Below are 137146 nucleotides of genomic sequence, written 5' to 3' on the forward strand. Positions count from 1 at the left end.
AGTGGAATAGGAGCCAACTAAACCTCTCCTACTTTTAATCTTAAACTGACTTCAATGGAAACCAAAAAAGAGATTTATAACTGGTGGTCAATCTGACATTGCCCATTATGACAAGTGACCAATTTGATATTCCATGTGGCCAATTCAAGACTGCCCATTTTAACAGGAGGCTAATTTGATATCACCCACTGTAAACTGTCCCAAAATTTAAATACACCTTTGACCCAGCCCCCCACAATGCCCACAATGTCCAGTAACACCTTGAAGACTGTTTATGACAAGAGGCTCAAATGCATTAGGATGCAGAGCTCTGTATAATCCTAAATCTGCCTTCAATACAATAAATAATTTTAGGGATGGATTTTTCCTTTGCTGCACTCTGGACAGTTGATCTGCAGCCATGACAACACAAAGAAAAATCAGACCTGGAGGCTAAACTGCATTCCTTCCTCTGCCCAGCAGGGATTAACCTGCTAATTACCCTCTGCATGTCTACAATAGGAGGGACTCAGTCTGGAAAGTTGTTTTCCTGCCTTATAGAATTTACTGTGCAGAAGAAGGCCATTCGGCCCATCAAGTCTGCACTGGCTCTTGGAAAGAGCGCCCTACCCAAGGTCTGCACCTCCACCCTATCCCCATAACCCTGTAACCCCATCCAACACTAAGGGCAATTTAGCATGGCCAATCCACCTAACCTCACATCTTTGGACTGTGGGAGGAAACCGGAGCATCCAGAGGAAACCCACGCACACACGGGGAGAATGTGTAGATTCCGCACAGACAGTGACCCAGCCGGGAATCGAACCTGGGACCCTGAAGCTGTGAAGCAATTGTGCTATCCACAATGCTACCGTGCTGCCCAAATGCTTATGTCAGTACTGTTGTTGGGGTCATTTTTATTTATTCTTTCACAGTGTGGTAGTATGCATTAGGGGTCATGTGGGACTGTGAAGCCATGATGTCATTGGCTGACAGATCCTGGGTCCTGGTTGGACGTTGACCTCTTGCTCCGCCCTGAAGGCGGAGTATAAGTACCTGGAGCCCTCCCCCGCAGGTAGTCTACTACTGAACTGCGGGGGAAACAATCACGCTTAATAAAGCCTCATCGACTTCACTCTATTCGTCTCTCGGAGTCTTTGTGCGCTACAATTTATTAAGCGTGCCTAAAAAGGACGACGGAGCTCAGGATCATCCCGGAATGCCTGAGGATCAGCCCCCACGCAGTGAACGCGGCAGCAGCTTTCAAGCATTGGCAGACTTGTTTCGAGGCCTACCTCAGAACGGCCACCGGCCGGGTCACAGAAGACCAAAAACTACAGGTCCTGCACTCGAGGTTAACCACGGAGATTTTCTCTTTCATCGAAGATGCAGAGGATTTCCAGACGGCGTTCGCAGCACTGAAAAGTCTCTATGTCCGCCCAGTAAACCAGATCTACGCTCGCTATCAACTTGCAACGAGACGGCAAAGTCCCGGAGAATCGATAGATGAATTCTACGCCGCGCAACTAATTTTGGGACGAGCCTGCAGCTGCCCGTCGGTGAACGCAAATGAACACACGGACATGTTAATGCGCGATGCTTTTGTGGCAGGTATGAACTCCTCCCAAATCCGCCAAAGACTTCTAGAAAAAGAGTCGCTAGGACTCTCAGAGGCACGGGTCCTAGCAGCCTCCCTAGACGTGGCCGCGCGTAATACCCGCACCTACGGCCCCGACCGCGCGGCAGCCCATTGGGCTCCGTACGTACCCGTCGTGACAAACCCACCCCCCCCCCGGACACCCCACAGGCTTGCGCAGTCCAAACACCAAGTCGCACCGGGGGCGCCCGCTGCTATTTCTGCGGCCAGGCGAAACACCCCCGGCAGCGCTGCCCGGCCCACGCAGCAATCTGCAAGAGCTGCGGGAAAAAGGGCCATTTCGCGGTTGTGTGCCGGTCCCGCGAGGTTGCCGCTGTCCCGGGAGAACAGGGAGCCCTGCACGCCGCTTACGCTCCCCAACCCCCCCAGCGCCCCATGTACGACCCGCAGGCGCAGCCACTCTGGGTCCCGACCACCGCGGTCCCGGGTGAACAGGGAGCCCTGCACGCCGCTTACGCTCCCCAACCCCCCCCCCGCGCCCCATGTATGACCCGCCGGCGCTACCACTTTGGGTCCCGACCACCGCTGTCCCCAGAGATGAGGGAGCCCCGCGCGTTCCTAACGCTCCCCAACCACCCAGCGCCCCATGTGCGACCAGCAGACACCGCCATTTTGGGTCCCGGCCACCACGAGGGGAGGAAGGGCGCCGCCATCTTGGACCACCCCAGACCTGTACGACGCATGGGGGCGGCCATTTTGTCCACCCCGCCGCCATCTTGTGACCCCCCAGCCATGTGCGATGCATGGGGGCAGCCATTTTGTTCATCCCCGACACCATCTTGGACGGCAACAACGGACCCCAGTGTCGACGGCTCCACGGGGTTCGAAGAAGACGCTCCACTACTACAACCACGTCTCGCTTCAATAACGCTGGACCAAGCTCGGCCCGGGACACTCCAGACGACGACGACAACGGTGCTGATAAACGGGCATGAGACACCATGCCTAGTCGACTCCGGGAGCACGGAGAGCTTTATCCACCCCGACACGGTAAGACGCTGTTCGTTGACCACCTATTCCAGCGCACAAAAGATTTCCCTAGCTGCAGGATCCCACTCCGTACAGATCAAAGGTTTCTGCATAGTTACCCTAACGGTGCAGGGGAGGGAGTTCAAAAACTACAGGCTCCACGTCCTTCCCCAACTCTGCGCCCCCACATTACTGGGATTAGACTTCCAGTGCAATCTACAGAGCCTAACCTTCAAATTCGGCGGCCCAATACCCCCACTCACTATCTGCGGCCTCGCAACCCTCAAGGTGCAACCCCCGTCCTTGTTTGCGAACCTCACCCCGGATTGCAAACCCGTCGCCACTAGGAGCAGACGGTACAGTGCCCAGGACCGGACCTTCATTCGGTCCGAAGTCCAGCGGCTACTAAAGGAAGGCATAATCCAGGCCAGCAATAGTCCCTGGAGAGCACAGGTGGTAGTAGTGAAGACAGGGGAGAAGCAAAGGATGGTCATAGACTATAGCCAGACCATCAACAGGTACACACAACTAGACGCGTACCTCTCCCCCGCATATCCGACATGGTCAATCGGATTGCCCAATATAAAGTCTTCTCCACCGTGGACCTCAAGTCGCCTACCATCAGCTCCCCATCTGCCCAAGTGACCGCAAGTACACAGCCTTCGAGGCAGACGGGCGATTATACCATTTCCTAAGGGTCCCATTTGGCGTCACAAATGGGGTCTCGGTCTTCCAACGAGAGATGGACCGAATGGTTGATCAACACAGGTTGCGGGCCACGTTCCCGTATCTCGACAATGTAACCATCTGCGGCCACGACCAGCAGGACCACGACGCCAACCTCCAAAAATTCCTCCAGACCGCTAAAGCCTTGAACCTCACGTACAACGAGGACAAGTGCGTTTTTAGCACCAACCGGCTAGCCATCCTGGGCTACGTAGTGCGCAATGGGATAATAGGCCCCGATCCCGAACGTATGCGCGCCCGCATGGAATTTCCCCTCCCGCACTGCTCAAAATCCCTGAAACGCTGCCTGGGGTTCTTTTCATACTACGCCCAGTGGGTCCCCCAGTACGCAGACAAGGCCCGCCCTCTAATACAGACCACGACCTTCCCTCTGTCGACAGAGGCTTGCCAGGCCTTCAGCCGCATCAAAGCGGATATCGCAAAGGCCACGATGCGCGCCATCGACGAGTCCCTCCCCTTCCAGGTCGAGAGCGACGCCTCCGACGTAGCTCTAGCGGCCAAGCGGGCAGACCCGTGGCCTTTTTCTCCCGAACCCTCCACGCTTCAGAAATCCGCCACTCCTCAGTGGAAAAGGAAGCCCAAGCCATAGTGGAAGCTGTGCGACATTGGAGGCATTACCTGGCCGGCAGGAGATTCACTCTCCTCACCGACCAGCGGTCGGTAGCCTTCATGTTCGAAAATGCACAGCGGGGCAAAATCAAAAATGACAAGATCCTAAGGTGGAGGATCGAGCTCTCCACCTTCAACTACGAGATCTTGTATCGTCCCGGAAAGCTGAACGAGCCGTCCGATACCCTATCCCGCGGCACATGTGCCAACGCACAAATTAACCGCCTCCAAACCCTCCACGAGGACCTCTGCCACCCGGGGGTCACTCGGTTTTTCCACTTTATCAAGTCCCGCAACCGACAATACTCCTTAGAGGAGGTCCGTACAGTCACAAGGAACTGCCACATCTGCGCAGAGTGCAAACCGCATTTCTTCAGGCCGGATGGTGCGCACCTGATTAAGGCTTCCCGCCCCTTTGAACGCCTTAGTCTGGATTTCAAAGGACCCCTCCCCTCCACCGACCGCAACATATACTTCCTTAATGTGGTGGACGAGTACTCCCGCTTCCCATTCGCCATCCCCTGTTCTGACATGACCGCGGCCACAGCCATTAAAGCCCTGAACACCATATTCACACTGTTCGGGTGCCCCGCATACGTCCACAGCGACAGGGGGCCCTCTTTCATGAGTGACGAGCTGCGCCAGTTCCTGTTCAGCAACGGGATAGCCTCGAGCAGGACGACCAGCTACTACCCCCGGGGGAACGGGCAAGTAGAGAGGGAGAACGGCACGGTCTGGAAGACCGTCCTAATGGCCCTACGGTCCAGGGACCTCCCAGTTTCCCGGTGGCAGGAGGTCCTTCCGGACGCCCTCCACTCCATCCGGTCACTACTGTGTACTAGCACTAATCAAACGCCTCATGAGCGCCTCCTTGTCTTCCCCAGGAAGTCCTCCTCTGGAACGTCGCTGCCGACCTGGCTGGCGGCCCCAGGACCCATCTTGCTCCGAAAGCACGTGCGGGCGCACAAGTCGGACCCGTTGGTCGAAAGGGTTCACCTCCTTCACGCGAACCCGCAGTACGCCTACGTGGAGTACCCCGACGGCCGACAGGACACGGTCTCTCTGCGAGATCTGGCGCCCGCTGGCAACACACACACTGCCCCGACACCAATCACCCAACTCCCCCCTTCCTGCCACCGCCGCACCCCGCGACCGCCCCCTTCCCAGGAGGATCAGTCCTCCTCCCAGGCCCGACCAGGAATAAAGCCCAAGCTGAAACCGTAAGGCTCCCGGAGAAGACAACACCAGAACAAGCACCACCACCACCGGTGCCGAGGCGATCGACACGGACGACCAGACCGCCCGACCGACTCGTGGCGTCGATCTAACAGTATAATGTGGACTTTTAATGAGAACATTTTGTCTTTTCCTGACAATTGCTGTAAATAGTTGAAAAAAAAACCTTGTACATACTGTTATATTGAAAGTTTTCCTCCCAGGACGAGCCTTGTAAACCCTTACCACCACGCGAAGCATCACCCCGCCGGGTTCATTTTTAACAAGGGGTGAATTTGGTAGTATGCATTAGGGGTCATGTGGGACTGTGAAGCCATGATGTCATTGGCTGACAGATCCCGGGTCCTGGTTGGACGTTGACCTCTTGCTCCGCCCTGAAGGCGGAGTATAAGTACCTGGAGCCCTCCCCCGTAGGTAGTCTACTACTGAACTGCGGGGGAAACAGTCACGCTAAATAAAGCCTCATCGACTTCACTCTATTCGTCTCTCGGAGTCTTTGTGTGCTACACACAGGCTGTGGGTATTGCTGGCTGGTCCAACGTTTGTTGTCCACCCAATTGATCTTGATAAGATGGTAGTGGTCTCTGGTTTTAATTGCAAATGTAGCTCCAATATACTAATAGTGCAGCTTTTGTTCTTTCATCAGGACAATCTGTTGACCAAGCTGTAAGTGATGCAATTGATCAGATAAATGCAGAATCTACACTTGATAGCCTTGTTGCTGTGAGCAGCTATGAACAAACACGGGTTCATCACATCAAGTGGCATGATTTTCTACCTTCTATTTTCTCAATTCGTGAAATTAAACCTTTCAATACTGTAGATATTTTAACATTTTCTGTTGATATCAAAACATTTCAAATCTTTAGCCAGTGAGAATGAATTTTTAGGAATGCAGGAATTAGGAACAGAAGTAGGCAATTCAGCCCCTCGAGCCTGCTCTGCCATTCAGTCAGATCATGGCTGATCTCGTCCTCGTGCCAAATCTATCTCCCTGCCTGTTCCCCATATCTCTTTAACCTGTTTATCAGAAATTAAACATTTATTCTCATAATTCAGCTGATGCGGTCCATGGTCAAGAATCAAGGTGTGCTGACAACACAAAAGTAGAGTTTGATGTGGGGGAAGTGAGGTTATTTTAAGAATGGGTAATGTTTTCTAAATTGACAAATTAGTAAATGTTGACAGACATGTGGATGCCCCTGTGCACAAACTGCAGAAAGATAACATCAGGTATGGTGAGTGTTAGCGGGAGAGAATCTCGAAGAAATCAACTCCACGCTCAGGGCTGGTCCTCGCATCAAACCATTTATTTTGCCGGGGGAGGGACATGGTGTCTGTTAAATTCCCAGACTGTGTCTCCACTGAACAAAGGAAAACATCCATTCTTATACATTTTTCTAAACTGCTACACAGCCCACTTTGGCTGGACCTTGTCCAATAATATTGATGATAGATTGCATACATTAGTTATATATACAATTACATTTGACATTATGTAAAAGTGGGTTGGTACCTTGCCAGCCCCGAACTTCATGAAGAAGTCACTCATGCTAACTGTTAAAGTTATTTTCTCTTCCTACATGTGGAGACCTTGAGCCAGCAAGGATGAACAATGCTCCTTGTCCTGTGGAGCTGTTATCACTTGCTGGTGAAAAACTCCCTCGATTTCCCCCATGTCTGTTTCCCATTCAATGCTTTAATATCAATCATCCTTGTCTCTCTATCTCTGCGGTCTGTAATTAAATGTTATTCATACGAGTTTGCAACTTAACCCAGCTAATGGTTCTTCAGGAATGTGGCTAATTCAGCTAAAAGCCATTTTGTGTCTTTAGTATTGTCAACTCAGCTAACAGCCATTTGTCTGTCCTTTCTGATATTTGTAATTATTAGGTTATAAAATCACATGCATTGTTTAGACACTATCCATTCTTACAAATTGCCTCGTTATACAGGCATCTAAGCCAGTAGGTACCTTTTTTGTCTAAAAACCTTATTTTGTAGCCAGTTAAAATGGCTAACTCCCGATTTAGAATGGCTAACTCCCGATTTAAAATGGCGAATGGCAAAGGCTGATGGGAAAGTCAGCCAACAGGACACAAACAAGCAGCTGCGGATTGAGTGTGTATTTACCTCTGGAAAGGCCAGACAAGATCGATACCAGCAACCATCAGCATAACAAAACACCAGCCATCTGCATATTAATGATCAATCCCCGGGAACAATGAGAAACATTTAGACACACAAAGCCAAACCAGACTCTTAGGCACCAGCAGAAGCCTCCACAATGGGAGGTGAACGACCACCTCAAGACCGCCCATCAATCAGGGAACCGCTCCAGCATTGGAGAAAATCGAACCAAGTGATTGGGACAAAGTCCAATCACTTGGAACTAGGTACGGCGTCCGCCCCGAAAGGCGGGAAGCCCCTGGGGACTATAAGAATCAAGCCCAAGTTCAAATCGCCCCTCTGCTTCTCTTCTTGACTGGGTCACTCAGCAACGCGAACCAACCTTACTTCAACGCTCGCTACGAGATAGGCGCTCCTAGCTACCAATCTGTACCAACTTCAAATCCCGCAGGCTCAGAACCCGAACGAAAGGTCATTCGTTTCCCTGACCTGGTGGGCCAGTTCCGAGTTAAGTTTTGGCCTGTTAGTTGTAGAAGTAGCTTAGACGTAGAATTTATGCATGAGTAGTGATTACTGTTATAATAAATGTGCTTTGCTTTAAATCTGACTAAGCGGTGTAGTGGATTATTGATCATTACTCGGACTTGAACCATGTGGCGGTATCAGAAAGATACCTGGCGACTCAAGACCAAAGGTGATAAAACAGAGCAATTAAACTAAGGCAAAAGTTAGCAACATTTACTAAATCTGGCTTGCAATGCTGAATGTTATGACCACGATGGGGGGGGGGGGGGGGGGGTTGTGTATTAGACTCTACTCTACAGGCTGTAGCATTTAATTTATTATCCAAAATGGCCAATTGTTGACCTCCATAACTAATATCCAGAATAAGAAAGACTTTAACCTGACTTCTTTCAATGGACTCTGAATGATTTTATTAAAACAAAAATTAATTCTATAAACTGCAAGAACTGGCTAACATCATGTAATCTGGCAGTATAAGTGCCCATGTATTGAATTCCCCAGAACATATAATTAGTTGAGGTGGGTTATAAACATTGAACCATGGAATGTTGGATCAGAGTAGGCCATTGGCTATTTAAGCCTACTCTGACAAATCAGTATAATCACCACCTCTGCAGAGGCACAGGGCAAAAGAGTGACATCATAGGGAACATTGTAAGGAACTGTTATGTGCATTACCTGGTATAATTTACATTGTAATTAAGGGTAACCAGGAGAAACATTTTGCAGATTAGAAAGACAAAAAAAAGCTGAAAATTTAAAGAGATGCAGGGTCGGGTGATGTGATGTTGCACCTGCATGATGTGGGAGCTGGTGGACCTCATTGTGGTTCCCAGTGACCCCATCTGTAACAGGTGTTGGGTGCTGAGGAACTCCGGCTCAGATTTGATGAGCTGGAGTCTGAGCTTCGGACACTGACACATCAGGGAGAAGAATTACATGGATGCTGTGTTTCAGGGGGCAGTCATACTCCGTGTGGATGAGTGCGGAACCGTCAGGAGGATGAGCAAACTGACCACAGCATCGTGGTATAGGGAGCCTTCCAAATAGGGGGAGAGAAAATAAATGTCATAATCAGAAATTAGGGACCTAGACACTGTTCTGTGACCAGGATCTAGTCCTGAATGTTCTTGCCTACCTAGTGATCAGGTTTGGGATATCTCATCTGGGCTGCAGCAGAACTTCGAGTGGGAGGGTGAAGATCTAGTTGTCGTGGTCCACATTGGTACCAACGACCTGGGTGGGGTAGAACAAGGATAGAGATTCTGCTGAAAATGAGCAGCTAGGAGCTAAATTTAAAAGTTTGCAATCTCTGGATTACTACCTGAGCCACGAGCTAATTAACACAGGGCCAATAAGATTAAAGAGGTAAATAATAATCTTTTAGTGTTAGAAGTAGGCTTACATTAACACTCCAATGAAGTTACTGTGAAAATCCCCAACGTCGTCACACTACTGCCTGTTTGGGTACACTGAAGGCGAATTGAGAATGTCCAATTTGACAATCAAAACACGTCCTTCACGACTTGTGGGAGGAAACTGGAGCACCCGGAGGAAGCTCTTGCTGTCACTGGGAGTGACAAATCCCAAATTTCTTTACCCGTCAGTCTGGCCTCAATAAAAGTCGAGATGGATTTGCAGGTACAGCATTAGTTATTTTATTTGACTTGCAAGTCTTTCTCAATTCACAGCGGTACAAAGCACATCTTGCTTTGTACACCTCCAGAATCAAGTGAGTCTGTAGGACAAAGAGATCTCTACTAATAACACAAATGGCATCAAGTTTCACATACACGATTCCCATAGATCATCCTATACCCATCCTGACCTGGCCATACATCCTAATTGGCTCACTTCCAATCCCTTCCTCTGGCCCCCTATTACCCAGCATCCTTTTCCCCTCCGTAGCTGGACACACCTCCTCCTTGTTTTGCCATGTGGTCTGAAATCCTTTGTCTGTGAACTCACCAGAATGAGACTGGCCTATCTCTACATTACAGTAACTAATATCTCTAAAGTAACTATTTTATATCACATTCGTCAGGAGAACATGCAAAGCAACACTGCTAACCACCATGCTACCGTGTTGCCCCATGAATAGCTCAAAAGTTGGTGTGGAAGAAATGGGTTCAAATTCATGGGACATTGGTTCCTGTAACTGGGGAAGGAGGGCGCTGTTCCATGAGACAGTCTTCATCTGAATTATACTGGGACAAGAATTCCGGTGAATTGCATAACCTAAGGCTGTAAATTATTTTGTTTTCAGAACACTTAATAAATAAGAGTATATGTCAACACCAGACTAGGAGTGTTGTACCTAAATGTGCGCCGTATACAAAACAAGGTAAATGAGCTTGTTTTGCACATTGAAATTGGGGGGTACGGTGTTGTCGGCATCAGACATTGCTGCAAGGGGATCAGTGCTGGGATCCAATATCTTTTCGAAAGGATTGGTAGAGGGGGCAGGCTTGCATTGTTAGTAAGGAATGAAGTTGAAGCGATTATAGGGTCAGCAGGCATAGAATCTGTGTGAGTAGAGTTGAGGAGTCGCTGATGGGCCTTAAGGACTCGCTGATGGGCCTTGTGTAAGGCCCCCTAGTAGCAGTCAGGAATTGGGGTAGAAAATACATCCGGAAATAGAAAAGACATCTAAAAGGGAATATTACAATAATCATGGGGTGACTTCAATATGCAGATGAACTGGGAAAATTTAGGTTGGCAGAGAATCCGAAGAAAAGGAATTGGTGAATGTCTGAGATGTTTTTTGGGGTTTTTTTTTTGACTTAGCTTGTGACAAAGCCTACTAGGGAACAGGCATTTCTTGATTTGGTGATGTGTAATGAGGTAGACTTGAGGTGAAGGAATCCCTGGGGGTTAGTGACCACCTTATGATGGGATTTATCCTGCAGTTTGAGGGGGAGCAGCTGGAATCCAATGTAATGTACAATTGAATAAAGGTAACTACGAAGACATGGAGTTGGCCATAGTTGATTGGAAGGGAGCCTAGCAGAGAAGACAGTGGAACAGCAATGGCAGGAGTTATTCGGGAGGCACAACAGAAATTCATCCCACGGAGGAGGAAACCTGTTAAGGGGAGGATGAGGTAACCATGGCTGACATGGGAAGTCAGACACCATAAGATGGTGAGGATTAGTGGGAAGCCTTTAAAAGCAAGCAGGGGACAACTAAAAAAGCAATGGGAGGGAGAGGATGAAATAAGGAATGTAAGCTAGCTCTTAACATAAGATGGCAAGAGGTTTTTTCCAGAACTTTTGAGTCAGGGAGCAGAAGGGAGTGCAGTGCCCATCACTAAGGAGAAGGTGCTGAGGAAACTGAAGGTGGGCAAATCATCTGGACTGGATGGACTACATCCCAGATAAAGGAGATAGCTGAGGAAATTGTGAGGCATTGGTGGTGAATTTTCAGGAATGACTGGATTCGGGGAGGGTTCCAGGAAAATGGCGAATGACCCCTGTTTTAAGAAGGGAGGGAGGCAGAAGACTGGAAATGATCATCCAGTTGGCCTGACTTCGGTTGTTGGAAGATGTTAGTCTATAGAATAAGATTGCGGAGTACTTGGAATTGCATGTTAAAATAGGACTGAGTCCACATGAGTTTCATCAAGGGAAGGTCATACCTGACAAATTGTTAGAATTTTTTGAGGAGAGAAGAGGTAACCATTAATTTAGACAAAGTAGAGTCATGGACATAACCTATTTGGATTTCCAAAAGGCCTTTTGACAACAGGCTATTCATAAGGCTCACCTTCTCTACCTTGCCCCTTGCCTGAGGTGTGGTGATCCTTGGGTTAAACCACCACCAGTCAGCTTCCTCCCGCCTCCCTCAAAAGGGGAAAGTAGCCCACAGTCATCTGGGATTATGGCGACTTTGCATTTTACATATAAGAGGCTTCTAAGATAAGATGTGGAGATGCCGGCGTTGGACTGGGGTGAGCACAATACGAAGTCTTACAACACCAGGTTAAAGTCCAACAGGTTTGTTTCGATATCACTAGCTTTCGGAGCGCTGCTCCTCCCTCAGGTGAATGAAGAGGTCTGTTCCAGAAACACATATATAGACAAATTCAAAGATGCCAAACAATGCTAGGAATGCGAGCATTAGCAGGTGATTAAATCTTTACAGATCCAGAGATGGGGTAACCCCAGGTTAAAGAGGTGTGAATTGTGTCAAGCCAGGACTGTTGGTAGGATTTTGCAGGCCAGATGGTGGGGGATGAATGTAATGTGACATGAATCCCAGGTCCCGGTTGAGGCCGCACTCATGTGTGCGGAACTTGGCTATAAGTTTCTGCTCGGCGATTCTGCGTTGTCGCGGGTCCTGAAGGCTGCCTTGGAGAACGCTTACCCGGAGATCAGAGGCTGAATGCCCTTGACTGCTGAAGTGTTCCCCGACTGGAAGGGAACATTCCTGCCTGGTGATTGTTGCGCGATGTCCGTTCATTCGTTGTCGCAGCGTCTGCATGGTCTCGCCAATGTACCACGCTTCGGGACATCCTTTCCTTGGTTAACAAGTTGCAGGAAAGGATGTCCCGAAGCGTGGTACATTGGCGAGACCATGCAGACGCTGCGACAACGAATGAACGGACATCGCGCAACAATCACCAGGCAGGAATGTTCCCTTCCATTCGGGGAACACTTCAGCAGTCAAGGACATTCAGCCTCTGATCTCCGGGTAAGCGTTCTCCAAGGCGGCCTTCAGGACCCGCGACAACGCAGAATCGCCGAGCAGAAACTTATAGCCAAGTTCCGCACACATGAGTGCGGCCTCAACCGGGACCTGGGATTCATGTCACATTACATTCATCCCCCACCATCTGGCCTGCAAAATCCTACCAACAGTCCTGGCTTGAGACAATTCACACCTCTTTAACCTGGGGTTACCCCATCTCTGGATCTGTAAAGATTTAATCACCTGCTAATGCTCACATTCCTAGCATTGTTTGGCATCTTTGAATTTGTCTATATATGTGTTTCTGGAACAGACCTCTTCATTCACCTGAGGAAGGAGCAGCGCTCCGAAAGCTAGTGACATCGAAACAAACCTGTTGGACTTTAACCTGGTGTTCTAAGATAAGAGCCAATGGTGTTTAAGGGCAAGGTACTGGCAAGGATACAGGATTGGCTCACCGGCAGAAGTCAGAGCGTGGGGATAAAAGGGTCTCTTTCAGGATGGCAGCTGGTGACTCATGGTGTGACTCATGGTGTGCCTCGGGGGTCTGTGCTGGGACCACAGCTATTCATGATATACATCAACGACCTGTAAGCAGGAACTGGGGGCAGTTGCTCCATTGCAAATGGATACAAAGATATGTAGAGAGCCAGGTAGTGTTGAGAAGCTGCAGAAGGACTTGGACAGGCTAGGAGAGTGGGCAAATGAAATACAATGTGGAAAAGTGAGGTTATGCACTTTGGTAGGAAGAGTAGAGGCATGGGCTATTTTCTAAATAGAGAGTGGGTGGGATCAGGAGGAAAGGCTTCAGAAATCAGAAGCACAAAGGGACTGAGGTTCAATTGGCAGTTAGGAAGGCAAATGTGGGGAGGCTGGGGCATAGTGGTATTGTCACTGGACTAGTAAACTAGAGACCCAGAGTAATGCTGGGTATTACTCAGCATTATCGAATCCCACCACTGCAGATGGTGAAATTTGAATTGAATTAAATTTAATGATGACCATGAAACGATTGTTGTAAAAACCCATCTGGTTCACTGGGAAGGAAATCTGCCATCCTTGCCTGGTCTGGCCTACATGTGACTCCAGACCCACAACAATGTGGTTGACTCCTAATTGCCCCCTCAAGGGCAATTGGGGATGGGCAATAAATGCTGGCACAGCCTGCAATGCCCACGTCCCATGCACAATTAAAAAAAAAAATGCAATGTTAGCATTCATTTCGGGAGGGCTAGAATACAAGAGCAGGGATGTACTGCTGAGGCTGTATAAGGCTCTAGTCAGGCCCCATTTGTAGTATTTTGTGAGCAGGTTTGGCCCCGTATCTATGGAAGGATGTGAGCCTTGGAGAGTATCCAGAGGAGGTTAACAAGTTGATCCTCTTGTCATATGAGGAGCGTTTGACGACTCTGGGTCTGTACTCAGTTTAGACTTGCAGAATACTGAGAGGCCTAGATAGAATGGACATGGAGAGGGTGTTTCCATTTGTAGGAGAAACTAAAACCTCTGGGCACAACATCTGACTGAAGGGACCCTCCTTAGATCAGGAGGAATTTATTCTGTTGAACTCCCTGCCACAGAAGGCTGTGGAGGCCAAATCACTGAGTATCTTTAAGAATGAACAGATGGGTTCTTGATTAATAAGAGAATCGGGGGGGGGGGGGGGGGGGGGGGGTTATCGAGAGAAGGCAGGAGAATCAGCCACGATTGAAAGCCAGAGTAGACTCAAATGGGCCGAATGACCTAATTGTGCTCTGCTATCTTATGGATCATCCTCTATCTTAACACTGCACTTTCCCCATACCCTGTGATGCTTTTTTAGTCGAGAAATCTATTTCCTTCTTAAATATATTCATTTATTTGGCCTTCAGGGTGGCAGTGGTTAGCACTGCTGCCTCACAATGCCACAGCCTTGGGCGACATTCTGTACTTTCTTTCCCCGTGTCTGGGTTTCCTCTGGGTGCTCATGTTTCCTCCCCCAGCCCAAAGATTTTTTAAAATTAGAGTACCAAATTAAGGGACAATTTAGCGTGGCCAAGCCACCTACGCTGGACATCTTTTTGGGTTGTGGGGGCGAAACCCACGCAAACATGGAGGGTGTTCAAACGAGCCGGGATCGCACCTGGGACCTCGGTGCCTTGAGGCAGCAGGGCTAACCACTGTGCCACCGTGCTGCCCTACCACAGCCCAAAGATGTGCAGATAGGTGGGTTGGCCATGCTAAATTGCCCTTTAGTGTCCATTGATGTGCAAGTTAGGGTGTTCTTTCGGAAGGTCGGTGCAGACTCGAATGGTCTCCTCCTCCTGCACTGTAGCAATTCTGATTCTTCTGTGGTAGAGAATTCCACAAGTTCACCACCATCTGAATGAAACATTCCTGATCTTGGTCCTGAATGCCCTGTACCATATCCTGCAACGGAGACCCCCACCCCCCAGCCAGGGGAAACTACATCCCTGTCATAATTTTACGCATTTTAATTAGATCCCCCCCCCCCCCCCCCCCCCACCCCCCCCCCCCCACCCCCTCATTCTTCTAAATGCCAGTGAGTACCCAATCTCTCCTCATGACAATCCTGCCATCCAAGGAATTAGTCTGGTCAACCTTTGCTGCATTCACTTTGGTGAAGGGGAACAAAATTGCACTGTTTGTTATTTCCCTTATTTAATCATTTATCCAACCTTCCCACCTATTGTTTACATTGTCTTGGAGAGGAAAAATAATTACAAGTGAGCATTAAGTATACTTTTGCTATTTCACCTGTTGATTTTTCTTTGCCTCTACAAAATCTTTCATACAATAGTAAATCAGAATTTGTCATTGGCTGAATGGTTTGTTTATGTGACCATCAATTCACTCGGAGACATGCGGAGAAGTAAACCGTGGTTTTAATCAGCTTAGAACTGTGCCTGCCTGCGACAGGTACAATACTGAAGGCGGCCCCGCAGGTCAGCTGCTCTTATACTTCCTCTAAAGGGGTGGAGCCATGGGCGGAGCCCGTACATGCCCCAATATATCCCCCTGTGGGTGAAGCCACACAATGGCTCATAGGTGGAGCCCACAGGGTTAATAACATAACATAACATAATACAGTGCACTGGTGAATTATCAGTAATTATACATTCATCACATTTGTCAGCCTGGTCTTTACCACATAGTACAGAGAGAGAGCTTGGGAGTCCTTCATTATTTCTCTTTGAATTTGATTGTAATGGTGGAAGCTGCTATCTCTGAGGAACATACCATTCACTGCGAGCATCAGTTTTAAAAAGCTGTCCGCCAGGTGAGCATGAGACAGATGAAAGAAGTTGACCTCAATTCTAAATTGTTTTTTTTATTGATAACTGAAGAGCCTACAATTCCCTCTACAATCATTTTATCTGTGCTCCCACTGATGACTGTGAACATCTCATATCATTTCTGTCTAATGTTCCTAATGTTAAAATACATTGCTTAAACACTTATCATTGTCTATTCCTTATTATGTTTTGCCAGGTTACGCTTACAAACAATGGCCTGCAGGTCACGTTAAAATTGAATGTACAGGAAACTATTTGCTCGAAAGAAATTGAGAACTTTTACTTCAAATTGTGCAGTTAAACCCACAAATCCTGTGTTTCATTTATGGAGAATATACTCTCTGGTTTAAATGTCTGGTAAATGCATGCTTTTAGGTTCTCCCAAAAACTTTCAATGTGTGGTCTTTGATGCAGTGCGATTCCTGCTGGGTGTGCCAGTGCAATCCAGGTCACAATCCCCCCACACTTAGATTTTTGGGGGGTGAAGAGTGAGTGGGTGCTCCTGGCATTAATCCCCCCACACTTGGAATTTTTTGGGGGCGAGAGAATTTTGGGGGGGGGCGAGAGAGGAGTGAGTGGGTGCTCCTGGCATGTTGGGACGGGCTGCTGGCAGGGCGGAATCCCACAGCAGGTGTTCACTGATGGCAACTAGATAGATTAGAATGGGAGTGAGTATTTGTCCCCACCGGGCTATGGGTTACAAATACCTGGACCGAATGATAGATACAAATGAAATTTGTAAACATACAGGTACGAAAACAAGATCGAAAAAACTATTGGGGGCGATTCTCCGAGCGCCGGGCCAGAGAATCACCTCAACCATGCCCCGACGCCGGCGCGCAATTCTCTGAGGTGCGGGGAATCGGTGCCATTTGCGCCTGCGGGAACGCTCGGGGGTTGGGGGGGGGCTCCTTCACCGGGGGGGGGGGGGGGGGGCGGTCTCCGATGGGGTCTGGCCCGCGATCGGGGCCCACCAGTCGGCGGGCCGGCCTCTTTTCCCCCCCCCCCCGGGGCCTATTTCCCGCCGCAGCCGGCCCCTGAACACCGACCCCATGTTGGGTCGGGGCCGACGTGCGTAAGAAGCTCCCATTTGGCGCCGCGTAAGGAGGCTGGAGCGGCATGAACCGCTCCAGCGCTGTGCTGGCCCCCTGTGGGGGCCAGAATAGGTCGTGCCCAGGCCCTGTTTGCGCCGTCGTGAAACATGACGGCATTCACAACGGCGCGAACACTTGGCCTCAATATCGGAGAATCGCCCCCTCTATATTAATAGAGAGAAATGGGCTAGAAAGAGCAGAAAATGCTGTTGTTGCGCCATTTTATATTGAAATATCTCCTCTCCATTTTGTCACCCAAATGAAATGAATGAATGGTCGATTTTCTATTCCCAATGGGATTGAAATGTTAGCCAGGATACTGATTTTTAAACTTGTTGTTTTTCAGATAATAGCATGGGATCCTTCACCTTCTTAGCATTAGAAATGAATAACTTGCAGTGTGAGAAGTCTTCATGGACAATGTCGCAGTTCTTAAGTGTCAGCGAATATAATATGCCCTCAAGAGCATTTTTTTTTTTGGATAGCCAAATGCATCAGAGTACATTTTGTAATGTTTGTGTCACTGTAGAAAAAGTTTCAGACATTTAAGTAATTCCCATGGGAGAGGTTAATCACAATTTACTTTTTCACAATATCGGGAATGGCACAGTTGTTTACCATCACTGAAAGCTAATTTTGCAAAGAATGTGCTTCGTAAAAGTTATTGCAGCTGGCTTATTCCTGCCATGTTTTATTTCCATAGATTGCTGACACATGTACATGTATGGTCACTTATGAAAACTGTGCTCAACAAGGTTGAGATTACTGGCTGTCTCAAGCTAATGCCACCAATGGAAAGCTGGCTGGTGCCTTTGGCAGCTTGGGTCAGAACAGCACAGAATCTGGATCAAGTCAATCCTAAACAGCAAGGAGGCAAGATCTCAATATTTACTTTGACTGCAGTATTGTCTGATTCTCCCGGTGGAAGGAGGATGGCATTTCCATGGGAAACTAGCTTTCTCCATGATTTTATCTCGACAGTGAACGTTTTTGCTCTGATCTTATTTCCATATGGAAGCCCAAACTACAGGCCGATTTTGGCTTCCAGGTAGACGTTTGAGATCAGATAAATCTGATTCAGGTGGGAGAAGGTCTGATCACTGGTTCCAGGGTTCTTTGCATGATGGGAAGTCTTTTATTATTATTTTTTTATTCTCCTTATTTTCCACACGCCATCAAATACACAACAAAAAATAACCAACAACAACAAATACAGTATCAATCCCCCAACCAGCATCCTCTTCAAATACAAACCCACACATCATCCATACATTCCAAACAAAACAAAGACCAGAGAATCAATCATCTAAACCACGCACTCAACCGCCCCCTCCCCAATGTTGAATATCGTGTTTATCAAGATAAACAATGCCCATGAATTGTAGAACCCTTCCATCCTCCCTCTCAGCTCAAACTTGACCTTCTCAGCACCATAAATTCCAGCAGGTCCCCCTGCCAAGCTGAGGTACAGGGTGGGGAAGTTGACCTCCACCCCAGCAGGACCCACCTGAGCAATCGGCAAGGCAAAAACAACAACCTGGGCTGGTCCAACACCCTGAAAATGGCTTCTAGGGGCCCTGGTTCCAAACCACGGTAGCACAAGTGGATTGCACTGTGGCTTCACAGCGCCAGGGTCCCAGGTTCGATTCCCCACTGGGTCACTGTCTGTGCGGAGTTTGCACGTTCTCCCCGTGTCTGCGTGGGTTTCCTCCGGGTCCTCCGGTTTCCTCCCACAGTCCAAAGACATGCAGGTTAGGTGGATTGGCCATAATAAATTGCCCGTAGTGTCCAAAAAGGTTAGGAGGGGTTATTGGGTTATGGGGATAGGTTGGAAGTGAGGGCTTAATGTGGGTCGGTGCAGACTCGATGGGCCGAATGGCCTCCTTCTGCACTGTATGTTCTATGTAATTAAACTATGTAATTAAAAAACCCGCATCTACCACCCTCAAGATGACCTCCCTCCCTCCAATACCCCTCCAGCTTCCGGCAAGCCCAAACATGTGAACATTGTTTGCGGGGCACCTCTCACAGCACTCTCATACATCCTTCACCCCTCGAGAGTTGGCTCATCCTCACCCTCATGAGGTGTGCCCTATATACCACCTTCAACTTTCAACTGTATCAGCCCCAAGCTCGCACACTAGGTTGAGGAGTTTACCCTTGAGCACCTCACACCACAGACCGTCCTCCATAACCTCCCTCCACTCTTCCTCACACTTGGCTTTAATCCCCTCCAAGAATATCTTTATCCTCCCAAAGATCAGCAGGTATTGAAATACAAACAAATCCCGGCAGCACATACATTTTAATCGCCTGCACTGACTTGCCAGCGACAAGGAAACTATCGCCAAATCTCCCTTCACCCTCCCCACCAAGCTAGTAATATTAAACCTATGGACCACCCCACCCCAGCCCTACGCCATCTGCACCACTTAACCCCCCCCCAAGGCCGGGACACCACAACGTATTTCCTTCTTTCCAGGTTTAATTTATACCCCGAAAGGGATCCAAACCTTCGGAGAAACTCCAATATACCCCCCCCCCCCATTCGACGTACTCTGATACATACAGTAATAGATCACCCATGTACAGAGACACCCTATATTCCACCCACACCCCCGAGCTCCTCAGCGTGATGGCCAAAGGCTCAATCTAAGTGTAAATAATAAAGCACATGGGACAACCCGCCAGGCCGTGTCCCCCCCCCCCCCCCCCCCCGGTACAGAGCAAATTTCCCCAAACTCGTATCGTTTGTGCGGACCATCGCCTCAGTTCCTTTGTATAATAGCCACACCCACTCCACAAACCTTGGCCCAAATCTCTCTAGCACCGCAATCAAATACCCCCACTCTACTCTATCAAATGTCTTTTCTGCATCTGACACAACCACCACCTCTGACTCCTTTCCCTTAGCCAGTGTCTTTCCCTCAGCCAGTGTCATTACTACAATTAGCACTGTCCTAATATTCGAGAATAGCTGCCTCCCTTTCACAAAACCTGTCTGGAACTCCCCTATCACCTTCGAGAGGCACCCTTCCAACCTAGCCACCAGAACCTTCACCAATGTCTTTCAGTTGCGATATAGGCCTGTACGACCCACACTCTCTAGTCGGGTCCTTAACCACCTTACAACAGCAAGGAAATTGAGGCCTGCCCCAAGTCTGTGGCAGCACCTCCTTCCCTATCCCCATCACCAGTGGCGCCAACTTGTCCTTGAATTGCTTATAGTACCCCAATGTATGTAGTTATTGATGTGACCTCCAAGCAGCTGATGGCGATCCAAGATCTACCATGTGATGCAACATCTCCAGCAGTTGGTAGTCAGTCGTACTAGAAGTAGCTCCAGGAGAAGTCATTAAATTCATTTATTTCACTATCATAGAGTCAAAAAACTAGATATTCTGGTGTGCATTAGTACTATAGCCAGAACACAGGATGTGAAATTTTCTTAGTACCTCTGGATTGAAAGAGGAAAGTACTTCCAGAATGGAATAATTGATGATGCAGGCACCATAAATATCTGTGCAATTTAATGTCAGCACAAATGCATATGTTTATTGCCTCTTAACTTCATTATTGGGCCACAGAAACCCAGGATCTGGAAGTTCAGCTGAGAACTGGTAAATTTCTGTTCATTACATTGCAGGATTGTCAGGTAACAGGAAAAATGAAAAAGGATGGCAAAAACGGATAAGAACCATGGATTAAAATTCTGCAAGTTTCAAATCCTTTCTCAATATTGCTTTTTATGGATGATTTACTTCTCATAGTGTGGGGCAAATTAAAGCTTTAAAAATGAAATTGGGATAATAAAATGATGTGTAACTTCAAAGTGGAGAGATAAGAAAATTGACACGTATTAATTCCAACTCGACAGGGTGGATTAATTCCAACTCGACAGGGTGGATAACCAAGTGAAAATTAGTATATTCATAGCACAATGACTGGGAAAAGTGAAACAGACACCACTACCATCAGCCACACCCAGCTGCAGAAAAGTCTCCCAAAAACAAGTTATTGCTTTTTTTTAAAAAAAAGCAGCTGGTTAAGATCAAAAGCGAATCAAGTGAATTTTGCCTTCGCTGAAATTGGGAGACAGTTTCCCAAATGTGGCCACATAACCCGTGCATGGTAATTATTTACTGGATTTGAACTATATAGTATTGGATGTTGTTTGGGGACAAAGGGATGCTTTACGAGTTCAGGGAACATAAGTAGTTTGAACCAAGGGGTGTAATACTGTGTTTATGTTGCAATGTATTATAGTCCTTGTAATGGAATGAATATTCTTAACTGTTCAATAATCTTTATTGTCACAAGTAGGCATACATTAACACTGCAATTTAGTGTGAAAAAGCCCCTAGTTGCCACATTCCGCCGCCTGTTCAGGTACACGGTGGGAGAATTCAGAATGTCCAATTTACCTAACAAGCACGTCTTGCGGGACTAGTGGGAGGAAACCGGAGCACCCGGAGGAAACCCACGCAGACACAGGGAGAATGTGCAGACTCCACACAGTGACCCAAGCCAAGAATCGAACCTGGGACCCTGGCGCTGTGAAGGCTATGAAGCAACTGTACTAACCACTGTACTGCCCACCTTCTGTGCTGCCCACCACACAACTGGCCTATTGAAAATAAACTGATGTTCAAGTTACACTTATGGGTTTTGGGATACTCAACTCACACTTGATATTGTTGCTCTTTTTAACTTTAGTCTATTTGCTCTGTTTAGGTCACCTTTGCTCATGAGTCGCCAGGTATCTTTATGATACCGCCACGTGGTTCAAGTTCAGGTTATGATTAATAACACAGCACACCGCTTAGTAAGGATTAAAACAACGGTCATTTATTATATACAAGTAATATTAATACCCTAATACTACTTTCTATATAATAAACCTATCACTACTGGCCAATACTTAACTTAGGAAGAGCCCACCAGGTCAGGGAAATGAATGGCTTGTCCAATCAAATCTGGCCCGCGGGATTCAAAAGGCTGCTACAGGTCGGTGGCTAGGTGTCTCTACCGGATAGCGATCGCTGGATTCAAACTTACTATACACGGTGGCTGGTCTTGCGAAGGTCTTGAGCAGGCGAAGATGATAGAGAGAGAGATCTGAACTTGGACCTTCACTTTTATAGGGCCCAGGGGCTTCCCGCCTCCCGGGGCGGCCCTTGACCCGGAGTCCCAAGTGATTGGATCTGTCCCCAATCTCTGGGGTTGATGTGTCCAATGGTGAGGCGATTCCTCGATCGGGGGGTGGTCGCGCACCTGTCTTTGTTTCGGCCACTGCAGGCGCCGACAGGTCTGGCCCGGTATTCAATTGCTAATATGTTGCAATTGTTCCCGGGGATAGCCGATTTAACTGTGGATGTCTGAATAGATTGGCTGCAAACAATCCTGAATGCAACTGCGAATACCTGGGTTGATGGGCTGTTGATAGCCATGAGTATCGATCTGGGCTACCTTCCCAGAGCCGAATATGCAAAACTGTCTGCAGCTGCCTGCTTGTGTCTTCTTGGCTGCTTTTCCCAGCAGTCTTTCGGGTTAGCCGTTTTAAACTGGGTTTTGGCCAGATTAATCGGAAGGCAGCCATTTTACATGGCTACATTCCCGCCTTGTGATCCTAACGCGAAGCGTGAAGGATCACATAAATTTTGTCCTCTTCGTTTCCCGACTGGGGGGGGGGAGCACCTCCCACATGGCCACTACTCTGACCCTAGCTATGCACCAAAAATTTACCTAAACAATTCTTGAGGGCGCTATGTCAGGCAGGGGCATGTGTCTGGAAAAAAATAAACTGGGAACCTCTAATTTTACCTAAACAATTCTTCAAGTATTATACAATCTTATCTCTCTAAACATACAGTAACAATTACAACATTTAATATATTCTTTCCTGGCTTGGCAGTCAAGCTCAGGATCATACGTTTCCATATATTCTCTTTTTATTTACAGGAAAAACCGCCAGTGCATGTTTTATTATTCAGTGAAGTGTTAACAGTAAAGAGGTTTGGAGTGATGGGGTCCGCGTTCCCGCGCAACAAAAAGTCCATACAAGCATGTTGAGCACGAAGAAAGGAGTCCTCATGGCTGTCTTCTTTCTTTCCTTTTCCTGTTTTTGCTGGTTTTCTCCGGACTTGGAGCTTCTGGAGTTCTGTAAGACAAGCGTAGTGTGTGTAAATACTTCGGTTTAATATCTGGTGTGTTAGTGTGTCTGTCCTTCTTGGGGCCAATTAAACCCTTATAATTGGTCACAGTATGTGACTCTCCCCTCATTTTTTTTTTCAAAACAAATGTTTGGACACGGCACACTTCCCAATGGTGGACCAGTGCTAGGTTTATCATCCAAATGCTCCAGGATGTAAATAGCATGTGGCAGCAACCCAAAGGTTGCCTAAATAAAATAAAACGGTTTTTGAAAGAAAAGTTCGAATGAGGTGCGTGTGGGCCTCGACGGGTACAATTTGGGTGGAGTCCCCGGGTAGGACGGCTACCAATACCGTATCTTCCCTACCCGAGCTTTTTTGACCAACGGGGGCGGGGGGGGCGGGGTCCCAGACAGGGCGGGTCTCACGCCGTTTCTCCACTGCCTGAGCGACCAAAGAACGGACAAAAATGTAGTCGTCATGGTGGGGTTACTGTTCTGATTCTACCATCAAATCAGAAGAGTAGCTACGATCGGGTGTCTGAGGCAAGTCCTCAGAGGTATCGGCCGAATGGGCACGTGGCCGCGGTGGGGGTCAGTGGGAAAGTTAAAAGTTCAGGTGAATGGGTGTGGGGCGGTGAGAGAATTCTCCTGTAGGACGAACAACATTTAACAAACAGACAGACAACATAAAACATTTTGCAGGTTCCATCAGAAAGGACAACACTTTTCACCAAGTGTCTCCTTTAAATCATCATGTGGACACCTCAGTTCTCGGTCGCTACGGGCTCTGCCTTTTTCTTATCGAGAGCGCCGGTCTGTTGGGCACTCTGTGGTTTCTTAGGGCCATTGCATTCTCTAGCAAAATGTCCCACTTGTCCGCAATTGTAGCACTCTTGCGGTTTGGCTGGGGGGCTGTTCTTTCCCTCATTTACCCAGGCGGGGTTGTGGAGAGTGGTTCTTACTGCCTGCACATCTGCGGCGGCTTGGTTTTCCTCAGGGGTTCTAGTGGCTGATTTACCGTGAGCCGCTTGTTCCCAAACGCGGGACAATCTCTTGACCACCCACTTCTCATTATGAGCCTCCTCCGAGGGGTCATAATTGCTACAGGCATTCTGTCCTGCTTCCGTGGCATGGGAGATAAGGGTGCGGGTCCACTTGGCCATATTGTCTGGGGACAAATGGGCACGACTTTTTCTGTCTGCACTTATTTAGGCCATCTACAGGGTCGCCCCGGTTGTACCCGATCACATCCAGGATCGCGGTATGCATTTCTGCAAGGGTGCCTCCTCCGACATTCTGTGGGTCGGGAAGGGCTGCTGCGACCGATGGGTCTAAGCTGAGGACCGTGAGCCTTACCTGCTCTTTCTCATCCAGGCCGTACAAGGTCGCCTGGTGTTTGACGGTGGCAAAGAAATGGTATGGGTCTGAAGCGGGGAGGAATGGTGTGATTTTGGCACAAGCGTCCCGTAATTGGGTCACTGTGAGGGGGGTGGAATATAAGACTTCTGCCTCGTCTGCTGTGGCGGTGCGGTGGGTTGTTACAGGGCTCATGGGAGCCTGTATTATCTGTTGTGTGGGGGGTGGGGGTGCTTTCCTCCTTTGGGGTTTTCCCTGCGCATATGCTCCCTGAACATATCTCTGCGCTGTCTCTTGCAATTCTTCCCAATCAGGGCCGTCTTCCTGTTCTAAACTTTCCCCAAAGGTTTCTTGAAATCCCTTTTGGACAGAAAGCAGTGCTTTCAAGTCTGCAACCTGCTTTCGGCACTTTGCATGGTCTAAAGTACTATGCCTTTGTTCTGTTGTTGTGGCATGGAGCGCTCTCAAGGCTGCCTTGAGATCACTGCATTGTTTCTGGAGCTTCTCTAACTGGTTTTCTGTTTCTTTCTTTACCAGGACTGCACGCTGCAGGTCCTGATAAGCCTTCTCATATTGTGACTGGGAACTACTCAAGTGCGGCAGACAAGATTGGTGACCCCGTTTGGCATCAGCCACCTCTTGGTCCTTTGCTGTTAAATTCCCTTTCAATTCCAGGTTCTCTTTCTCAATTTTGCACATATCGGTTTTACTTATCGGATGTATGCCTTCTATTTCCTTGCGGAGCGTCCTGCCGACCTCCTCTGTGCCTCGCAATTGTGCCAGACAGGACACAATTGCCATCGGCTTGCGCGCTTTTGCTAAACTCTTTCTGTGAATCTCACTCAGGTTCTCCCACCAAGTATGCCCTATACCTCCAGGACCTGAGTCATAGTTATTGCAGAAATCCTTCCACATGGGCCATCCTTTGCCCTGCAGAATTTTGCGGATTTCCACTTCCCAAACAGGACACTGTCCCGTTCCTACGCTGCTGACTGGTGCGACAGCAAAATCTTCGGGGTTCATGAGGCGCTGCATTGCTTGCATTGCCTGCATGGCTCTCTCTTATCTGCTCGTTACGTTCGAATTTGGAACAGGGGGCTAAGGTGGTGTGGTAGATGCGGGTACGGCTTGTGCTAATTTCCGAAATACCAACTGCCGATAGTTTTGACGCAACAAAAAATTTATCAGTTTTGCCTTATAACCCTGTTAGTTACGCATGCAGATACACACTTCCGAATTGTGAATTATTAACCAGAACTGCTTGAACATTTGTGGTTTTTTTTTTTTTTTTTGTTTCCGATTGGATTCTAATTCAAAATGTTGGGGTTCTCCCGGAGTGGTTTTCCACTTCTATGTCGGGTCCCACCAGAGTCACCAATAATGTTGCTCTTTTTAACTTTAGTCTATTTGCTCTGTTTAGGTCACCTTTGCTCATGAGTCGCCAGGTATCTTTATGATACCGCCACGTGGTTCAAGTTCAGGTTATGATTAATAACACAGCACACCGCTTAGTAAGGATTAAAACAACGGTCATTTATTATATACAACAAGCAATATTAATACCCTAATACTACTTTCTATACAATAAACCTATCACTACTGGCCAATACTTAACTTAGGAAGAGCCCACCAGGTCAGGGAAACGAATGGCTTGTCCAATCAAATCTGGCCCGCGGGATTCAAAAGGCTGCTACAGGTCGGTGGCTAGGTGTCTCTACCGGATAGCGATCGCTGGATTCAAACTTACTATACACGGTGGCTGGTCTTGCGAAGGTCTCGAGCAGGCGAAGATGATAGAGAGAGAGATCTGAACTTGGACCTTCACTTTTATAGGGCCGAGGGGCTTCCCGCCTCCTGGGACGGCCCTTGACCCTGAGTCCCAAGTGATTGGATCTGTCCCCAATTTCTGGGGTTGATGTGTCCAATGGTGAGGCGATTCCTCGATCGGGGGGTGGTCGCTCACCTGTCTTTGTTTCGGCCACTGCAGGCGCCGACAGGTCTGGCCCGGTATTCAATTGCTAATATGTTGCAATTGTTCCCGGGGATAGCCGATTTAACTGTGGATGTCTGAATACATTGGCTGCAAACAATCCTGAATGCAACTGCGAATACCTGGGTTGATGGGCTGTTGATAGCCCTGAGTATCGATCTGAGCTACCTTCCCAGAGACGAATATGCAAAACTGTCTGCAGCTGCCTGCTTGTGTTTTCTTGGCTGCTTTTCCCAGCAGTCTTTCGGGTTAGCTGTTTTAAACTGGGTTTTGGCCAGATTAATCGGAACGCAGCCATTTTACATGGCTACAATATTAGTCGGGTTCTTGACTGTATTCTGGGTATTTATTTTAAAAAGATGCTTCTTCACTCGTGATGTTTCTTCACGCTGACTGCAGGAGGGTGCTGCGTCAGAGGAGTGTGCTGCGTCAGAGGAGGGTGCTGCGTCAGAGGAGGGTGCTGCGTCAGACGAGGGTGCATCGTCAGAGGAGGGTGGTGCGTTCGAGGTGGGTGGTGCGTTAGTGGAGGGTGCTGCGTCAGAGGAGGGTGCTATATTAGAGGATGGTGCTGCGTTAGAGGTGAGTGCTGTGTGAGAGGAGTGTGCTGCGTTAGAGGAGGGTGCTGCATTAGAGGAGGGTACTGCGTTTGAGGAGGGTGCCAGTGTTAGAGGGTGCACTATTAGAGGGGAGCACTGCGTTAGAGGAGGGTGCTGTGTATGAGGGTGCTGCCTTTGAAGAGGGTGCTGTGTTAGAGGAGGGTGCCACATTCAAGGAGGGAGCTGTGTTTGAGGGTACTGTGTTAGAGGGAGCTCTGTTAGAGGAGGGTGCTGCATTAGAGGGTGCTGTGTTAAAGGAGGGTGCCGCGTTAGAGGAGGGTGCTGCGTTAGAGGAGGGTGCTGCGTTAGTGGAGGGTGCTGCATTATAGGAGGGTGCTGCGTTAGAGGAGGGTGCTGCGTTAGAGGAGGGTGCAGCGTTAGAGGAGAGTGCTGCGTTAGAGGAGAGTGCTGCGTTAGAAGAAAGTGCTGCGTGAGAGGAGGGTGCTGCGTTAGAGGAGGGTGATGCGTTAGAGGAGGGTGCTGCGTTAGAGGGTGCTGCGTTAGAGGAGGGTGCTGCGTTAGAGGAGGGTGCTGCGTTAGAGGAGGGTGCTGCGTTAGAGGAGAGTGCTGCGTTAGAAGAGGGTGCTGCGTTAGAGGAGGGTGCTGCGTTAGAGGGAATAGCTGTATTAGAGGGGAGCGCTGCCTTTGAGGAGGGTGCTGCGTCAGAGGAGGATGCTGCGTCAGAGGAGGATGCTGCGTCAGAGGAGGGTGCTGCGTCAGAGGAGGGTGCTGCGTCAGATGAGGGTGCTGCGTCAGAGGAGGGTGCTGCGTCAGAGGAGGGTGCTGCGTCATAGGAGGGTGCTGCGTCAGAGGAGGGTGCTGCGTCAGAGGAGGGTGCTGCGTCAGAGGAGGGTGGTGCGTTCGAGGTGGGTGGTGCGTTAGTGGAGGGTGCTGCGTCAGAGGAGGGTGCTATATTAGAGGATGGTGCTGCGTTAGAGGTGGGTGCTGTGTGAGAGGAGTGTGCTGCGTTAGAGGAGGGTGCTGCATTAGAGGAGGGTGCTGCGTTTGAGGAGGGTGCCAGTGTTAGAGGGTGCACTATTAGAGGGGAGCACTGCGTTAGAGGAGGGTGCTGTGTATGAGGGTGCTGCCTTTGAAGAGGGTGCTGTGTTAGAGGAGGGTGCCACATTCAAGGAGGGAGCTATATTTGAGTAGGGTACTGTGTTAGAGGGAGCTCTGTTAGAGGAGGGTGCTGCATTAGAGGGTGCTGAGTTAAAGGAGGGTGCCGCGTTAGAGGAGGGTGCTGCGTTAGAGGAGGGTGCTGCGTTAGTGGAGGGTGCTGCATTAGAGCAGGGTGCTGCGTTAGAGGAGGGTGCTGCGTTAGAAGAGGGTGCTGCGTTAGGGAAGGGTGCAGCGTTAGAGGAGAGTGCTGCGTTAGAGGAGAGTGCTGCGTTCGAGGAGAGTGCTGCGTTAGAGGAGGGTGCTGCGTTAGAGGAGGGTGCTGCGTTAGAGGAGGGTGCTGCGTTAGAGGGTGCTGCGTTAGAGGAGGGTGCTGCGTTAGAGGAGGGTGCTGTGTTAGAGGAGGGTGCTGCGTTAGAGGAGAGTGCTGCGTTAGAGGAGGGTGCTGCGTTAGAGGAGGGTGCTGCGTTAGCGGGAATAGCTGTATTAGAGGGGAGCGCTGCCTTTGAGGAGGGTGCTGCGTCAGAGGAGGATGCTGCGTCAGAGGAGGATGCTGCGTCAGAGAAGGGTGCAGCGTCAGAAGAGGGTGCTGCGTCAGATGAGGGTGCTGCGTCAGAGGAGGGTGCTGCGTCAGAGGAGCGTGCTGCGTCAGAGGAGGGTCCTGCGTCAGAGGAGGGTGCTGCGTCAGAGGAGGGTGGTGCGTTCGAGGTGGGTGGTGCGTTAGTGGAGGGTGCTGCGTCAGAGGAGGGTGCTATATTAGAGGATGGTGCTGCGTTAGAGGTGGGTGCTGTGTGAGAGGAGTGTGCTGCGTTAGAGGAGGGTGCTGCATTAGAGGAGGGTGCTGCGTTTGAGGAGGGTGCCAGTCTTAGAGGGTGCACAATTAGAGGGGAGCACTGCGTTAGAGGAGGGTGCTGTGTATGAGGGTGCTGCCTTTGAAGAGCGTGCTGTGTTAGAGGAGGGTGCCACATTCAAGGAGGGAGCTGTATTTGAGTAGGGTACTGTGTTAGAGGGAGCTCTGTTAGAGGAGGGTGCTGCATTAGAGGGTGCTGAGTTAAAGGAGGGTGCTGTGTTAGAGGAGGGTGCTGCGTTAGAGGAGGGTGCTGCGTTAGAGGAGGGTGCAGCGTTAGAGGAGGGTGCAGCGTTAGAGGAGGGTGCAGCGTTAGAGGAGAGTGCTGCATGAGAGGAGAGTGCTGCGTTAGAGGAGGGTGCTGTGTTAGAGGAGGGTGCTGCGTTAGAGGAGGGTGCTGCGTTAGAGGAGGGTGCTGCGTTAAAGGAGGGTGCTGCGTTAGAGGAGGGTGCTGCGTTAGAGGAGGGTGCTGCGTTAGAGGAGGGTGCTGCGCTAGAGGAGGGTGCAGCGTTAGAGGAGAGTGCTGCGTTAGAGGAGAGTGCTGCGTTAGAGGTGAGTGCTGCATTAGAGGAGGGTGCTGCTTTAGAGGAGGGTGCTGCTTTAGAGGAGGGTGCTGCGTTAGAGGAGGGTGCTGCGTTAAAGGAGGGTGCTGCATTAGAGGAGGGTGCTGTGTTAGAGGAGGGTGCTGCGTTAGAGGAGGGTGCTGCATTAGAGCAGGGTGCTGTGTTAGAGGGAATAGCTGTATTAGAGGGGAGCGCTGCCTTTGAGGAGGGTGCTGCGTCAGAGGAGGATGCTGCGTCAGAGGAGGGTTGCTGTGTTAGAGGAGGACGCTATATTCGAGGAGGGTGCTGCGTTAGAGAAGGGTGCTGCGTCAGAGGAAGGTGCTGAGTCAGAGGAGGGTGCTGCGTCAGAGGAGGATGCTGCGTCAGAGGAGGGTTGCTGTGTTAGAGGAGGACGCTATATTCGAGGAGGGTGCTGCGTCAGAGGAAGGTGCTGCGTCAGAGGAGGGTGCTGCGTCAGAGGAGGGTGCTGCGTCAGAGGAGGGTGCTGCGTCAGAGGAGGGTGCTGCGTAAGAGGAGGGTGCTGCGTCAGAGGAGGGTGCTGCGTCAGAGGAGGGGGCTGCGTCAGAGGGGGGTGCTGCTTCAGAGGAGGGTGCTGCATGAGAGGAGGGAGCTTCTTGAGAGGAGGGTGCTGCGTGAGAGGAGGGTGCTGCGTGAGAGGAGGGTGCTGCATTAGAGGAGGGTGCTGCCTTTGAGGAGGGTGTAGTGTTAGAGGGTGCTGTCTAAGAGGGGAGCACTGCATTAGAGGAGGGTGCTGTTTTTGAGGGTGCTGCCTTTGAAGAGGGTGCTGTGTTAGAGGAGGGTGCCACGTTCGATGAGGGTGCTGTGTCAGAGGAGGCTGCTGTGTTAGAGGAGGGTACTGTGTTAGAGGGTGCTGTGTTAGAGGACGGTGCTGCGTTGGAGGAGAGTGCTGCGTTGGAGGAGGGTGCTGTGGTAGAGGAGGGTGCTGTGGTAGAGGAGGGTGCTGTGGTAGAGGAGGGTGCTGCGTTAGAGGAGGGTGCTGTGTGAGAGGGGACTGCTGTATTAGATGGGAGTGCTGCCTTTGAGGAGGGTGCTATGTCTGATGAGTGTGCTGCGTCAGAGGAGGGTGCTGCGACAGAGGAGGGTGCTGCGACAGAGGAGGGTGCTGTGTCAGAGGAGGGTGCTGCTTCAGACGAGGGTGCTGCATCAGACGAGGGTGCTGCGTCAGAGGAGGGTGCTGCGTCAGAGGAGGGTGCTGCGTAAGAGGAGGGTTGCTGTGTTAGAGGAGGGTGCTGCGTAAGAGGAGGGTGCTGCGTAAGAGGAGGGTGCTGTGTTAGAGGAGAGTGCTGCGTTAGAGGAGAGTACTGTGTTAGAGTAGGGTGCTGCGTTAGAGGGTGCTGCGTTAAAGGAAGGTGCTGTGTTAGAGGAGGTTCCTGTGTTAGAGGAGGGTGCTGTGTTAGAGGAGGGTGCTGGGTCAGAGGAGGGTGCTGCGTCAGAGGAGGGTGCTGTGTCAGAGGAGGGTGCTGCGTCAGAGGAGGGTGCTGCGTCAGAGGAGGGTGCTTCGTTAGAGGAGGGTGCTGTGTCAGAGGCGGGTGCTGCGTCAGAGGAGGGTGCTGCGTCAGAGGAGGGTGCTGCGTCAGAGCAGGGTGTTGCGTCAGAGGAAGGTGCTGCGTCAGAGGAGGGTGCTGTGTTAGAGGAGGGTGCTGTGTTAGAGGAGGGTGCTGTATACGAGGAGGGTGCTGCGTTAGAGGAGGGTGCTGCGTTAGAGGAGGGTGCTGTGTTAGTGGAGAGTGCTGTGTTAGAGGAGAGTGCTGTGTTAGAGTAGGGTGCTGCGTTAGAGAGTGCTGCGTTAAAGGAAGGTGCTGTGTTAGAGGAGGTTCCAGTGTTAGAGGAGGGTGCTGTGTCAGAGGATGGTGCTGTGTTAGAGGAGGGTGCTATATTATAGGCGGGTGCAGTATTAGAGGAGGGTGCTGTATTAGAGGAGGGTGCTGCGTCAGAGGAGGGTGCTGCGTCAGAGGAGGGTGCTGCGTCAGAGGAGGGTGCTGCGTCAGAGGAGGGTGCTATATTAGAAGAGGGTGGTGCGTCAGAGCAGGGTGCTGCATCAGTGCAGGGTGCTGCATCAGAGGAGGGTGGTGTATTAGAGGAGGGTGCTTTATTAGAAGAGGGTGGTGCGTTAGAGGAGGGTGCTGCGTCAGTGGAGGGTGCTATATTAGAGGATGGTGCTGCGTCAGTGGAGGGTGCTACGTCAGAGGAGGGTGCTGCGTCAGAGGAGGGTGCTGCGTCAGAGAAGGGTGCTGCATGAGAGGAGGGTGCTGCATGAGAGGAGGGTGCTGCGTGAGAGGAGGGTGCTGCATTAGAGGAGAGTGCTGCCTTTGAGGAGGGTGCAGTGTTAGAGGGAGCTGGAAAAGAGGGGAGCACTGCATTAGAGGAGGGTGCTGTTTTTGCGGGTGCTGCCTTTGAAGAGGGTGCTGTGTTAGAGGAGGGTGCCACGTTCGAGGAGGGTGCTGTGTGAGAGGAGGCTGCTGTGTTAGAGGAGGGTACTGTGTTAGAGGGTGCTGTGTTAGAGGAGGGTGCTGCATTAGAGGGTGCTGTGTTAAAGGAGGGTGCTGCATTAGAGGAGGGTGCTGCGTTGGAGGAGGGTGCTGCGTTAGAGGAGGGTGCTGCGGTAGAGGAGGGTGCTGCGGTAGAGGAGTGTGCTGTGGTAGAGGAGGGTGCTGTGGTAGAGGAGGGTGCTGTGGTAGAGAGGGTGCTGCGTTAGAGGAGGGTGCTGTGTGAGAGGGGATTGCTGTATTAGATGGGAGTGCTGCCTTTGAGGAGGGTGCTGTGTCTGATGAGTGTGCTGAGTCAGAGGAGGGTGCTGCGTCAGAGGAGGGTGCTGCGTCAGAGGAGGGTGCTGTGACAGAGGAGGGTGCTGCGACAGAGGAGGGTGCTGCGACCGAGGAGGGTGCTGTGTCAGAGGAGGGTGCTGCTGCAGACGAGGGTGCTGTGTTGGAGGAGGGTGCTATATACGAGGAGGGTGTTGCGTTAGAGGATGATGCTGCGTTAGAGGAGAGTGCTGTGTTAGAGGAGAGTACTGTGTTAGAGTAGGGTGCTGCGTTAGAGGGTGCTGATTTAAAGGAAGGTGCTGTGTTAGAGGAGGTTCCTGTGTTAGAGGAGGGTGCTGTGTTAGAGGAGGGTGCTGGGTCAGAGGAGCGTGCTGCGTCAGAGGAGGGTGCTGAGTCAGAGGAGGGTGCTGTGTCAGAGGAGGGTGCTTCGTTAGAGGAGGGTGCTGTGTCAGAGGAGGGTGCTGCGTCAGAGGAGGGTGCTGCGTCAGAGGAGGGTGCTGTGTTAGAGGAGGGTGCTATATACGAGGAGGGTGCTGCGTTAGAGGATGGTGCTGCATTAGTGGAGAGTGCTGTGTTAGAGGAGAGTGCTGTGTTAGAGTAGGGTGCTGCGTTAGAGAGTGCTGCGTTAAAGGAAGGTGCTGTGTTAGAGGAGGTTCCTGTGTTAGAGGAGGGTGCTGTGTCAGAGGAGGGTGCTGTGTTAGAGGAGGGTGCTATATTATAGGCGGGTGCAGTATTAGAGGAGGGTGCTGCGTCAGAGGAGGGTGCTGCGTTGGAGGAGGGTGCTGTGGTAGAGGAGGGTGCTGTGGTAGAGGAGGGTGCTGTGGTAGAGGAGGGTGCTGTGGTAGAGGAGGGTGCTGCGTTAGAGGAGGGTGCTGTGTGAGAGGGGACTGCTGTATTAGATGGGAGTGCTGCCTTTGAGGAGGGTGCTATGTCTGATGAGTGTGCTGCGTCAGAGGAGGGTGCTGCGACAGAGGAGGGTGCTGCGACAGAGGAGGGTGCTGTGTCAGAGGAGGGTGCTGCTTCAGACGAGGGTGCTGCATCAGACGAGGGTGCTGCGTCAGAGGAGGGTGCTGCGTCAGAGGAGGGTTGCTGTGTTAGAGGAGGGTGCTGCGTAAGAGGAGGGTGCTGCGTAAGAGGAGGGTTGCTGTGTTAGAGGAGGGTGCTGCGTAAGAGGAGGGTGCTGCGTAAGAGGAGGGTGCTGTGTTAGAGGAGAGTGCTGCGTTAGAGGAGAGTACTGTGTTAGAGTAGGGTGCTGCGTTAGAGGGTGCTGCGTTAAAGGAAGGTGCTGTGTTAGAGGAGGTTCCTGTGTTAGAGGAGGGTGCTGTGTTAGAGGAGGGTGCTGGGTCAGAGGAGGGTGCTGTGTCAGAGGAGGGTGCTGTGTCAGAGGAGGGTGCTGCGTCAGAGGAGGGTGCTGCGTCAGAGGAGGGTGCTTCGTTAGAGGAGGGTGCTGTGTCAGAGGCGGGTGCTGCGTCAGAGGAGGGTGCTGCGTCAGAGGAGGGTGCTGCGTCAGAGCAGGGTGTTGCGTCAGAGGAGGGTGCTGCATCCGAGGAGGGTGCTGTGTTAGAGGAGGGTGCTGTGTTAGAGGAGGGTGCTGTATACGAGGAGGGTGCTGCGTTAGAGGAGGGTGCTGCGTTAGAGGAGGGTGCTGTGTTAGTGGAGAGTGCTGTGTTAGAGGAGAGTGCTGTGTTAGAGTAGGGTGCTGCGTTAGAGAGTGCTGCGTTAAAGGAAGGTGCTGTGTTAGAGGAGGTTCCAGTGTTAGAGGAGGGTGCTGTGTCAGAGGATGGTGCTGTGTTAGAGGAGGGTGCTATATTATAGGCGGGTGCAGTATTAGAGGAGGGTGCTGTATTAGAGGAGGGTGCTGCGTCAGAGGAGGGTGCTGCGTCAGAGGAGGGTGCTGCGTCAGAGGAGGGTGCTGCGTCAGAGGAGGGTGCTATATTAGAAGAGGGTGGTGCGTCAGAGCAGGGTGCTGCATCAGTGCAGGGTGCTGCATCAGAGGAGGGTGGTGTATTAGAGGAGGGTGCTTTATTAGAAGAGGGTGGTGCGTTAGAGGAGGGTGCTGCGTCAGTGGAGGGTGCTATATTAGAGGATGGTGCTGCGTCAGTGGAGGGTGCTACGTCAGAGGAGGGTGCTGCGTCAGAGGAGGGTGCTGCGTCAGAGAAGGGTGCTGCATGAGAGGAGGGTGCTGCATGAGAGGAGGGTGCTGCGTGAGAGGAGGGTGCTGCATTAGAGGAGAGTGCTGCCTTTGAGGAGGGTGCAGTGTTAGAGGGAGCTGGAAAAGAGGGGAGCACTGCATTAGAGGAGGGTGCTGTTTTTGCGGGTGCTGCCTTTGAAGAGGGTGCTGTGTTAGAGGAGGGTGCCACGTTCGAGGAGGGTGCTGTGTGAGAGGAGGCTGCTGTGTTAGAGGAGGGTACTGTGTTAGAGGGTGCTGTGTTAGAGGAGGGTGCTGCATTAGAGGGTGCTGTGTTAAAGGAGGGTGCTGCGTTAGAGGAGGGTGCTGCGTTGGAGGAGGGTGCTGCGTTAGAGGAGCGTGCTGCGGTAGAGGAGGGTGCTGCGGTAGAGGAGTGTGCTGTGGTAGAGGAGGGTGCTGTGGTAGAGGAGGGTGCTGTGGTAGAGAGGGTGCTGCGTTAGAGGAGGGTGCTGTGTGAGAGGGGATTGCTGTATTAGATGGGAGTGCTGCCTTTGAGGAGGGTGCTGTGTCTGATGAGTGTGCTGAGTCAGAGGAGGGTGCTGCGTCAGAGGAGGGTGCTGCGTCAGAGGAGGGTGCTGTGACAGAGGAGGGTGCTGCGACAGAGGAGGGTGCTGCGACCGAGGAGGGTGCTGTGTCAGAGGAGGGTGCTGCTGCAGACGAGGGTGCTGTGTTGGAGGAGGGTGCTATATACGAGGAGGGTGTTGCGTTAGAGGATGATGCTGCGTTAGAGGAGAGTGCTGTGTTAGAGGAGAGTACTGTGTTAGAGTAGGGTGCTGCGTTAGAGGGTGCTGATTTAAAGGAAGGTGCTGTGTTAGAGGAGGTTCCTGTGTTAGAGGAGGGTGCTGTGTTAGAGGAGGGTGCTGGGTCAGAGGAGGGTGCTGCGTCAGAGGAGGGTGCTGCGTCAGAGGAGGGTGCTGTGTCAGAGGAGGGTGCTTCGTTAGAGGAGGGTGCTGCGTCAGAGGAGGGTGCTGCGTCAGAGGAGGGTGCTGTGTTAGAGGAGAGTACTGTGTTAGAGTAGGGTGCTGCGTTAGAGGGTGCTGATTTAAAGGAAGGTGCTGTGTTAGAGGAGGTTCCTGTGTTAGAGGAGGGTGCTGTGTTAGAGGAGGGTGCTGGGTCAGAGGAGGGTGCTGCGTCAGAGGAGGGTGCTGCGTCAGAGGAGGGTGCTGTGTCAGAGGAGGGTGCTTCGTTAGAGGAGGGTGCTGTGTCAGAGGAGGGTGCTGCGTCAGAGGAGGGTGCTGCGTCAGAGGAGGGTGCTGTGTTAGAGGAGGGTGCTATATACGAGGAGGGTGCTGCGTTAGAGGATGGTGCTGCATTAGTGGAGAGTGCTGTGTTAGAGGAGAGTGCTGTGTTAGAGTAGGGTGCTGCGTTAGAGAGTGCTGCGTTAAAGGAAGGTGCTGTGTTAGAGGAGGTTCCTGTGTTAGAGGAGGGTGCTGTGTCAGAGGAGGGTGCTGTGTTAGAGGAGGGTGCTATATTATAGGCGGGTGCAGTATTAGAGGAGGGTGCTGCGTCAGAGGAGGGTGCTGCGTCAGAGGAGGGTGCTGCGTCAGAGGAGGGTGCTGCGTCAGAGGAGGGTGCTGCGTCAGAGGAGGGTGCTACATTAGAAGAGGGTGGTGCGTCAGAGCAGGGTGCTGCATCAGAGCATGGTGCTGCATCAGAGGAGGGTGCTGCATCAGAGGAGGGTGGTGCATTAGAGGACAGTGCTATATTTGAAGAGGGTGGTGCGTTAGAGGAGGGTGCTGTGTCAGAGGAGGGTGCTATATTAGAGGATGGTGCTGTGTCAGTGGAGGGGGCTACGTCAGAGGAGGGTGCTGCGTCAGAGAAGGGTGCTGCGTCAGAGAAGGGTGCTGCGTCAGAGGAGGGTGCTGCATGAGAGGAGGGTGCTGCATGAGAGGAGGGTGCTGCATGAGAGGAGGGTGCTGCGTGAGAGGAGGGTGCTGCATTAGAGGAGGGTGCTGCCTTTGAGGAGGGTGCAGTGTTAGAGGGAGCTGGAAAAGAGGGGAGCACTGCATTAGAGGAGGGTGCTGTTTTTGAGGGTGCTGCCTTTGAAGAGGGTGCTGTGTTAGAGGAGGGTGCCACGTTCGAGGAGGGTGCTGTGTCAGAGGAGGCTGCTGTGTTAGTGGAGGGTACTGTGTTAGAGGGTGCTGTGTTAGAGGAGGGTGCTGCATTAGAGGGTGCTGTGTTAAAGGAGGGTGCTGCGTTAGAGGAGGGTGCTGCGTTGGAGGAGAGTGCTGCGTTAGAGGAGGGTGCGGCGTTAGAGGAGGGTGCTGCGTTAGAGGAGGGTGCTGCGTTAGAGGAGGGTGCTGCGGTAGAGAAGGTTGCTGAGGTGGAGGAGGTTGCTGTGGTAGAGAAGGGTGCTGTGTTAGAGGAGGGTGCTGCGTTAGAGGAGGGTGCTGTGTGAGATGGGATTGCTGTATTAGATGGGAGTGATGCCTTTGAGGAGGGTGCTGTGTCTGATGAGTGTGCTGAGTCAGAGGAGGGTGCTGCGTCAGAGGAGGGTGCTGCGTCAGAGGAGGGTGCTGTGACAGAGGAGGGTGCTGCGTCAGAGGAGGGTGCTGCGTCAGAGCACGGTGCTGCATCAGAGCAGGGTGTTGTGTCAGAGGAGGGTGCTGCATCAGAGGAGGGTGCTGTGTTAGAGGAGGGTGCTATATACGAGGAGGGTGCTGCGTTAGAGGATGGTGCTGCGTTAGTGGAGAGTGCTGTGTTAGAGGAGAGTGCTGTGTTAGAGTAGGGTGCTGCGTTAGAGAGTGCTGCGTTAAAGGAAGGTGCTGTGTTAGAGGAGGTTCCTGTGTTAGAGGAGGGTGCAGTGTCAGAGGAGGGTGCTGTGTTAGAGGAGGGTGCTATATTATAGGCGGGTGCAGTGTTAGAGGAGGGTGCTGCATCAGAGGAGGGTGCTGCGTCAGAGGAGGGTGCTGCGTCAGAGGAGGGTGCTGCGTCAGAGGAGGGTGCTGCGTCAGAGGAGGGTGCTGCGTCAGAGGAGGGTGCTATATTAGAAGAGGGTGGTGCGTCAGAGCAGGGTGCTGCATCAGAGCAGGGTGCTGCATCAGAGGAGGGTGCTGCATCAGAGGAGGGTGGTGCATTAGAGGAGGGTGCTATATTTGAAGAGGGTGGTGCGTTAGAGGAGGGTGCTGCATCAGTGGAGGGTGCTATATTAGAGGATGGTGCTGCGTCAGTGGAGGGTGCTACATCAGAGGAGGGTGCTGCGTCAGAGAAGGGTGCTGCGTCAGAGAAGGGTGCTCCGTCAGAGGAGGGTGCTGCATGAGAGGAGGGAGCTTCATGAGAGGAGGGTGCTGCATGAGAGGAGGGTGCTGCATGAGAGGAGGGTGCTGCATGAGAGGAGGGTGCTGCATTAGAGGAGGGTGCTGCCTTTGAGGAGGGTGCAGTGTTAGAGGGAGCTGGAAAAGAGGGGAGCACTGCATTAGAGGAGGGTGCTGCCTTTGAAGAGGGTGCTGTGTTAGAGGAGGGTGCCACGTTCGATGAGGGTGCTGTGTCAGAGGAGGCTGCTGTGTTAGAGGAGGGTACTGTGTTAGAGGGTGCTGAGTTAGAGGAGGGTGCTGCGTTAGAGGAGGGTGCTGCGTTGGAGGAGAGTGCTGCGTTAGAGGAGGGTGCTGCGTTAGAGGAGGGTGCTGCGTTAGAGGAGGGTGCTGCGTTAGAGGAGGGTGCTGCGTTAGAGGAGGGTGCTGCGGTAGAGAAGGGTGCTGCGGTAGAGGAGGGTGCTGTGGTAGAGAAGGGTGCTGTGGTAGAGGAGGGTGCTGCGTTCGAGAAGGGTGCTGTGTGAGAGGGGATTGCTGTATTAGATGGGAGTGATGCCTTTGAGGAGGGTGCTGTGTCTGATGAGTGTGCTGCATCAGAGGAGGGTGCTGCGTCAGAGGAGGGTGCTGTGACAGAGGAGGGTGCTGCGTCAGAGGAGGGTGCTGCGTCAGAGCACGGTGCTGCATCAGAGCAGGGTGCTGCACCAGAGCAGGGTGTTGTGTCAGAGGAGGGTGCTGCGTCAGAGGAGGGTGCTGTGTTAGAGGAGGGTGCTATATACGAGGAGGGTGCTGCGTTAGAGGATGGTGCTGCGTTAGTGGAGAGTGCTGTGTTAGAGGAGAGTGCTGTGTTAGAGGAGGGTGCTGCGTTAGAGAGTGCTGCGTTAAAGGAAGGTGCTGTGTTAGAGGAGGTTCCTGTGTTAGAGGAGGGTGCTGTGTCAGAGGAGGGTGCTGTGTTAGAAGAGGGTGCTATATTATAGGCGGGTGCAGTATTAGAGGAGGGTGCTGCGTTAGAGGAGGGTGCTGCGTCAGAGGAGGGTGCTGCGTCAGAGGAGGGTGCTATATTAGAAGAGGGTGGTGTGTCAGAGCAGGGTGCTGCATCAGAGCAGGGTGCTGCATCAGAGGAGGGTGCTGCATCAGAGGAGGGTGGTGCATAAGAGGAGGGTGCTATATTTGAAGAGGGTGGTGCGTTAGAGGAGGGTGCTGCGTCAGTGGAGGGTGCTATATTAGAGGATGGTGCTGCGTCAGTGGAGGGTGCTACGTCAGAGGAGGGTGCTGCGTCAGAGAAGGGTGCTGCGTCAGAGAAGGGTGCTGCGTCAGAGGAGGGTGCTGCATGAGAGGAGGGATCTTCATGAGAGGAGGGTGCTGCATGAGAGGAGGGTGCTGCATGAGAGGAGGGTGCTGCGTGAGAGGAGGGTGCTGCATTAGAGGAGGGTGCTGCCTTTGAGGAGGGTGCAGTGCTAGAGGGAGCTGGAAAAGAGGGGAGCACTGCATTAGAGGAGGGTGCTGTTTTTGATGGTGCTGCCTTTGAAGAGGGTGCTGTGTTAGAGGAGGGTGCCACGTTCGAGGAGGGTGCTGTGTCAGAGGAGGCTGCTGTGTTAGAGGAGGGTACTGTGTTAGAGGGTGCTGTGTTAGAGGAGGGTGCTGCATTAGAGGGTGCTGTGTTAAAGGAGGGTGCTGCGTTAGAGGAGGGTGCTGCGTTGGAGGAGAGTGCTGCGTTAGAGGAGGGTGCTGCGTTAGAGGAGGGTGCTGCGTTAGAGGAGGGTGCTGCGTTAGAGGAGGGTGCTGCGGTAGAGGAGGGTGCTGCGGTAGAGGAGGGTGCTGTGGTAGAGAAGGGTGCTGTGGTAGAGGAGGGTGCTGCGTTAGAGGAGGTTGCTGTGTGAGAGGGGATTGCTGTATTAGATGGGAGTGATGCCTTTGAGGAGGGTGCTGTGTCTGATGAGTGTGCTGAGTCAGAGGAGGGTGCTGCGTCAGAGGAGGGTGCTGCGTCAGAGGAGGGTGCTGTGACAGAGGAGGGTGCTGCGACAGAGGAGGGTGCTGCGACAGAGGAGGGTGCTGTGTCAGAGGAGGGTGCTGCTTCAGACGAGGGTGCAGCGTCAGAGGAGGGTGCTGTGTTAGAGGAGGGTGCTATATACGAGGAGGGTGCTGCGTCAGAGGAGGGTTGCTGTGTTAGAGAAGGGTGCTGTGTTAGAGGATGGTGCTATATACGAGTTGCGTTAGAGGAGGGTGCTGCGTTAGAGGAGAGTGCTGCGTTAGAGGAGAGTGCTGTGTTAGAGTAGGGTGCTGCGTTAGAGGGTGCTGCGTTAAAGGAAGGTGCTGTGTTAGAGGAGGTTACTGTGTTAGAGGAGGTTCCTGTGTTAGAGGAGGGTGTTGTGTTAGAGGAGAGTGCTATATTATAGGCGGGTGCATTATTAGAGGAGGGTGCTGGGTCAGAGGAGGGTGCTGCGTCAGAGGAGGGTGCTGCGTCAGAGGAGGGTGCTGCGTCAGAGGACGGTGCTGCGTCAGAGTAGGGTGCTGCGTCAGAGTAGGGTGCTGCGTCAGAGGAGGGTGCTGCATCAGAGGTGGGTGCTTCGTCAGAGGAGGGTGCTGTGTCAGAGGAGGGTGCTGCGTAAGAGGAGGGTGCTGCGTCAGAGGAGGGTGCTGCGTCAGAGCAGGGTGCTGCATCAGAGCAGGGTGTTGCGTCAGAGGAGGGTGCTGCGTCAGAGGAGGGTGCAGCGTTAGAGGAGGGTGCAGCGTTAGAGGAGGGTGCAGCGTTAGAGGAGAGTGCTGCGTTAGAGGAGGGTGCTGCGTTAGAGGAGGGTGCTGCGTTAGAGGAGGGTGCTGCGTTAGAGGAGGGTCCTGCGTTAGAGGAGGGTGCTGCGTTAGAGGAGGGTGCTGCATGAGAGGAGGGAGCTTCATGACAGGAGGGTGCTGCATGAGAGGAGGGTGCTGCATGAGAGGAGGGGGCTGCGTGAGAGGAGGGTGCTGCATTAGAGGAGGGTGCTGCCTTTGAGGAGGGTGCAGTGTTAGAGGGAGCTGGAAAAGAGGGGAGCACTGCATTAGAGGAGGGTGCTGTTTTTGAGGGTGCTGCCTTTGAAGAGGGTGCTGTGTTAGAGGAGGGTGCCACGTTCGAGGAGGGTGCTGTGTCAGAGGAGGCTGCTGTGTTAGAGGAGGGTACTGTGTTAGAGGGTGCTGTGTTAGAGGAGGGTGCTGCATTAGAGCGTGCTGTGTCAAAGGAGGGTGCTGCATTAGAGGAGGGTGCTGCGTTGGAGGAGATTGCTGCGTTAGAGGAGGGTGCTGCGTTAGAGGAGGGTGCTACGTTGGAGGAGATTGCTGCGTTAGAGGAGGGCGCTGCGTTAGAGGAGGGTGCTGTGGTAGAGGAGGGTGCTGCGGTAGAGGAGGGTGCTGTGGTAGAGGAGGGTGCTGTGGTAGAGGAGGGTGCTGTGTGAGAGGGGATTGCTGTATTAGATGGGAGTGATGCCTTTGAGGAGGGTGCTGTGTCTGATGAGTGTGCTGAGTCAGAGGAGGGTGCTGCGTCAGAGGAGGGTGCTGCGTCAGAGAAGGGTGCTGTGACAGAGGAGGGTGCTGCGACAGAGGAGGGTGCTGCGACAGAGGAGGGTGCTGTGTCAGAGGAGGGTGCTGCTTCAGACGAGGGTGCAGCGTCAGAGGAGGGTGCTGTGTTAGAGGAGGGTGCTATATACGAGGAGGGTGCTGCGTCAGAGGAGGGTTGCTGTGTTAGAGGAGGGTGCTGTGTTAGAGGATGGTGCTATATACGAGTTGCGTTAGAGGTGGGTGCTGCGTTAGAGGAGAGTGCTGCGTTAGAGGAGAGTGCTGTGTCAGAGTAGGGTGCTGCGTTAGAGGGTGCTGCGTTAAAGGAAGGTGCTGTGTGAGAGGAGGTTACTGTGTTAGAGGAGGTTCCTGTGTTAGAGGAGGGTGCTGTGTTAAAGGAGAGTGCTATATTATAGGCGGGTGCATTATTAGTGGAGGGTGCTGGGTCAGAGGAGGGTGCTGCGTCAGAGGAGGGTCCTGCGTCAGAGTAGGGTGCTGCGTCAGAGTAGGGTGCTGCGTCAGAGGAGGGTGCTGCGTCAGAGGAGGGTGCTTCGTCAGAGGAGGGTGCTGCGTCAGAGGAGGGTGCTGCGTCAGAGGAGGGTGCTGCGTCAGAGGACGGTGCTGCGTCAGAGGACGGTGCTGCGTCAGAGCAGGGTGTTGCGTCAGTTGAGGGTGCTGCGTTAGAGGAGGGTGCAGCGTTAGAGGAGGGTGCAGCGTTAGAGGAGAGTGCTGCGTTAGAGGAGGGTGCTGCGTTAGAGGAGGGTGCTGCGTTAAAGGAGGGTGCTGCGTTAGAGGAGGGTGCTGCGTTAGAGGAGGGTGCTGCGTGAGAGGAGGGTGCTGCTTTAGAGGAGGGTGCTGCCTTTGACCAGTGTGTAGTGTTAGAGGGTGCTGTATAAGAGGGGAGCACTGCATTAGAGGAGGGTGCTGTTTTTGAGGGTGCTGCCTTTGAAGAGGGTGCTGTGTTAGAGGAGGGTGCCACGTTCGAGGAGGGTGCTGTGTCAGAGGAGGCTGCTGTGTTAGAGGAGGGTACTGTGTTAGAGGATGCTGTGTTAGAGGAGGGTGCTGCATTAGAGGGTGCTGTATTAAAGGAGGGTGCTGCGTTAGAGGAGGGTGCTGCCTTTGAGGAGGGTGCTGTGTCTGATGAGTGTGCTGAGTCAGAGGAGGGTGCTGCGTCAGAGGAGGGTGCTGCGACAGAGGAGGGTGCTGCGACAGAGGAGGGTGCTGTCAGAGGAGGGTGCTGCTTCAGACGAGGGTGCTGCGCAGACGAGGGTGCAGCGTCAGAGGAGGGTGCTGCGTCAGAGGAGGGTTGCTGTGTTAGAGGAGGATTGCTGTGTTAGAGGAGGGTGCTGCGTTAGAGGGTGCTATATTAGAAGAGGGTGGTGCGTTAGTGGAGGGTGCTGAGTCAGAGTAGGGTGCTATATTAGAGGATGCTGCTGCCTTTGAGGAGGGTGCTGTGTCAGAGGGTGATGTATTAGAGGGGAGCACTGCGTTAGAGGAGGGTGCTGTGTTTAAGGGTGCTGCCTTTGAATAGGGTGCTGCGTTAGAGGAGGGTGCCACATTCGAGGAGGGTGCTGTGTCAGAGGAGGTAGCTGGGTTTGAGGAGGGTACTGTGTTAGAGGGTGCTGTGTTAGAGGAGGGTGCTGCATTAGAGGGTGCTGTGTTAGAGGAGGGTGTTGCATTAGAGGAGGGTGCTGCGTTAGAGGAGGGTGCTGCGTTCGAAGAGAGTGCTGCGTTCGAGGAGGGTGCTGCGTTCGAGGAGGGTGCTGCGTTCGAGAAGGGTGCTGCGTTACAGGAGGATGCTGCGTTACAGGAGGGTGCTGCGTGAGAGGGAATTGCTGTATTAGAGGCGAGCGCTGCCTTTGAGGAGGGTGCTGTGTCTGAGGAGGGTGCTGCAGCAGAGGAGGGTGCTGCGTCAGAGGAGGGTGCTGCGTCAGACGAGGGTGCTGCGTCAGACGAGGGTGCTGCGTCAGAGGAAAGTGCTGCGTCAGAGGAAAGTGCTGCATCAGAGGAGGGTGCTTCGTCAGAGGAGGGTGCTGTGTCTGAGGAGGGTGCTGCGTCTGAGGAGGGTGCTGCGTCTGAGGAGGGTGCTGCGTCTGAGCAGGGTGCTGCGTCTGAGGAGGTTCCTGTTTTAGAGGAGAGTGCTGTGTTCACGGAGGGTGCTATATTCGAGGAGGGTGCTGCGTTAGAGGGTGATGCTGCGTTAGAGGGGGTGCTGCGTTAGAGGGGGGTGCTGCGTTAGAGGAGGGTGCTGCAAAAGAGGAGAGTGCTGCAAAAAAGGAGGGTGCTGCGTCAGAGGAGTGTGCTGCGTCGGAGGAGGGTGCTGCGTCGGAGGTGGGTGCTGCGTCGGAGGTGGGTGCTGCGTCGGAGGTGGGTGCTGCGTCAGAGGAGGGTTGCTGTGTTAGAGGAGGGTGCTGCGTTAGAGGAGGTTCCTGGTTTACGGGAGGGTGCTGTGTTCGAGGAGGGTGCTATATTCAAAGAGGGTGGTGCGTTAGAGGAGGGTGCTTTGTTAGAGGAGGGTGCTGCGTTAGAGGAGGGTGCTGCGTTAGCGGAGAGTGCTGCGTTAGAGGAGGGTGCTGTGTTCGAAGTGGGTGCTATATTATAGGAGGGTGCAGTATTCGAGGAGGGTGCTGTATTAGTGGAGGGTGCTGTATTAGAGGTGGGTGCTGCGTCAGAGGAGGGTGCTGCATCAGAGGAGTTTGCTGCGTCCGAGGAGGGTGCTGCGTTAGAGGAGGGTGGTGTGTTAGAGGAGGGTGCTCTGTTCGAGGAGGGTGCTGTGTTCAAGGAGGGTGCTGTGTTAGAGGAGAGTGCTGTGTTAGAGGAGGGTGCTGTGTAGAGTAGGGTGCTGCGTTAAAGGAGGGTGCTGCATCAGAGGAGGGTGCTGCGTCAGAGGAGGGTGCTGCATCTGAGGAGGGTGCTGCGTTAGAGGAGGGTGCTATATTAGAAGAGGGTGGTGCGTTAGTGGAGGGTGCTGCGTCAGAGGAGGGTGCTATATTAGAGTATGGTGCTGCCTTTGAGGAGGGTGCTGTGTTAGAGGGTGCTGTGTTAGAGGAGGGTGCTGTGTTAGAGGAGTGTGTTGCGTTAGAGGAGGGTGCTGCGTTAGAGGAGGGTGCTGCGTTAGAGGAGGGTGCTGCGTGAGAGGGAATTGCTGTATTAGAGGCGAGCGCTGCCTTTGAGGAGGGTGCTGTGTCTGAGGAGGGTGCTGCGTCAGAGGAGGGTGCTGCGTCAGAGGAGGGTGCTGAGTCAAAGGAGGGTGCTGCATCAGACGAGGGTGCTGCGTCAGACGAGGGTGCTGCGTCACAGGAGGGTGCTGCGTCACAGGAGGGTGCTGCGTCAGAGGAGAGTGCTGCGTCAGAGGAGGGTGCTGCGTCAGAGGAGGGTGCTGCGTCTGAGGAGGGTGCTGCGTCTGAAGAGGGTGCTGCATTAGAGGAGGTTCCTGTTTTATAGGAAGGTGCTGTGGTCACGGAGGGTGCTAAATTCGAGGAGGGTGCTGCATTAGAGGGGGGTGCTGCGGCTGAGGAGGGTGCTCCGTCAGAGGAGGGTGCTGCATCAGAGGAAAGTGCTGCGTCAGAGGAGGGTGCTGCGTCAGAGGAGGGTGCTGCGTCAGAGGAAAGTGCTGCGTTAGAGGGGGGTGCTGCGTTAGAGGGGGGTGCTGCGTTAGAGGGGGGTGCTGCAAAAGAGGAGGGTGCTGCAAAAGAGGAGGGTACTGCAAAAGAGGAGGGTGCGGCAAAAGAGGAGGGTGCTGCGTCACAGGAGGGTGCTGCGTCAGAGGAGGGTGCTGCGTCGGAGGAGGGTGCTGCGTCGGAGGAGGGTGCTGCGTCGGAGGTGGGTGCTGCGTCAGAGGAGGGTTGCTGTGTTCGAGGAGGGTGCTATATTCAAGGAGGGTGGTGCGTTAGAGGAGGGTGTTGTGTTAGAGGAGGGTGCTGCGTTAGAGGAGGGTGCTGCGTTAGAGGAGGGTGCTGTGTTAGAAGAGGGTGCTATATTATAGGAGGGTGCAGTATTCGAGGAGGGTGCTGTATTAGTGGAGGGTGCTGTATTAGAGGTGGGTGCTGCGTCAGAGGAGGGTGCTGCATCAGAGGAGTTTGCTGCGTCCGAGGAGGGTGCTGCGTTAGAGGAGGGTGGTGTGTCAGAGGAGGGTGCTGTGTTCGAGGAGGGTGCTGTGTTCGAGGAGGGTGCTGCATTAGAGGAGAGTGCTGTGTTAGAGGAGGGTGCTGTGTAGAGTAGGGTGCTGCGTTAAAGGAGGGTGCTGCATCAGAGCAGGGTGCTGCGTCAGAGGAGGGTGCTGCGTTAGAGGAGGGTGCTGCGTTAGAGGAGGGTGCTATATTAGAAGAGAGTGGTGCGTTAGTGGAGGGTGCTGCGTCAGAGGAGGGTGCTATATTAGAGGATGGTGCTGCCTTTGAGGAGGGTGCTGTGTTAGAGGGTGATGTATTAGAGTGGAGCACTGCGTTAGCGGAGGGTGCTGTGTTTAAGGGTGCTGCCTTTGAAGAGGGTGCTGCGTTAGAGGAGGGTGCCACATTTGAGTCGAGGCTGTGTCAGAGGAGGTAGCTGGGTTTGAGGAGGGTACTGTCTTAGAGGGTGCTGTGTTAGAGGAGGGTGCTGCATTAGAGGGTGCTGTGTTAAAGGAGGGTGCTGTGTTAGAGGTTGCTGCGTTAGAGGAGGGTGCTGCGTTAGAGGAGGGTGCTGCGTTAGAGGAGGGTGCTGCGTTAGAGGAGGGTGCTGCGTTCGAAGAGAGTGCTGCGTTAGAGGAGAGTTCTGCGTTAGCGGAGGGTGCTGCGTCAGACGAGGGTGTTGCATCACAGGAGGGTGCTGCATCACAGGAGGGTGCTGCGTCTGAGGAGGGTGCTGCGTCTGAGGAGGGTGCTGCATCTGAGGAGGGTGCTGCGTCTGAGGAGGGTGCTGCGTCTGAGGAGGGTGCTGCGTTAGAGGAGGTTCCTGTTTTATAGGAGGGTGCTGTGTTCACGGAGGGTGCTATATTCGAGGAGGGTGCTGCGTTAGAGGGGGGTGCTGCGTTAGAGTGGGGTGCTGCGTTAGAGGGGGGTGCTGCGTTAGAGGGGGTGCTGCGTTAGAGGAGGGTGCTGCGTTAGAGGAGGGTGCTGCGTTAGAGGAGGGTGCTGCAAAAGAGGTGGGTGCTGCGTCAGAGGAGGGTATTGCGTCTGAGGAGGTTGCTGCGTCTGAGGAGGGTGCTGCGTCTGAGGAGGGTGCTGCATTAGAAGAGGTTCCTGTTTTATAGGAGGTGCTGTGTTCACGGAGGGTGCTATATTCGAGGAGGGTGCTGCGTTAGAGGGGGGTGCTGCGTTAGAGGGGGGTGCTGCGTTAGAGGGGGGTGCTGCGTTAGAGGAGGGTGCTGCAAAAGAGGTGGGTGCTGCGTCAGAGGGTGCTGTGTCAGAGGAGGGTGCTGCGTCAGAGGAGGGTGCTGCGTCGGAGGTGGGTGCAGTGTGAGAGGAGGGTGCTGCGTTAGAGGAGGGTGCTGCGTTAGAGGAGGTTCCTGTTTTATAGGAGGTGCTGTGTTCACGGAGGGTGCTATATTCGAGGAGGGTGCTGCGTTAGAGGGGGGTGCTGCGTTAGAGGGGGGTGCTGCGTTAGAGGAGGGTGCTGCGTTAGAGGAGGGTGCTGCAAAAGAGGTGGGTGCTGCGTCAGAGGGTGCTGCGTCAGAGGAGGGTGCTGCGTCAGAGGAGGGTGCTGCGTCGGAGGTGGGTGCTGTGTTAGAGGAGGGTGCTGCGTTAGAGGAGGGTGCTGCGTTAGAGGAGGGTGCTGCGTCAGAGGAAGGTGCTGCTTTAGAGGAGGGTGCTGCGTTAGAGGAGGGTGCTGCGTTAGTGGAGAGTGCTGCGTTAGAGGAGAGTGCTGCGTTAGAGGAGAGTGCTGCGTCAGGGGAGGGTGCTGCATTAGAGGAGGTTGCTGCGTCAGAGGAGGGTTCTGTGTTCAAGGAGTGTGCTATATTCGAGGAGGTTGCTGCGTTAGAGGAGGGTGCTGCGTTAGAGGAGGTTTGTTTTAGAGGAGGGTGCGGTGTTAGAGGGGGGTGCTGCGTCAGAGGAGGATTGCTGTGTTAGAGGAGGGTGCTGCGTTAGAGGAGGTTCCTGTTTGAGAGGAGGGTGCTGTGTTCGAGGAGGGTGCTGTATTCAAGGAGGGTGGTGCGTTAGAGGAGGGTGCTGCGTTAGAGGAGGGTGCAGCGTTGGAGGAGAGTGCTGCATTGGAGGAGAGTGCTGCGTTGGAGGAGAGTGCTGTGTTGGAGGAGGGTGCTGCGTTAGAGGAGGGTGCTGTGTTAAAGGAGGGTGCTGCGTTAGAGGAGGGTGCTGCGTTGGAGGAGAGTGCTGCATTGGAGGAGGGTGCTGCATTGGGGGAGGGTGCTGCGTTAGAGGAGGGTGCTGCGTTAGAGGAGGGTGCTGTATTAGAGGGGATTGCTGTAATAGAGGGGAGAGCTGCCTTTGAGGAGGGTGCTGTGTCTGATGAGGGTGCTGCATCAGAGGAGTGTGCTGCGTCACAGGACGGTGCTGCGTCAGAGGAGGGTGCTGCGGCAAAGGAGGGGGCTGCGTCAGAGGAGGGTGCTGCGTCAGAGGAGGGTGCTGCGTCAGACGCGGGTGCTGCGTCAGAGGAGGGTGCTGCATCAGAGGAGGGTGCTGCGTCAGAGGAGGGTGCTGCGTCACAGGAGGATGCTGCGTCAGAGGAGAGTGCTGCGTCAGGGGAGGGTGCTGCATCAGTGGAGGGTGCTGCGTCAGAGGAGGGTACTGCGTCTGATGAGGGTACTGCGTCTGAGGAGGGTGCTGCGTCTGAGGAGGGTGCTGCGTCTGAGGAGGGTGCTGCATTAGAGGAGGTTCCTGTTTTATAGGAGGGTGCTGTGTTCACAGAGGGTGCTATATTCGAGGAGGGTGCTGCGTTAGAGGGGGGTGCTGCGTTAGAGGAGGGTGCTGCGTTAGAGGAGGGTGCTGCAAAAGAGGTGGGTGCTGCATCAGAGGGTGCTGCATCAGAGGAGGGTGCTGCGTTAGAGGCGGGTGCTGCGTTAGAGGAGGTTGCTGCGTTAGAGGAGGGTGCTGCGTCAGAGGAGGGTGCTGCGTCAGAGGAGGGTGCTGCGTCAGAGGAGGGTACTGCGTCTGAGGAGGGTGCTGCGTCTGAGGAGGGTGCTGCATTCGAGGAGGTTCCTGTTTTATAGGAGGGTGCTGTGTTCACGGAGGGTGCTATATTCGAGGAGGGTGCTGCGTTAGAGGGGGGTGCTGCGTTAGAGGGGGTGCTGCGTTAGAGGAGGGTGCTGCGTTAGAGGAGGGTGCTGCGTTAGAGGAGGGTGCTGCAAAAGAGGTGGGTGCTGCGTCAGAGGGTGCTGCGTCAGAGGAGGGTGCTGCGTCAGAGGAGGGTGCTGTGTTAGAGGAGGTTCCTGTTTTAGAGGAGGTTGCTATATTCAAGGAAGTTGGTGCGTTAGAGGAGGGTGCTGCGTCAGAGGAGAGTGCTGCGTCAGAGGAGAGTGCTGCGTCAGAGGAGAGTGCTGCGTCAGAGGCGGGTGCTGCGTCAGAGGAGGGTGCTGTATTAGAGGAGGGTGCTATCTTAGAAGAGGGTGGTGCATTAGAGGAGGGTGCTGCGTCAGAGGAGGGTGCTGTGTTAGAGGAGGGTGCTGCCTTTGAGGAGGGTGCAGTGTTAGAGGGTGCTGTATTGGAGGGGAGCACTGTGTTAGAGGAGGGTGATGTGATTCAGGGTGCTGCCTTTGAAGAGGGTGCTGTGTTAGAGGGTGCCACGTTCGAGGAGGGTGCTGTGTCAGAGGAGGGTGCTGTGTTAGAGGAGGGTACTGTGTTAGAGGGTGCTGTGTTAGAGGAGGGTGCTGAATTAGAGGGTGCTGCGTCTGAGGAGGGTGCTGCATTAGAGGAGGTTCCTGTTTTATAGGAGGGTGCTGTGTTCACGGAGGGTGCTATATTCGAGGAGGGTGCTGCGTTAGAGGGGGGTGCTGCGTTAGAGGGGGTGCTGCGTTAGAGGAGGGTGCTGCGTTAGAGGAGGGTGCTGCGTTAGAGGAGGGTGCTGCAAAAGAGGTGGGTGCTGCGTCAGAGGGTGCTGCGTCAGAGGAGGGTGCTGCGTCAGAGGAGGGTGCTGTGTTAGAGGAGGTTCCTGTTTTAGAGGAGGTTGCTATATTCAAGGAGGGTGGTGCGTTAGAGGAGGGTGCTGCGTCAGAGGAGAGTGCTGCGTCAGAGGAGAGTGCTGCGTCAGAGGAGAGTGCTGCGTCAGAGGAGGGTGCTGCGTCAGAGGAGGGTGCTGTATTAGAGGAGGGTGCTATCTTAGAAGAGGGTGGTGCATTAGAGGAGGGTGCTGCGTCAGAGGAGGGTGCTGTGTTAGAGGAGGGTGCTGCCTTTGAGGAGGGTGCAGTGTTAGAGGGTGCTGTATTGGAGGGGAGCACTGTGTTAGAGGAGGGTGATGTGATTCAGGGTGCTGCCTTTGAAGAGGGTGCTGTGTTAGAGGGTGCCACGTTCGAGGAGGGTGCTGTGTCAGAGGAGGGTGCTGTGTTAGAGGAGGGTACTGTGTTAGAGGGTGCTGTGTTAGAGGAGGGTGCTGAATTAGAGGGTGCTGCGTCTGAGGAGGGTGCTGCATTAGAGGAGGTTCCTGTTTTATAGGAGGGTGCTGTGTTCACGGAGGGTGCTATATTCGAGGAGGGTGCTGCGTTAGAGGGGGGTGCTGCGTTAGAGGAGGGTGCTGCGTTAGAGGAGGGTGCTGCAAAGAGGTGGGTGCTGCGTCAGAGTGTGCTGCGTCAGAGGAGGGTGCTGCGTCAGAGGAGGGTGCTGCGTCAGAGGAGGGTGCTGCGTCGGAGGTGGGTGCTGCGTCAGAGGAGGGTTGGTGTTAGAGGAGGTTCTTGTTTTAGAGGAGGGTGCTATATTCAAGGAGGGTGGTGCGTTAGGGAGAGTGCTGTGTTAGAGGAGGGTGCTGTGTTAGAGGAGGGTGCTGCGTTAGAGGAGGGTGCTGCGTCAGAGGAAGGTGCTGCTTTAGAGGAGGGTGCTGCGTTAGAGGAGGGTGCTACGTTAGTGGAGAGTGCTGTGTTAGAGGAGAGTGCTGCGTTAGAGGAGAGTGCTGCGTTAGAGGAGAGTGCTGCGTTAGAGGAGGGTGCTGCATTAGAGGAGGTTGCTGCGTCAGAGGAGGGTTGCTGTGTTAGAGGAGGGTTGCTGTGTTAGTGGAGGGTGCTGTGTTCAAGGAGTGCGCTATATTCAAGTATGTTGCTGCGTTAGAGGAGGGTGCTGCGTTAGAGGAGGTTTGTTTTAGAGGAGGATGCTGTGTTAGAGGAGGGTGCTGCGTCAGAGGAGGATTGCTGTGTTAGAGGAGGGTGTTGCGTTAGAGGAGGTTCCTGTTTGAGAGGAAGGTGCTGTGTTCGAGGAGGGTGCTATATTCAAGGAGGGTGGTGCGTTAGAGGAGGCTGCTGCGTCAGAGGAGGATTGCTGTGTTAGAGGAGGGTGCTGCATTAGAGGAGGTTCCTGTTTGAGAGGAGGGTGCTGTGTTCGAGTAGGGTGCTATATTCAAGGAGGGTGGTGCGTTAGAGGGTGCTGTGTTAGAGGAGGGTGCTGCATTAGAGGGTGCTGTGTTAAAGGAGGGTGCTGCGTTGGACTAGGGTGCTGCGTTGGACTAGGGTGCTACGTTGGAGGAGAGTGCTGCGTTGGAGGAGAGTGCTGCGTTGGAGGAGAATGCTGCGTTGGAGGTGGGTGCTGTGTTAGATGAGGGTGCTGCATCAGACGAGGGTGCTGCGTCAGACGAGGGTGCTGCAAAAGAGGTGGGTGCTGCGTCAGAGTGTGCTGCGTCAGAGGAGGGTGCTGCATCAGAGGAGGGTGCTGCGTCAGAGGAGGGTGCTGCGTCGGAGGTGGGTGCTGCGTCAGAGGAGGGTTGGTGTTAGAGGAGGTTCCTGTTTTAGAGGAGGGTGCTATATTCAAGGAGGGTGGTGCGTTAGGGAGGGTGCTGTGTTAGAGGAGGGTGCTGCGTTAGAGGAGGGTGCTGCGTTAGAGGAGGGTGCTGCGTCAGAGGAAGGTGCTGCGTTAGAGGAGGGTGCTGCGTTAGTGGAGAGTGCTGTGTTAGAGGAGAGTGCTGCGTTAGAGGAGAGTGCTGCGTTAGAGGAGAGTGCTGCGTTAGAGGAGGGTGCTGCATTAGAGGAGGTTGCTGCGTCAGAGGAGGGTTGCAGTGTTAGAGGAGGGTTGCTGTGTTAGTGGAGGGTGCTGTGTTCAAGTAGTGCGCTATATTCAAGTATGTTGCTGCGTTAGAGGAGGGTGCTGCGTTAGAGGAGGTTTGTTTTAGAGGAGGGTGCTGCGTTAGAGGCGGGTGCTGCATTAGAGGAGGTTGCTGCGTTAGAGGAGGGTGCTGCGTCAGAGGAGGGTGCTGCGTCAGAGGAGGGTGCTGCATCAGAGGAGGGTACTGTGTCTGAGGAGGGTGCTGCGTCTGAGGAGGGTGCTGCATTCGAGGAGGTTCCTGTTTTATAGGAGGGTGCTGTGTTCACGGAGGGTGCTATATTCGAGGAGGGTGCTGCGTTAGAGGGGGGTGCTGCGTTAGAGGGGATGCTGCGTTAGAAGAGGGTGCTGCGTTAGAGGAGGGTGCTGCGTTAGAGGAGGGTGCTGCAAAAGAGGTGGGTGCTGCGTCACAGGGTGCTGCGTCAGAGGAGGGTGCTGCGTCAGAGGAGGGTGCTGTGTTAGAGGAGGTTCCTGTTTTAGAGGAGGTTGCTATATTCAAGGAGGTTGGTGCGTTAGAGGAGGGTGCTGCGTCAGAGGAGAGTGCTGCGTCAGAGGAGAGTGCTGCGTCAGAGGAGAGTGCTGCGTCAGAGGAGGGTGCTGTATTAGAGGAGGGTGCTATCTTAGAAGAGGGTGGTGCATTAGAGGAGGGTGCTGCGTCAGAGGAGGGTGCTGTATTAGAGGAGGGTGCTGCCTTTGAGGAGGGTGCAGTGTTAGAGGGTGCTGTATTGGAGGGGAGCACTGTGTTAGAGGAGGGTGATGTGATTCAGGGTGCTGCCTTTGAAGAGGGTGCTGTGTTAGAGGGTGCCACGTTCGAGGAGGGTGCTGTGTCAGAGGAGGGTGCTGTGTTAGAGGAGGGTACTGTGTTAGAGGGTGCTGCGTCTGAGGAGGGTGCTGCATTAGAGGAGGTTCCTGTTTTATAGGAGGGTGCTGTGTTCAGGGAGGGTGCTATATTCGAGGAGGGTGCTGCGTTAGAGGGGGGTGCTGCGTTGGAGGAGGGTGCTGCGTTAGAGGAGGGTGCTGCAAAGAGGTGGGTGCTGCGTCAGAGTGTGCTGCGTCAGAGGAGGGTGCTGCGTCAGAGGAGGGTGCTGCGTCAGAGTAGGGTGCTGCGTCGGAGGTGGGTGCTGCGTCAGAGGAGGGTTGGTGTTAGAGGAGGTTCTTGTTTTAGAGGAGGGTGCTATATTCAAGGAGGGTGGTGCGTTAGGGAGGGTGCTGTGTTAGAGGAGGGTGCTGTGTTAGAGGAGGGTGCTGCGTTAGAGGAGGGTGCTGCGTCAGAGGAAGGTGCTGCTTTAGAGGAGGGTGCTGCGTTAGAGGAGGGTGCTACGTTAGTGGAGAGTGCTGTGTTAGAGGAGAGTGCTGCGTTAGAGGAGAGTGCTGCGTTAGAGGAGAGTGCTGTGTTAGAGGAGGGTGCTGCATTAGAGGAGGTTGCTGCGTCAGAGGAGGGTTGCTGTGTTAGAGGAGGGTTGCTGTGTTAGAGGAGGGTGTTGCGTTAGAGGAGGTTCCTGTTTGAGAGGAAGTTGCTGTGTTCGAGGAGGGTGCTATATTCAAGGAGGGTGGTGCGTTAGAGGAGGCTGCTGCGTCAGAGGAGGATTGCTGTGTGAGAGGAGGGTGCTGCGTTAGAGGAGGTTCCTGTTTGAGAGGAGGGTGCTGTGTTCGAGTAGGGTGCTATATTCAAGGAGGGTGGTGCGTTAGAGGGTGCTGTGTTAGAGGAGGGTGCTGCATTAGAGGGTGCTGTGTTAAAGGAGGGTGCTGCGTTGGACTAGGGTGCTGCGTTGGACTAGGGTGCTGCGTTGGAGGAGAGTGCTGCATTGGAGGAGAGCGCTGCGTTGGAGGAGAATGCTGCGTTGGAGGTGGGTGCTGTGTTAGACGAGGGTGCTGCGTCAGACGAGGGTGCTGCGTCAGACGAGGGTGCTGCAAAAGAGGTGGGTGCTGCGTCAGAGTGTGCTGCGTCAGAGGAGGGTGCTGCGTCAGAGGAGGGTGCTGCGTCAGAGGAGGGTGCTGCATCGGAGGTGGGTGCTGCGTCAGAGGAGGGTTGGTGTTAGAGGAGGTTCCTGTTTTAGAGGAGGGTGCTATATTCAAGGAGGGTGGTGCGTTAGGGAGGGTGCTGTGTTAGAGGAGGGTGCTGCGTTAGAGGAGGGTGCTGCGTTAGAGGAGGGTGCTGCGTCAGAGGAAGGTGCTGATTTAGCGGAGGGTGCTGCGTTAGAAGAGGGTGCTGCGTTAGTGGAGAGTGCTGTGTTAGAGGAGAGTGCTGCGTTAGAGGAGAGTGCTGCGTCAGAGGAGGGTTGCAGTGTTAGAGGAGGGTTGCTGTGTTAGTGGAGGGTGCTGTGTTCAAGGAGTGTGCTATATTCAAGTATGTTGCTGCGTTAGAGGAGGGTGCTGCGTTAGAGGAGGTTTGTTTTAGTGGAGGGTGCTGTGTTAGAGGAGGGTGCTGCGTCAGAGGAGGATTGCTGTGTTAGAGAAGGGTGCTGCGTTAGAGGAGGTTCCTGTTTGAGAGGAAGGTGCTGTGTTCGAGGAGGGTGCTATATTCAAGGAGGGTGGTGCGTTAGAGGAGGCTGCTGCGTCAGAGGAGGATTGCTGTGTTAGAGGAGGGTGCTGCGTTAGAGGAGGTTCCTGTTTGAGAGGAGGGTGCTGTGTTCGAGTAGGGTGCTATATTCAAGGAGGGTGGTGCGTTAGAGGGTGCTGTGTTAGAGGAGTGTGCTGCATTAGAGGGTGCTGTGTTAAAGGAGGGTGCTGCGTTGGAGTAGGGTACTGCGTTAGAGGAGAGTGCTGCGTTGGAGGAGAGTGCTGCGTTGGAGGAGAATGCTGCGTTGGAGGTGGGTGCTGTGTTAGACGAGGGTGCTGCGTCAGACGAGGGTGCTGCGTCAGACGAGGGTGCTGCGTCAGAGGAGGGTGCTGCGTCAGAGGAGGGTGCTGCGTCAGAGGAGGGTGCTGCGTCAGGGGAGAGTGCTGCGTCAGAGGAGGGTGCTGTATTAGAGGAGGGTGCTATCTTAGAAGAGGGTGGTGCGTTAGAGGAGGGTGCTGCGTCAGAGGAGGGTGCTGTAATAGAGGATGGTGCTGCGTTAGAGGTGGGTGCTGTGTGAGAGGAGGGTGCTGCCTTCGAGGAGGGTGCAGTGTTAGAGGGTGCTGTATTAGAGGGGAGCACTGTGTTAGAGGAGGCTGATGTGTTTCAGGGTGCTGCCTTTGAAGAGGGTGCTGTGTTAGAGGGTGCCACGTTCGAGGAGGGTGCTGTGTCAGAGGAGAGTGCTGTGTTAGAGGAGGGTGCTGTGTTAGAGGGTGCTGTGTTAGAGGAGGGTGCTGAATTAGAGGGTGCTGTGTTAAAGGAGGGTGCTGCGTTCGAGGAGGGTGCTGCGTTAGAGGAGGGTGCTGCATTCGAGGAGGGTGCTGCGTTCGAGGAGGGTGCTGTGTCAGGGGAGGGTGCTGCGTCAGGGGAGGGTGCTGCGTCAGGGGAGGGTGCTGTGTCTGAGGAGGGTGCTGCTTCAGAGGAGGGTGCTGCGTCAGAGGAGGGTGCTGCGTCAGAGGAGGGTGCTGCGTTAGAGGAGGGTGCTGCGTCAGAGCAGGGTGCTGTATGAGAGGAGAGTGCTATATTATAGGAGGGTGCTGCGTCAGAGGAGGGTGCTGCATCAGAGGAGGGTGCTGCGTCAGAGGAGGGTGCTGCGTCAGAGTAGGGTGCTGCATGAGAAGAGGGTGCTGCGTTCGAGGAGGGTGCTGCGTTAGAGGAGGGTGCTATATTAGAAGAGGGTGGTGCGTTAGAGGAGGGTGCTGCATCAGAGGAGGGTGCTGTATTAGAGGATGGTGCTGTGTGAGGGGAGTGTGCTGCGTTAGAGGAGGGTGCTGTATCAGAGGAGGGTGCTGCGTTAGAGGTGGGTGCTGTGTGAGAGGAGTGTGCTGCGTTAGAGGAGGGTGCTGCCTTTGAGGAGGGTGCAGTGTTAGAGGGTGCTGTATTAGAGGGGAGCACTGCGTTAGAGGAAGGTGATGAGTTTCAGGGTGCTGCCTTTGAAGAGGGTGCTGTGTTAGAGGGTGCCACGTTCGAGGAGGGTGCTGTGTCAGAGGAGGGTGCTGTGTTAGAGGCGGGTACTGTGTTAGAGGGTGCTGTGTTAGAGGAGGGTGCTGAATTAGAGGGTGCTGTGTTAAAGGAGGGTGCTGCGTTAGAGGAGGGTGCTGCGTTGGAGGAGGGTGCTGCGTTGGAGGAGAGTGCTGCGTTAGAGGAGGGTGCTGTGTTAAAGGAGGGTGCTGTGTTAAAGGAGGGTGCTGTGTTAAAGGAGGGTGCTGCATTAGAGGAGGGCGCTGCGTTGGAGGAGGGTGCTGCATTGGAGGAGGGTGCTGCGTTAGAGGAGGGTGCTGCGTTAGAGGAGGGTGCTGTGTTAGAGGGGATTGCTGTAATAGAGAGGAGTGCTGCCTTTGAGGAGGGTGCTGTGCCTGATGAGGGTGCTGCATCAGAGGAGTGTGCTGCGTCAGAGGACGGTGCTGCGTCAGAGGAGGGTGCTGAGTCAAAGGAGGGCGCTGCGTCAGAGGAGGGTGCTGCGTCAGAGGAGGGTGCTGCGTCAGAGGAGGGTGCTGCGTCTGAGGAGGGTGCTGCATCTGAGGAGGGTGCTACATCAGAGGAGGGTGCTGCGTCAGACGAGGGTGCTGCGTCAGAGGAGGGTGCTGCGTCAGACAAGGGTGCTGCGTCAGAGGAGGGTGCTGCATCAGAGGAGGGTGCTGCCTTTGAGGAGGGTGCAGTGTTAGAGGGTGCTGTATTAGAGGGGAGCACTGCGTTAGAGGAGGGTGATGTGTTTCAGGGTGCTGCCTTTGAAGAGGGTGCTGTGTTAGAGAGTGCCACGTTCGAGGAGGGCGCTGTGTCAGAGGAGGGTGCTGTGTTAGAGGGTGCTGTGTTAGAGGAGGGCGCTGAATTAGAGGGCGCTGTGTTAAAGGAGGGTGCTGCGTTAGAGGAGGGTGCTGCGTTGGAGGAGAGTGCTGCATTGGAGGAGAGTGCTGCGTTGGAGGAGAGTGCTGCGTTGGAGGAGGGTGCTGCGTTAGAGGAGGGTGCTGTGTTAAAGGAGGGTGCTGCGTTAGAGGAGGGTGCTGCGTTGGAGGAGAGTGCTGCATTGGAGGAGGGTGCTGCATTGGGGGAGGGTGCTGCGTTAGAGGAGGGTGCTGCCTTTGAGGAGGGTGCTGTGTCTGATGAGGGTGCTGCATCAGAGGAGTGTGCTGCGTCACAGGACGGTGCTGCGTCAGAGGAGGGTGCTGCGGCAAAGGAGGGGGCTGCGTCAGAGGAGGGTGCTGCGTCAGAGGAGGGTGCTGCATCAGAGGAGGGTGCTGCGTCAGACGCGGGTGCTGCGTCAGAGGAGGGTGCTGCGTCAGAGGAGGGTGCTGCGTCAGAGGAGGGTGCTGCGTCACAGGAGGGTGCTGCATCAGTGGAGGGTGCTGCGTCAGAGGAGGGTACTGCGTCTGATATGGGTACTGCGTCTGAGGAGGGTGCTGCGTCTGAGGAGGGTGCTGCGTCTGAGGAGGGTGCTGCATTAGAGGAGGTTCCTGTTTTATAGGAGGGTGCTGTGTTCACGGAGGGTGCTATATTCGAGGAGGGTGCTGCGTTAGAGGGGGGTGCTGCGTTAGAGGAGGGTGCTGCGTTATAGGAGGGTGCTGCAAAAGAGGTGGGTGCTGCGTCAGAGGGTGCTGCATCAGAAGAGGGTGCTGCGTTAGAGGCGGGTGCTGCGTTAGAGGAGGTTGCTGCGTTAGAGGAGGGTGCTGCGTCAGAGGAGGATGCTGCGTCAGAGGAGGGTGCTGCGTCAGAGGAGGGTACTGCGTCTGAGGAGGGTGCTGCGTCTGAGGAGGGTGCTGCATTCGAGGATGTTCCTGTTTTATAGGAGGGTGCTGTGTTCACGGAGGGTGCTATATTCGAGGAGGGTGCTGCGTTAGAGGGGGGTGCTGCATTAGAGGGGGTGCTGCGTTAGAGGAGGGTGCTGCGTTAGAGGAGGGTGCTGCAAAAGAGGTGGGTGCTGCGTCAGAGGGTGCTGCGTCAGAGGAGGTTCCTGCGTCAGAGGAGGGTGCTGTGTTAGAGGAGGTTCCTGTTTTAGAGGAGGTTGCTATATTCAAGGAGGGTGGTGCGTTAGAGGAGGGTGCTGCGTCAGAGGAGAGTGCTGCGTCAGAGGAGAGTGCTGCGTCAGAGGAGAGTGCTGCGTCAGAGGAGGGTGCTGCGTCAGAGGAGAGTGCTGCGTCAGAGGAGAGTGCTGCGTCAGAGGAGGGTGCTGTATTAGAGGAGGGTGCTATCTTAGAAGAGGGTGGTGCATTAGAGGAGGGTGCTGCGTCAGAGGAGGGTGCTGCGTCAGAGGAGGGTGCTGTATTAGAGGAGGGTGCTGCCTTTGAGGAGGGTGCAGTGTTAGAGGGTGCTGTATTGGAGGGGAGCACTGTGTTAGAGGAGGGTGATGTGATTCAGGGTGCTGCCTTTGAAGAGGGTGCTGTGTTAGAGGGTGCCACGTTCGAGGAGGGTGCTGTGTCAGAGGAGGGTGCTGCGTTAGAAGAGGTTGCTATATTCGAGGAGGGTGCTGCTTCAGAGGAGGGTGCTGCGTCAGAGGAGGGTGCTGTGTCAGAGGAGGGTGCTGTGTGAGAGGAGGGTGCTGTGTGAGAGGAGGGTGCTGTGTGAGAGGAGGGTGCTCTATTCTAGGAGGATTCTGCGTCAGAGGAGGGTGCTGCGTCAGGGGAGGGTGCTGCGTCAGGGGAGGGTGCTGCGTCAGGGGAGGCTGCTGCGTCTGAGGAGGGCGCTGCGTCAGAGGAGGGTGCTGCGTCAGAGGAGGGTGCTGTGTCAGAGGAGGGTGCTGTGTTAGAGGAGGGTGCTGTGTGAGAGGAGGGTGCTCTATTCTAGGAGGGTGCTGCGTCAGAGGAGGGTTCTGCATCAGAGGACGGTGCTCCCTCAGAGGAGGGTGCTGTATTAGAGGAGGGTGCTATATTAGAAGAGGTTGGTGCGTTAGAGGAGGGTGCTGCGTCAGAGGAGGGTGCTATGTTAGAGGAGGGTGCTGCATTAGAGGAGGGTGCTGCCTTTGAGGAGGGTGCAGTGTTAGAGGGTGCTGTATGAGAGGGGAGCACTGTGTTAGAGGAGGGTGATGTGTTTGAGGGTGCTGCCTTTGAAGAGGGTGCTGTGTTAGAGGAGGGTGCCATGTTCCAGGAGGATGCTGTGTCAGAGGAGGGTGCTGTGTTAGAGGAGGGTACTGTGTTAGAGAGTGCTGTGTTAGAGGAGGGTGCTGCGTTAGAAGAGGGTGCTGCGTTGGAGGAGAGTGCTGCGTTGGAGGAGGGTGCTGCGCTAGAGGAGGGTGCTGCGCTAGAGGGGATTGCTGTATTAGAGGGGAGTGCTGCCTTGGAGGAGGGTGCTGCGTCAGACGAGGGTGCTGCGCCTGAGGAGGGTGCTGCGTCAGAGGAGGGTGCTGCGTCAGAGGAGGGTGCTGCGTCAGACGAGGGTGCTGCGTCAGACGAGGGTGCTGCGTCTGAGGAGGGTGCTGCTTCAGGGGAGGGTGCTGCTTCAGGGGAGGGTGCTGCGTCAGGGGAGGGTGCTGCATCAGGGGAGGGTGCTGCTTCAGGGGAGGGTGCTGCGTTAGGGGAGGGTACTGCGTCAGGGGAGGGTGCTGCGTCAGGGGAGGGTGCTGCATCTGAGGATGGTGCTGCGTCAGAGGAGGGTGCTGAGTCAGAGGACAGTGCTGAGTCAGAGGACGGTGCTGCGTCAGAGGAGGGTGCTGCGCCTGAGGAGGGTGCTGCGCCTGAGGAGGGTGCTGTGTCAGAGGAGGGTGCTGCGTCAGAGGAGGGTGCTGTGTTCGAGGAGGGTGCTATATTCAAGGAGGGTGCTGCGTTAGAGCAGGGTGCTGCGTTAGAGAAGAGTGCTATGTTAGAGAAGGGTGCTGTGTTAGAGTAGGGTGCTGCTTTTGAGGGTACTGCGTTAAAGGAGGGTGCTGTGTTAGAGGAGGGTGCTGTGTTAGAGGAGGGTGCTGCTTCAGAGGAGGGTGCTGTGTTAGAGGACGGTGCTGCGTTAGAGGTGGGTGCTGCGTCTGAGGAGGGTGCTGCGTCAGAGGAGGGTGCTGCGTCAGAGGAGGGTGCTGCGTCAGACGAGGGTGCTGCGTCAGAGGACGGCGCTGCGTCAGAGGAGGGTGCTGCGTCAGAGGAGGGTGCTGCGTCAGAGGAGGGTGCTGCGTCAGAGGAGGGTGCTGTGTCTGAGGAGGGTGCTGCGTCTGAGGAGGGTGCTGCGTCAGAGGAGGGTGCTGCGTCAGAGGAGGGTGCTGCGTCAGACGAGGGTGCTGCGTCAGACCAGGGTGCTGCGTCTGACGAGGGTGCTGCGTCAGAGGAGGGTGCTGCATCAGAGGAGGGTGCTGCGTCAGACCAGGGTGCTGCATCAGAGGAGGGTGCTGCGTCAGAGGAGGGTGCTGCATCAGAGGAGGGTGCTGTGTCTGAGGAGGGTGCTGTGTCTGAGGAGGGTGCTGCGTCTGAGGAGGGTGCTGCGTCAGAGGAGGGTGCTGCGTCAGACGAGGGTGCTGCGTCAGGGGAGGGTGCTGCTTCAGGGGAGGGTGCTGCTTCAGGGGAGGGTGCTGCGTCAGGGGAGGGTGCTGCATCAGGGGAGGGTGCTGCGTCAGAGGAGGGTGCTGCTTCAGGGGAGGGTGCTGCGTCAGGGGAGGGTGCTGCATCAGGGGAGGGTGCTGCGTCAGAGGAGGGTGCTGCTTCAGGGGAGGATGCTGCGTTAGGGGAGGGTACTGCGTCAGGGGAGGGTGCTGCGTCAGGGGAGGGTGCTGCATCTGAGGATGGTGCTGCGTCAGAGGAGGGTGCTGATTCAGAGGACGGTGCTGAGTCAGAGGACTATGCTGCGTCAGAGGAGGGTGCTGCGCCTGAGGAGGGTGCTGCGCCTGAGGAGGGTGCTGTGTCAGTGGAGGGTGCTGCGTCAGAGGAGGGTGCTGTGTTCGAGGAGGGTGCGATATTCAAGGAGGGTGCTGCGTTAGAGCAGGGTGCTGCTTTTGAGGGTGCTGCGTTAAAGGAGGGTGCTGTGTTAGAGGAGGGTGCTGCGTCAGAGGAGGGTACTGCGTCTGATATGGGTACTGCGTCTGAGGAGGGTGCTGCGTCTGAGGAGGGTGCAGCGTCTGAGGAGGGTGCTGCATTAGAGGAGGTTCCTGTTTTATAGGAGGGTGCTGTGTTCACGGAGGGTGCTATATTCGAGGAGGGTGCTGCGTTAGAGGGGGGTGCTGCGTTAGAGGAGGGTGCTGCGTTATAGGAGGGTGCTGCAAAAGAGGTGGGTGCTGCGTCAGAGGGTGCTGCATCAGAAGAGGGTGCTGCGTTAGAGGCGGGTGCTGCGTTAGAGGAGGTTGCTGCGTTAGAGGAGGGTGCTGCGTCAGAGGAGGATGCTGCGTCAGAGGAGGGTGCTGCGTCAGAGGAGGGTACTGCGTCTGAGGAGGGTGCTGCGTCTGAGGAGGGTGCTGCATTCGAGGATGTTCCTGTTTTATAGGAGGGTGCTGTGTTCACGGAGGGTGCTATATTCGAGGAGGGTGCTGCGTTAGAGGGGGGTGCTGCATTAGAGGGGGTGCTGCGTTAGAGGAGGGTGCTGCATTAGAGGAGGGTGCTGCAAAAGAGGTGGGTGCTGCGTCAGAGGGTGCTGCGTCAGAGGAGGTTCCTGCGTCAGAGGAGGGTGCTGTGTTAGAGGAGGTTCCTGTTTTAGAGGAGGTTGCTATATTCAAGGAGGGTGGTGCGTTAGAGGAGGGTGCTGCGTCAGAGGAGAGTGCTGCGTCAGAGGAGAGTGCTGCGTCAGAGGAGAGTGCTGCGTCAGAGGAGGGTGCTGCGTCAGAGGAGAGTGCTGCGTCAGAGGAGAGTGCTGCGTCAGAGGAGGGTGCTGTATTAGAGGAGGGTGCTATCTTAGAAGAGGGTGGTGCATTAGAGGAGGGTGCTGCGTCAGAGGAGGGTGCTGCGTCAGAGGAGGGTGCTGTATTAGAGGAGGGTGCTGCCTTTGAGGAGGGTGCAGTGTTAGAGGGTGCTGTATTGGAGGGGAGCACTGTGTTAGAGGAGGGTGATGTGATTCAGGGTGCTGCCTTTGAAGAGGGTGCTGTGTTAGAGGGTGCCACGTTCGAGGAGGGTGCTGTGTCAGAGGAGGGTGCTGCGTTAGAAGAGGTTGCTATATTCGAGGAGGGTGCTGCTTCAGAGGAGGGTGCTGCGTCAGAGGAGGGTGCTGTGTCAGAGGAGGGTGCTGTGTGAGAGGAGGGTGCTGTGTGAGAGGAGGGTGCTGTGTGAGAGGAGGGTGCTCTATTCTAGGAGGATTCTGCGTCAGAGGAGGGTGCTGCGTCAGGGGAGGGTGCTGCGTCAGGGGAGGGTGCTGCGTCAGGGGAGGCTGCTGCGTCTGAGGAGGGCGCTGCGTCAGAGGAGGGTGCTGCGTCAGAGGAGGGTGCTGTGTCAGAGGAGGGTGCTGTGTTAGAGGAGGGTGCTGTGTGAGAGGAGGGTGCTCTATTCTAGGAGGGTGCTGCGTCAGAGGAGGGTTCTGCATCAGAGGACGGTGCTCCCTCAGAGGAGGGTGCTGTATTAGAGGAGGGTGCTATATTAGAAGAGGTTGGTGCGTTAGAGGAGGGTGCTGCGTCAGAGGAGGGTGCTATGTTAGAGGAGGGTGCTGCATTAGAGGAGGGTGCTGCCTTTGAGGAGGGTGCAGTGTTAGAGGGTGCTGTATGAGAGGGGAGCACTGTGTTAGAGGAGGGTGATGTGTTTGAGGGTGCTGCCTTTGAAGAGGGTGCTGTGTTAGAGGAGGGTGCCATGTTCCAGGAGGATGCTGTGTCAGAGGAGGGTGCTGTGTTAGAGGAGGGTACTGTGTTAGAGAGTGCTGTGTTAGAGGAGGGTGCTGCGTTAGAAGAGGGTGCTGCGTTGGAGGAGAGTGCTGCGTTGGAGGAGGGTGCTGCGCTAGAGGGGATTGCTGTATTAGAGGGGAGTGCTGCCTTGGAGGAGGGTGCTGCGTCAGACGAGGGTGCTGCGCCTGAGGAGGGTGCTGCGTCAGAGGAGGGTGCTGCGTCAGAGGAGGGTGCTGCGTCAGACGAGGGTGCTGCGTCAGACGAGGGTGCTGCGTCTGAGGAGGGTGCTGCTTCAGGGGAGGGTGCTGCTTCAGGGGAGGGTGCTGCGTCAGGGGAGGGTGCTGCATCAGGGGAGGGTGCTGCTTCAGGGGAGTGTGCTGCGTTAGGGGAGGGTACTGCGTCAGGGGAGGGTGCTGCGTCAGAGGAGGGTGCTGAGTCAGAGGACAGTGCTGAGTCAGAGGACGGTGCTGCGTCAGAGGAGGGTGCTGCGCCTGAGGAGGGTGCTGCGCCTGAGGAGGGTGCTGTGTCAGAGGAGGGTGCTGCGTCAGAGGAGGGTGCTGTGTTCGAGGAGGGTGCTATATTCAAGGAGGGTGCTGCGTTAGAGCAGGGTGCTGCGTTAGAGAAGAGTGCTATGTTAGAGAAGGGTGCTGTGTTAGAGTAGGGTGCTGCTTTTGAGGGTACTGCGTTAAAGGAGGGTGCTGTGTTAGAGGAGGGTGCTGTGTTAGAGGAGGGTGCTGCGTTAGAGGTGGGTGCTGCGTCTGAGGAGGGTGCTGCGTCAGAGGAGGGTGCTGCGTCAGAGGAGGGTGCTGCGTCAGACGAGGGTGCTGCGTCAGACGATGGTGCTGCGTCAGACGAGGGTGCTGTGTTAGAGGAGGGTGCTGTGTTAGAGGAGGGTGCTGTGTGAGACGAGGGTGATGTGTGAGAGGAGAGTGCTATATTATAGGAGGGTGCTGCGTCAGAGGAGGGTGCTGCGTCAGAGGAGGGTGCTGCGTCAGACGAGGGTGCTGCGTCAGAGGACGGCGCTGCGTCAGAGGAGGGTGCTGCGTCAGAGGAGGGTGCTGCGTCAGAGGAGGGTGCTGCGTCAGAGGAGGGTGCTGTGTCTGAGGAGGGTGCTGCGTCTGAGGAGGGTGCTGCGTCAGAGGAGGGTGCTGCGTCAGAGGAGGGTGCTGCGTCAGACGAGGGTGCTGCGTCAGACCAGGGTGCTGCGTCTGACGAGGGTGCTGCGTCAGAGGAGGGTGCTGCATCAGAGGAGGGTGCTGCGTCAGACCAGGGTGCTGCATCAGAGGAGGGTGCTGCGTCAGAGGAGGGTGCTGCATCAGAGGAGGGTGCTGTGTCTGAGGAGGGTGCTGTGTCTGAGGAGGGTGCTGCGTCTGAGGAGGGTGCTGCGTCAGAGGAGGGTGCTGCGTCAGAGGAGGGTGCTGCGTCAGACGAGGGTGCTGCGTCAGGGGAGGGTGCTGCTTCAGGGGAGGGTGCTGCTTCAGGGGAGGGTGCTGCGTCAGGGGAGGGTGCTGCATTAGGGGAGGGTGCTGCGTCAGAGGAGGGTGCTGCTTCAGGGGAGGGTGCTGCGTCAGGGGAGGGTGCTGCATCAGGGGAGGGTGCTGCGTCAGAGGAGGGTGCTGCTTCAGGGGAGGATGCTGCGTTAGGGGAGGGTACTGCGTCAGGGGAGGGTGCTGCGTCAGGGGAGGGTGCTGCATCTGAGGATGGTGCTGCGTCAGAGGAGGGTGCTGATTCAGAGGACGGTGCTGAGTCAGAGGACTATGCTGCGTCAGAGGAGGGTGCTGCGCCTGAGGAGGGTGCTGCGCCTGAGGAGGGTGCTGTGTCAGTGGAGGGTGCTGCGTCAGAGGAGGGTGCTGTGTTCGAGGAGGGTGCGATATTCAAGGAGGGTGCTGCGTTAGAGCAGGGTGCTGCTTTTGAGGGTGCTGCGTTAAAGGAGGGTGCTGTGTTAGAGGAGGGTGCTGTGTTAGAGGAGGGTGCTGCGTCAGAGGAGGGTGCTGCGTCTGAGGAGGGTGTTACGTTAGAGGAGGGTTGCTGTGTTAGACGAGGGTGCTGTGTTAGAAGAGGTTGCTATATTCGAGGAGGGTGCTGCTTCAGAGGAGGGTGTTACGTTAGAGGAAGGTGCTGCGTTAGAGGAGGGTGCTGCGTCAGAGGAGGGTGCTGCGTCAGAGGAGGGTGCTGTGTCAGAGGAGGGTGCTGTGTTAGAGGAGGGCGCTGCTTCAGAGGAGGGTGTTACGTTAGAGGAAGGTGCTGCGTTAGAGGAGGGTGCTGCGTCAGAGGAGGGTGCTGCGTCAGAGGAGGGTTGCTGTGTTAGACGAGGGTGCTGTGTTAGAAGAGGTTGCTATATTCGAGGAGGGTGCTGCTTCAGAGGAGGGTGTTACGTTAGAGGAAGGTGCTGCGTTAGAGGAGGGTGCTGCGTCAGAGGAGGGTGCTGTGTCAGAGGAGGGTGCTGTGTTAGAGGAGGGCGCTGTATGAGAGGAGGGTGCTGTGTGAGAGGAGGGTGCTGTGTGAGCGGAGGGTGCTCTATTCTAGGAGGATGCTGCGTCAGAGGAGGGTGCTGCGTCAGGGGAGGGTGCTGCATCAGGGGAGGGTGCTGCGTCAGAGGAGGGTGCTGCGTCAGAGGAGGGTGCTGCATCAGGGGAGGGTGCTGCGTCAGAGGACGGTGCTGCGTCAGAGGAGGGCGCTGCGTCAGAGGAGGGTGCTGCATCAGGGGAGGGTTGCTGTGTTAGACGAGGGTGCTGTGTTAGAAGAGGTTGCTATATTCGAGGAGGGTGCTGCTTCAGAGGAGGGCGCTGCGTCAGAGGAGGGTGCTGCATCAGGGGAGGGTGCTGCATCAGAGGAGGGCGCTGCGTCAGAGGAGGGTGCTGCGTCAGAGGAGGGTTGCTGTGTTAGACGAGGGTGCTGTGTTAGAAGAGGTTGCTATATTCGAGGAGGGTGCTGCTTCAGAGGAGGGTGCTGCGTTAGAGGAAGGTGCTGCGTTAGAGGAGGGTGCTGCGTCAGAGGAGGGTGCTGCGTCAGAGGAGGGTGCTGTGTCAGAGGAGGGTGCTGTGTGAGAGGAGGGTGCTGTGTGAGAGGAGGGTGCTGTGTGAGAGGAGGGTGCTGTGTGAGAGGAGGGTGCTCTATTCTAGGAGGGTGCTGCGTCAGAGGAGGGTTCTGCATCAGAGGAGGGTGCTCCCTCAGAGGAGGGAGCTGTATTAGAGGAGGGTGCTATATTAGAAGAGGTTGGTGCGTTAGAGGAGTGTGCTGCGTCAGAGGAGGGTGCTATGTTAGAGGAGGGTGCTGCATCAGAGGAGGGTGCTGCCTTTGAGGAGGGTGCAGTGTTAGAGGGTGCTGTATTAGAGGGGAGCACTGTGTTAGAGGAGGGTGATGTGTTTGAGGGTGCTGCCTTTGAAGAGGGTGCTGTGTTAGAGGAGGGTGCCATGTTCCAGGAGGATGCTGTGTCAGAGGAGGGTGCTGTGTTAGAGGAGGGTACTGTGTTAGAGAGTGCTGTGTTAGAGGAGGGTGCTGCGTTAGAAGAGGGTGCTGCGTTGGAGGAGAGTGCTGCGTTGGAGGAGGGTGCTGCGTTAGAGGAGGGTGCTGCGCTAGAGGAGGGTGCTGCGCTAGAGGGGATTGCCGTATTAGAGGGGAGTGCTGCCTTGGAGGAGGGTGCTGCGTCAGACGAGGGTGCTGCGCCTGAGGAGGGTGCTGCGTCAGAGGAGGGTGCTGCGTCAGAGGAGGGTGCTGCGTCAGACGAGGGTGCTGCGTCAGACGAGGGTGCTGCGTCTGAGGAGGGTGCTGCTTCAGGGGAGGGTGCTGCTTCAGGGGAGGGTGCTGCGTCAGGGGAGGGTGCTGCATCAGGGGAGGGTGCTGCTTCAGGGGAGGGTGCTGCGTTAGGGGAGGGTACTGCGTCAGGGGAGGGTGCTGCGTCAGGGGAGGGTGCTGCATCTGAGGATGGTGCTGCATCAGAGGAGGGTGCTGAGTCAGAGGACGGTGCTGCGTCAGAGGAGGGTGCTGCGTCAGGGGAGTGTGCTGCGTCAGAGGAGGGTGCTATGTTAGAGGAGGGTGCTGCATCAGAGGAGGGTGCTGCCTTTGAGGAGGGTGCAGTGTTAGAGGGTGCTGTATTAGAGGGGAGCACTGTGTTAGAGGAGGGTGATGTGTTTGAGGGTGCTGCCTTTGAAGAGGGTGCTGTGTTAGAGGAGGGTGCCATGTTCCAGGAGGATGCTGTGTCAGAGGAGGGTGCTGTGTTAGAGGAGGGTACTGTGTTAGAGAGTGCTGTGTTAGAGGAGGGTGCTGCGTTAGAAGAGGGTGCTGCGTTGGAGGAGAGTGCTGCGTTGGAGGAGGGTGCTGCGTTAGAGGAGGGTGCTGCGCTAGAGGAGGGTGCTGCGCTAGAGGGGATTGCCGTATTAGAGGGGAGTGCTGCCTTGGAGGAGGGTGCTGCGTCAGACGAGGGTGCTGCGCCTGAGGAGGGTGCTGCGTCAGAGGAGGGTGCTGCGTCAGAGGAGGGTGCTGCGTCAGACGAGGGTGCTGCGTCAGACGAGGGTGCTGCGTCTGAGGAGGGTGCTGCTTCAGGGGAGGGTGCTGCTTCAGGGGAGGGTGCTGCGTCAGGGGAGGGTGCTGCATCAGGGGAGGGTGCTGCTTCAGGGGAGGGTGCTGCGTTAGGGGAGGGTACTGCGTCAGGGGAGGGTGCTGCGTCAGGGGAGGGTGCTGCATCTGAGGATGGTGCTGCATCAGAGGAGGGTGCTGAGTCAGAGGACGGTGCTGCGTCAGAGGAGGGTGCTGCGTCAGGGGAGGGTGCTGCATCAGAGGAGGGTGCTGAGTCAGAGGACGGTGCTGCGTCAGAGGAGGGTGCTGAGTCAGAGGACGGTGCTGCGTCAGAGGAGGGTGCTGCGTCAGGGGAGGGTGCTGCATCTGAGGATGGTGCTGCGTCAGAGGAGGGTGCTGAGTCAGAGGACGGTGCTGCGTCAGGGGAGGATGCTGCGTCAGGGGAGGGTGCTGCGTCAGGGGAGGGTGCTGCATCTGAGGATGGTGCTGCGTCAGAGGAGGGTGCTGAGTCAGAGGACGGTGCTGCGTCAGAGGAGGGTGCTGCGCCTGAGGAGGGTGCTGTGTCAGAGGAGGGTGCTGCGTCAGAGGAGGGTGCTGCGTCTGAGGAGGGTGCTGCATCAGAGGAGGGTGCTGCGTCAGAGGAGGGTGCTGTGTTAGACGAGGGTGCTATGTTAGAAGAGGTTGCTATATTCGAGGAGGGTGCTGCTTCAGAGGAGGGTGTTACGTTAGAGGAGGGTTGCTGTGTTAGACGAGGGTGCTGTGTTAGAAGAGGTTGCTATATTCGAGGAGGGTGCTGCTTCACAGGAGGGTGTTACGTTAGAGGAAGGTGCTGCGTTAGAGGAGGGTGCTGCGTCAGAGGAGGGTGCTGCGTCAGAGGAGGGTGCTGTGTTAGAGGAGGGCGCTGTATGAGAGGAGGGTGCTGTGTGAGAGGAGGGTGCTGTGTGAGAGGAGGGTGCTCTATTCTAGGAGGATGCTGCGTCAGAGGAGGGTGCTGCGTCAGGGGAGGGTGCTGCATCAGGGGAGGGTGCTGCGTCAGGGGAGGCTGCTGCGTCTGAGGAGGGTTGCTGTGTTAGACGAGGGTGCTGTGTTAGAAGAGGTTGCTATATTCGAGGAGGGTGCTGCTTCAGAGGAGGGTGCTGCGTTAGAGGAAGGTGCTGCGTTAGAGGAGGGTGCTGCGTCAGAGGAGGGTGCTGCGTCAGAGGAGGGTGCTGTGTCAGAGGAGGGTGCTGTGTGAGAGGAGGGTGCTGTGTGAGAGGAGGGTGCTGTGTGAGAGGAGGGTGCTGTGTGAGAGGAGGGTGCTCTATTCTAGGAGGGTGCTGCGTCAGAGGAGGGTTCTGCATCAGAGGAGGGTGCTCCCTCAGAGGAGGGTGCTGTATTAGAGGAGGGTGCTATATTAGAAGAGGTTGGTGCGTTAGAGGAGTGTGCTGCGTCAGAGGAGGGTGCTATGTTAGAGGAGGGTGCTGCATCAGAGGAGGGTGCTGCCTTTGAGGAGGGTGCAGTGTTAGAGGGTGCTGTATTAGAGGGGAGCACTGTGTTAGAGGAGGGTGATGTGTTTGAGGGTGCTGCCTTTGAAGAGGGTGCTGTGTTAGAGGAGGGTGCCATGTTCCAGGAGGATGCTGTGTCAGAGGAGGGTGCTGTGTTAGAGGAGGGTACTGTGTTAGAGAGTGCTGTGTTAGAGGAGGGTGCTGCGTTAGAAGAGGGTGCTGCGTTGGAGGAGAGTGCTGCGTTGGAGGAGGATGCTGCGTTAGAGGAGGGTGCTGCGCTAGAGGAGGGTGCTGCGCTAGAGGGGATTGCTGTATTAGAGGGGAGTGCTGCCTTGGAGGAGGGTGCTGCGTCAGACGAGGGTGCTGCGCCTGAGGAGGGTGCTGCGTCAGAGGAGGGTGCTGCGTCAGAGGAGGGTGCTGCGTCAGACGAGGGTGCTGCGTCAGACGAGGGTGCTGCGTCTGAGGAGGGTGCTGCTTCAGGGGAGGGTGCTGCTTCAGGGGAGGGTGCTGCGTCAGGGTAGGGTGCTGTATCAGGGGAGGGTGCTGCTTCAGGGGAGGGTGCTGCGTTAGGGGAGGGTACTGCGTCAGGGGAGGGTGCTGCTTCAGGGGAGGGTATTGCGTCAGGGGAGGGTGCTGCTTCAGGGGAGGGTGCTGCGTTAGGGGAGGGTACTGCGTCAGGGGAGGGTGCTGCGTCAGGGGAGGGTGCTGCATCTGAGGATGGTGCTGCGTCAGAGGAGGGTGCTGAGTCAGAGGACGGTGCTGCGTCAGAGGAGGGTGCTGCGCCTGAGGAGGGTGCTGCGCCTGAGGAGGGTGCTGTGTCAGAGGAGGGTGCTGCGTCAGAGGAGGGTGCTGTGTTCGAGGAGGGTGCTATATTCAAGGAGGGTGCTGCGTTAGAGCAGGGTGCTGCGTTAGAGGAGAGTGCTATGTTAGAGGAGGGTGCTGTGTTAGAGTAGGGTGCTGCTTTTGAGGGCGCTGCGTTAAAGGAGGGTGCTGTGTTAGAGGAGGGTGCTGTGTTAGAGGAGGGTGCTGCGTCAGAGGAGGGTGCTGTGTTAGAGGACGGTGCTGCGTTAGAGGTGGGTGCTGCGTCAGAGGAGGGTGCTGCGTCAGAGGAGGGTGCTGCGTCAGACGAGGGTGCTGCGTCAGACGATGGTGCTGCATCAGACGAGGGTGCTGTGTTAGAGGAGGGTGCTGTGTTAGAGGAGGGTGCTGTGTGAGAGGAGGGTGATGTGTGAGAGGAGAGTGCTATATTATAGGAGGGTTCTGCGTCAGAGGAGGGTGCTGCGTCAGAGGACGGCGCTGCGTCAGAGGAGGGTGCTGCGTCAGACGAGGGTGCTGCGTCAGACGAGGGTGCTGCGTCAGAGGAGGGTGCTGCGTCAGAGGAGGGTGCTGCGCCAGAGGAGAGTGCTGCGTCAGAGGAGGGTGCTGCATCAGAGGAGGGTGCTGCGTCTGAGGACGGTGCTGCGTCTGAGGAGGGTGCTGCGTCTGAGGAGGGTGCTGCGTCAGAGGAGGGTGCTGCATCAGAGGAGGGTGCTGCGTCTGAGGACGGTGCTGCGTCTGAGGACGGTGCTGCGTCTGAGGAGGGTGCTGCATTAGAGGAGGTTCCTGTTTTAGAGGAGAGTGCTGTGTTCACGGAGGGTGCTATATTCGAGGAGGGTGATGCGTTAAAGGAGGGTACTGCATTAGAGGAGGGTGCTGCGTTCGAGGGGGGTGCTGCGTTCGAGGGGGGTGCTGCGTTAGAGGGGGGTGCTGCGTTATAGGGGTGTGCTGCGTTAGAGGGGGGTGCTGCGTTAGAGGGGGGTGCTGTGTTAGAGGATGGTGCTATATTCGAGGAGGGTGATGCGTTAGAGGAGGGTGCTGCGTTAGAGGATGGTGCTGTGTTAGAGGAGGGTGCTGCGTTAGAGGGGAGCGCTGCCTTTGAGGAGTGTACTGCCTCAGAGGAGTGTGCTGCGTCAGAGGAGTGTGCTGCGTCAGAGGAGGGTGCTGCGTGAGAGGAGGGTGCTGCGTCAGAGGAGGGTCCTGCATCAGGGGAGGGTGTTGCGAGAGGGGAGGGTGCTGCAAGAGGGGAGGGTGCTGCAAGAGGGGAGGGTGCTGCGTCAGACGAGGGTGCTGCGTCAGACGAGGGTGCTGCGTCAGATGAGGGTGCTGCTTCAGACGATGGTGCTGCGTCATAGGAGGGTCCTGCATCAGGGGATGGTGCTGCGTGAGGGGAGGGTGCTGCGTCAGAGGAGGGTGCTGCGTCAGAGGAGGGTGCTGCGTCAGAGGAGGGTTGCTGTGTTAGACGAGGGTGCTGTATTAGAGGAGGGTGCTATATTAGAAGAGGGTGGTGCGTTAGAGGAGGGTGCTGCGTCAGAGGAGGGTGCTGCGTTAGAGGAGGGTGCTGCGCTAGAGGAGGGTGCTGCGCTAGAGGGGATTGCTGTATTAGAGGGGAGTGCTGCCTTGGAGGAGGGTGCTGCGTCAGACGAGGGTGCTGCGTCAGATGAGGGTGCTGCGTCAGACGAGGGTGCTGCGCCTGAGGAGGGTGCTGCGTCAGAGGAGGGTGCTGCGTCAGAGATGGGTGCTGCGTCAGACGAGGGTGCTGCGTCAGAGGAGGGTGCTGCTTCAGGGGAGGGTGCTGCTTCAGGGGAGGGTGCTGCATCAGGGGAGGGTGCTGCGTCAGAGGAGGGTGCTGCATCAGGGGAGGGTGCTGCGTTAGGGGAGGGTGCTCCGTCAGGCGAGGGTGCCGCGTTTGGGGAGGTTCCTATGTTAGAGGAGGGTGCTATATTAGAGGAGGGTGCTGCGTTAAAGGAGGGTGCTGCGTTAGAGGAGGCTCCTGTGTCAGAGGGTGCTGTTTTAGAGGAGGGTGCTGTTTTAGAGGAGGGTGCTGCGTGAGAGGAGAGCGCTGCGTTAGAGGAGGTTCCTGTGTTAGAGGGTGCTGCGTTAGAGGAGGGTGCTGCGTTAAAGGAGGGTGCTGCGTTAAAGGAGGGTGCTGCGTTAGAGGTGGGTGCTGCGTTAGAGGTGGGTGCTGCGATAGAGGAGAGTGCTGCATTAGAGAAGGGTGCTGCAACAGAGGAGGGTGCTGCGTCAGAGGAGGGTTGCTGTGTTAGAGGAGGGTGCTGCGTTAGAGGAGTCTCCTGTTTTAGAGGAGGGTGCTGTGTTCGAGGAGGGTGCTATATTCAAGGCGGGTAGTGCGTTAGATGGTGCTGCGTTAGAGGAGGGTGCTGTGTTCGAGGAGGGTGCTGTGTTAGAGGAGGGTGCTGCGTTAAAGGATGGTGCTATGTTGGAGGAGGTTCGTGTGTTAGAGGAGGGTGCTGTGTTAGAGGAGGGTGCTATTTTATAGGAGGGTGCTGTATTAGAGGGTGCTGCGTTAAAGGAGGGTGCTGCGTTAGAGGAGGTTCCTGTGTTTGAGGAGGGTGCTGTGTTAAAGGAGGGTGCTGCGTTAGAGGAGGTTCCTGTTTTAGAGGAGGATGCTGTGTTCGAGGAGGGTGCTATATTCAAGGAGTGTGGTGCGTTAGAGGTTGCTGTGTTAGAGGAAGGTGCTATATTAGAGGAGTGTGCTGCGTTAGAGGAGGGTGCTGCGATAAAGGAGGGTGCCGCATTTGAGGAGGTTCCTGTGTTAGAGGAGGGTGCTATATTAGAGGAGGGTGCTGCGTTAAAGGAGTGCGCTGCATTAGAGGAGGTTCCTGTGTTAGAGGGTGCTGTTTTAGAGGAGGGTGCTGTTTTAGAGGAGGGTGCTGCGTTAGAGGAGGGTGCTGCGTTAGAGGAGGTTCCTGTGTTAGAGGGTGCTGTTTTAGAGGAGGGTGCTGCGTTAGAGGAGGGTGCTGCATTAGAGGTGGGTGCTGCGTTAGAGGTGGGTGCTGCGATAGAGGAGAGTGCTGCATTAGAGAAGGGTGCTGCAACAGAGGAGGGTGCTGCGTCAGAGGAGGATGCTGCATTCGAGGAGGTTCCTGTTTTAAAGGGTGCTGTGTTCGAGGAGGGTGCTATATTCAAGGAGGGTGGTGCGTTAGAGGGTGCTGCGTTCGAGAAGGGTGCTTCGTTAGAGGAGGGTGCTGTGTTCGAGGAGGTTGCTGTGTTAGAGGAGGGTGCTGCGTTAAAGGATGGTGCTGTGTTGGAGAAGGTTTCTGTGTTAGAGGAGGGTTCTGTGTTAGAGGAGGGTGCTGTGTTAGAGGAGGGTGCTGCGTTAGAGGAGGGAGCTGCGTTAGAGGAGGGTGCTGCGTTAGAGGAGGGTGCTGAAACAGAGGAGGGTGCTGCAACAGAGGACGGTTGCTGTGTTAGAGGAGGGTGCTGCATTCGAGGAGGTTCCTGTTTTAGAGGGTGCTGTGTTCGAGGAGGGTGCTATATTCAAGGAGGGTGGTGCGTTAGAGGGTGCTGCGTTAGAGGAGGGTGCTGTGTTAGAGGAGGGTGCTGCGTTAGAGGAGGGTGCTGTGTTCGAGGAGGTTGCTGTGTTAGAGGAGGGTGCTGCGTTAAAGGATGGTGCTGTGTTGGAGGAGGTTCCTGTGTTAGAGGAGGCTGCTGTGTTAGAGGAGGGTGCTATATTATAGGAGGGTGCTGTATTAGAGGAGGGTGCCCTACCAGAGGAGGGTGCTGCGTCAGAGGAAGGTGCTGCGTCAGAGAAGGGTGCTGCGTCGGAGAAGGGTGCTGCAACAGAGGAGAGTGCTGCGTCAGAGGAGGAGGCTGCGTTAGAGGAGTTTCCTGTTTTAGAGAAGGGTGCTGTGTTCGAGGAGGGTGCTATATTCAAGGAGGGTGGTGCGTTAGATGGTGCTGCGTTAGAGGAGGGTGCTGTGTTCGAGGAGGGTGCTGTGTTAGAGGAGGGTGCTGCGTTCAAGGATGGTGCTGTGTTGGAGGAGGTTCATGTGTTAGAGGAGGGTGCTGTGTTAGAGGAGGGTGCTAAATTATAGGAGGGTGCTGTATTAGAGGGTGCTGCATCAGGGGAGGGTGCTGCATCAGAGGAGGTTGCTTCGCCAAGAGGAAGATGCTGCGTCAGAGGAGGGTGCTGTGTTAGGGGGTGCTGCGTTAAAGGAGGGTGCTGCGTTAGAGGAGGTTCCTGTGTTAGAGGAGGGTGCTGTGTTAGAGGAGGGTGCTGCGTTAGAGGAGGGAGCTGCGTTAGAGGAGGGAGCTGCGTTAGAGGAGGGTGCTGCGTTAGAGGAGGGTGCTGAAACAGAGGAGGGTGCTGCAACAGAGGAGGGTTGCTGTGTTAGAGGAGGGTGCTGCATTCGAGGAGGTTCCTGTTTTAGAGGGTGCTGTGTTCGAGGAGGGTGCTATATTCAAGGAGGGTGGTGCGTTAGAGGGTGCTGCGTTAGAGGAGGGTGCTGCGTTAGAGGAGGGTGCTGCGTTAGAGGAGGGTGCTGTGTTCGAGGAGGTTGCTGTGTTAGAGGAGGGTGCTGCGTTAAAGGATGGTGCTGTGTTGGAGGAGGTTCCTGTGTTAGAGGAGGCTGCTGTGTTAGAGGAGGGTGCTATATTATAGGAGGGTGCTGTATTAGAGGAGGGTGCTGTACCAGAGAAGGGTGCAGCGTCAGAGGAGGGTGCTGCGTTAGAGGAGGGTGCTGCGTGGGTGCTGCGTCAGAGGAGGGTGCTGCGTCAGAGGAGGGAGCTGCGTCAGAGGAGGGTGCTGCGTCAGAGGAGGCTGCTGTATTAGAGGATGCTGCGTCAGAGGAGGGTGGTGCGTTAGAGAAGGTTCCTGTTTTAGAGGAGGGTGCTGTGTTCGAGGAGGGTGCTATATTCAAGGAGTGTGGTGCGTTAGAGGTTGCTGCGTTAGAGGAGGGTGCTGCGTTAGAGGAGGGTGCTGTGTTCGAGGAGGGTGCTGTGTTCGAGGAGGGTGCTGTGTTTGAGGAGGGTGCTGCGTTAAAGGATGGTGCAGTGTTAGAGGAGGTTCCTGTGTTAGAGGAGGGTGCTATATTAGAGGAGGGTGCTGCGTTAGAGGGTGCTGCGTTGAAGGAGGGTGCTGCGTTAGAGGAGGTTCCTGTTTTAGAGGGTGTTGTTTTAGAGGAGGGTGCGGCGTTAGAGGAGGGTGCTGCGTTAGAGGAGGGTGCTGCGTTAGAGGTGGGTGCTGCGATAGAGGAGGGTTGCTGTGTTAGAGGAGGGTGCTGCGTTAGAGGAAGTTCCTGTTTTAGAGGAGGGTGCTGTGTTCGAGGAGGGTGCTATATTCAAGGAGGGTGGTGCGTTAGATGGTGCTGCGTTAGAGGAGGGTGCTGTGTTCGAGGAGGGTGCTGTGTTAGAGAAGGGTGCTGCGTTAAAGGATGGTGCTGTGTTGGAGGAGGTTCCTGTGTTAGAGGAGGGTGCTGTGTTAGAGGAGGGTGCTCTGTTATAGGAGGGTGCTGTGTTATAGGAGGGTGCTGTGTTATAGGAGGGTGCGGTATTCGAGGGTGCTGCATCAGAGGAGGGAGCTGCATCAGAGGAGGGTGCTGCGTTAGAGGAAGATGCTGCATCAGAGGAGGGTGCTGCGTTAGAGGGTGCTGTGTTAAAGGAGGGTGCTGCATTAGAGGAGGTTCCTGTGTTAGAGGAGGGTGCTGTGTTAGAGGAGGGTGCTGCATTATAGGAGAGTGCTCTTTTAGAGGAGGGTGCTGTGATAGAGTAGGGTGCTGCGTTTGAGGGTGCTGCGTTAAAGGAGGGTGCTGTGTTAGAGGAGGGTGCTGTGTTAGAGGAGGGTGCTGCGTCAGAGGAGGGTGCTGTGTTAGAGGAGAGTGCTGCGTTAGAGGTGGGTGCTGCGTCAGAGGAGGGTGCTGCGTCAGAGGAGGGTGCTGCATCTGAGGTGGGTGCTGCGTCAGAGGAGGGTGCTGCGTCAGACGAGGGTGCTGCATTAGTGGAGGGTGCTGCGTCAGAGGAGGGTGCTGTGTGAGAGGAGTGTGCTGCATTAGAGGAGGGTGCTGCAATAGAGGAGGGTGCTACCTTTGAGGAGAGTTCTGAGTTAGAGGGTGCTGTATTAGAGGGGAGCACTGCGTTAGAGGAGGGTGCTGTGTTTGAGGGTGCTGCCTTTGAAGAGGGTGCTGCGTTAGAGGAGGGTGCCACATTCGAGGAGGGTCCTGTGTCAGAGGAGGTAGCTGTGTTTGAGGAGGGTACTGTGTTAGAGGGTGCTCTGTTAGAGGAGGGTGCTGCATTAGAGGGTGCTGTGTTAAAGGAGGGTGCTGCGTTAGAGGAGGGTGCTGCGTTAGAGGAGGGTGCTGCGTTAGAGGGTGCTGCGTTAGAGGGTGCTGCGTTAGAGGGAATTGCTGTATTAGAGGCGTGCGCTGCCTTTGAGGAGGATGCTGTGTCTGAGGAGTGTGTTGCATCAGAGGAGGGTGCTGCGTCAGCTGAGGGTGCTGCATCAGAGGAGGGTGCTGCGTCAGAGGAGGGTTGCTGTGTTAGAGGAGGGTGCTGTGTTCAAGGAGGGTGCTATATTCGAGGAGGGTGCTGCATTATAGGAAGGTGCTGCGTTAGAGGAGGGTGCTGCGTTAGAGGAGAATGCTGCATTAGAGGAGGGTGCTGCGTCAGAGGAGGGTGCTGCGTCAGAGGAGGTTGCTGCGTCAGAGGAGGGTTGCTGTGTTAGAGGGTTGCTGTGTTAGAGGAGGGTGCTGCGTTTAAGGAGTGGGCTGCGTTAGAGGAGGGTGCTGCGTTAGAGGAGGGTGCTGCGTTAGAGGGGGGTGCTGCGTTAGAGGGGGGTGCTGCGTTAGAGGAGGTTTGTTTTAGAGAAGGGTGCCGTGTTAGAGGAGGGTGCTGCGTCAGAGGAGGATTGCTGTGTTAGAGGAGGGTGCTGCGTTAGAGGAGGTTCCTGTTTTAGAGGAGGGTGCTGTGTTCGAGGAGGGTGCTGCGATAGAGGAGGGTGCTGCAACAGAGGAGGGTGCTGCGTCAGAGGAGGGTTGCTGCGTTACAGGAGGTTCCTGTTTTAGAGGAGGGTGCTGTGTTCGAGGAGGGTGCTATATTCAAGGAGTGTGGTGCGTTAGAGGTTGCTTTAGAGGAGGGTGCTGCGTTAGAGGAGGGTGCTGTGTTCGAGGAGGGTGCTGTGTTTGAGGAGGGTGCTGCGTTAAAGGATGGTGCTGTGTTAGAGGAGGTTCCTGTGTTAGAGGAGGGTGCTATATTAGAGGAGGGTGCTGCGTTAGAGGGTGCTGCGATAAAGGAGGGTGCTGAAACAGAGGAGGGTGCTGCAACAGAGGACGATTGCTGTGTTAGAGGAGGGTGCTGCATTCGAGGAGGTTCCTGTTTTAGAGGGTGCTGTGTTCGAGGAGGGTGCTATATTCAAGGAGGGTGGTGCGTTAGAGGGTGCTGCGTTAGAGGAGGGTGCTGTGTTAGAGGAGGGTGCTGCGTTAGAGGAGGGTGCTGTGTTCGAGGAGGTTGCTGTGTTAGAGGAGGGTGCTGCGTTAAAGGATGGTGCTGTGTTGGAGGAGCTTCCTGTGTTAGAGGAGGCTGCTGTGTTAGAGGAGGGTGCTATATTATAGGAGGGTGCTGTATTAGAGGAGGGTGCCCTACCAGAGGAGGGTGCTGCGTCAGAGGAAGGTGCTGCGTCAGAGAAGGGTGCTGCGTCGGAGAAGGGTGCTGCAACAGAGGAGGGTGCTGCGTCAGAGGAGGATGCTGCGTTAGAGGAGTTTCCTGTTTTAGAGAAGGGTGCTGTGTTCGAGGAGGGTGCTATATTCAAGGAGGGTGGTGCGTTAGATGGTGCTGCGTTAGAGGAGGGTGCTGTGTTCGAGGAGGGTGCTGTGTTAGAGGAGGGTGCTGCGTTCAAGGATGGTGCTGTGTTGGAGTAGGTTCATGTGTTAGAGGAGGGTGCTGTGTTAGAGGAGGGTGCTAAATTATAGGAGGGTGCTGTATTAGAGGGTGCTGCATCAGGGGAGGGTGCTGCATCAGAGGATGTTGCTTCGCCAAGAGGAAGATGCTGCGTCAGAGGAGGGTGCTGTGTTAGGGGGTGCTGCGTTAAAGGACGGTGCTGCGTTAGAGGAGGTTCCTGTGTTAGAGGAGGGTGCTGTGTCAGAGGAGGGTGCTGCGTTAGAGGAGGGAGCTGCGTTAGAGGAGGGAGCTGCGTTAGAGGAGGGTGCTGCGTTAGAGGAGGGTGCTGAAACAGAGGAGGGTGCTGCAACAGAGGAGGGTTGCTGTGTTAGAGGAGGGTGCTGCATTCGAGGAGGTTCCTGTTTTAGAGGGTGCTGTGTTCGAGGAGGGTGCTATATTCAAGGAGGGTGGTGCGTTAGAGGGTGCTGCGTTAGAGGAGGGTGCTGCGTTAGAGGAGGGTGCTGCGTTAGAGGAGGGTGCTGTGTTCGAGGAGGTTGCTGTGTTGGAGGAGGGTGCTGCGTTGAAGGATGGTGCTGTGTTGGAGGAGGTTCCTGTGTTAGAGGAGGCTGCTGTGTTAGAGGAGGGTGCTATATTATAGGAGGGTGCTGTATTAGAGGAGGGTGCTGTACCAGAGGAGGGTGCTGCGTCAGAGGAAGGTGCTGCGTCAGAGAAGGGTGCTGCGTCAGAGGAGGGTGCTGCGTTAGAGGAGGGTGCTGCGTGGGTGCTGCGTCAGAGGAGGGTGCTGCGTCAGAGGAGGGAGCTGCGTCAGAGGAGGGTGCTGCGTCAGAGGAGGCTGCTGTATTAGAGGATGCTGCGTCAGAGGAGGGTGGTGCGTTAGAGAAGGTTCCTGTTTTAGAGGAGGGTGCTGTGTTCGAGGAGGGTGCTATATTCAAGGAGTGTGGTGCGTTAGAGGTTGCTGCGTTAGAGGAGGGTGCTGCGTTAGAGGAGGGTGCTGTGTTCGAGGAGGGTGCTGTGTTCGAGGAGGGTGCTGTGTTTGTGGAGGGTGCTGCGTTAAAGGATGGTGCAGTGTTAGAGGAGGTTCCTGTGTTAGAGGAGGGTGCTATATTAGAGGAGGGTGCTGCGTTAGAGGGTGCTGCGTTGAAGGAGGGTGCTGCGTTAGAGGAGGTTCCTGTTTTAGAGGGTGTTGTTTTAGAGGAGGGTGCGGCGTTAGAGGAGGGTGCTGCGTTAGAGGAGGGTGCTGCATTAGTGGAGGGTGCTGCGTCAGAGGAGGGTGCTGTGTGAGAGGAGTGTGCTGCATTAGAGGAGGGTGCTGCAATAGAGGAGGGTGCTGCCTTTGAGGAGAGTTCTGAGTTAGAGGGTGCTGTATTAGAGGGGAGCACTGCGTTAGAGGAGGGTGCTGTGTTTGAGGGTGCTGCCTTTGAAGAGGGTGCTGCGTTAGAGGAGGGTGCCACATTCGAGAAGGGGCCTGTGTCAGAGGAGGTAGCTGTGTTTGAGGAGGGTACTGTGTTAGAGGGTGCTCTGTTAGAGGAGGGTGCTGCATTAGAGGGTGCTGTGTTAAAGGAGGGTGCTGCGTTAGAGGAGGGTGCTGCGTTAGAGGAGGGTGCTGCGTTAGAGGGTGCTGCGTTAGAGGGTGCTGCGTTAGAGGGAATTGCTGTATTAGAGGCGTGCGCTGCCTTTGAGGAGGATGCTGTGTCTGAGGAGTGTGTTGCATCAGAGGAGGGTGCTGCGTCAGCTGAGGGTGCTGCATCAGAGGAGGGTGCTGCGTCAGAGGAGGGTTGCTGTGTTAGAGGAGGGTGCTGTGTTCAAGGAGGGTGCTATATTCGAGGAGGGTGCTGCATTATAGGAAGGTGCTGCGTTAGAGGAGGGTGCTGCGTTAGAGGAGAATGCTGCATTAGAGGAGGGTGCTGCGTCAGAGGAGGGTGCTGCGTCAGAGGAGGTTGCTGCGTCAGAGGAGGGTTGCTGTGTTAGAGGGTTGCTGTGTTAGAGGAGGGTGCTGCGTTTAAGGAGTGGGCTGCGTTAGAGGAGGGTGCTGCGTTAGAGGAGGGTGCTGCGTTAGAGGGGGGTGCTGCGTTAGAGGGGGGTGCTGCGTTAGAGGAGGTTTGTTTTAGAGAAGGGTGCCGTGTTAGAGGAGGGTGCTGCGTCAGAGGAGGATTGCTGTGTTAGAGGAGGGTGCTGCGTTAGAGGAGCTTCCTGTTTTAGAGGAGGGTGCTGTGTTCGAGGAGGGTGCTGCGATAGAGGAGGGTGCTGCGTTAGAGGAGGGTGCTGCAACAGAGGAGGGTGCTGCGTCAGAGGAGGGTTGCTGCGTTACAGGAGGTTCCTGTTTTAGAGGAGGGTGCTGTGTTCGAGGAGGGTGCTATATTCAAGGAGTGTGGTGCGTTAGAGGTTGCTGCGTTAGAGGAGGGTGCTGCGTTAGAGGAGGGTGCTGTGTTCGAGGAGGGTGCTGTGTTTGAGGAGGGTGCTGCGTTAAAGGATGGTGCTGTGTTAGAGGAGGTTCCTATGTTAGAGGAGGGTGCTATATTAGAGGAGGGTGCTGCGTTAGAGGGTGCTGCGATAAAGGAGGGTGCTGCGTTTGAGGAGGTTCCTGTGTTAGAGGAGGGTGCTATATTAGAGGATGGTGATGCGTTAGAGGGTGCTGCGTTAAAGGAGGTTCCTGTGTTAGAGGGTGCTGTTTTAGAGGAGGGTGCTGAGTTAGAGGAGGGTGCTGCGTTAGAGGAGGGTGCTGCGATAGAGGAGGGTGCTGCGATAGAGGAGGGTGCTGCGATAGAGGAGGGTGCTGCAACAGAGGAGGGTGCTGCGTCAGAGGAGGGTTGCTGTGTTAGAGGAGGGTGCTGCGTCCGAGGAGGTTCCTGTTTTAGAGGAGGGTGCTGTTTTTGAGGAGGGTGCTATATTCAAGGAGGGTGGTGCGTTAGAGGGTGCTGCGTTAGAGGAGGGTGCTGCGTTAGAGGAGGTTGCTGCGTTAGAGGAGGGTGCTGTGTTCGAGGAGGTTGCTGTGTTAGAGGAGGGTGCTGCGTTAAAGGATGGTGCAGTGTTGGAGGAGGTTCCTGTGTTAGAGGAGGGTGCTGTGTTAGAGGAGGGTGCTATATTATAGGAGGGTGCTGTATTAGAGGAGGGTGCTGTACCAGAGGAGGGTGCTGCGTCAGAGGAAGGTGCTGCGTCAGAGAAGGATGCTGCATCAGAGGAAGGTGCTGCGTGGGTGCTGCGTCAGAGGAGGGTGCTGCGTCAGAGGAGGGAGCTGCATCAGAGGAGGGTGCTGCGTCAGAGGAGGCTGCTGTATTAGAGGGTGCTGCGTCAGAGGAGGGTGGTGCGTTAGACGAGGTTCCTGTTTTAGAGGGTGCTCTGTTAGAGGAGGGTGCTGCATTAGAGGGTGCTGTGTTAAAGGAGGGTGCTGCATTAGAGGAGGGTGCTGCGTTAGAGGAGAGTGCTGCGTTAGAGGAGTGTGCTGCGTTAGAGGAGGGTGCTGCATTAGAGGAGGGTGCTGCGTTAGAGGGTGCTGCGTTAGAGGGAATTGCTGTATTAGAGGCATGCGCTGCCTTTGAGGAGGGTGCTGTGTCTGAGGAGGGTGCTGCATCAGAGGAGGGTGCTGCGTCAGTGGAGGGTGCTGCATCAGAGGAGGGTGCTGCGTCAGAGGAGGGTTGCTGTGTTAGAGGAGGGTGCTGTGTTCAAGGAGGGTGCTATATTCGAGGAGGGTGCTGCATTAGAGGAAGGTGCTGCGTTAGAGGAGGGTGCTGCGTTAGAGGAGAATGCTGCATTAGAGGAGGGTGCTGCGTCAGAGGAGGGTGCTGCGTCAGAGGAGGTTGCTGCGTTAGAGGGGGGTGCTGCGTTAGAGGGTGGTGCTGCGTGAGAGGAGGTTTGTTTTAGAGAAGGGTGCCGTGTTAGAGGAGGGTGCTGCGTCAGAGGAGGATTGCTGTGTTAGAGGAGGGTGCTGCGTTAGAGGAGGTTCCTGTTTTAGAGGAGGGTGCTGTGTTCGAGGAGGGTGCTGCGATAGAGGAGGGTGCTGCGTTAGAGGAGGGTGCTGCAACAGAGGAGGGTGCTGCGTCAGAGGAGGGTTGCTGTCTTAGACAAGGGTGCTGCGTTAGAGGAGGTTCCTGTTTTAGAGGAGGGTGCTGTGTTCGAGGAGGGTGCTATATTCAAGGAGTGTGGTGCGTTAGAGTTTGCTGCGTTTGAGGAGGGTGCTGCGTTAGAGGAGGGTGCTGTGTTTGAGGATGGTGCTGTGTTTGAGGAGGGTGCTGCGTTAAAGGATGGTGCTGTGTTAGAGGAGGTTCCTGTGTTAGAGGAGGGTGCTATATTAGAGGAGGGTGCTGCGTTGGAGGGTGCTGCGATAAAGGAGGGTGCTGCGTTTGAGGAGGTTCCTGTGTTAGAGGAGGGTGCTGCGTTAGAGGGTGCTGCGTTAAAGGAGGTTCCTGTGTTAGAGGGTGCTGTTTTAGAGGAGGGTGCTGCTTTAGAGGAGGGTGCTGCGTTAAAGGTGGGTGCTGCGATAGAGGGTGCTGCGATAGAGGAGGGTGCTGCCATAGAGGAGGGTGCTGCATTAGAGAAGGGTGCTGCAACAGAGGAGGGTGCTGCGTCAGAGAAGGGTTGCTGTGTTAGAGGAGGGTCATGCGTCCGAGGAGGTTCCTGTTTTATAGGAGGGTGCTGTGTTCGAGGAGGGTGCTATATTCAAGGAGGGTGGTGCGTTAGAGGGTGCTGCGTTAGAGGAGGGTGCTGCGTTAGAGGAGGGTGCTGCTTTAGAGGAGGGTGCTGCGTTAGAGGAGGTTGCTGTGATAGAGGAGGGTGCTGCGTTAAAGGATGGTGCTGTGTTGGAGGAGGTTCCTGTGTTAGAGGAGGGTGCTGTGTTAGAGGAGGGTGCTATATTATAGGAGGGTGCTGTATTAGAGGAGGGTGCTGTACCAGAGGAGGGTGCTGCGTCAGAGGAAGGTGCTGCGTCAGAGAAGGATGCTGCGTCAGAGGAGGGTGCTGCGTGGGTGCTGCGTCAGAGGAGGGTGCTGCGTCAGAGGAGGGAGCTGCATCAGAGGAGGGTGCTGCGTCAGAGGAGGCTGCTGTATTAGAGGGTGCTGCGTCAGAGGAGGGTGGTGCGTTAGAGGTGGTTCCTGTTTTAGAGGGTGCTCTGTTAGAGGAGGGTGCTGCATTAGAGGGTGCTGTGTTAAAGGAGGGTGCTGCGTTAGAGGAGGGTGCTGCGTTAGAGGAGAGTGCTGCGTTAGAGGAGTGTGCTGCGTTAGAGGAGGGTGCTGCATTAGAGGAGGGTGCTGCGTTAGAGGGTGCTGCGTTAGAGGGAATTGCTGTATTAGAGGCATGCGCTGCCTTTGAGGAGGGTGCTGTGTCTGAGGAGGGTGCTGCATCAGAGGAGGGTGCTGCGTCAGTGGAGGGTGCTGCAGCAGAGGAGGGTGCTGCGTCAGAGGAGGGTTGCTGTGTTAGAGGAGGGTGCTGTGTTCAAGGAGGGTGCTATATTCGAGGAGGGTGCTGCATTAGAGGAAGGTGCTGCGTTAGAGGAGGGTGCTGCGTTAGAGGAGAATGCTGCATTAGAGGAGGGTGCTGCGTCAGAGGAGGGTGCTGCGTCAGAGGAGGTTGCTGCGTTAGAGGAGGGTGCTGCGTTAGAGGGGGGTGCTGCGTGAGAGGAGGTTTGTTTTAGAGAAGGGTGCCGTGTTAGAGGAGGGTGCTGTGTCAGAGGAGGATTGCTGTGTTAGAGGAGGGTGCTGCGTTAGAGGAGGTTCCTGTTTTAGAGGAGGGTGCAGTGTTCGAGGAGGGTGCTGCGATAGAGGAGGGTGCTGCGTTAGAGGAGGGTGCTGCAACAGAGGAGGGTGCTGCGTCAGAGGAGGGTTGCTGTGTTAGAAAAGGGTGCTGCGTTAGAGGAGGTTCCTGTTTTAGAGGAGGGTGCTGTGTTCGAGGAGGGTGCTATATTCAAGGAGTGTGGTGCGTTAGAGGTTGCTGTGTTTGAGGAGGGTGCTGCGTTAGAGGAGGGTGCTGTGTTTGAGGATGGTGCTGTGTTTGAATAGGGTGCTGCGTTAAAGGATGGTGCTGTGTTAGAGGAGGTTCCTGTGTTAGAGGAGGGTGCTATATTAGAGGAGGGTGCTGCGTTGGAGGGTGCTGCGATAAAGGAGGGTGCTGCGTTTGAGGAGGTTCCTGTGTTAGAGGAGGGTGCTATATTAGAGGAGGGTGCTGCGTTAGAGGGTGCTGCGTTAAAGGAGGTTCCTGTGTTAGAGGTTGCTGTTTTAGAAGAGGGTGCTGCTTTAGAGGAGGGTGCTGCGTTAAAGGTGGGTGCTGCGATAGAGGAGGGTGCTGCGATAGAGGAGGGTGCTGCGATAGAGGAGAGTGCTGCATTAGAGAAGGGTGCTGCAACAGAGGAGGGTGCTGCGTCAGAGAAGGGTTGCTGTGTTAGAGGAGGGTCATGCGTCCGAGGAGGTTCCTTTTTTATAGGAGGGTGCTGTGTTCGAGGAGGGTGCTATATTCAAGGAGGGTGGTGCGTTAGAGGGTGCTGCGTTAGAGGAGGGTGCTGCGTTAGAGGAGGGTGCTGCGTTAGAGGAGGGTGCTGCGTTAGAGGAGGTTGCTGTGATAGAGGAGTGTGCTGCGTTAAAGGATGGTGCTGTGTTGGAGGAGGTTCCTGTGTTAGAGGAGGGTGCTGTGTTAGAGGAGGGTGCTATATTATAGGAGGGTGCTGTATTAGAGGAGGGTGCTGTACCAGAGGAGGGTGCTGCGTCAGAGGAAGATGCTGCGTCAGAAAAGGGTGCTGCGTCAGAGGAGGGTGCTGCGTGGGTGCTGCGTCAGAGGAGGGTGCTGCGTCAGAGGAGGCTGCTGTATTAGAGGGTGCTGCGTCAGAGGAGGGTGGTGCGTTAGAGGAGGTTCCTGTTTTAGAGGAGGGTGCTGTGTTCGAGGAGGGTGCTATATTCAAGGAGTGTGGTGCGTTAGAGGTTGCTGCGTTAGAGGAGGGTGCTGCGTTAGAGGAGGGTGCTGTGTTCGAGGAGGGTGCTGTGTTCGAGGAGGGTGCTGTGTTTGAGGAGGGTGCTGCGTTAAAGGATGGTGCTGTGTTAGAGGAGGTTCCTGTGTTAGAGGAGGGTGCTATATTAGAGGAGGGTGCTGCGTTAGAGGGTGCTGCGTTAAAGGAGGGTGCTGCGTTAGAGGAGGTTCCTGTGTTAGAGGGTGTTGTTTAGAGGAGGGTGCTGCGTTAGAGGAGGGTGCTGCGTTAGAGGTGGGTGCTGCATTAGAGAAGGGTGCTGCAACAGAGGAGGGTGCTGCGTCAGAGGAGGATTGCTGTGTTAGAGGAGGGTGCTGCGTTAGAGGACGTTCCTGTTTTAGAGGAGAGTGCTGTGTTCGAGGAGGGTGCTATATTCAAGGAGGGTGGTGCGTTAGATGGTGTTGCGTTAGAGGAGGGTGCTGTGTTCGAGGAGGGTACTGTGTTTGAGGAGGGTGCTGCGTTAAAGGATGGTGCTGTGTTGGAGGAGGTTCCTGTGTTCGAGGAAGGTGCTGTGTTAGAGGAGGGTGCTATATTATTGGAGGGTGCTGTGTTAGAGGGTGCTGCATCAGAGGAGGGTGCTGCATCAGAGGAGGGTGCTGCGTTAGAGGAAGATGCTGCATCAGAGGAGGGTGCTGCGTTAGAGGGTGCTGTGTTAAAGGAGGGTGCTGCGTTAGAGGAGGTTCCTGTGTTAGAGGAGGGTGCTGTGTTAGAGGAGGGTGCTGCGTTAGAGGAGGGTACTGCGTTAGAGGAGGGAGCTGCGTTACCGGAGGGTGCTGCGTTACAGGAGGGTGCTGCGTTAGAGCTGGATGCAGCGATAGAGGAGGGTGCAGCGATAGAGGGTGCTGCGTTAGAGGAGGGTGCTGCAACAGAGGAGGGTTGCTGTGTTAGAGGAGGGTGCTGCATTCGAGGATGTTCCTGTTTTAGAGGGTGCTGTGTTCGAGGAGGGTGCTATGTTCAAGGAGGGTGGTGCGTTAGAGGATGCTGCGTTCGAGGAGAGTGCTTCGTTAGAGGAGGGTGCTGTGTTCGAGGAGGTTGCTGTGTTAGAGGAGGGTGCTGCGTTAAAGGATGGTGCTGTGTTGGAGAAGGTTTCTGTGTTAGAGGAGGGTGCTGTGTTAGAGGAGGGTGCTGTGTTATAGGAGGGTGCTGTGTTATAGGAGGGTGCTATGTTATAGGAGGGTGCTGTATTCGAGGGTGCTGCATCAGAGGAGGGAGCTGCATCAGAGGAGGGTGCTGCGTTAGAGGAAGATGCTGCATCAGAGGAGGGTGCTGCGTTAGGGGGTGCTGTGTTAAAGGAGGTTGCTGCGTTAGAGGAGGTTCCTGTGTTAGAGGAGGGTGCTGTGTTAGAGGAGGGTGCTGCATTAGAGGAGAGTGCTATTTTAGAGGAGGGTGCTGAGTTAGAGTAGGGTGCTGCTTTTGAGGGTGCTGCGTTAAAGGAGGGTGCTGTGTTAGAGGAGGGTGCTGTGTTAGAGGAGGGTGCTGCGTCAGAGGAGGGTGCTGTGTTAGAGGAGGGTGCTGCGTTAGAGGTGGGTGCTGCGTCAGAGGAGGGTGCTGCGTCAGAGGAGGGTGCTGCGTCAGACGAGGGTGCTGCATTAGTGGAGGGTGCTGCGTCAGAGGAGGGTGCTGTGTGAGAGGAGTGTGCTGCATTAGAGGCGGGTGCTGCAATAGAGGAGGGTGCTGCCTTTGAGGAGAGTTCTGAGTTAGAGGGTGCTGTATTAGAGGGGTGCACTGCGTTAGAGGAGGGTGCTGTGTTTGAGGGTGCTGCCTTTGAAGAGGGTGCTGCGTTAGAGGAGGGTGCCACATTCGAGGAGGGTCCTGTGTCAGAGGAGGTAGCTGTGTTTGAGGAGGGTACTGTGTTAGAGGGTGCTCTGTTAGAGGAGGGTGCTGCATTAGAGGGTGCTGTGTTAAAGGAGGGTGCTGCGTTAGAGGAGGGTGCTGCGTTAAAGGAGGGTGCTGCGTTAGAGGAGGGTGCTGCGTTAGAGGGTGCTGCGTTAGAGGGAATTGCTGTATTAGAGGCGTGCGCTGCCTTTGAGGAGGGTGCTGTGTCTGTGGAGGATGCTGCATCAGAGGAGGGTGCTGCGTCAGTGGAGGGTGCTGCATCAGAGGAGGTTGCTGCGTCAGAGGAGGGTTGCTGTGTTAGAGGAGGGTGCTGTGTTCAAGGAGGGTGCTATATTCGAGGAGGGTGCTGCATTAGAGGAAGGTGCTGCGTTAGAGGAGGGTGCTGCGTTAGAGGAGAATGCTGCATTAGAGGAGGGTGCTGCGTCAGAGGAGGGTGCTGCGTCAGAGGAGGTTGCTGCGTCAGAGGAGGGTTGCTGTGTTAGAGGGTTGCTGTGTTAGAGGAGGGTGCTGCGTTCAAGGAGTGGGCTGCGTTAGAGGAGGGTACTGTGTTAGAGGAGGGTGCTGCGTTAGAGGGGGGTGCTGCGTTAGAGGGGGTACTGCGTTAGAGGGGGGTGCTGCGTTAGAGGAGGTTTGTTTTAGAGAAGGGTGCCGTGTTAGAGGAGGGTGCTGCGTCAGAGGAGGATTGCTGTGTTAGAGGAGGGTGCTGCGTTAGAGGAGGTTCCTGTTTTAGAGGAGGGTGCTGTGTTCGAGGAGGGTGCTGCGATAGAGGAGGGTGCTGCGTTAGAGGAGGGTGCTGCAACAGAGGAGGGTGCTGCGTCAGAGGAGGTTCATGTTTTAGAGGAGGGTGCTGTGTTAGAGGAGGTTCATGTTTTAGAGGAGGGTGCTGTGTTCGAGGAGGGTGCTATATTCAAGGAGTGTGGTGCGTTAGAGGTTGCTGCGTTAGAGGAGGGTGCTGCGTTAGAGGAGGGTGCTATGTTCGAGGATGGTGCTGTGTTTGAGGAGGGTGCTGCGTTAAAGGATGGTGCTGTGTTAGAGGAGGTTCCTGTGTTAGAGGAGGGTGCTTTATTAGAGGAGGGTGCTGCGTTAGAGGGTGCTGCGTTAAAGGAGGGTGCTGCTTTAGAGGAGGTTCCTGTGTTAGAGGGTGTTGTTTAGAGGAGGGTGCTGCGTTAGAGGAGGGTGCTGCGTTAGAGGAGGGTTCTGCGTTAGAGGTGGGTGCTGCATGAGAGAAGGGTGCTGCAACAGAGGAGGATGCTGCGTCAGAGGACGGTTGCTGTGTTAGAGGAGGGTGCTGCGTTAGAGGACGTTCCTGTTTTAGAGGAGGGTGCTGTGTTCGAGGAGGGTGCTATATTCAAGGAGGGTGGTGCGTTAGATGGTGTTGCGTTAGAGGAGGGTGCTGTGTTCGAGGAGGGTACTGTGTTTGAGGAGGGTTCTGCGTTAAAGGATGGTGCTGTGTTGGAGGAGGTTCCTGTGTTCGAGGAGGGTGCTGTGTTAGAGGAGGGTGCTATATTATCGGAGGGTGCTGTATTAGAGGGTGCTGCATCAGAGGAGGGAGCTGCATCAGAGGAGGGTGCTGCGTTAGAGGAAGATGCTGCATCAGAGGAGGGTGCTGCGTTAGAGGGTGCTGTGTTAAAGGAGGGTGCTGCGTTAGAGGAGGTTCCTGTGTTAGAGGAGGGTGCTGTGTTAGAGGAGGGTGCTGCGTTAGAGGAGGGTACTGCGTTAGAGGAGGGAGCTGCGTTACCGGAGGGTGCTGCGTTACAGGAGGGTGCTGCGTTAGAGCTGGATGCAGCGATAGAGGAGGGTGCAGCGATAGAGGAGGGTGCTGCGTTAGAGGAGGGTGCTGCAACAGAGGAGGGTTGCTGTGTTAGAGGAGGGTGCTGCATTCGAGGAGGTTCCTGTTTTAGAGGGTGCTGTGTTCGAGGAGGGTGCTGTGTTCAATGAGGGTGGTGCGTTAGAGGGTGCTGCGTTCGAGGAGAGTGCTTCGTTAGAGGAGGGTGCTGTGTTCGAGGAGGTTGCTGTGTTAGAGGAGGGTGCTGCGTTAAAGGATGGTGCTGTGTTGGAGAAGGTTTCTGTGTTAGAGGAGGGTGCTGTGTTAGAGGAGGGTGCTGTGTTATAGGAGGGTGCTATGTTATAGGAGGGTGCTGTATTCGAGGGTGCTGCATCAGAGGAGGGAGCTGCATCAGAGGAGGGTGCTGCGTTAGAGGAAGATGCTGCATCAGAGGAGGGTGCTGCGTTAGAGGGTGCTGTGTTAAAGGAGGGTGCTGCGTTAGAGGAGGTTCATGTTTTAGAGGAGGGTGCTGTGTTCGAGGAGGTTCGTGTTTTAGAGGAGGGTGCTGTGTTCGAGGAGGGTGCTATATTCAAGGAGTGTGGTGCGTTAGATGTTGCTGCGTTAGAGGAGGGTGCTGCGTTAGAGGAGGGTGCTATGTTCGAGGAGGGTGCTGTGTTTGAGGAGGGTGCTGCGTTAAAGGATGGTGCTGTGTTAGAGGAGGTTCTTGTGTTAGAGGAGGGTGCTATATTAGAGGAGGGTGTTGCGTTAGAGGGTGCTGCGTTAAAGGAGGTTCCTGTGTTAGAGGGTGCTGTTTTAGAGGAGGGTGCTGTGTTAGAGGAGGGTGCTGTGTTAGAGGAGGGTGCTGCGTTAAAGGTGGGTGCTGCGATAGAGGAGGTTGCTGCGATAGAGAAGGGTGCTGCGATAGAGGAGGGTGCTGCATTAGAGAAGGGTGCTGCAACAGAGGAGGGTGCTGCGTCAGAGAAGGGTTGCTGTGTTAGAGGAGGGTCATGCGTCCGAGGAGGTTCCTGTTTTATAGGAGGGTGCTGTGTTCGAGGAGGGTGCTATATTCAAGGAGGGTGGTGCGTTAGAGGGTGCTGCGTTAGAGGAGGGTGCTGCGTTAGAGGAGGGTGCTGCGTTAGAGGAGGGTGCTGCGTTAGAGGATGGTGCTGTGTTGGAGGAGGTTCCTGTGTTAGAGGAGGGTGCTGTGTTAGAGGAGGGTGCTATATTATAGGAGGGTGCTGTATTAGAGGAGGGTGCTGTACCAGAGGAGGGTGCTGCGTCAGAGGAAGATGCTGCGTCAGAAAAGGGTGCTGCGTCAGAGGAGGGTGCTGCGTGGGTGCTGCGTCAGAGGAGGGTGCTGCGTCAGAGGAGGCTGCTGTATTAGAGGGTGCTGCGTCAGAGGAGGGTGGTGCGTTAGAGGAGGTTCCTGTTTTAGAGGAGGGTGCTGTGTTCGATGAGGGTGCTATATTCAAGGAGTGTGGTGCGTTAGAGGTTGCTGCGTTAGAGGAGGGTGCTGCGTTAGAGGAGGGTGCTGCGATAGAGGAGGGTGCTGCGATAGAGGAGGGTGCTGCGATAGAGGAGGGTGCTGCATTAGAGAAGGGTGCTGCAACAGAGGAGGGTGCTGCGTCAGAGAAGGGTTGCTGTGTTAGAGGAGGGTCATGCGTCCGAGGAGGTTCCTGTTTTATAGGAGGGTGCTGTGTTCGAGGAGGGTGCTATATTCAAGGAGGGTGGTGCGTTAGAGGTTGCTGCGTTAGAGGAGGGTGCTGCGTTAGAGTAGGGTGCTGTGTTCGAGGAGGGTGCTGTGTTCGAGGAGGGTGCTGTGTTTGAGGAGGGTGCTGCGTTAAAGGATGGTGCTGTGTTAGAGGAGGTTCCTGTGTTAGAGGAGGGTGCTTTATTAGAGGAGGGTGCTGCGTTAGAGGGTGCTGCGTTAAAGGAGGGTGCTGCTTTAGAGGAGGTTCCTGTGTTAGAGGGTGTTGTTTAGAGGAGGGTGCTGCGTTAGAGGAGGGTGCTGCGTTAGAGGAGGGTTCTGCGTTAGAGGTGGGTGCTGCATGAGAGAAGGGTGCTGCAACAGAGGAGGGTGCTGCGTCAGAGGACGGTTGCTGTGTTAGAGGAGGGTGCTGCGTTAGAGGACGTTCCTGTTTTAGAGGAGGGTGCTGTGTTCGAGGAGGGTGCTATATTCAAGGAGGGTGGTGCGTTAGATGGTGTTGCGTTAGAGGAGGGTGCTGTGTTCGAGGAGGGTACTGTGTTTGAGGAGGGTTCTGCGTTAAAGGATGGTGCTGTGTTGGAGGAGGTTCCTGTGTTCGAGGAGGGTGCTGTGTTAGAGGAGGGTGCTATATTATCGGAGGGTGCTGTATTAGAGGGTGCTGCATCAGAGGAGGGAGCTGCATCAGAGGAGGGTGCTGCGTTAGAGGAAGATGCTGCATCAGAGGAGGGTGCTTCGTTAGAGGGTGCTGTGTTAAAGGAGGGTGCTGCGTTAGAGGAGGTTCCTGTGTTAGAGGAGGGTACTGCGTTAGAGGAGGGAGCTGCGTTACCGGAGGGTGCTGCGTTACAGGAGGGTGCTGCGTTAGAGCTGGATGCAGCGATAGAGGAGGGTGCAGCGACAGAGGAGGGTGCTGCGTTAGAGGAGGGTGCTGCAACAGAGGAGGGTTGCTGTGTTAGAGGAGGGTGCTGCATTCGAGGAGGTTCCTGTTTTAGAGGGTGCTGTGTTCGAGGAGGTAGCTGTGTTCAATGAGGGTGGTGCGTTAGAGGGTGCTGCGTTCGAGGAGAGTGCTTCGTTAGAGGAGGGTGCTGTGTTCGAGGAGGTTGCTGTGTTAGAGGAGGGTGCTGCGTTAAAGGATGGTGCTGTGTTGGAGAAGGTTTCTGTGTTAGTGGAGGGTGCTGTGTTAGAGGAGGGTGCTGTGTTATAGGAGGGTGCTGTGTTATAGGAGGGTGCTATGTTATAGGAGGGTGCTGTATTCGAGGGTGCTGCATCAGAGGAGGGAGCTGCATCAGAGGAGGGTGCTGCGTTAGAGGAAGATGCTGCATCAGAGGAGGGTGCTGCGTTAGAGGGTGCTGTGTTAAAGGAGGGTGCTGCGTTAGAGGAGGTTCCTGTGTTAGAGGAGGGTGCTATATTAGAGGAGGGTGCTGCGTTAGAGGGTGCTGCGTTAAAGGAGGGTGCTGCGTTAGAGGAGGTTCCTGTGTTAGAGGGTGTTGTTTAGAGGAGGGTGCTGCGTTAGAGGAGGGTGCTGCGTTAGAGGAGGGTGCTGCGTTAGAGGTGGGTGCTGCATTAGAGAAGGGTGCTGCAACAGAGGAGGGTGCTGCGTCAGAGGAGGATTGCTGTGTTAGAGGAGGGTGCTGCGTTAGAGGACGTTCCTGTTTTAGAGGAGAGTGCTGTGTTCGAGGAGGGTGCTATATTCAAGGAGGGTGGTGCGTTAGATGGTGTTGCGTTAGAGGAGGGTGCTGTGTTCGGGGAGGGTACTGTGTTTGAGGAGGGTGCTGCTGTGTTGGAGGAGGTTCCTGTGTTCGAGGAGGGTGCTGTGTTAGAGGAGGGTGCTATATTATCGGAGGGTGCTGTATTAGAGGGTGCTGCATCAGAGGAGGGTGCTGCATCAGAGGAGGGTGCTGCGTTAGAGGAAGATGCTGCATCAGAGGAGGGTGCTGCGTTAGAGGGTGCTGTGTTAAAGGAGGGTGCTGCGTTAGAGGAGGTTCCTGTGTTAGAGGAGGGTGCTGTGTTAGAGGAGGGTACTGCGTTAGAGGAGGGTACTGCGTTAGAGGAGGGAGCTGCGTTACCGGAGGGTGCTGCGTTACAGGAGGGTGCTGCGTTAGAGCTGGATGCAGCGATAGAGGAGGGTGCAGCGATAGAGGGTGCTGCGTTAGAGGAGGGTGCTGCAACAGAGGAGGGTTGCTGTGTTAGAGGAGGGTGCTGCATTCGAGGAGGTTCCTGTTTTAGAGGGTGCTGTGTTCGAGGAGGGTGCTGTGTTCAAGGAGGGTGGTGCGTTAGAGGATGCTGCGTTCGAGGAGAGTGCTTCGTTAGAGGAGGGTGCTGTGTTCGAGGAGGTTGCTGTGTTAGAGGAGGGTGCTGCGTTAAAGGATGGTGCTGTGTTGGAGAAGGTTTCTGTGTTAGAGGAGGGTGCTGTGTTAGAGGAGGGTGCTGTGTTATAGGAGGGTGCTGTGTTATAGGAGGGTGCTATGTTATAGGAGGGTGCTGTATTCGAGGGTGCTGCATCAGAGGAGGGAACTGCATCAGAGGAGGGTGCTGCGTTAGAGGAAGATGCTGCATCAGAGGAGGGTGCTGCGTTAGGGGGTGCTGTGTTAAAGGAGGGTGCTGCGTTAGAGGAGGTTCCTGTGTTAGAGGAGGGTGCTGTGTTAGAGGAGGGTGCTGCATTAGAGGAGAGTGCTATTTTAGAGGAGGGTGCTGTGTTAGAGTACGGTGCTGCTTTTGAGGGTGCTGCGTTAAAGGAGGGTGCTGTGTTAGAGGAGGCTGCTGTGTTAGAGGAGGGTGCTGCGTCAGAGGAGGGTGCTGTGTTAGAGGAGGGTGCTGCGTTAGAGGTGGGTGCTGCGTCAGAGGAGGGTGCTGCGTCAGAGGAGGGTGCTGCGTCAGACGAGGGTGCTGCATTAGTGGAGGGTGCTGCGTCAGAGGAGGGTGCTGTGTGAGAGGAGTGTGCTGCATTAGAGGCGGGTGCTGCAATAGAGGAGGGTGCTGCCTTTGAGGAGAGTTCTGAGTTAGAGGGTGCTGTATTAGAGGGGTGCACTGCGTTAGAGGAGGGTGCTGTGTTTGAGGGTGCTGCCTTTGAAGAGGGTGCTGCGTTAGAGGAGGGTGCCACATTCGAGGAGGGTCCTGTGTCAGAGGAGGTAGCTGTGTTTGAGGAGGGTACTGTGTTAGAGGGTGCTCTGTTAGAGGAGGGTGCTGCATTAGAGGGTGCTGTGTTAAAGGAGGGTGCTGCGTTAGAGGAGGGTGCTGCGTTAAAGGAGGGTGCTGCGTTAGAGGAGGGTGCTGCGTTAGAGGGTGCTGCGTTAGAGGGAATTGCTGTATTAGAGGCGTGCGCTGCCTTTGAGGAGGGTGCTGTGTCTGTGGAGGGTGCTGCATCAGAGGAGGGTGCTGCGTCAGTGGAGGGTGCTGCATCAGAGGAGGTTGCTGCGTCAGAGGAGGGTTGCTGTGTTAGAGGAGGGTGCTGTGTTCAAGGAGGGTGCTATATTCGAGGAGGGTGCTGCATTAGAGGAAGGTGCTGCGTTAGAGGAGGGTGCTGCGTTAGAGGAGAATGCTGCATTAGAGGAGGGTGCTGCGTCAGAGGAGGGTGCTGCGTCAGAGGAGGTTGCTGCGTCAGAGGAGGGTTGCTGTGTTAGAGGGTTGCTGTGTTAGAGGAGCGTGCTGCGTTCAAGGAGTGGGCTGCGTTAGAGGAGGGTGCTGTATTAGAGAAGGGTGCTGCGTTAGAGGGGGGTGCTGCGTTAGAGGGGGTGCTGCGTTAGAGGGGGGTGCTGCGTTAGAGGAGGTTTGTTTTAGAGAAGGGTGCCGTGTTAGAGGAGGGTGCTGCGTCAGAGGAGGATTGCTGTGTTAGAGGAGGGTGCTGCGTTAGAGGAGGTTCCTGTTTTAGAGGAGGGTGCTGTGTTCGAGGAGGGTGCTGCGATAGAGGAGGGTGCTGCGTTAGAGGAGGGTGCTGCAACAGAGGAGGGTGCTGCGTCAGAGGAGGGTTGCTGTGTTAGACAAGGGTGCTGCGTTAGAGGAGGTTCATGTTTTAGAGGAGGGTGCTGTGTTAGAGGAGGTTCATGTTTAAAGGAGGGTGCTGTGTTCGAGGAGGGTGCTATATTCAAGGAGTGTGGTGCGTTAGAGGTTGCTGCGTTAGAGGAGGGTGCTGCGTTAGAGGAGGGTGCTATGTTCGAGGAGGGTGCTGTGTTTGAGGAGGGTGCTGCGTTAAAGGATGGTGCTGTGTTAGAGGAGGTTCTTATGTTAGAGGAGGGTGCTATATTAGAGGAGGGTGTTGCGTTAGAGGGTGCTGCGATAAAGGAGGGTGCTGCATTTGAGGAGGTTCCTGTGTTAGAGGAGTGTGCTATATTAGAGGAGGGTGCTGCGTTAGAGGGTGCTGCGTTAAAGGAGGTTCCTGTGTTAGAGGGTGCTGTTTTAGAGGAGGGTGCTGCGTTAGAGGAGGGTGCTGCGTTAGAGGAGGGTGCTGCGTTAAAGGTGGGTGCTGCGATAGAGGAGGTTGCTGCGATAGAGGAGGGTGCTGCGATAGAGGAGGGTGCTGCATTAGAGAAGGGTGCTGCAACAGAGGAGGGTGCTGCGTCAGAGAAGGGTTGCTGTGTTAGAGGAGGGTCATGCGTCCGAGGAGGTTCCTGTTTTATAGGAGGGTGCTGTGTTCGAGGAGGGTGCTATATTCAAGGAGGGTGGTGCGTTAGAGGGGGCTGCGTTAGAGGAGGGTGCTGCGTTCGAGGAGGGTGCTGCGTTAGAGGAGGGTGCTGCGTTAGAGGAGGTTGCTGTGATAGAGGAGGGTGCTGCGTTAAAGGATGGTGCTGTGTTGGAGGAGGTTCCTGTGTTAGAGGAGGGTGCTGTGTTAGAGGAGGGTGCTATATTATAGGAGGGTGCTGTATTAGAGGAGGGTGCTGTACCAGAGGAGGGTGCTGCGTCAGAGGAAGATGCTGCGTCAGAAAAGGGTGCTGCGTCAGAGGAGGGTGCTGCGTGGGTGCTGCGTCAGAGGAGGGTGCTGCGTCAGAGGAGGCTGCTGTATTAGAGGGTGCTGCGTCAGAGGAAGGTGGTGCGTTAGAGGAGGTTCCTGTTTTAGAGGAGGGTGCTGTGTTCGAGGAGGGTGCTATATTCAAGGAGTGTGGTGCGTTAGAGGTTGCTGCGTTAGAGGAGGGTGCTGCGTTAGAGGAGGGTGCTGTGTTCGAGGAGGGTGCTGTGTTCGAGGAGGGTGCTGTGTTTGAGGAGGGTGCTGCGTTAAAGGATGGTGCTGTGTTAGAGGAGGTTCCTGTGTTAGAGGAGGGTGCTTTATTAGAGGAGGGTGCTGCGTTAGAGGGTGCTGCGTTAAAGGAGGGTGCTGCTTTAGAGGAGGTTCCTGTGTTAGAGGGTGTTGTTTAGAGGAGGGTGCTGCGTTAGAGGAGGGTGCTGCGTTAGAGGAGGGTTCTGCGTTAGAGGTGGGTGCTGCATGAGAGAAGGGTGCTGCAACAGAGGAGGGTGCTGCGTCAGAGGACGTTCCTGTTTTAGAGGAGGGTGCTGTGTTCGAGGAGGGTGCTATATTCAAGGAGGGTGGTGCGTTAGATGGTGTTGCGTTAGAGGAGGGTGCTGTGTTCGAGGAGGGTACTGTGTTTGAGGAGGGTTCTGCGTTAAAGGATGGTGCTGTGTTGGAGGAGGTTCCTGTGTTCGAGGAGGGTGCTGTGTTAGAGGAGGGTGCCATATTATCGGAGGGTGCTGTATTAGAGGGTGCTGCATCAGAGGAGGGAGCTGCATCAGAGGAGGGTGCTGCGTTAGAGGAAGATGCTGCATCAGAGGAGGGTGCTGCGTTAGAGGGTGCTGTGTTAAAGGAGGGTGCTGCGTTAGAGGAGGTTCCTGTGTTAGAGGAGGGTGCTGTGTTAGAGGAGGGTGCTGCGTTAGAGGAGGGTACTGCGTTAGAGGAGGGAGCTGCGTTACCGGAGGGTGCTGCGTTACAGGAGGGTGCTGCGTTAGAGCTGGATGCAGCGATAGAGGAGGGTGCAGCGATAGAGGAGGGTGCTGCGTTAGAGGAGGGTGCTGCAACAGAGGAGGGTTGCTGTGTTAGAGGAGGGTGCTGCATTCGCGGAGGTTCCTGTTTTAGAGGGTGCTGTGTTCGAGGAGGGTGCTGTGTTCAATGAGGGTGGTGCGTTAGAGGGTGCTGCGTTCGAGGAGAGTGCTTCGTTAGAGGAGGGTGGTGTGTTCGAGGAGGTTGCTGTGTTAGAGGAGGGTGCTGCGTTAAAGGATGGTGCTGTGTTGGAGAAGGTTTCTGTGTTAGAGGAGGGTGCTGTGTTAGAGGAGGGTGCTGTGTTATAGGAGGGTGCTGTGTTATAGGAGGGTGCTATGTTATAGGAGGGTGCTGTATTCGAGGGTGCTGCATCAGAGGAGGGAGCTGCATCAGAGGAGGGTGCTGCGTTAGAGGAGGGTGCTGCGTTAGAGGAGGGTGCTGCGTTAGAGGAGGGTGCTGCGTTAGAGGGTGCTGCGTTAGAGGGAATTGCTGTATCTGAGGCGTGCGCTGCCTTTGAGGAGGGTGCTGTGTCTGAGGAGGGTGCTGCATCAGAGGATGGTGCTGCGTCAGTGGAGGGTGCTGCATCAGAGGAGGGTGCTGCGTCAGAGGAGGGTTGCTGTGTTAGAGGAGGGTGCTGTGTTCAAGGAGGGTGCTATATTCGAGGAGGGTGCTGCATTAGAGGAAGGTGCTGCGTTAGAGGAGGGTGCAGCGTTAGAGGAGAATGCTGCATTAGAGGAGGGTGCTGCGTCAGAGGAGGGTGCTGCGTCAGAGGAGGTTGCTGCGTTAGAGTGGGGTGCTGCGTTAGAGGGGGGTGCTGCGTTAGAGGAGGTTTGTTTTAGAGAAGGGTGCCGTGTTAGAGGAGGGTGCTGCGTCAGAGGAGGATTGCTGTGTTAGAGGAGGGTGCTGCGTTAGAGGAGGTTCCTGTTTTAGAGGAGGGTGCTGTGTTCGAGGAGGGTGCTGCGATAGAGGAGGGTGCTGCGTTAGAGGAGGGTGCTGCAACAGAGGAGGGTGCTGCGTCAGAGGAGGGTTGCTGTGTTAGACAAGGGTGCTGCGTTAGAGGAGGTTCCTGTTTTAGAGGAGGGTGCTGTGTTCGAGGAGGGTGCTATATTCAAGGAGTGTGGTGCGTTAGAGGTTGCTGCGTTAGAGGAGGGTGCTGCGTTAGAGGAGGGTGCTGTGTTCGAGGAGGGTGCTGTGTTTGAGGAGGGTGCTGCGTTAAAGGATGGTGCTGTGTTAGAGGAGGTTCCTGTGTTAGAGGAGGGCGCTATATTAGAGGAGGGTGCTGCGATAAAGGAGGGTGCTGCGTTTGAGGAGGTTCCTGTGTTAGAGGAGGGTGCTATATTAGAGGAGGGTGCTGCGTGAGAGGGTGCTGCGTTAAAGGAGGTTCCTGTGTTAGAGGGTGCTGTTTTAGAGGAGGGTGCTGCGTTAGAGGAGGGTGCTGCGTTAGAGGAGGGTGCTGCGTTAAAGGTGGGTGCTGCGATAGAGGAGGGTGCTGCGATAGAGGAAGGTGCTGCGATAGAGGAGGGTGCTGCATTAGAGAAGGGTGCTGCAACAGAGGAGGGTGCTGCGTCAGAGAAGGGTTGCTGTGTTAGAGGAGGGTGCTCCGTCCGAGGAGGTTCCTGTTTTAGAGGAGGGTGCTGTGTTCGAGGAGGGTGCTATATTCAAGGAGGGTGGTGCGTTAGAGGGTGCTGCATTAGAGGAGGGTGCTGCGTTAGAGGAGGGTGCTGCTTCAGAGGAGGGTGCTGTGTTCGAGGAGGTTGCTGTGATAGAGGAGGGTGCTGCGTTAAAGGATGGTGCTGTGTTGGAGGAGGTTCCTGTGTTAGAGGAGGGTGCTGTGTTAGAGGAGGGTGCTATATTATAGGAGGGTGCTGTATTAGAGGAGGGTGCTGTACCAGAGGAGGGTGCTGCATCAGAGGAAGATGCTGCGTCAGAAAAGGGTGCTGCGTCAGAGGAGGGTGCTGCGTGGGTGCTGCGTCAGAGGAGGGTGCTGCGTCAGAGGAGGGAGCTGCGTCAGAGGAGGGTGCTGCGTCAGAGGAGGCTGCTGTATTAAAGGGTGCTGCGTCAGAGGAGGGTGGTGCGTTAGAGGAGGTTCCTGTTTTAGAGGAGGGTGCTGTGTTCGAGGAGGGTGCTATATTCAAGGAGTGTGGTGCGTTAGAGGTTGCTGCGTTAGAGGAGGGTGCTGCGTTAGAGGAGGGTGCTGTGTTCGAGGAGGGTGCTGTGTTCGAGGAGGGTGCTGTGTTTGAGGAGGGTGCTGCGTTAAAGGATGGTGCTGTGTTAGAGGAGGTTCCTGTGTTGGAGGAGGGTGCTATATTAGAGGAGGGTGCTGCGTTAGAGGGTGCTGCGTTAAAGGAGGGTACTGCGTTAGAGGAGGTTCCTGTGTTAGAGGGTGATGTTTTAGAGGAGGGTGCTGCGTTAGAGGAGGGTGCTGCGTTAGAGGTGGGTGCTGCGATAGAGGAGGGTGCTGCGTTAGAGGAGGGTGCTGCGTTAGAGGGTGCTGCGTTAGAGGGAATTGCTGTATTAGAGGCATGCGCTGCCTTTGAGGAGGGTGCTGTGTCTGAGGAGGGTGCTGCATCAGAGGAGGGTGCTGCGTCAGTGGAGGGTGCTGCATCAGAGGAGGGTGCTGCGTCAGAGGAGGGTTGCTGTGTTAGAGGAGGGTGCTGTGTTCAAGGAGGGTGCTATATTCGAGGAGGGTGCTGCATTAGAGGAAGGTGCTGCGTTAGAGGAGGGTGCTGCGTTAGAGGAGAATGCTGCATTAGAGGAGGGTGCTGCGTCAGAGGAGGGTGCTGCGTCAGAGGAGGTTGCTGCGTTAGAGGGGGGTGCTGCGTTAGTGGGGGGTGCTGCGTGAGAGGAGGTTTGTTTTAGAGAAGGGTGCCGTGTTAGAGGAGGGTGCTGCGTCAGAGGAGGATTGCTGTGTTAGAGGAGGGTGCTGCGTTAGAGGAGGTTCCTGTTTTAGAGGAGGGTGCTGTGTTCGAGGAGGGTGCTGCGATAGAGGAGGGTGCTGCGTTAGAGGAGGGTGCTGCAACAGAGGAGGGTGCTGCGTCAGAGGAGGGTTGCTGTGTTAGACAAGGGTGCTGAGTTAGAGGAGGTTCCTGTTTTAGAGGAGGGTGCTGTGTTCGAGGAGGGTGCTATATTCAAGGAGTGTGGTGCGTTAGAGGTTGCTGCGTTAGAGGAGGGTGCTGCGTTAGAGGGGGGTGCTGTGTTTGAGGATGGTGCTGTGTTTGAGGAGGGTGCTGCGTTAAAGGATGGTGCTGTGTTAGAGGAGGTTCCTGTGTTAGAGGAGGGTGCTATATTAGAGGAGGGTGCTGCGTTGGAGGGTGCTGCGATAAAGTAGGGTGCTGCGTTTGAGGAGGTTCCTGTGTTAGAGGACGGTGCTATATTAGAGGAGGGTGCTGCGTTAGAGGGTGCTGCGTTAAAGGAGGTTCCTGTGTTAGAGGGTGCTGTTTTAGAGGAGGGTGCTGCGTTAGAGGAGCGTGCTGCGTTAAAGGTGGGTGCTGCGATAGAGGAGGGTGCTGCGATAGAGGAGGGTGCTACGATAGAGGAGGGTGCTGCATTAGAGAAGGGTGCTGCAACAGAGGAGGGTGCTGCGTCAGAGAAGGGTTGCTGTGTTAGACAAGGGTGCTGAGTTAGAGGAGGTTCCTGTTTTAGAGGAGGGTGCTGTGTTCGAGGAGGGTGCTATATTCAAGGAGTGTGGTGCGTTAGAGGTTGCTGCGTTAGAGGAGGGTGCTGCGTTAGAGGAGGGTGCTGTGTTTGAGGATGGTGCTGTGTTTGAGGAGGGTGCTGCGTTAAAGGATGGTGCTGTGTTAGAGGAGGTTCCTGTGTTAGAGGAGGGTGCTATATTAGAGGAGGGTGCTGCGTTGGAGGGTGCTGCGATAAAGTAGGGTGCTGCGTTTGAGGAGGTTCCTGTGTTAGAGGACGGTGCTATATTAGAGGAGGGTGCTGCGTTAGAGGGTGCTGCGTTAAAGGAGGTTCCTGTGTTAGAGGGTGCTGTTTTAGAGGAGGGTGCTGCGTTAGAGGAGCGTGCTGCGTTAAAGGTGGGTCCTGCGATAGAGGAGGGTGCTGCGATAGAGGAGGGTGCTACGATAGAGGAGGGTGCTGCATTAGAGAAGGGTGCTGCAACAGAGGAGGGTGCTGCGTCAGAGAAGGGGTGCTGTGTTAGAGGAGGGTCATGCGTCCGAGGAGGTTTCTGTTTTATAGGAGGGTGCTGTGTTCGAGGAGGGTGCTATATTCAAGGAGGGTGGTGCGTTAGAGGGTGCTGCTTTAGAGGAGGGTGCTGCGTTAGTTGAGGGTGCTGCGTTAGAGGAGGGTGCTGCGTTAGAGGAGGTTGCTATGATAGAGGAGGGTGCTGCGTTAAAGGATGGTGCTGTGTTGGAGGAGGTTCCTGTGTTAGAGGAGGGTGCTGTGTTAGAGGAGGGTGCTATATTATAGGAGGGTGCTGTATTAGAGGAGGGTGCTGTACCAGAGGAGGGTGCTGCATCAGAGGAAGATGCTGCGTCAGAAAAGGGTGCTGCGTCAGAGGAGGGTGCTGCGTGGGTGCTGCGTCAGAGGAGGGTGCTGCGTCAGAGGAGGCTGCTGTATTAGAGGGTGCTGCGTCAGAGGAGGGTGGTGCGTTAGAGGAGGTTCCTGTTTTAGAGGAGGGTGCTGTGTTCGAGGAGGGTGCTACATTCAAGGAGTGTGGTGCGTTAGAGGTTGCTGCGTTAGAGGAGGGTGCTGCGTTAGAGGAGGGTGCTGTGTTCGAGGAGGGTGCTGTGTTCGAGGAGGGAGCTGTGTTTGAGGAGGGTGCTGCGTTAAAGGATGGTGCTGTGTTAGAGGAGGTTCCTGTGTTAGAGGAGGGTGCTATATTAGTGGAGGGTGCTGCGTTAGAGGGTGCTGCGTTAAAGGAGGGTGCTGCGTTAGAGGAGGTTCCTGTGTTAGAGGGTGTTGTTTAGAGGAGGGTGCTGCGTTAGAGGAGGGTGCTGCGTTAGAGGAGGGTGCTGCGTTAGAGGTGGGTGCTGCATTAGAGAAGGGTGCTGCAACAGAGGAGGGTGCTGCGTCAGAGGACGGTTGCTGTGTTAGAGGAGGGTGCTGCGTTAGAGGAGGTTCCTGTTTTAGAGGAGGGTGCTGTGTTCGAGGAGGGTGCTATATTCAAGGAGGGTGGTGCGTTAGATGGTGTTGCGTTAGAGGAGGGTGCTGTGTTCGAGGAGGGTGCTGTGTTAGAGGAGGGTGCTGCGTTAAAGGATGGTGCTGTGTTGGAGGAGGTTCCTGTGTTAGAGGAGGGTGCTGTGTTAGAAGAGGGTGCTATATTATAGGAGGGTGCTGTATTAGAGGGTGCTGCATCAGAGGAGGGAGCTGCATCAGAGGAGGGTGCTGCGTTAGAGGAAGATGCTGCATCAGAGGAGGGTGCTGCGTTAGAGGGTGCTGTGTTAAAGGAGGGTGCTGCGTTAGAGGAGGTTCCTGTGTTAGAGGAGGGTGCTGTGTTAGAGGAGGGTGCTGCGTTAGAGGAGGGAGCTGCGTTACCGGAGGGTGATGCGTTACAGGAGGGTGCTGCGTTAGAGCTGGATGCAGCGATAGAGGAGGGTGCAGCGATAGAGGAGGGTGCTGCGTTAGAGGAGGGTGCTGCAACAGAGGAGGGTTGCTGTGTTAGAGGAGGGTGCTGCATTCGAGGAGGTTCCTGTTTTAGAGGGTGCTGTGTTCGAGGAGGGTGCTATGTTCAAGGAGGGTGGTGCGTTAGAGGGTGCTGCGTTCGAGGAGAGTGCTTCGTTAGAGGAGGGTGCTGTGTTCGAGGAGGTTGCTGTGTTAGAGGAGGGTGCTGCGTTAAAGGATGGTGCTGTGTTGGAGAAGGTTTCTGTGTTAGAGGAGGGTGCTGTGTTAGAGGAGGGTGCTGTGTTATAGGAGGGTGTTGTGTTATAGGAGGGTGCTATGTTATAGGAGGGTGCTGTATTCGAGGGTGCTGCATCAGAGGAGGGAGCTGCATCAGAGGAGGGTGCTGCGTTAGAGGAAGATGCTGCATCAGAGGAGGGTGCTGCGTTAGAGGGTGCTGTGTTAAAGGAGGGTGCTGCGTTAGAGGAGGTTCCTGTGTTAGAGGAGGGTGCTGTGTTAGAGGAGGGTGCTGCATTAGAGGAGAGTGCTATTTTAGAGGAGGGTGCTGTGTTAGAGTAGGGTGCTGCTTTTGAGGGTGCTGCGTTAAAGGAGGGTGCTGTGTTAGAGGAGGGTGCTGTGTTAGAGGAGGGTGCTGCGTCAGAGGAGGGTGCTGTGTTAGAGGAGGGTGCTGCGTTAGAGGTGGGTGCTGCGTCAGAGGAGGGTGCTGCATCAGAGGAGGGTGCTGCGTCAGAGGAGGGTTGCTGCGTTACAGGAGGTTCCTGTTTTAGAGGAGGGTGCTGTGTTCGAGGAGGGTGCTATATTCAAGGAGTGTGGTGCGTTAGAGGTTGCTTTAGAGGAGGGTGCTGCGTTAGAGGAGGGTGCTGTGTTCGAGGAGGGTGCTGTGTTTGAGGAGGGTGCTGCGTTAAAGGATGGTGCTGTGTTAGAGGAGGTTCCTGTGTTAGAGGAGGGTGCTATATTAGAGGAGGGTGCTGCGTTAGAGGGTGCTGCGATAAAGGAGGGTGCTGAAACAGAGGAGGGTGCTGCAACAGAGGACGGTTGCTGTGTTAGAGGAGGGTGCTGCATTCGAGGAGGTTCCTGTTTTAGAGGGTGCTGTGTTCGAGGAGGGTGCTATATTCAAGGAGGGTGGTGCGTTAGAGGGTGCTGCGTTAGAGGAGGGTGCTGTGTTAGAGGAGGGTGCTGCGTTAGAGGAGGGTGCTGTGTTCGAGGAGGTTGCTGTGTTAGAGGAGGGTGCTGCGTTAAAGGATGGTGCTGTGTTGGAGGAGCTTCCTGTGTTAGAGGAGGCTGCTGTGTTAGAGGAGGGTGCTATATTATAGGAGGGTGCTGTATTAGAGGAGGGTGCCCTACCAGAGGAGGGTGCTGCGTCAGAGGAAGGTGCTGCGTCAGAGAAGGGTGCTGCGTCGGAGAAGGGTGCTGCAACAGAGGAGGGTGCTGCGTCAGAGGAGGATGCTGCGTTAGAGGAGTTTCCTGTTTTAGAGAAGGGTGCTGTGTTCGAGGAGGGTGCTATATTCAAGGAGGGTGGTGCGTTAGATGGTGCTGCGTTAGAGGAGGGTGCTGTGTTCGAGGAGGGTGCTGTGTTAGAGGAGGGTGCTGCGTTCAAGGATGGTGCTGTGTTGGAGTAGGTTCATGTGTTAGAGGAGGGTGCTGTGTTAGAGGAGGGTGCTAAATTATAGGAGGGTGCTGTATTAGAGGGTGCTGCATCAGGGGAGGGTGCTGCATCAGAGGAGGTTGCTTCGCCAAGAGGAAGATGCTGCGTCAGAGGAGGGTGCTGTGTTAGGGGGTGCTGCGTTAAAGGACGGTGCTGCGTTAGAGGAGGTTCCTGTTTTAGAGGAGGGTGCTGTGTTCGAGGAGGGTGCTGCGATAGAGGAGGGTGCTGCGTTAGAGGAGGGTGCTGCAACAGAGGAGGGTGCTGCGTCAGAGGAGCGTTGCTGTGTTAGACAAGGGTGCTGCGTTAGAGGAGGTTTGTTTTAGAGAAGGGTGCCGTGTTAGAGGAGGGTGCTGCGTCAGAGGAGGATTGCTGTGTTAGAGGAGGGTGCTGCGTTAGAGGAGGTTCCTGTTTTAGAGGAGGGTGCTGTGTTCGAGGAGGGTGCTGCGATAGAGGAGGGTGCTGCGTTAGAGGAGGGTGCTGCAACAGAGGAGGGTGCTGCGTCAGAGGAGGGTTGCTGTGTTAGACAAGGGTGCTGCGTTAGAGGAGGTTCCTGTTTTAGAGGAGGGTGCTGTGTTCGAGGAGGGTGCTATATTCAAGGAGTGTGGTGCGTTAGAGGTTGCTGCGTTAGAGGAGGGTGCTGCGTTCGAGGAGGGTGCTGTGTTCGAGGAGGGTGCTGTGTTTGAGGAGGGTGCTGCGTTAAAGGATGGTGCTGTGTTAGAGGAGGTTCCTGTGTTAGAGGAGGGCGCTATATTAGAGGAGGGTGCTGCGATAAAGGAGGGTGCTGCGTTTGAGGAGGTTCCTGTGTTAGAGGAGGGTGCTATATTAGAGGAGGGTGCTGCGTTAGAGGGTGCTGCGTTAAAGGAGGTTCCTGTGTTAGAGGGTGCTGTTTTAGAGGAGGGTGCTGCGTTAGAGGAGGGTGCTGCGTTAGAGGAGGGTGCTGCGTTAAAGGTGGGTGCTGCGATAGAGGAGGGTGCTGCGATAGAGGAAGGTGCTGCGATAGAGGAGGGTGCTGCATTAGAGAAGGGTGCTGCAACAGAGGAGGGTGCTGCGTCAGAGAAGGGTTGCTGTGTTAGAGGAGGGTGCTCCGTCCGAGGAGGTTCCTGTTTTAGAGGAGGGTGCTGTGTTCGAGGAGGGTGCTATATTCAAGGAGGGTGGTGCGTTAGAGGGTGCTGCATTAGAGGAGGGTGCTGCGTTAGAGGAGGGTGCTGCTTCAGAGGAGGGTGCTGTGTTCGAGGAGGTTGCTGTGATAGAGGAGGGTGCTGCGTTAAAGGATGGTGCTGTGTTGGAGGAGGTTCCTGTGTTAGAGGAGGGTGCTGTGTTAGAGGAGGGTGCTATATTATAGGAGGGTGCTGTATTAGAGGAGGGTGCTGTACCAGAGGAGGGTGCTGCATCAGAGGAAGATGCTGCGCCAGAAAAGGGTGCTGCGTCAGAGGAGGGTGCTGCGTGGGTGCTGCGTCAGAGGAGGGTGCTGCGTCAGATGAGGGAGCTGCGTCAGAGGAGGGTGCTGCGTCAGAGGAGGCTGCTGTATTAAAGGGTGCTGCGTCAGAGGAGGGTGGTGCGTTAGAGGAGGTTCCTGTTTTAGAGGAGGGTGCTGTGTTCGAGGAGGGTGCTATATTCAAGGAGTGTGGTGCGTTAGAGGTTGCTGCGTTAGAGGAGGGTGCTGCGTTAGAGGAGGGTGCTGTGTTCGAGGAGGGTGCTGTGTTCGAGGAGGGTGCTGTGTTTGAGGAGGGTGCTGCGTTAAAGGATGGTGCTGTGTTAGAGGAGGTTCCTGTGTTGGAGGAGGGTGCTATATTAGAGGAGGGTGCTGCGTTAGAGGGTGCTGCGTTAAAGGAGGGTACTGCGTTAGAGGAGGTTCCTGTGTTAGAGGGTGTTGTTTTAGAGGAGGGTGCTGCGTTAGAGGAGGGTGCTGCGTTAGAGGTGGGTGCTGCGATAGAGGAGGGTGCTGCGTTAGAGGAGGGTGCTGCGTTAGAGGGTGCTGCGTTAGAGGGAATTGCTGTATTAGAGGCATGCGCTGCCTTTGAGGAGGGTGCTGTGTCTGAGGAGGGTGCTGCATCAGAGGAGGGTGCTGCGTCAGTGGAGGGTGCTGCATCAGAGGAGGGTGCTGCGTCAGAGGAGGGTTGCTGTGTTAGAGGAGGGTGCTGTGTTCAAGGAGGGTGCTATATTCGAGGAGGGTGCTGCATTAGAGGAAGGTGCTGCGTTAGAGGAGGGTGCTGCGTTAGAGGAGAATGCTGCATTAGAGGAGGGTGCTGCGTCAGAGGAGGGTGCTGCGTCAGAGGAGGTTGCTGCGTTAGAGGGGGGTGCTGCGTTAGTGGGGGGTGCTGCGTGAGAGGAGGTTTGTTTTAGAGAAGGGTGCCGTGTTAGAGGAGGGTGCTGCGTCAGAGGAGGATTGCTGTGTTAGAGGAGGGTGCTGCGTTAGAGGAGGTTCCTGTTTTAGAGGAGGGTGCTGTGTTCGAGGAGGGTGCTGCGATAGAGGAGGGTGCTGCATTAGAGGAGGGTGCTGCAACAGAGGAGGGTGCTGCGTCAGAGGAGGGTTGCTGTGTTAGACAAGGGTGCTGAGTTAGAGGAGGTTCCTGTTTTAGAGGAGGGTGCTGTGTTCGAGGAGGGTGCTATATTCAAGGAGTGTGGTGCGTTAGAGGTTGCTGCGTTAGAGGAGGGTGCTGCGTTAGAGGGGGGTGCTGTGTTTGAGGATGGTGCTGTGTTTGAGGAGGGTGCTGCGTTAAAGGATGGTGCTGTGTTAGAGGAGGTTCCTGTGTTAGAGGAGGGTGCTATATTAGAGGAGGGTGCTGCGTTGGAGGGTGCTGCGATAAAGTAGGGTGCTGCGTTTGAGGAGGTTCCTGTGTTAGAGGACGGTGCTATATTAGAGGAGGGTGCTGCGTTAGAGGGTGCTGCGTTAAAGGAGGTTCCTGTGTTAGAGGGTGCTGTTTTAGAGGAGGGTGCTGCGTTAGAGGAGCGTGCTGCGTTAAAGGTGGGTGCTGCGATAGAGGAGGGTGCTGCGATAGAGGAGGGTGCTACGATAGAGGAGGGTGCTGCATTAGAGAAGGGTGCTGCAACAGAGGAGGGTGCTGCGTCAGAGAAGGGTTGCTGTGTTAGACAAGGGTGCTGAGTTAGAGGAGGTTCCTGTTTTAGAGGAGGGTGCTGTGTTCGAGGAGGGTGCTATATTCAAGGAGTGTGGTGCGTTAGAGGTTGCTGCGTTAGAGGAGGGTGCTGCGTTAGAGGAGGGTGCTGTGTTTGAGGATGGTGCTGTGTTTGAGGAGGGTGCTGCGTTAAAGGATGGTGCTGTGTTAGAGGAGGTTCCTGTGTTAGAGGAGGGTGCTATATTAGAGGAGGGTGCTGCGTTGGAGGGTGCTGCGATAAAGTAGGGTGCTGCGTTTGAGGAGGTTCCTGTGTTAGAGGACGGTGCTATATTAGAGGAGGGTGCTGCGTTAGAGGGTGCTGCGTTAAAGGAGGTTCCTGTGTTAGAGGGTGCTGTTTTAGAGGAGGGTGCTGCGTTAGAGGAGCGTGCTGCGTTAAAGGTGGGTCCTGCGATAGAGGAGGGTGCTGCGATAGAGGAGGGTGCTACGATAGAGGAGGGTGCTGCATTAGAGAAGGGTGCTGCAACAGAGGAGGGTGCTGCGTCAGAGAAGGGGTGCTGTGTTAGAGGAGGGTCATGCGTCCGAGGAGGTTTCTGTTTTATAGGAGGGTGCTGTGTTCGAGGAGGGTGCTATATTCAAGGAGGGTGGTGCGTTAGAGGGTGCTGCTTTAGAGGAGGGTGCTGCGTTAGTTGAGGGTGCTGCGTTAGAGGAGGGTGCTGCGTTAGAGGAGGTTGCTATGATAGAGGAGGGTGCTGCGTTAAAGGATGGTGCTGTGTTGGAGGAGGTTCCTGTGTTAGAGGAGGGTGCTGTGTTAGAGGAGGGTGCTATATTATAGGAGGGTGCTGTATTAGAGGAGGGTGCTGTACCAGAGGAGGGTGCTGCATCAGAGGAAGATGCTGCGTCAGAAAAGGGTGCTGCGTCAGAGGAGGGTGCTGCGTGGGTGCTGCGTCAGAGGAGGGTGCTGCGTCAGAGGAGGCTGCTGTATTAGAGGGTGCTGCGTCAGAGGAGGGTGGTGCGTTAGAGGAGGTTCCTGTTTTAGAGGAGGGTGCTGTGTTCGAGGAGGGTGCTATATTCAAGGAGTGTGGTGCGTTAGAGGTTGCTGCGTTAGAGGAGGGTGCTGCGTTAGAGGAGGGTGCTGTGTTCGAGGAGGGTGCTGTGTTCGAGGAGGGAGCTGTGTTTGAGGAGGGTGCTGCGTTAAAGGATGGTGCTGTGTTAGAGGAGGTTCCTGTGTTAGAGGAGGGTGCTATATTAGTGGAGGGTGCTGCGTTAGAGGGTGCTGCGTTAAAGGAGGGTGCTGCGTTAGAGGAGGTTCCTGTGTTAGAGGGTGTTGTTTAGAGGAGGGTGCTGCGTTAGAGGAGGGTGCTGCGTTAGAGGAGGGTGCTGCGTTAGAGGTGGGTGCTGCATTAGAGAAGGGTGCTGCAACAGAGGAGGGTGCTGCGTCAGAGGACGGTTGCTGTGTTAGAGGAGGGTGCTGCGTTAGAGGAGGTTCCTGTTTTAGAGGAGGGTGCTGTGTTCGAGGAGGGTGCTATATTCAAGGAGGGTGGTGCGTTAGATGGTGTTGCGTTAGAGGAGGGTGCTGTGTTCGAGGAGGGTGCTGTGTTAGAGGAGGGTGCTGCGTTAAAGGATGGTGCTGTGTTGGAGGAGGTTCCTGTGTTAGAGGAGGGTGCTGTGTTAGAGGAGGGTGCTATATTATAGGAGGGTGCTGTATTAGAGGGTGCTGCATCAGAGGAGGGAGCTGCATCAGAGGAGGGTGCTGCGTTAGAGGAAGATGCTGCATCAGAGGAGGGTGCTGCGTTAGAGGGTGCTGTGTTAAAGGAGGGTGCTGCGTTAGAGGAGGTTCCTGTGTTAGAGGAGGGTGCTGTGTTAGAGGAGGGTGCTGCGTTAGAGGAGGGAGCTGCGTTACCGGAGGGTGATGCGTTACAGGAGGGTGCTGCGTTAGAGCTGGATGCAGCGATAGAGGAGGGTGCAGCGATAGAGGAGGGTGCTGCGTTAGAGGAGGGTGCTGCAACAGAGGAGGGTTGCTGTGTTAGAGGAGGGTGCTGCATTCGAGGAGGTTCCTGTTTTAGAGGGTGCTGTGTTCGAGGAGGGTGCTATGTTCAAGGAGGGTGGTGCGTTAGAGGGTGCTGCGTTCGAGGAGAGTGCTTCGTTAGAGGAGGGTGCTGTGTTCGAGGAGGTTGCTGTGTTAGAGGAGGGTGCTGCGTTAAAGGATGGTGCTGTGTTGGAGAAGGTTTCTGTGTTAGAGGAGGGTGCTGTGTTAGAGGAGGGTGCTGTGTTATAGGAGGGTGTTGTGTTATAGGAGGGTGCTATGTTATAGGAGGGTGCTGTATTCGAGGGTGCTGCATCAGAGGAGGGAGCTGCATCAGAGGAGGGTGCTGCGTTAGAGGAAGATGCTGCATCAGAGGAGGGTGCTGCGTTAGAGGGTGCTGTGTTAAAGGAGGGTGCTGCGTTAGAGGAGGTTCCTGTGTTAGAGGAGGGTGCTGTGTTAGAGGAGGGTGCTGCATTAGAGGAGAGTGCTATTTTAGAGGAGGGTGCTGTGTTAGAGTAGGGTCCTGCTTTTGAGGGTGCTGCGTTAAAGGAGGGTGCTGTGTTAGAGGAGGGTGCTGTGTTAGAGGAGGGTGCTGCGTCAGAGGAGGGTGCTGTGTTAGAGGAGGGTGCTGCGTTAGAGGTGGGTGCTGCGTCAGAGGAGGGTGCTGCATCAGAGGAGGGTGCTGCGTCAGAGGAGGGTGCTGCGTCAGACGAGGGTGCTGCATTAGTGGAGGGTGCTGCGTCAGAGGAGGGTGCTGTGTGAGAGGAGTGTGCTGCATTAGAGGAGGGTGCTACAATAGAGGAGGGTGCTGCCTTTGAGGAGAGTTCTGAGTTAGAGGGTGCTGTATTAGAGGGGAGCACTGCGTTAGAGGAGGGTGCTGTGTTTGAGGGTGCTGCCTTTGAAGAGGGTGCTGCGTTAGAGGAGGGTGCCACTTTCGAGGAGGGTCCTGTGTCAGAGGAGGTAGCTGTGTTTGAGGAGGGTACTGTGTTAGAGGGTGCTCTGTTAGAGGAGGGTTCTGCATTCGAGGGTGCTGTGTTAAAGGAGGGTGCTGCGTTAGAGGAGGGCGCTGCGTTAGAGGAGGGTGCTGCGTTAGAGGAGGGTGCTGCGTTAGAGGGTGCTGCGTTAGAGGGTGCTGCGTTAGAGGGAATTGCTGTATTAGAGGCGTGCGCTGCCTTTGAGGAGGGTGCTGTGTCTGTGGAGGGTGCTGCATCAGAGGAGGGTGCTGCGTCAGTGGAGGGTGCTGCATCAGAGGAGGTTGCTGCGTCAGAGGAGGGTTGCTGTGTTAGAGGAGGGTGCTGTGTTCAAGGAGGGTGCTATATTCGAGGAGGGTGCTGCATTAGAGGAAGGTGCTGCGTTAGAGGAGGGTGCTGCGTTAGAGGAGAATGCTGCATTAGAGGAGGGTGCTGCGTCAGAGGAGGGTGCTGTGTTAGAGGAGGGTGCTGCGTTAGAGGTGGGTGCTGTGTTCAAGGAGGGTGCTATATTCGAGGAGGGTGCTGCATTAGAGGAAGGTGCTGCGTTAGAGGAGGGTGCTGTGTTAGAGGAGGGTGCTGTGTTAGAGGAGGGTGCTGCGTCAGAGGAGGGTGCTGTGTTAGAGGAGGGTGCTGCGTTAGAGGTGGGTGCTGCGTCAGAGGAGGGTGCTGCATCAGAGGAGGGTGCTGCGTCAGAGGAGGGTGCTGCGTCAGACGAGGGTGCTGCATTAGTGGAGGGTGCTGCGTCAGAGGAGGGTGCTGTGTGAGAGGAGTGTGCTGCATTAGAGGAGGGTGCTGCAATAGAGGAGGGTGCTGCCTTTGAGGAGAGTTCTGAGTTAGAGGGTGCTGTATTAGAGGGGAGCACTGCGTTAGAGGAGGGTGCTGTGTTTGAGGGTGCTGCCTTTGAAGAGGTTGCTGCGTTAGAGGAGGGTGCCACTTTCGAGGAGGGTCCTGTGTCAGAGGAGGTAGCTGTGTTTGAGGAGGGTACTGTGTTAGAGGGTGCTCTGTTAGAGGAGGGTTCTGCATTCGAGGGTGCTGTGTTAAAGGAGGGTGCTGCGTTAGAGGAGGGCGCTGCGTTAGAGGAGGGTGCTGCGTTAGAGGAGGGTGCTGCGTTAGAGGGTGCTGCGTTAGAGGGTGCTGCGTTAGAGGGAATTGCTGTATTAGAGGCGTGCGCTGCCTTTGAGGAGGGTGCTGTGTCTGTGGAGGGTGCTGCATCAGAGGAGGGTGCTGCGTCAGTGGAGGGTGCTGCATCCGAGGAGGTTGCTGCGTCAGAGGAGGGTTGCTGTGTTAGAGGAGGGTGCTGTGTTCAAGGAGGGTGCTATATTCGAGGAGGGTGCTGCATTAGAGGAAGGTGCTGCGTTAGAGGAGGGTGCTGCGTTAGAGGAGAATGCTGCATTAGAGGAGGGTGCTGCGTCAGAGGAGGGTGCTGCGTCAGAGGAGGTTGCTGCGTCAGAGGAGGGTTGCTGTGTTAGAGGGTTGCTGTGTTAGAGGAGGGTGCTGCGTTCAAGGAGTGGGCTGCGTTAGAGGAGGGTGCTGTGTTAGAGGAGGGTGCTGCGTTAGAGGGGGGTGCTGCGTTAGAGGGGGTGCTGCGTTAGAGGGGGGTGCTGCGTTAGAGGAGGTTTGTTTTAGAGAAGGGTGCCGTGTTAGAGGAGGGTGCTGCGTCAGAGGAGGATTGCTGTGTTAGAGGAGGGTGCTGCGTCAGAGGAGGTTCCTGTTTTAGAGGAGGGTGCTGTGTTCGAGGAGGGTGCTGCGATAGAGGAGGGTGCTGCGTTAGAGGAGGGTGCTGCAACAGAGGAGGGTGCTGCGTCAGAGGAGGGTTGCTGTGTTAGACAAGGGTGCTGCGTTAGAGGAGGTTCATGTTTTAGAGGAGGGTGCTGTGTTCGAGGAGGGTGCTATATTCAAGGAGTGTGGTGCGTTAGAGGTTGCTGCGTTAGAGGAGGGTGCTGCGTTAGAGGAGGGTGCTGTGTTCGAGGAGGCTGCTGTGTTTGAGGAGGGTGCTGCGTTAAAGGATGGTGCTGTGTTAGAGGAGGTTCTTGTGTTAGAGGAGGGTGCTATATTAGAGGAGGGTGTTGCGTTAGAGGGTGCTGCGATAAAGGAGGGTGCTGCATTTGAGGAGGTTCCTGTGTTAGAGGAGGGTGCTATATTAGAGGAGGGTGCTGCATTAGAGGGTGCTGCGTTAAAGGAGGTTCCTGTGTTAGAGGGTGCTGTTTTAGAGGAGGCTGCTGCGTTAGAGGAGGGTGCTGCGTTAGAGGAGGGTGCTGCGTTAAAGGTGGGTGCTGCGATAGAGGAGGGTGCTGCGATAGAGGAGGGTGCTGCGATAGAGGAGGGTGCTGCATTAGAGAAGGGTGCTGCAACAGAGGAGGGTGCTGCGTCAGAGGAGGGTTGCTGTGTTAGAGGAGGGTGCTGCGTCCGAGGAGGTTCCTGTTTTAGAGGAGGGTGCTGTGTTCGAGGAGGGTGCTATATTCAAGGAGGGTGGTGCGTTAGAGGGTGCTGCGTTAGAGGAGGGTGCTGCGTTCGAGGAGCGTGCTGCGTTAGAGGATGGTGCTGTGTTTGAGGAGGTTGCTGTGTTAGAGGAGGGTGCTGCGTTAAAGGATGGTGCTGTGTTGGAGGAGGTTCCTGTGTTAGAGGAGGGTGCTGTGTTAGAGGAGGGTGCTATATTATAGGAGGGTGCTGTATTAGAGGAGGGTGCTGTACCAGAGGAGGGTGCTGCGTCAGAGGAAGGTGCTGCATATGAGAAGGGTGCTGCGTCAGAGGAGGGTGCTGCGTGGGTGCTGCGTCAGAGGAGGGTGCTGCGTCAGAGGAGGGAGCTGCATCAGAGGAGGGTGCTGCGTCAGAGGAGGCTGCTGTATTAGAGGGTGCTGCGTCAGAGGAGGGTGGTGCATTAGAGGAGGTTCCTGTTTTAGAGGGTGCTCTGTTAGAGGAGGGTGCTGCATTAGAGGGTGCTGCGTTAGAGGAGGGTGCTGCGTTAGAGGAGAGTGCTGCGTTAGAGGAGGGTGCTGCGTTAGAGGAGGGTGCTGCGTTAGAGGGTGCTGCGTTAGAGGGAATTGCTGTATTAGAGGCGTGCGCTGCCTTTAAGGAGGGTGCTGTGTCTGAGGAGGGTGCTGCATCAGAGGAGGGTGCTGCATCAGTGGAGGGTGCTGCATCAGAGGAGGGTGCTGCGTCAGAGGAGGGTTGCTGTGTTAGAGGAGGGTTCTGTGTTCAAGGAGGGTGCTATATTCGAGGAGGGTGCTGCATTAGAGGAAGGTGCTGCGTTAGAGGAGGGTGCAGCGTTAGAGGAGAATGCTGCATTAGAGGAGGGTGCTGCGTCAGAGGAGGGTGCTGCGTCAGAGGAGGTTGCTGCGTTAGAGTGGGGTGCTGCGTTAGAGGGGGGTGCTGCGTTAGAGGAGGTTTGTTTTAGAGAAGGGTGCCGTGTTAGAGGAGGGTGCTGCGTCAGAGGAGGATTGCTGTGTTAGAGGAGGGTGCTGCGTTAGAGGAGGTTCCTGTTTTAGTGGAGGGTGCTGTGTTCGAGGAGGGTGCTGCGATAGAGGAGGGTGCTGCGTTAGAGGAGGGTGCTGCAACAGAGGAGGGTGCTGCGTCAGAGGAGGGTTGCTGTGTTAGACAAGGGTGCTGCGTTAGAGGAGGTTCCTGTTTTAGAGGAGGGTGCTGTGTTCGAGGAGGGTGCTATATTCAAGGAGTGTGGTGCGTTAGAGGTTGCTGCGCTAGAGGAGGGTGCTGCGTTAGAGGAGGGTGCTGTGTTCGAGGAGGGTGCTGTGTTTGAGGAGGGTGCTGCGTTAAAGGATGGTGCTGTGTTAGAGGAGGTGCCTGTGTTAGAGGAGGGTGCTATATTAGAGGAGGGTGCTGCGTTAGAGGGTGCTGCGATAAAGGAGGGTGCTGCGTTTGAGGAGGTTCCTGTGTTAGAGGAGGGTGCAATATTAGAGGAGGGTGCTGCGTTAGAGGGTGCTGCGTTAAAGGAGGTTCCTGTGTTAGAGGGTGCTGTTTTAGAGGAGGGTGCTGCGTTAGAGAAGGGTGCTGCGTTAGAGGAGGGTGCTGCGTTAAAGGTGGGTGCTGCGATAGAGGAGGGTGCTGCGATAGAGGAAGGTGCTGCGATAGAGGAGGGTGCTGCATTAGAGAAGGGTGCTGCAACAGAGGAGGGTGCTGCGTCAGAGAAGGGTTGCTGTGTTAGAGGAGGGTGCTCCGTCCGACGAGGTTCATGTTTTAGAGGAGGGTGCTGTGTTCGAGGAGGGTGCTATATTCAAGGAGGGTGGTGCGTTAGAGGGTGCTGCATTAGAGGAGGGTGCTGCGTTAGAGGAGGGTGCTGCGTAAGAGGAGGGAGCTGTGTTCGAGGAGGTTGCTGTGATAGAGGAGGGTGCTGCGTTAAAGGATGGTGCTGTGTTGGAGGAGGTTCCTGTGTTAGAGGAGGGTGCTGTGTTAGAGGAGGGTGCTATATTATAGGAGGGTGCTGTATTAGAGGAGGGTGCTGTACCAGAGGAGGGTGCTGCGTCAGAGGAAGATGCTGCGTCAGAAAAGGGTGCTGCGTCAGAGGAGGGTGCTGCGTGGGTGCTGCGTCAGAGGAGGGTGCTGCGTCAGAGGAGGGAGCTGCGTCAGAGGAGGGTGTTGCGTCAGAGGAGGCTGCTGTATTAGAGGGTGCTGCGTCAGAGGAGGGTGGTGCGTTAGAGGAGGTTCCTGTTTTAGAGGAGGGTGCTGTGTTCGAGGAGGGTGCTATATTCAAGGAGTGTGGTGCGTTAGAGGTTGCTGCGTTAGAGGAGGGTGCTGCGTTAGAGGAGGGTGCTGTGTTCGAGGAGGGTGCTGTGTTCGATGAGGGTGCTGTGTTTGAGGAGGGTGCTGCGTTAAAGGATGGTGCTGTGTTAGAGGAGGTTCCTGTGTTGGAGGAGGGTGCTATATTCGAGGAGGGTGCTGCGTTAGAGGGTGCTGCGTTAAAGGAGGGTGCTGCGTTAGAGGAGGTTCCTGTGTTAGAGGGTGTTGTTTTAGAGGAGGGTGCTGCGTTAGAGGAGGGTGCTGCTTTAGAGGAGGGTGCTGCGTTAGAGGTGGGTGCTGCGATAGAGGAGGGTGCTGCATTAGAGAAGGGTGCTGCAACAGAGGAGGGTGCTGCGTCAGAGGAGGGCTGCTGTGTTAGAGAAGGGTGCTGCGTTAGAGGAGGTTCCTGTTCTAGAGGAGGGTGCTGTGTTCGAGGAGGGTGCTATATTCAAGGAGGGTGGTGCGTTAGATGGTGCTGCGTTAGAGGAGGGTGCTGTGTTCGAGGAGGGTGCTGTGTTAGAGGAGGGTGCTGCGTTAAAGGATGGTGCTGTGTTGGAGGAGGTTCCTGTGTTAGAGGAGGGTGCTGTGTTAGAGGAGGGTGCTATATTATAGGAGGGTGCTGTATTAGAGGGTGCTGCATCAGAGGAGGGATCTGCATCAGAGGAGGGTGCTGCGTTAGAGGAAGATGCTGCATCAGAGGAGGGTGCTGCGTTAGAGGGTGCTGTGTTAAAGGAGGGTGCTGCGTTAGAGGAGGGTGCTGTGTTAGAGGAGGGTGCTGCGTTAGAGGAGGGTGCTGCGTTAGAGGAGGGAGCTGCGTTATAGGAGGGTGCTGCATTACAGGAGGGTGCTGCGTTAGAGCTGGATGCAGCGATAGAGGAGGGTGCAGCGATAGAGGAGGGTGCTGCGTTAGAGGAGGGTGCTGCAACAGAGGAGGGTTGCTGTGTTAGAGGAGGGTGCTGCATTCGAGGAGGTTCCTGTTTTAGAGGGTGCTGTGTTCGAGGAGGGTGCTATATTCAAGGAGGATGGTGCGTTAGAGGGTGCTGCGTTCGAGGAGAGTGCTTCGTTAGAGGAGGGTGCTGTGTTCGGGGAGGTTGCTGTGTTAGAGGAGGGTGCTGCGTTCGAGGAGGTTGCTGTGTTAGAGGAGGGTGCTGCGTTAAAGGATGGTGCTGTGTTGGAGAAGTTTTCTGTGTTAGAGGAGGGTGCTGTGTTAGAGGAGGGTGCTATATTATAGGAGTGTGCTGTATTAGAGGAGGGTGCTGCATCAGAGGAGGGTGCTGGGTCAGAGGATGGTGCTGCATCAGAGGAGGGTGCTGCGTCAGAGGAGGGTGCTGCGTCAGAGGAGGGTGCTGCGTCAGAGGAGGGTGCTGCGTCAGAGGAGGGTGCTGCGTGGGTGCTGCGTCAGAGGAGGGTGCTGGGTCAGAGGAGGGAGCTGCGTCAGAGTAGGCTGCTGTATTAGAGGAGGGTGCTGCGTCAGAGGAGGGTGGTGCGTTAGAGGAGGTTGCGAAATTAGAAGAGGGTGGTGCGTTAGAGGAGGGTGCTGCATCAGAGGAGGGTGCTATATTAGAGCATGGTGCTGCGTTAGAGGTGGGTGCTGTGTGAGAGGAGTGTGCTGCGTTAGAGGAAGGTGCTGAATTAGAGGAGGGTGCTGCCTTTGAGGAGGGTGCTGTGTTAGAGGACTGTGCCACTTTCGAGGAGGGTGCTGTGTCAGAGGAGAGTGCTGTGTTTGAGGAGGGTGCTGTGTTAGAGGAGGGTGCTGCGTTAGAGGGTGCTGCGATAGAGGAGGGTGCGGCATTAAAGGAGGGTGCTGCATTAAATGGGGGTGCTGCGTTAAAGGAGGGTGCTGCGTTAGTGGAGGGTGCTGCGTTAAAGGAGGGTGCTGCGTTAGTGGAGGGTGCTGTGTTAGTGGAGGGTGCTGTATTAGTGGAGGGTGCTGTGTTAGTGGAGGGTACTGTGTTAGAGGGGATTGCTGTATTAGAGGGGAGCGCTTCGTTTGAGGAGGGTGCTGTCTCTGAGGAGGGTGCTGCATCAGAGGAGGGTACTGCGTCAGAGGAGGGTGCTGCGTCAGAGGAAGGTGCTGCATCAGAGGAGGGTGCTGCATTAGAGGGTGCTGCGTCAGAGGAGGGTGCTGCTTCAGAGGAGGGTGCTGCGTCAGAGGAGGGTGCTGCGTCAGAGGTGGGTGCTGCGTCAGAGGAGGGTGCTGCGTCAGAGGAGGGTGCTGTGTTAGAGGAGGTTCCTGTTTTAGTGGAGGGTGCTGTGTTCAAGGAGGGTGCTATATTCGAGGAGGGTGCTATATTCGAGGAAGGTGCTGCGTTAGAGGAGGGTGCTGCGTCAGAGGAGGGTGCTGTGTTAGAGGAGGGTGCTGCGTTAGAGGAGGTTCCTGTTTTAGAGGGTGCTGTGTTCGAGGAGGGTGCTATATTCAAGGAGGGTGGTGCGTTAGAGGGTGCTGCGTTAGAGGGTGCTGCGTTAGAGGAGGGTGCTATATTCAAGGTGGGTGGTGCATTAGAGGGTGCTGTGTTCGAGGAGGGTGCTATATTAAAGGAGGGTGCTGCGTTAGAGGGTGCTGCGTTAGAGGAGGTTCCTGTGTTAGAGGAGGTTCCTGTGTTAGAGGAGGGTGCTATATTAGAGGAGCGTGTTGCGTTAAAGGATGGTGCTATATTAGAGGAGGGTGCTGTATTCAGCAGGAGCGTGCCCCTTCCCCACGTCGTCTGTGTCGTCAATTTGCCCCGGGAAACAAGGTATGCTGCAACAGACTAGTCTGGCCGGGTTCAGGCAGGATTCAGAGATGGTGTCCGAATCCCCTGGGACGTCCGTGGGGGCAGCGGAGGTGCAGGCTCCGGCCCACCCTGTCCTGACACAGCGTTCCAATGGCGGTACTCCCCGCCAGGGGTGCCTGGCCCCGATCCTCACAGCTTGGTCTGGCACCGAAGAATGTTCGTCTGCCTTCTATTCCCTCAATCTCTTCTCCCTCTAGTCAACGGTTCACGAAGGGATTTTTGGACTTTGGGGAGGAGGCATGTCACATCGTGGGCCTGACAAAAGCTTACCGAGTTCTGGATCCTCTTTTCCAAGAAGCCCTCGGAGAATACACGCTCCGATGCCGAAAGCGGCGGGGTTTCCGAGGACTTGCAGACAGCCAGCCGCTACTCTCCCGGATGAGGAGCTGGTACGAAAGTCTCTGTAACTTCAATAAAACTCCTGTTTATCCTGCGACTCGATGTGGACCCCGTTTTTGGCGGGTGGTTATAATAAAGTCCACCATAACTGTTTCATCCACCGTAAAGTTTGGACGTTCCATTCTGTTCTAGACAGACCCACACTCCTTCAGGAAGGAGCTGGAGGTGCTGTTGTTTGATGATGACAGGTTTCCCCAGATGAAGGAAACGCGGTGGTCTGCAGGTTAGACAGAATCAACGCGGTTTCAAGACCCCTCTCCCCAACATACTCCTGGCAAATTTCCAAGCGATCGAAAACAAGCTGGATGAACTTAATGCCAGACTTACCTCTCAGAGGGAAGTAAGAGACTGCTGTGTGCTCTGTTTCACAGAGACATGGCTCACCCCCACCTCACCGGACTGTGCCATACAACCTGAAGGCTTCTCAATTCACCGGGCGGACGCACCGCATCATCAGGCAAAGCGAAGGGTGGAGGGGTTTGCCTCCTCATCAACTCCTCCTGGTGCTTGGATGTGGCGACCCTGGCGACCTACTGCTCCCCGGACCTGCAATACCTGACTGCGAAGTGCCGCCCATACTATCTTCCATGTGAGTTCACTTCAGCCATTATCACAGCAGTCTACATCCCACCCCAGTCAGAAGTGGGGAAGGCCTTGGATGAACTGTACGCAGTTATAGACATAGACGTAGAAGTTACAGTGCAGAAGGAGGCCATTTGGCCCATCGAGTCTGCACCGGCTCTTAGAAAGAGCACCCTACCAAAGCCCACACCTCCACCCTATCCCCATAACCCAGTAACCCCACCCAACTCTAAGGGCAATTTTGGACACTAAGGGCAATTTAGAATGGCCAATCCACCCAACCTGCACATCTTTGGACTGTGGGAGGAAACCGGAGCACCCGGAGAAAACCCACGCACCCACGGGGAGAACGTGCAGACTCCGCACAGACAGTGACCCAAGCCGGGAATCGAACCTGGGACCCTGAAGCTGTGAAGCAATTGTGCTAACCACTATGCTGCCGTGCAACTACGAAGCAGAACATCCGGAGGCCTTGTTCATTGTGGCCGGAGACTTCAACAAGGCCAACCTCAAGAGTGTACTGCCAAAATTCCACCAGCACATCTCCTGTCTCACCAGGGGCGACAACACTCTTGACCACTGCTACTCAAAAATCAAGGGTGCCTACCGTTCCATCCCCCGACAAAATCAGACCATAAGACGGTGGGCGCTCCTTCTCCCGGCATACAAGCAGAAACTCAAGTGGGAGAATCCAGCTAAGAAGGTCGTGCAGTGCTGGTCCGAGGAAAGAGAAGAGCTCTTACGTGACTGTTTAGAGACAGTGGACTGGTCCATATTTAAGAACTCCATGACCAACTTAGATGAGTATGCCACCACTGTCACAGACTTCATCAGCAAATGTGTGGATGACTGCATGCATGAAAGCAGTATGTACATTCCCCAACTGGAAACCATGGCTCAAACACGAGATTGACTCCCTACTGAAGGGCAGATCTGAGGCATTCAAGTCAGATGACCCTGACCTGTACAAGAAATCAAGGTACGACCCCCGCAAAGCCATCTGAGATGCCAAGAGAGACTATCAAACGAAGCTAGAGTCACTGACAGACTCTCGGCGATTGTGGCAAGGACTAAACAACATAACGGGCTAAAAAGCGAAGCCGAGCAGTATCTCCGGCAGCAGCGCGCCCCTCCCCGATGAACTCAATGCATTCTGTGCTCGGTTCGAGCAGGTAACCAACAATCCGCTGTTGAATGCCCCAGCAGCCCATAACTCACCCATACCCACCATCACAACTTCCGAAGTCACATCAGCCTTCCTGAAATTGAACCCTCGGAAGGCGACGGGCCCACACGGGATCCCTGGTCGTGCACTCAGAGCCTGCGCGGACCAGCTGGCAGAGGTATTCGCGGACATCTTTAACCTGTCCCTACTCCACTCCGAGATCCCCACCTGTTTCAAGAAGACAATTATACCAGTGCCAAAGAAGAACCAGGCAACGTGCCTCAATGACTACCGTCTGGTGGCCTTGACTTCAGTCGTGATGAAGTGCTTCGAGAGGTTGATCATGAAGCGCATCACCTCCATACTCCCAGAACACCTTTATCCACTGCAATTCGCATACCGTCGCAACCGGTCCACAGCAGACGCCATTTCCCTGGCTCTACACTCATCCCGAGAGCATCTCGACAACAAGGACTCCGACACCAGATTCCTATTTATTGACTACAGCTCCGCCTTCAACACCATAATCCCAGCCAAGCTCATATCAAAGCTCCAAAACCTAGGACTTGGCTCCCCACTCTGCAACTGGGTCCTCGATTTTCTGACCAACAGACCACAATCAGTAAGAATGAACAACAACACCTCCTCCACAATAGTCCTCAATACTGGGGCCCCGCAAGGCTGCAACTTTGCCCCCTATCATACTCCCTGTACACACACGACTGCGTGGCAAAATTTGGTTCCAACTCCATCTACAAGTTTGCTGATGATACGACCATAGTGGGCCGGATCTCAAATAACGACGAGTCAGAATACAGGAGGGAGATAGAGAACCTAGTGGGGTGGTGCAGTGACAACAATCTCTCCCTCATGATGTGTTATGTACTCTGGGATAACACAGGCTGCAACTGGATGCAGCTTCAACCAAAAGATACTCCAGACCTTGAAGTTAGTTCAATCTGATTTATTGAACCAGTAGCACAGTTCTCTATGAGTTCGACTCTCTGCTAACCTAAGTGTGGTTACTCTGTCTGACTGAACCAGACTAGCTCTTAGCCACGTGCTGGAGGTATGATACTGTACATACACCCTGACTCACTCTGTAGATATTCATCAGTGGAAAGATGTGGTGTGTGAGTGCCTCGTGCCTTTTATAGTGAGATTCCACCCCTGGTTGTCCTGCCTGCTCATTGGTTATTTCCTGTTCTATGTGTTCATTAGCTGCCTGTCTGTATATCATTATCTGCATATCATGACACCTCACTGCCAGCAAAACTAAAGAACTGGTCATTGACTTCAGGAAGCAAAGTACTGTACACACCCCTGTCAGCATCAACGGGGCCGAGGTGGAGATGGTTAGCAGTTTCAAGTTCCTAGGGGTGCTCATCTGCAAAAATCTGTCCTGGTCCACCCACGTCGACGCTACCACCAAGAAAGCACAACAGCGCCTATACTTCCTCAGGAAACTAAAGAAATTCAGCATGTCCACATTAACCCTTACCAACTTTTACAGATGCACCATAGAAAGCATCCGATCTGGCTGCATCACAGCCTGGTATGGCAACTGCTCGGCCCAGGACCGCAAGAAACTTCAGAGTCGTGAACACCGCCCAGTCCATCACACGAACCTGCCTCCCATCCATTGACTCCATTTACACCTCCCGCTGCCTGGGGAAAGCGGGCAGCATAATCAAAGACCCCTCCCACCCGACTTACTCACTCTTCCAACTTCTTCCATCGGGCAGGAGATACAGAAGTCTGAGAACACGCACGAACAGACTCAAAAACAGCTTCTTCCCCGCTGTTACCAGACTCCTAAACCACCCTTTTATGGACTGACCTCATTAACACTACACCTCTGTATGCTTCACCCAATGCCGGTACTTATGTAGTTACATTGTATACCTTGTGTTGCCCTATTATGTATTTTCTTTTCTTCCCTTTTCTTCCCATGTACTTAATGATCTGTTGAGCTGCGCGCAGAAAAATACTTTTCACTGTACCTCGGTACACGTGACAATAAACAAATCCAATCCAATAACTTTATTAAAAAATACACAGAAGCTCTCATGTGTGAAGGTCAAGTGATAGAAGCAAGAGGATCTTGCTGTTGCCAAACCCCAGTTACACGATTACACATCTAGATATTAGATAGCAGGAGTTAATTCCTGATTACAGAGAACTCAAGTCTGCTGTGAGAAACATATGATGATACTAATTTGAGAGAACATCGAAAATCGTCCCAAGATCTCTAATAGATACTTCATGTGACAGGAACAGAAAAGCCTCATGTATCAATTTGTGTTCAACACATTGCTTCGGTTTCAATGTTTTTAGGAGTTAGTGAAATGTAATGTGTTCATTATTTTCATGTTTTTTCTGTGCTTCTGATCTTTTACTGTAAGTAAATTTGATAATTGGCCTTGTAAGACATTTATAATGAATGTAGGAGATATATATATATTATATATATAGTATTATGTGGCTGTTGCAGTAATGTTATTAAAATAATTTAGGTTAAAGTATCCAGATTATGGCTGGAATTCTCCGTTTCACAGACTAAGTGCTGACACCGGGACTGAATCGGTGATGTTCTACAACTACTGGATCAGCACTGGTCCTGAGCAATTCCTGATCAGTTAATAAGCTAGCATCGGTGCCACGTGGAACTCTGATGATTTCAATGAGAAACGGGGGCGGGATTCGACGGGGTCGGGCTTGGCACTCGAGGCTGACAAGCTGCAGCTGCATATCAGCACTCCACTCCCCACACACACTCATCCTAGTCAACAAGATGCCAGCAGGAAGAGTGGCACCGCGGTTCGCAGATGCAGAGCTCGAGACCCTGCTGGACGCCATACAGGACAGGCGGAGCACCCTGGGGTGGGAAGGAGGCTTCCACCCCCCACCTTACACTGGGCCTGGGTGCAGGTGGCAGAGGTCATGAGCACCAGGGGCCCCGCCGCCAGGACCGGCCAGCAGTATGGAAAGAAGCTGCACAACCTCCTCAGGATGGCTGGGTGAGTAGCCAGCACCATGACCCTGGCACCAACACCTGTCCCACACACACATAACCCTACCTCACCCCACTCACTCGAATGGCGAGCGAACCCCACCTGCTGGCAGACTGCATCACATGCTAACACGCATACCGCCCGCCAAGGCTGGGTGCCCTGTTCACACAGGCACCAGCTGCCAACCCCCTATGCTTCTCACGCCCGACAGCCTAGTGGGCAACTACGTGAGACAGCGCTGACTCGTAAAGGGGGCCCTGGACCTGGATCAGGCGGTAAAGTTAGCCTCCTCTCTGGAAGTAGCGTTCCAAAGCCTTAACGCATTCCCGGCTGACCACGCGACCCCCCCCCCCGTGGACCCTCGACCAAAGACTACCCCAGGCCTGTGCTGCGCGGCCGCCCGCCCACTATGGGGGGCTACCCTGCTATTTCTGCGGCCAGTCCCAACACCCCTGGCAGCACTGCCCGGCCCGTAACGCAAACTGCAGCAGCTGCGGGAGAAAAGGACATTTCGCCAAAGTTTGCCTGGCCAGGTCCAAGAACTTTAACTCACAGGCCCGATCCTCAGACTCACAGGCCCGCAGACCCCGCAGTGTGGCCCCCTGTAGAAGCGTCATCAGCCTCGTGCTATCCGTGGGGGCAGCCATCTTCCAACCCTCACAGCACGTGCGACTCACGGGGGCCGCCATCTTGGCCATCCTCCCCCACGCGGCCGGCTATGTGCTACCCATGGGGGTCGCCATCTTCCTCACCGCCCGCCACGCTCGACCAATGGGGCCTGCCATCTTGGCCGCTATCTGCTACGCCGTTCAACGCGTACGATCAACAAGGGCAGCCATCGCGGAACCGCCCCAGCACCTCCGACCATGCCGGCTACCCGCAACTCAGCACGGTCACCCTGGACCAGTCACGACCCAAGCACCTCCGGAGCTCCATGAAGACTGTCCGGGTAAACGGGCATGAGACGCCTTGCCTTTTCGACTCTGGGAGCAGAGAGCTTCATTCACCCGGACATGGTAAGACCCTGCTCGCTCCCAATTTTCCTGGCACACCAAACCATCTCCCTTGCCTCTGGGTCGCAAATCCGAGGGTGCACTACCGCAACCCTAGCAATACAGGGCGCCGAGTACTCAAATTTTCAACTATATGTGCTCCCAGACCTCTGCGCTCCTCTCCTATTGGGACTAGATTTCCAATGCAACCTCAGGAGCCTAGCCCTGAAGTTCGGGGGCCCCTACCCCCACTCACCGTATGCAGCCTCGCGACCATAAAAGTCGACCCCCACTCTTCGCAAACCTCACTGCCGACTGCGAACCAGTTGTCACCAGAAGCAGGCGGTATAGCATACAGGACAGGACTTTTATCAGGTCCGAGGTCCAGCGACTCTTGTGGGAGGGAGTCATCGAGGCCAGCAATAGCCTCTGGAGAGCTCAGGTGGTGGTCGTCAAGGCCGGGGAAAAGAACCGGATGGTTGTAGATTACAGCCAAACCATAAACCGGTACACGCAACTCGATGTGTACCCCATTCCCCAGATTGCAGACATGGTAAACTAGATTGCTCACTACTGGGTGTTCTTCACGGTGGATCTGAAGTCTGCATACCACCAGCTCCCAATCCGCCCGGAGGACTGCCACTACGCGGCTTTTGAGGCAGACGGCAGCCTTTTCCACTTCCTCCGGGTCCCCTTTGGCGTCACGAACGGGGTTTCGGTGTTCCAAAGACCAATGGACCAAATGGTGGACTGGTACGGGCTGCGGGCCACATGTCCGTACTTGGACAATGTCACCATCTGCGGCCATGATCAGCAGGACCACAACGCCAACCTCCACAGATTTCTCCAAACCGCCCAAACCTAAACCTCACGTACAAGGAGAAATGCATTTTCCGCACAACCAGACTAGCCATTCTTGGCTACGTCGTGGAAAATGGGGTCCCAGGGCCCGACCCTGACCATATGCGCCCCCTCCTGCAACTCCCCACTGCCCCAAGGCCCTGAAGAGGTGCCTCGGGTTCTTTTTATATTATGCCCAGTGGGTCCCCAACTATGAGGACAAAGCCCGCCCACTAATCAAGGCCACATCTTCCCACTGGCGACTGAGGCCCGCCAGGCCTTCAGCTGCATCAAGGCGGACATCGCCAAAGCCGCGATGCGCGTGGTGGACGAGTCCGTCCCCTTCCAGGTGGAGAGCGACTCATCAGAGGGCGCTTTCGCCACTACCCTCAATCAAGCAGGCAGACCGGTCGCGTTTTTTTCACGCACCCTCACCACCGCTGAAATTCGGCACTCCTCAGTTGAAAAAGAGGCCCAAGAAACTTCTGGCGGCGATCGCGAATGGAGCGGCTGCAGCAAAGACGCTCCCGCACAACCGCGAAATCGCAGCTTTTTTGGGGGGTTTTCCCGGGGAATTATTTTTTTTAAAAATCCTTTAGGCCCCGCGAATTCGGCCCTGCCCAGGCGCCAAAGCTCCGATCCATGGAGCTGGAGAGGGAGAGAAAAAAAAAGGAGAGACTGGGCCAGGTGAGCAGCACGTGGAGGTGGAATGGGGATCGCTCAGAAACGGCCTGAAAGTCGGAGCACGGAGAGGATGACAAGAACAAAATAAGAATCCTTGTTCCTCTCCTGCAAATTAAAAAAAAAAGAAAAACTTTTTTTAAAGGGAAAAAAAAACTTTCAAAAGAAAAAAAAAATCCCTTTTTATTAAAAAAAAATTGTTTTTAAAAGGAGAAAAAAAAACCTTGGAGTTTTTTTTTGTTCTTTGGGGGGAACAAAAAAAAAGAATTTATTTTTCGCACAGACGGCAGAATGTTAAAATAGTGGGTCTGCCAGAAGGGATGGAGGGCAGAGACCCAACAGGCTACGTCACCCAAATGCTGGGCAAGCTAGTGGGAAGGGAGAAGTTTCCAAACCCCCCAGAAATTGACAGGGCGCACAGGTCGCTCCGACCCAGGCCCAAAGCCGGGGAGCAGCCCAGAACGGTTATCGTGAAGCTGCACAGGTTCCAAGACAGGGAAAAAATCCTAAAGTGAGCCCGGCAGACGAAAGCGAGCACGTGGGAAGGGAAGACCATAAGGATGTACCAGGACATTGGGGCGGACCTGGCCAAAAGAAGGGCTGAATTCAACAGGGCCAAATCAGCACTCTACAAAAGTAATGTGAAACTTGGGATGCTATTCCCGGCCAAACTCTGGGTAACATTTGCGGGGAAGGAGCTGTTTTTTAACACCCTAGCGGCAGCGGAGTTCGTTAGAGCGAACAAACTGGGGGAGGGACAGCCACAACGGCCATCGTGAAAGCGACGGGGATGGAAAAGAAAGGAAGAATCGGAACAAAGAGCAGCGGGCAGACCGCAAACAGAGACAGTACGATCACGGACTGTACACACGTGTTTGGTGCACTGTGCGGGACTGTACTAACTCATTCCCGGGCTCGTTCCACCTCTCAATGCAACGGGGGGGGAGCGAAGCAAGGTGAATGAGGGTGAAAAAGGCTGACAGGAGAGCGAGACAAGGGCTAGCAAAAGGAAGGTAAAACAGGACCAGAGCAGGGCAAGTGCTGGGAGGGGAGCCACCGTGCTAGTGAGGAGGGCTAACACGGGAGGGCAGGAAGAAAGGAGGGCCGCGGCGCGCTTCTCAGGGGAGAGGGAGCGCCTGGCACAAAGAGAAGGGGGGGCAGGGCAGAACGGGGGGAAGGACACAGGAGGGGGGGCAGAGGAACAGGGACTAAGGGGGGGAGAGGAGTCGGGGGGGAGAGCGCAGAACAAAAGAGAAACAAAGGGAAGGGTGAGGTAGATAAGCAGCACAAACACAGGCCTCGGCAGGCATGGAGCAGGGTGAGGAACCAAGACGGTGCCACAAACAGCCACTCGGGAGGGCTTCAGGATGAAGGGAGACCCTGGAGTGCAGGGGCGCAGCCGCGTGGCGTACACACAGCTGGCGGCCATGGTGGATGCCCCCTGGACAAAAGGAAACCCCAGAGCCCTGGGGCCCGACATCATGGTGAGAGCGGTGACCGCAGCCATTTTGTACGGTCCCCTAACGAAGGGAAACCCTGGAGGGCAGGGGCGCGTCCACCAGGTAAATATGGGTGACCCCTCAGGACTGGAGGGTCAAAAAACCCCCACCAGGATTCTTACCTGGAACGTAAGGGGACTCAACGGCCCGGTGAAAAGATCCAGAGTCTTCACCCACCTAAGAAGCCTAAAAGCAGACATCATCTACCTACAAGAGATGCACCTGAGGGAGAAGGACCGACTGCTGGTAAGAAAGGGCTGGGTGGGACAGACATACCACTCATGCTACGGGATGAGTGCTGGGGGGGGAGCAATATTAATTAGTAAGAGGACGAGGTTTACGGAAACCAAGACAGTTACGGACCCAGGGGGACGGTACCCAGGAAACTGAAATACAGGACAGTGACACAAATTGGATGGGTGGAGACGAACTGCCACCCCAAAGTGCCATGGACTCAGAGTCGGATGACGCGCACGACACAACGCCAGTACTGTCACCAACACCCTCCACCATCGCAGAGACGCTCACCTCGGTTGGGCACTTTAGTGATGAGGCGTCTGGTACACTCACTGGTGCGCACAACACAGCCGTCCCGGTACAACAGGTGGAGGTAGGAGCAGCAGAGGGGCCGGGCGGTCGGAGGGCAGCCCGGCGCATGCGAACATCTGCCGCCCAGATGGATCCCGGGTTCCTGGAGTTACCACACCCACCCAAAAGTCCGATGCAACCACCGAACCTGGGTCGAGCGAAGAGGGTGACGGCCGGCTTGCGGCGGCTGCAGTCGCAGGTGGAGGTGTCCACCCGCGTCCAGGAGCTGGCAGTGGTGCCGGTCATGCGTGCTACCCAGGCCAACACCTCACGGGTGGCGTCCACGGTGGAGGCAATGGGTGCGACGATGTCAGACATGGGGTAGCAGTTTGCGAGGCCTGGGGCTTTCCGTGCAGGCGGCGTCTGTGGCCCAGGACATGGCTGCCCTCTCACAGGAGGCCATGAGCCAGCGCCGGCAGCAGATGGCAGAGGGGCTCAACTCCGTGGCACAGTCTCTGATGGCCATGGCCCAGTCACAGCAGGCCATGGCCCAGTCTCAGCAGGCCATGGCCAAATCTCAGCAGGCCATCGCTGAGGGCATCGGCGCCATTGCTCATGTGCGAGCCGGCGTCGCACAGTCACAGACAGGGATTGCCAACCCCCTGAGCTCCATGGCTGCAAACCTGCAGACCCTTGTCGATACCAGCACGGGCCTCCAGGACTGGCAGCGCCAGATGTCAGGGGGCGTCGGATGACCAGTCCATTCGCATCCCCCACCCATGTAGAGGCCTGGGGGCCATCGGGCACCCCGAGGGAGAAGGAGGTGCTGGGGGCCGTACCGGGTCCCATTGTAGGGGAGGTCCCGGTACACCGCAACACCTCGGGCTCCCCCCTTCCGTCCCATCGGGTGGGCAATGGGCAGGACAGGCTGGCCATCCCAGTTGCCCGGGCCGCAGCCTGGCCCACCTAGGCCAGGACGCCCCAGGAAACGGCCGCCAAAGGGATCCAGTGTCAGAGGGCAGGAATCACAGGAGCCCACCTCCAGTTCTGCTGTACCGTCTGGGGAACCACGTAGACGTAGTCAAAGGGCCCGCAAGGCCAAACAATTAGATACTGAGTAAGTTGGCACGGGTGCAGGGCACAGATGAGTTTTAGGGGCTAGGGCACGTGCATAAACTGCTTTCGTTATTAAAGTCAATGTTACACCTACAGAAGCTGCCTTTGTGCTCTGTCCAAAGCGTGCGGGGGTATCATGTACATTGAGCGCAAGTGTGTGTGTGAGGGGTGGTCTTACATCAGCCACAGGTGAGCCTGCCCCCTTCCCCCTTGGCCGCCATCAACATCCCCCCGGGCAGAGGACGGGACCGTGCGCTGCAGTGTCACAGCCGCATGCAGGGATGGTCCGGGTGGATGGTGGTACTGTGGCCATGGGTCAGACATCGTCCAACGATGTGGAGCCAGGAGCTCATCGCAGAGCGGGTTGTCATCATCCTCCATGGCCTGCAATAGACACGCGTCCACCAGCAACTGTGTGAGCCCGGCCGTTGTGCCGCAGGTGGATCGGCAATGGGGGGGGGGGGTGCATGCGGGTGGGGTGGGTGGGGTTGGGGAGGGGGGGTGAGGGTGCTGGGTGGGTGGATGGGTGGGGGGTGTGGGTGGTCGGGTGTTGCCATGGTGTGCGGTCTGTGGCCATACTACCCGATTCCCACGCCCATCTAGTCAGTGAAGCGGGCGTCTATCAGTAGGTCCCGTGCCCGCTGGCCCAGCCGGTAACGGTGGACAGCCACCCGCCCATGTCTAGAACGTCTGCCCTGACCATTGCCCCCATCCCCCTCATCTGCGGAGGACTGCGCCTCTTCCTGCTGCTCCTCCACTCCGCCGTCCTCTGCCTGCGGCACATCGCCCCTCTGCTGGGCTATATTGTGCAGGACGCAGAAGACTACAATGATGCGGCCGACCCTATCTGACCGATACTGGAGGCCCCCCCCCCCCCCCCCGCCGCCGGAGAGGTCCAGGCACCTGAAATGCATCTTCAGCACGTCAAAGCACCTCTCTATCACTCCCCTTGTCGCTACATGGGCATCATTGTAGCGGTTCTCCGCCTCATCGCGTGGCCTTCGTATAGGCGTCATCAGCCACGATCGCAATGGGTAGGCCCTGTCGCCCAGCAACCAGCCCCTCAGCCGGGGATGGCGTCCCTTGTACATGCCGGGGATGTATGACCGCGACAACACGTATGAGTCGTGTACACTGCCCGGAAAACGGGCGCAGACGTGCAGGATCATTATACGGTTGTCGCAGACCACCTGTACGTTCATCGAATAAGTCCCCTTCCTATTGGTGAACATGGCCCTGTTATCTGCAGGTGGCCGCACGGCGACGTGCATCCCATCAATTGCGCCCTGGACCATGGGGAACCCGGCCACGGCAGAGAAGCCCACGGCCCGGGCATCTTGGCTGGCCCGGTCCACAGGGAAGCGGATATAGCGGTGCGCAATGGCATCTCGGGCGTCTGTCACTGCCCGGATGCACCGGTGCACTGATGCCTGTGATATGCCGGACAGGTCCCCACTCGGTGCCTGGAATGACCCCATTGCATAAAAGTTCAGTGCTACCGTTACCTTGATGGGCACGGGGCGAGGGTGTCCCCCGCCAGTGCCACGCGGTGGCAGGTGTGCCAGCAGTTGGCAGATGTGTGCCACAGTTTCCCGGCTCATCCGGAGTCTCCTCCTGCATTCCCAGTCCATGAGGTCCTGGTATGACTGCCGGGGCCGGTACACACGAGGCGTCCTCGGGTGCCTCCGTTGCCGTGGGGCCGCAACGTCCTCATCGCCCTCCTCGTCCTGTCGGGCGGGTGTCCCTCCAGCCTGGGCGGCTGCCGCCTGCCCCTCTGCGCCGCCTCTCTGGCACGCTCCTCCTCCTCCTCCTCATCCAGGGCAACATGGACACTCGCGGCTGCCGCCGCGGCGGCCAACATCGCTGGCTGACCGGAAAACATGACGGGCTGCGGGGGGCGGGGGGGAAACGACGACATGTCATCATTGGCCATACCCCCTCCTCCCCCCAGCCAGGTGGCATGGACCGCATGGGTCCGACGGTTGGAGGCTGGCACCTGGCCAGGTGGACCAACTCACTTGCCCTCGCACCCCCCTCCCCGGCCCATCCGGACGGGAGAATATCGGCAGCCCCGAAATCCATTGCCTCGCGCCCACCAGTGCCATTCTCCGAGGCATACGACGCGATTGACGCCCCGCCGACTTTTCTCCCTTCGGAGAATTCGGCGGGGCGGTGGGGGGGGTCGGAGAATCCCGCCCCTGATTTCCACTCAAATGGATTCAACCTTATCCTCCATAGCACCAATGTCATCCCTTACTATTGCTCGGATGTCATCCTTAAATAACAGAGCTCCATCACCTTCCTTACCATCCACTCTGTCCTTCCGAATAGTTTGATACCCTTGGATATTTAACTCCCAGTCGAGACCATCTTTTAACCATGTTTCAGTAATGGCCACTAAATCATAGTCATTCACGATGATTTGTGCCATCAACTCATTTACCTTATTCTGAATACTACGAGCATTCAGGTAAAGTACCCTCATGGTGGCTTTTATACCCCTGTTTTTAATCTTAACACCTCTATCAGTAACCTCTCCTCAGTTATTTTTCCTTTGAACTTTTCTCCTAATTTTCCTATCATTGAACCCATATCCTCATGTAACAAACTGTTGTGTCGCTTTCCACTTATGTTTTTACTTCCCGTTTTATTCCTTTTAGTATCACTGAGCCTATTCACTGAGCTCTCCTCAGTCACAGTACCTTGTACTGCAGCCCTTTTTGATTTTTGACTGTGGCCTCTCTGCCTTACACTTCTCCCTTCCTGCCTTTTATTTCTGTCCCCGTTTTACTCCCCTCTGACAACAGCACCAGCAAACCCTCCCCCAGGACATTGGTTCCAGTCCTGCCCAGGTACAGACCGTCCGGTTTGTACTGGTCCCACCTCCCCCAGAACTGGTTCCAATGCCCCAGGAATTTGAATCCTTCCCTCTTGCACCATCTCTCAAGCCACGCATTCATCCTATCTATCCTGACATTCCTACTCAGACTAGCTTGTGGCACTAGCAGAAATCCTGAGATTACTACCTTTGAGGTCCTACCTTTTAGTTTAACTCCTAGCTCCCTGAATTCAGCTTGTAGGACCTCATCCCATTTTTTACCTACATTGTTGGTGCCTATATGCACCAGGACAACTAGCTGTTCACCCCCCCCCCCCCCCCCCCAGAATGTCCTGCAGCCGCTCCGAGACATCCTTGACCCTTGCACCAGGGCGGCAACATACCATCCTGGAATCTCGAGTGCACCCGCAGAACCGCCTGTCTATTCCCCTTACGATTGAGTCCCCTATCACTATAGCCCTGCCATTCTTCTTTCTGCCCTCCTGCGCAACAGAGCCAGCCACGGTGCCATGAACCTGGCTGCTGCTGCCTTCCCCTGGTGAGCCATCTACCTCAACAATATCCAAAAGGGTATATCTGTTTTTCAGGGAGATGACTGCAGGGGACACCTGCCCTGCCTTCCTACTCTTGCTCTATCTTTTGGCCACCCATTTTCTATCTCCCTCAGTAATTTTCACCTGCGGTGTCACCAACTTGCTAAACGTGCTATCCACAACGTCCTCAGCATCGTGGATGCTCCACAGTGAGTCCATCCGCAGCTCCAGAGCCGTCAAGCGGTCTAACAGGAGCTTCAGTTGGACACACTTCTGGCACGTGAAGGGGCCAGGGTCAGCGGACGTATCCCTGAGCTCCCACATCGCACCCGAGGAGCATGACACAGGTCTGGGATCTCTTGCCATGTCTTAAACTTTGGGTTAACTTCCACAACTACAATGCCAAAAAACAAAACAAAAGAGAGAAGAAAAATAGACAAATGAAAAGAAAAACTACTCACCAGTCACTTAGCAGGGATAAAAAGCACCTCCTCCCCACCCAGCTTCGAATTCCCACCTAGCTTCAAATTCCCAAACTCACTCTTCGTTGAGCCTCACTCCTGGCTGTGCCTTCTCTGGCTCACTGGGAGAACTCACTGGGAGTGAGTTACAAGTTGCTCTTTTAAATTGGCCTGAGATGACTCTCCCCACCTGCTAATGTTAGATCAAAGTAGCCTTTAGGTGACTGATAGTGAACTGCCAATCAGTTATGTGAGTGTTATGTGATAAGTTATATGATAAACTGTTTCTGCTCATTAAAGGATCAAGAACACGAGGGCACAGATTTAAGTGATTTGCAAAAGTAGCAATTACAATTTGGGAATAACATTTTTACACAGCAAGTGGTTTGGGTCTGGAATACGCTGCCTGGTGGAGGCAGGTTCAGTTAAAACATTCAAGAGGGCATTAGATGATTATTTTAGTAGAAACAATGTGTAGGGGTATGGGGAAAAGGCAGGAGAATGTCTCATTTGAAGAGCTAGTGCAGATATGATGGACCAAATGGTCTCCTTCAGCACCATAACAATCTTGTGATTCTGCTCTCTCCTTTCTCACTTACCAGCGCCTCCAGGAAGAGACCAAGACCCATGAAAGAGGACGAACACACCCTCTCTGGCTTCAGCCCCGCCCCCAGCCCAGAGATGAGCCAGGAGGAGCAGAAGTGGATACCTCCATACCAGTAAAACTGTCAAAGCGGTCACGTGCACCTTCCAACATCTTCGGAACACACAGCTTGGTGGGTATTAGTACAAATTCAGGAAGGGTCTCGCAACCTGGTGGCCATTGCACAGACACGCACCTGGAGCAGGAAGAGGCAGGTACAGCAGAGATGCTGCAAGCCCATTGGTGAAGTCCCTGAAGTTCCAAAGTATCGGTAAACTCAAAACTGTTGCATGGAAACCTCCCACCATCCTAGAGCTGCTTCATGTACATAAGGATCCACCCACCCACCATGTGGTGCATGTGTTCCTCCAGAGTCTAGCTTTAGGCCTCCATCTCGTTGGATGCCTGTGGTCTGAGCAAATCCCTAAAAATAAGTCCATGCTGGCTGAACGGGGAATCAGGCATTGTGTGAGCAGGGGGACGATTCTGGTATAGTCTGCATTTACATCCTATTAGCAGGATGCAAATTGGTTTCATGCTGTCCCCCAGCATGATTCCTGATCTGCCATGCTGCGCATCATCGGTCAATCCCACTGTAAATTCACACCAGCACGAACACCAATTTTGGAGCCTCATGTTGAATTCTCCGTCATTGATCCTGTCAGTGGGAGCATGGGAGTTTTCTGCCCATAAGCGGCGATATGTATTGACGATTGCGGTGGCACAATGTAAAGCACAATGTGCCACTCCTCGGATACTGAAGCGGTCTGTCCAAATGCAGATGGACAATATTCAGGGTTGGGCTGATAAATGCAAGTAACACTTACATTAAATAAGTGCCAGATAATGATTATCTCCAACAAGAGAGTATCCAATCACGACATTCAGTGACATTACCATCACTGAATCATCACCCCCACCCCATCAACATCCTGGGGGCTATCGTTGACCAGAAACTGAACTGGACTAGCCATATAAATACTGTAGGTACAAGAGCAGGTCAGAATCTGAGACTTCTGTGGTAAGTAACTCATCTTTTGAGTCCCCAAAGCCTGTCCATCATCTTCAACGCACAAGTAAGGAGTGAGATTAAAAGCTCTCCATTTGCTTGGATGAGCACAGCTCCAACAACACTCAAGGAGATCGACACCATCCAGGACAAAGCAATTGATCGGCACCCCATTCATCACCTTAAACATTCACACACTCCACCACAAATGTACAGTGGCAACAGTGTGTACCGTATACTGTAAAATGCACAGCAGCAACTCACCAAGACACCTTTGAAACACATGTCCTTTGTAGTGATCTGTATATATACAAGAGGTCAATGTGGATGCAATACAACTGAGCAAGCACTAGAGGGAGCACAGGAGAGGTATAAATAGAGACAGACAGGAAGTTAGAGGGCAGTTCACAGGAACGGCAGCTGGGAGCAGGACACAGACAGGCAGCACAGATGTAACATAGTTTAAGTGCTGGAGAGAGAACAAACTCAAAATAAAGCATCTACTTCAACTGTAAGACGACAAGCTTTATTCAGACACAAGGAACAACACATGGTACCAGGAGACTTCAGAACGCTTACTGTAACATTACACAAGCTGCAGACACAGAAAGACCAAAATGGCAAGGAAAACTCCTACCAGATATTCGATGTGGGAAGACTTCGCCAATTCGATGATATTTGTTGGAACCCTACCGCAGCTGAACACAACCGGTAATTTAAGTAATGATTGGAAAAGATTTAAACAAATCTTCGATATGTATATCATAGCTAATGATTTAGAAGCAGCCTCAGAAGAAATGAAAATAGCACTGCTCATCGCAGGACATGAAGCTAGAGAAATATATAATTGCTTTAAATACGTGAAAGGTGAAGGCAGCACCAAATTAGAAGTAATACTGAAAACATTTGAAGAGTACTGTATGGAATTTGAAGAGTACTGTATGCTCAGAGACCAAATTGCACAGGGAATGAGTGATGCAAAACTGAAACAATCATTACCAGAACAGAAAGGGTTCAGTCTAGAAACCGCGAGTGTAAACACCAGATCGAAAGGAAAACTTTTAACTTTTTACAAAGAAAAAATGCTGAAATCCACTGTAAAATGGCATCTGAGCACATTTTACAGTCTCCGGGGAACAAAAGATGAAAATCTGCATCTGCGCATGCTCAGGAAACAGAAGCCACGCATGCGCAGTTAAAATCAGCCATTTCGCGTTCTGCGCATGCGCAAGCCGTGCATGCGCATTCAGAAAATGTTTTGGTCGCGGATCGTTCTGCGCGTGCGCAAGCGGCGCATGCCCAGATGAAAGAAAAGATCGTACCATTCGAAGATGGTTCTGTGCATGTGTACAAAAAAACGCACAGTAAAGGAAGATCAATTTGCGCATGCACAATCGATTCCTACGCATGATGCCACAAGCGTCATGGCGTCAGAGGACTCAGACCACGCCCACTTAAAAGGGAAATGCCCGAAAATTGAAAACAAGACACATAAAGCTGTAAAACCCAATTTTCCTACCTCAAAAGACAGAACAATGCCTGAACTTATACCAGCAGTTGAAAAAAACTTTCACAACACCCTGGAACAAGCAGTTAGCACCATCCAAAGTGAAGAGAACGATAACAACTCTGAAATAAAAAGAAATTATTTGTCTATCGAACAATACTACTCAGACATGGCGGAGTTATTCGGATATGCTAATCACAACATCAGCAACACGGTTGCAATGTTCAACATGACTCTACTCATGGTAGATGAATCCAATACCACGATGCCATGGCAGATCGTCGATACATTGGATGACAGCAATACCCAAGAAGAAGACAACGCCACACAGAGAGCACAGATCGACTCTACAGCGAGAACACTGCACGACTCCACAGAGAGAGCGATGAAAGACTCCACAGAGAGAGCGATGAAAGACTCCACAGAGAGAGCGATGAAAGACTCTACAGAGAGAGCGACACAAGCCTCCACAGAGAGAGTGACGCAAGCCTCCACAGACAGCTCGTTGACAGACTCCAAAATGGAAGCAAGCAAACACTCCATAGCGAACGCCATGCATGAACAAGACCATGAAGGTCTACCCACTGCATCTGAGCAACCAGAAGCAGACTATGAAAGTCTACCAAGCTCACATAATCAACAAGAAGACAATGTAAGGCTACCTGTATGTGAAAACAGTGACAATGTGATCACAATCAACATACAGGATGTGCAGGAGCACAGCGAAACTGACAGAACTCAGCTCATCTGTACAGAAGCACTCAACAATCAGAGTAGGGCTACTGATGAGTCCAGAGAGACCACGTCAATTGAAATCTGGAACATTTTTACTCCAGAAGAGGCGCACCAAGAGTCCAGAGAGACCACGTTAATTGCAATCTTGAAGATTTTGATTCCAGACGAGGAGCACCAAGAGCCCAGAGAGACCACGTCAATAGAAATCTTGAAGATTTTGACTTCAGAAGAGGAGCACCAAGAGTCCAGAGAGACCACGTCAATAGGAATCTTGAAGATTTTGACTTCAGAAGAGGAGCACCACGACCCACAACAAAATGAAATTGTGACGATTTTGACTCCAGAAGAGGAGCATCAAGGAAGCAAAGAAGAGGAATCAAATCCACCACAAATGACTGATGTCACCAACATCAATGCAACATCAGATCATTCTCACCATTCTCCAGAAGAAACGCTCCGATACCAGCCTCCCTGAACAGGCGCCGGAATGTGGTGACTAGGGGCTTTTCACAGTAACTTCATTTGAAGCTTACTTGTGACAATAAGCGATTTTCATTTTCATTTTTCAATGTAACAGATACCACAAAGGACACTCACACCAATAACTGTGACAATTACACAAATTATCCACACGGAACACTCATTGAGCGCAACAAGAACAACAAAAACCGCAAGAAGCACAGCAGAAAGAAGAGTAACAACAGCAACAACAAAAACAACACGAAGTGCAACAAGAACAACAAAAACCACAAGAAGCACTGCAGAAACAAAAACAACAACAAGCGCAACAACGAAAACTACATGAACAACAACAAAAACAACAAGACGCATAACAAAGACAACAACAAGCACGACAAGAACAACGACGAGAAAAAAACAGAAACAACAAGCACGACAAAAATAACAACAAGAACGACAACAACAAGAACGACAACCGAAACAACAAAGACAGAAACGACAGAATGAAACAACGACCTGTACAACATGGTACAACTTTGCACATGAAGGACAATGCCACAGCACACTGCAAAACAATGACAAGACTACAAACATGCCATGGCATGACAAAGAATCTCATGGATTCACATCTGCTCCAGAATAAGCAAGCACACCAGCTTTCAAGGCAGATGACACACTAAATCGATACCACAAGCACAACAAAAAAAGTCAGTCAACATCAGTGGTTCGATCATTCAAACACCTCGCAATTATATGTTGGTTACTTAACACACAAGAACACTGACGACATTCAGAAAGGAGTTGAAATATCAATATCACCACGTCAACAACAACAAAAAAAATCATCAAACAAATTCATAAAGTTTGAGCTCATAAATGTTTTTATTCAGGTTGGACTCATAAATATCAATTGACTTTGTATAATAATCAATATCATCACCACTTGTACAGATATACAGTAATCTAACTGTTTTGTACAATTTTCTTTACCACTGTTCAGAAAATATGTAAAAGAAAAAAAGGGGGGTGTAGTGATCTGTATATATACAAGGGGTCAATGTGGATGCAATACAACTGAGCAAGCACTAGAGGGAGCATGGGAGAGGTAGAAATAGAGACAGACAGGCAGTTAGAGGGCACTTCACAGGAACGGCAGCTGGGAGCAGGACACAGACAGGCAGCACAGATGTAACATAGTTTAAGCTCTGGAGAGAGAACAAACTCAAAATAAAGCATCTACTTCAACTGTAAGACTACAAGCTTTATTCAGACACAAGGAACAACATATCCTCTCCCATCTAGAAGAACAAAAGCAACAGACACATGGGAACGCCACCAACTGCAAGTTCCCCTCCAAGCCGCTCATCATCCTGATTGGAAATATATTGCCATTTCTTCACTGTCAATTCCTGAAACTCCCTCCTCAACAGCACTATGGTGGGTGTACCTATCCTACAATGACTGCAGTGGTCTAGAAGGCAGCTCACCACCACTTTCTCAAGAGCAATTCGGGATGAGCATTTATTTTTGGTTTTACTTGTGATGCTCACACCCTGAAGTACCAATCAGAGGAATGATGTTTAAGTCATATAAATAAGGACAGACTACAGTTTGAGTAATGTGAGTCCTGTTCTATTCACTGAGACACAAGGAAGACATTCAAATCCTGGAGCGGGTTCAGAAAGAGATTCTGATTCCAAGTCTCAGAAAACTGATTTACAGCAAAAGATTTTGAAAGGCAGCATTTGGAAAGTGACCATACAGAAATAGAGAAGATCAAAGTAATACAGAAAAATCAAACCCACATCATTACTGTGAATGAAACTACTGGAATAGATTATGTCAACATTGAAAGACAGGTTAATAGGTTAAATAGGGAGCTGAATGAAAGGGCGATAAAGGGATATAGGAACTGGGCAGGGACATTGGATAGGATTTTACTCACATAACACAGATCAGTTGTAAATTTATGTGGTCCAACAACCAGAGATTTAAAAAAAATAGAAAGTGAAAACTAATTTCTGGTCATACTTACTACATTTATATTTTACTCTCTCATACTTTTTCTGCTTTGCAAATTGCCTCGTCCTGCAGATTGATAGCGATATACTCCTCTGTTGTTGTACGTGTTGTACCTGTTGTGATTCCATCAATATCTGTTATGTCATCTTCTGCCCCAGCGACGTCTCCTCCAACGCCCCCAATGCCACCCCCAACGCCATCTTCTTCTTGAACCATGTTTCCTCCTG

General features: G+C 54.7%; 1 protein-coding gene across 1 annotated transcript; it reads right to left on the reverse strand.

Moving 5' to 3' along the window:
- Window positions 1–6154: 6154 nt before the first annotated feature.
- On the reverse strand, window positions 6155–70394 carry LOC140407032 (uncharacterized). Its single transcript, XM_072494815.1, is given in 13 exon segments — window positions 6155–6217; window positions 27545–27918; window positions 28316–28980; window positions 29159–29802; window positions 29988–30239; window positions 37759–38216; window positions 39420–39788; window positions 42164–42185; window positions 54393–54554; window positions 54915–56597; window positions 58178–58911; window positions 59365–59661; window positions 70379–70394. Coding segments are annotated over 13 exon segments (5739 nt in total).
- Window positions 70395–137146: the final 66752 nt, after the last annotated feature.

Source organism: Scyliorhinus torazame, chromosome 2, assembly GCF_047496885.1.
Source record: "Scyliorhinus torazame isolate Kashiwa2021f chromosome 2, sScyTor2.1, whole genome shotgun sequence".
Classification (NCBI taxonomy): domain Eukaryota; kingdom Metazoa; phylum Chordata; class Chondrichthyes; order Carcharhiniformes; family Scyliorhinidae; genus Scyliorhinus; species Scyliorhinus torazame.